Source organism: Calonectris borealis, chromosome 11, assembly GCF_964195595.1.
Source record: "Calonectris borealis chromosome 11, bCalBor7.hap1.2, whole genome shotgun sequence".
NCBI classification, from domain to species: Eukaryota; Metazoa; Chordata; class Aves; order Procellariiformes; family Procellariidae; genus Calonectris; species Calonectris borealis.
Genome location: NC_134322.1, coordinates 607,795 through 712,440, shown reverse-complemented (window position 1 = coordinate 712,440; position 104,646 = coordinate 607,795). Strand labels below are relative to the sequence as shown.

The 104,646-nt window shown below is 54.1% G+C and overlaps 4 protein-coding genes across 5 annotated transcripts; all 4 read right to left on the bottom strand.

Annotated features, from left to right (window-relative positions):
* Positions 1–2,154: 2,154 nt before the first annotated feature.
* WDR76 (WD repeat domain 76) lies at positions 2,155–14,959 on the bottom strand. Its single transcript, XM_075159646.1, has 13 exons — positions 14,889–14,959; positions 14,109–14,456; positions 13,149–13,241; positions 11,498–11,553; positions 10,509–10,629; positions 9,656–9,757; positions 9,517–9,560; positions 9,268–9,421; positions 7,303–7,452; positions 5,665–5,879; positions 5,012–5,164; positions 3,405–3,458; positions 2,155–2,549 (listed from the first exon to the last, which is right to left on the bottom strand). The coding sequence occupies exons 1-13, from the start codon at positions 14,955–14,957 to the stop codon at positions 2,294–2,296; spliced, it is 1,815 nt and encodes a 604-aa protein (XP_075015747.1). The 5' UTR covers positions 14,958–14,959; the 3' UTR covers positions 2,155–2,293.
* A 1,034-nt stretch (positions 14,960–15,993) lies between these two features.
* Positions 15,994–36,346, bottom strand: BLM (BLM RecQ like helicase). Its single transcript, XM_075159652.1, has 21 exons — positions 36,113–36,346; positions 35,273–36,000; positions 33,988–34,177; positions 33,408–33,529; positions 32,050–32,182; positions 30,250–30,995; positions 29,248–29,424; positions 28,707–28,825; positions 27,120–27,233; positions 26,270–26,368; positions 26,034–26,182; positions 25,081–25,187; positions 24,109–24,269; positions 23,423–23,618; positions 22,800–22,990; positions 21,609–21,756; positions 21,048–21,247; positions 20,095–20,287; positions 19,533–19,655; positions 18,038–18,245; positions 15,994–16,313 (listed from the first exon to the last, which is right to left on the bottom strand). The coding sequence occupies exons 1-21, from the start codon at positions 36,322–36,324 to the stop codon at positions 16,130–16,132; spliced, it is 4,500 nt and encodes a 1,499-aa protein (XP_075015753.1). The 5' UTR covers positions 36,325–36,346; the 3' UTR covers positions 15,994–16,129.
* A 375-nt stretch (positions 36,347–36,721) lies between these two features.
* On the bottom strand, positions 36,722–44,749 carry CTSH (cathepsin H). Its single transcript, XM_075159645.1, has 12 exons — positions 44,610–44,749; positions 44,414–44,445; positions 44,190–44,295; positions 44,023–44,093; positions 43,440–43,544; positions 43,008–43,094; positions 42,075–42,130; positions 40,845–40,926; positions 40,687–40,755; positions 40,140–40,246; positions 38,182–38,307; positions 36,722–37,530 (listed from the first exon to the last, which is right to left on the bottom strand). The coding sequence occupies exons 1-12, from the start codon at positions 44,680–44,682 to the stop codon at positions 37,455–37,457; spliced, it is 990 nt and encodes a 329-aa protein (XP_075015746.1). The 5' UTR covers positions 44,683–44,749; the 3' UTR covers positions 36,722–37,454.
* A 128-nt stretch (positions 44,750–44,877) lies between these two features.
* On the bottom strand, positions 44,878–88,800 carry RASGRF1 (Ras protein specific guanine nucleotide releasing factor 1). Of its 2 annotated transcripts, none has more exons than XM_075159643.1 (27): positions 88,439–88,800; positions 75,356–75,462; positions 74,297–74,444; positions 70,869–70,961; positions 69,435–69,688; positions 67,518–67,597; positions 66,838–67,031; positions 66,224–66,333; positions 64,776–64,894; positions 64,042–64,202; positions 63,145–63,208; positions 62,005–62,141; positions 60,640–60,722; positions 59,641–59,889; positions 58,935–59,305; positions 57,450–57,575; positions 56,617–56,787; positions 56,101–56,213; positions 55,275–55,387; positions 54,776–54,836; positions 52,028–52,131; positions 51,577–51,661; positions 51,080–51,277; positions 50,197–50,276; positions 48,980–49,097; positions 48,558–48,626; positions 44,878–45,920 (listed from the first exon to the last, which is right to left on the bottom strand). In XM_075159643.1, the coding sequence occupies exons 1-27, from the start codon at positions 88,712–88,714 to the stop codon at positions 45,828–45,830; spliced, it is 3,777 nt and encodes a 1,258-aa protein (XP_075015744.1). In that variant the 5' UTR covers positions 88,715–88,800; the 3' UTR covers positions 44,878–45,827. The 2 variants fall into 2 exon arrangements, with proteins under 2 accessions (XP_075015744.1, XP_075015745.1); XM_075159644.1 differs by having other exon boundaries at positions 56,101–56,207; positions 88,439–88,721.
* Between the last annotated feature and the right edge of the window lie 15,846 nt (positions 88,801–104,646).

Below are 104,646 nucleotides of genomic sequence, written 5' to 3'. Positions count from 1 at the left end.
GTTTTGTACAAAAAAAAAAAAAAAAAAAGACCAAAAAAAAAAAAAGACTGTTTCAAGGTCTATTTTAACAACGAAATGATATTTTGTTATCGAGTCTAATCAAGTCTTTTTTTTACTTTACGGATTGGGTGGCCGTGGTGTGCTGTACCAAGCGGTTCACGTTGAGCAAATGGTTTAAGAGTAAACGCTTTTGTAGCCTGAAGCCTAACACCAGATTAACCCGTTGCTAGTTTTGGAATAGAGAAAGGAGCTATAATTTTGTGACTTTTCTGAAGATAAAAAGGACAGAACTACAGGAGTGGAGGTGACACTGAACAAGCCAATGGACAACCATTAGATCCATCTGTTCTTAAGCAAAAATCAATAAAACCAACTCATCGTACTTGTGACATAACCACTGGGACCTTCAGTTACCTGGGAAGCAGCAGTCTATTAACACAGGGAGCAATAAAACCAGTTCTGTTAAGTTTTGGTTGAGAAGTTGGACATACTTAACAAAAAAGGTGAAAACAGGTGAGCAAGTTTTATTTCATCTCAGGGAGAGATTTTACGTAAGCTGGGGCCATAACTGCAGTTTTAAAAAGCCCGATTTCCGTGTTCTTGTCTCTGAGCATCCCACCATCCATCACCACACACACGCGAGTGCCGCTCCCCGCCAAGGCCGGCTCCTGCCCGGCCCGGCCCCGCTGGCGCCGGACAAAGGAGCGCGACGATGACGTTGGGCGATCCAACACCACGACAGGTTGGCCAGACTTGGATTGTTTGTCGCTGCAATAAAGAGAGAGGTCCCGTTTAACTACTGCCTGTCGGGGCGGGGTGGAATAAAGACCTAAGCCGCGGTGTCTCACTGCGGAGGACGCAGGCGTGGCCGCCTGCCTAAGCACAAGGGCCGAGGAGGGCTTCGCGTACAGCCCCTACCCCGCGAGCAGGCAGGAGCCCTTACAAGCGCTGCCAGGAGGCGGAGGGTCGATTTTTCACACACTATCCTGTTTTATGCAACATAGCAAAATTAACTCTTAGTGTAGTGTTCCTACCTCAGTCCGTGGTCAATGGTGTTTCTATGCAGTGCGTGATAGTCCTGAACCTGACGTTTTTCACCCCGGGTTAAAGATGCAGTGTTCCCTCCTCCTCACTGCTGATGTACCGCGTGATGTCGTAACAGCACAGCCCCGTCCGCCAGCGAGGCGCCCGCCCCGTACCTGAGACATCGTCCTTCCAAAGTGCAGCCTCTGAGTACTGACCTTGGAAACCTTCTACATTGGCTTACTCTAGGATAGCGATAAATGCCAGACCTAGTTTACCTCTGCAGTTTTCTCCCAGCGTTTTACTGCAAAACCACGAGAACTGGTGATTTTTCATTGTATGTTTTTCCTGTACGTTCCATATTACGTCTTGTGTTTCACTACCTGTTAGTTTTACCTGCCTTTATACTAAAATGTTGTTTCCATAGATTCTTATATCAGAAAAAAAAAAAAAACTCGTAATAAATAGCATACTGCATCTTAAAGCAGTAGACGGTAAAATACCTGAAAATGTGAATTTCTTAGTTTTCATAAAAAAAAAAAAAATCTAGAAATTAACCTTTCATGTGCCAAATACTGTAAGTTACATTTTTCCTTCAAAATGTACCTTTTTCTACATATTCAGTATCTGTTAGCATAAAATCATTGGTGCCATGAAAAGTATTTTTAAATTTAAATAAATATTTAAATATCATGAAAACCAGAGTTGGTATGAGATTTGTTCAGTATTTATGGCGTCGGTACCATTTTTTTTACTTGAGTATAAACTCAGCTCAAAACCCACGAGGAATTTGGCCTTTTAGCCGCCCAGGCTAATTGTCAGTGACAATTTTTAACGCGAGCTCCGCTGAGCGGTTCCAGTCAGGTACAACAGAGCCCTCCTCAGGGGGGCTCGCGGGTGCAGAAGGGGGAGCCGAGAGGCCAGCAGCCCTCGACGCGTGGCCCAGGACCACAACCCCTCTGCAGCACCGTGCCCCCACACCGCTCCGGCGCCCGCAAGTATCCTACTGATCCAATGTTTTTTCTTTTTCTGAAAAATTACTTCAGTATTGGGGAAAAATATCTATTTTGGTACAAACTGACTGTCATAGCAGGATTAGTATTTTCTTTAATTAAAGAAGAGAATGCCAAAGGTAGTTCAGAAGATTTATTTTAAAGCTTTTAAAATACACTTTTGTCCTGAGAAAATACAGTTAGCTTAGGAACAGCTTAATTCGGATTAAACAAATTTAATGCAAAAAGGAAAAAAAAATATAACTGCGCCGCTTTTTTTATTCTTTGAACACATGAAGGCGGCCACTGGAGTTGCCACCCACTAAAATGTTTTTACTGGGATGAACCACATTAATGGAACACACGGAACCAAGGTAGTCAAGGTTATAAAAAGAGTGCAACAGTTTTCCAGTGTCTTGGAAGACTTCTATTTGTCTTGGTCGTGCCATACTGCCCACCACGAAGCAGTCTTCCTGTTTAGGGTCCCATATTGCTCTGAACCTAGTTAACCAGCGTCCCGTGTTATTGTTATGTCTTCAGAGAAACAAACAGGGAGAAAAAGAAAGAGAGAAACATTCCTCTTATTGAATCCAGTATTTTTAAGTATTGTCATTTATGTCATATTTGCCTAAAACCATCTTCCTCGCCTTCTAAACCATCAGCACTTCCACACACTGGACAGATCATCGTGCTGCTCAGACCCATGCACTCTCCTCCGACGGGTGGGAAGGGACAGAGAAATGTAGTGGAGCAAGAAGATAAAGCAGAGGGTGCTTTGACATAAGTGATTATTAGTCAAAGCAGTTATGCTTCATGGTGGCATATTTTAGTAAAAATGGGACAAAAATGCATCAAGCCTTTCGATAAACTGCAAACTAAGAATTTTCAAGCCAGCCACTGATCTAGTTCCAGCTCCTTAGCAACCAACTCTGACAACGATTCGTCCTTCTGGAGCACAAAGGTGTTTTACAAGTCTGGAGACTCTACCCAAAAACATGCTCTTTACCACTAAGAAGCCTGTCATATTTAAAAAATGCACAAAGAAAAAGCATTCTGAAACAAAACACATTTCAAAAGTCACAAAACGGCCTGTTCCTGGCACACAGGAAGACATGAAAGCTTCCCTGCAGACTTCACCGACTCAAAGCAGGCCATGCCCCAGTCGTGCTTTACGAACAAAAGCCACTGTAGGCACCCGTGAGGACTAGGGCAAACGCCCAGGCTGGGAGGGTCCCAGGGCTGCTCTCGCCTCCCCGGCTGCCAAAGAGCCCGCGGCTGGTGGGAAGCACAGCGCCGCCCAGCCGCTGCGCGCCCACGGCTCGTGCCACAAGCGCACGTGAGCAGAGCGGCCACAGCCTGCTGTCTTCAGCCCCAGCGTGTTCAGCTTACCTGAAGGTACTGAGAACTGCGGCTGTCGATGACAAAGAGGTGGTGTCATAGACCCTGTAACACAAAATAGTAGGTTAATAAAATGTACACTTTAAAAAACGCAGCCCTTTCCTCATAAAGCACCTTGCAGAGATCAGCACAGACCAGACCACACAGGAGTCTGGAATACAGTAACGAACAGCACATAGACATCCAGCCCAAACGTAAGCACCAACGTTCCTACTGAAATTACTAAATTTGCTTTTTTAATTGGATTTGCTTTTAGCTAGAATTGAACGTCATCCTTTCTGAAAGCTGTTATAGGAAGAGAACACGAATGGCTTGCTAGCACAAATGAGAGGCTCCTCCAGCCCAGTACCCTGTCCGTTCAGTCACTGCGCAAACAGGCTGCCCAGGGAAGAACGAAGAGAAGGAAAAACAGACCCAGGAGTGAAATCCTGCCACTAACAGCTTCCAGTGCCAGGACTTCCTCGGCAAGAAACCATCGGCAGATCTCTTGTTCTGGGCTCTCCTTCGCTTCTAGGATCCCAAACCCCTAGGGCAAAAAGTTCAACGAGCTGAGTTAAAAGCTGCTTTCTTTTTTCTTTGGAGGAGGCAGTGAATAAATGATCCTCTATCTGTTGTCTCCATTCTGTCGAGCACAAATACTCTGATTTACTCATATCCATTTTGTACTCTGACACTTGCTGTTAGTGCCAAGGATTTACAATTTTCACAACCAAGCCTACTACAGAGAACAGATCTTCAATTATCTTTAGTAAATACATGACAGGAAAGAGATCATTACAGCAACACAGAACTCACACAAAAGAACTCTTTCCTGTGTATGTGGAAGGGGAAGAAAGAAAATCAAATTTCCAGACAAAACATGTAACGCTGTAACAACTGCACCATACTCAAATTCTTTCGAGAATATATGTAGTTACCCCACCTTTTAAAAACACAAGACTCTCTGGAGTAGAGGCCTGATTTTCAGCCTGGCCTTAACTGGGCCCCCCATTTTGTACCTGCTATTCTTTGATACAGTTTAGGACTTTTAAACACGTACACAGCAAATATGCAGATGCAGTCAGGTATTTACATGAATAATTACCTAAATTATGGTCACAAAACTACAAAGTAGAAAGAAAAACTAGATCTCTAACACAACACAACTCACAGCAGTTTAAATTATCAAATGGTAGACTAGCTACAAAAGAGCTGACATTATCATACTTTTAAGTACCAGCAGCTAAAAATAAATTCAGTTTCTAAGCATTTTGTATTCGTATTTGTGAGCCAGGTTTTTGGCTGGGTTTTATTTGGTTGGTTTGGGGTTTTTTGTTTGGGTTTTTTTTGTTTGCTTGTTTGTTTTAAAGACTAACAGTACCTTTATAATTTACTGCTCACTGTTAATATTCTTCAGGAAAATGAGAATTAGGAAAAAAAAAAACACCACAAAAATCATGCAACATTAAAAATGCCAATGCAAGTAAATCTTTATCGTTTTAAAAAAAAGTAATAAAGACAGAAAACTCTCAATGATGGGTAACGCAGATAGGAAATTATAATTAAAAAAATACCAGTTGACATTTCCATGAAGATTATTCCTTCCCACACCGTCTTACCTCAGCTTATCATCAGCACACACCGTCACTACTCTGTTCCCAGTTACAGGTGAGAAATACGCAGAAGCAACACTTTTTGTGTGTCCTTTAAGAGAGCTCACGGGCTTGTTCCCCTTAGACTTCAGGTATCGAACATCATAAATACAAACATCCCTGCAACACATGTCACACAGAACACTTTACAAGGTGACAGTTAATTATTCTCTATTTACCAAAAAATGCTCAAGAGACACCGCAGGTTTTATGTGAGCTGCGTTTAGAACTTTACTTCAGCAGTGCATATTCACTCAAACGGCCAGTGGCTCCAAAGGATTTTGAGAGCACCAAAACCAGCCCAAACCAGCAGCTCATTAAAATCCCTACACACTGCGATCTGTCAAAAAGCACAGTGACTCATAAGACCATTTTGTACCCATTACCAAAAGGTGAACGAAAGTCAAAGTGTATCACATTTTAAATCCTGCTAAGAACTAAAAACTTGTTTTCTAAAAAGATGAAGAAAGCTTTGACTATACAGGGAGGCTGACAAATTGTCTGCCTCATCAACAGCTGCTCCTGCCCTCCAGACATGCCATTTATAGCTGACTTCAGACACCAATGCAGACAGAACACTGAAAACACAGAATAACTGCAGTTCGTTTTGAGCTACGTACGTTGAGCCAGCAGCAATGAAATACTGTTTATTCACTGGGTGAACATGGACTGTCCTTGTTCTTTTGAAGCCAATGTCTGCAGAAAGCTCTGAAGATGTTCCTGGCGTCCGTCTGTCCACAACAGTGACGTCGCCATCCCAGTGTCCTACTATTGCAGTGGAGGCATTATCTTCCAAAAAGTCAAAGGAAGATAAGCTTTGTTCACTTCTGCATATCTGAGCATAGAAAAGGTCAAATGTAACCGAAAGTATTCGATGAAATACACAGAGTTATTCATAATACCCAAAACACTCTAGGGGTCTAGATTTCATGCTTTCTCTTTTCAATATACTAAAAATGCTAATGCAGACTACCTAATTTGATAGCTCCAGCCTTAGCTATCCATGTAGGTAACCTTTCTGTAAAACTGCTATGCTTTCCACAGAGGAGATAATTAACCATCCAAAACAAACTGGCAACAACATACTCTGAATTCTCTGTTAGAACTCTTACAAGACACTAACACCTCTACCTTCCAGTAATCAAACGGCTGTTATCCTCGAGCGCATACTGAGCGAGGATTAATGACTGCGTTCCTTTCTCCAACGCTACAGAAACCTTTAACCAGGTGCAGAAATGTGAATTTGGCTTCCTATAATTTGGGAGATCAGAGTCAGGATGTCAAGCCATCTTATCCCATGGCAGTTTCCTCTCAAAGCAGCCATTAGCCACAAGTATAATAATGCTGCAGGAAAACTTCCATGCTTCAGCTCTCTCTAGGTGTGCAGACTCTCCTCATTAGCAGCTGTGTTCTTTCCAATGGCAGTAATACTCCTAGAGGCGTCACAAGGCTGTGTAAGTTGGCATAAGGTAAATGGGGCGGAGAACAGCACTTCTCTTCCCCCGACCTCTACAGACACACTTTTGCAAGCATTTGTCTCAAAGAAAGAGCCCCCCTGGACCTTCCTGGCCTCTTGACCAACCGATGGCAGATACTTCCCAAGCAGGTAGCCTGCCTTCAACCCCACCAGAATTACAGTGCCTGTAAGGGTTGTGGAAAAAAGCTTTAAACTGTTGTAGCTTGTTGTATTTGCGAATGTTGGAGAGCTGATCAATGCAGATGTATCTGTCAAAAACAAGCAAACAAAGCAAGCATCATGAAGTTCCTCAGTTAAGCTGTCTGGCTCACCGTGGAGACAGTCACAGCATTTTGCTCACTTGAAGCCTGAGAAAAGCAAAGTCAACTCATGTTTTATGTTGTCTTACAATGTTTATTTGGGAGGCTTTTTTTTTCTAAGATTTAGCTCTTTAAATTGCTCTCGTTTGTCATCATTAAAAGGTAATGCTTTTGAAAAGAGGTACATATTGCTTAAGAACAGAGATATGAAATGAGATTCAAGAATTGCAACTGGCTCTGCAGGAAGTAAATTGGGAGTACCCAAGCTGTTACTGTGTTTTATTGAGTAGGACGCATCTCCATATTTTTATGATGTTACTTAAAGGTTATTTTATGTGTCCTTGTGGAAATGGAATCTTGCACTTGCTTGTTAACAAAACAACCAACAAATAACAACTTGGGTACAACAGGACTAAAACTTCACAGCAGTGCATACCAAGAGATTTCCAGGGAGTCTGCAGCACAACCAAGGCAGCACTCACCTCGTCAAAGACAGCTTTAGTAACGTCACCACATCGCAGAGTGTCATTGCTTAGAGACAGCAACTGAGCAGGATTAAATGGAGAAAAATGCATGCAGCTGACCGGGTAGTTGTGCGGAATAAAGACATGTGCTCCTTCAGACTTACTGTTCTGAAAAACAATTGAGATTCAATGGACACAGATGCTAATCACTGTAGTTATTTCTATTAATTAATTCTGCAACTTGCAAAGCAAAGTCTCTGTTTTTCAACTCTTCTCAGTCTGCTCTGGATAACTGTATGGAGGAGGCAAAAGGGTGCTTGATGCGTGGAGACATCAGCAGAGGTAATGCAGGCAGCAAGGCTGCTTCGGGGCACAGCGTGCCCAGGCTAACATCTGACTGGAACAAAGGGAGTTTCACCTCCGCACGGAAGAGAGAACTGCCCTCACGTGGACCACTCAGCACAGCACTGCTGGGCTACGGCCTCCCTCCCGCTAGCATTTTCATCACTATGCAAGTAATTTAGCTCAAAAGAGCACTAAGAATTTACTCTCAGTTTCAGAATTCTCTTTCCTAATTAGCAAAAGCGGCAATTTCCTGACATAATTTAAGCGCACTTCTGTCATTGCAGTCACCAATACTGTATCTGGACATTGATTTCTGGCTCTTTTTCACTGGCTGAACTGGTTTCTCAGTTACCACAGCTGAACACCTTGCTGAGGACCAAACGTATGTGTATGCCATTTACATCAAAATATGTACATGTTAGGTTACTTAGAACTCAAGCTAAATTATAGTGACCCAAACCGAATGTAAAGCATAATCCCCTATATCTTCTCTTCTAATTTTGGCACCATTCCAGCTCTGATATTTTGAAAGAAAATGGAATAGATCATTTTGGAACAAGTATCGGTTCATTCCACAAAGATTACTCTGCTCCCAAACTTCGTCAAGTCCAACTCACTGCAGGAAAATAAAAAAAGGGAGAGCAAAAGGGAAAAGAGTAGCTTTAACAATTCCAGGCTTCCACTGAAATGTCTTTGCGAGGCCACAAAGAGAGCTTGCAGCACTCGGAGACCTCAGCCTCCCTGTCACCAGATCACACTCTTCGACAGGTAGTAACCGCAGCTGCACAGTCGGAGCTTTCTAAATTGCATGGAGCAGTTTAAACGTCTTTATAATTGAATAAGAGTCTCAGAGCTGAATTTAGCTGATCAGTTTCCTGAAGCTGTCAAAGCAGAAATGACTCGAGAGACATTCGAGAGGTTAGTGGCATTGCAAAAAATGAAAAGAAAATCTGCATGTGTGTGAACTTCAAGCAGTTGGTTTGGATGACGTGGGATCAAAGCGGAGGGTACGGGGGGAGGTTACAAAGGTGTAAGTCAAGGGCGTGAATAAGGATTCTTGCTGCAGGAGTAATTAAGGCAATTCAAAAACAACGATGAGACTATCTGCAAAGCCCTCAAAAGTTGAGACAATGTATGTAAATATGTGCCAGCATATATATTGGCATAGCAGTTTTCTCTCTGCTGCCTGGAAAAACAGTGACTCTCTGCAGCTACCCAAAATTTGTACGAACTCAAAAAACAAATACTTGAGCATCCATTTCCCCTCACTCTCCAAAACCTAGTTGTGGTATTGCTACAAGGGTACTGTAATTAGATCCCGAATCTCTCAACGGTGAACTGCAATTTTAACCCTCACTGATAATATCATTTCAGCTAGTGATCCATTTTCTTCCGCTCTGCCCCCAAAAATTACCAGTGCAACCTTTCCTCCCATTAAACCTGGGCTTGCCAAGGACCAGACAGACCTTTCAAGCAATTCTGGTGAGCCTCAATTTAACAGACACCCTGATGTTATCTGTAAGAATGGGGAAAGTCTAAAGTACCATCGCGAGCCTGACAAAATGACGCTCCAGCTGTGCCCCATCTGCGTCCACCCTGCAACAGCTCTGCCAGGTGAAGAGCACACGAACAACTCACCACGTTCCAGAGACCGATCTGCCCGGACTTGTCTCCAGCTGCCACAAAGATGATGCTTTCAGAAGGATGGAGAGCCATAGAACACACTCGATACTTCACAACCTTTTTAATGTTATCTTCACGGAGGACCATGCTGTTCAGGCTGTCTTGATATCTAGACAACATCAATAAAACTTTAGCTATTCAAGAGAAGAAAGAAGGAGAACAAGACAACAAGAACCCAGTTTTTAGCTGCTGTCTTCAGATTACCTCTTCATGTCACATGTGCACTTTTCGGTATCATTAGCTTTCATCTACAAATAGAAAGGAAATATTTATCAGAATTAGATTACTTAGAACCCAAGCTAAATTACGTTATCCAAAAATAACTAATTGTAACTAATAATACCTCACTTATCCTCATCCATGTAGTCAATAAGTCCTCTGTCAATTTACTGTTCTCCATCTGATCTTCTGGAACCATTGGCAAAGGTCCAGCTGGAACCTGAGGCTGGAACGACATTAGCAATTTTCGTCAAATAGGGTGAATTGTTACTTTCCAGACACCAGATATTCTGAGAACACATCTACAACAATACAAGAAATAAACATTTAAAAAAAAAAAAGTTTGTACCAAAATCTTATTAAAAAGATACATAGAACTTTACTAAACACAACAGCAAAGACAAATAGCTACCCTCTTTTTTCCTCTCCTTTCTGATACTCCAGCAAGTTTGATCTTCAAGAACTGTATTTCAGAGATTTAGCTTTATTCTAAAGCACCATGGAAGATTTAAATTGCTCTCAGAGCAATAGAATTTTTACTTGTTGCTATATAACTACTTCAAAAAGGTAGTAAATATTTCAAAGGAAAATAAACTAGATCAAAAGTTACAGTGAAATAACATTAAAACAGAGTAATAAAACTTTGAATTTAAAGCTGCTCAAATCTATGGGCTATTGAAAAATGCATAACGTTTTACCTCAGGACCCTTCTGATCATCCAAAACTGCACTATTTCATCAACTTGAGACACAGAATATCAACTAACTTTCAGAGAGGACATGGAAAGCCTGCTATTCAAGATGCTTGAGGGTGAAAGAATTTACCTTTTATTATTGCCACTGTATAACGCACCTTCCCAAATGTTTTTACAATAAGCTCAGCAATGACAAGTATTATCAGTCAACTTCACCAGCACCGTTTTTATAAAGCTTCTGTGTATACACACACACATCTCCTCTAACCCTTCCCCATCTTACATATTCCTCTGCTTCTGGCTGGGCAGGCATCTCCGGCATTGGAATTCCTGACGGCTCTACTCTTTGTAAGCGCATAGATCTTCGACGTACTGTTTCATCTTCTGCCTTTTTAGGCTTAGCTCTAGAACAATTAAAACATTTCAAAATTACAGACACAGTTAAATAACATAAGCCCTCTGCATTTAAGTACAAGACTATAGGGTAGGTTCAGATGTATAGCTCTAACACCTTGGCCCAGACTTACAGCCTAACTAGTTCTAATTCACTTTAGGAGGGCTGTGATTACTTCTTCCTTCAGCAATAGCAACGAACAACAAAAAGAGCACTTCGCAATGCATATGTACATATTGCACTTTTGTTTCGCTTGCAATACATCCTGCCATCGTCGCTTGTCTTCCCAGCCCTCATTTGTAATTCATCTTTCCACTCATTGATCTAGTCATCTTTTTCCACTTTCTTTCATCATATCTCTTATTCTTTATTTGGACTTAAGCTCATTTTTCTGCTTTGCCTGGCACTGTTCTGGCCCTGCCAAATGTCTTTTCTTCTACACTAACTGGCTACCCTACCCCTTGCATCTAGTTCTCTCCCCCTCTTTCTTTCCCACGTCTTTGCCCATCATTTGTTCGCATCATTTAACAATTCTTTCTTTAGCCATCGTGCCAAAATATGATCAGAAAAAAGAAATGCACTTGAAATACCTTAATAAATATATCACAAAAGGAAAAAATTCTGTCATTCGACAAAAAAGATATTCATACTGTCATTTTCTTTCCAAAGGATGGCAGAGGAGAGGGACTACCTAGAGGAGCTACGTGTTCATGAATTCATACAGCTTAAGAAAATCAGTGATTCAGATTTAGCTTTATAGGGAGACTCCTCACTAGCTCTCCCTCTTTGCAGTATCAGGTATGTGCAGGTGGAAGTGCTAAAACAGCTAAAACATAATGAAGGAACAGTGATACAAATCTCATATACAGTTATTTTACCTTTTGGTGACATGAGATTGTCTTTTAGTTGCAATTTGGTGAAGTCTTGCAGCTGACTTAAAGAGAAAAAAAAATATTAAAAATACATGTAACAAGTATAAAAGATCAACCTGTATAAAATACGATTATCTAAAGGCCGCAATAAACTATACTGCAATTATTTATAACAATAATAAAAAGGGATTTTTAAGCATTGAGCTGCATTGTGTCCACTTTGCTTCCATGTACCAGCAAGAATTCCCTGATTTCTGTGAACGGCGCGCAGGAGCACAGTCTGTAGCCCTTTTCTTTACGGAACAAAGAAAATACTCTAAATGCTACGCACCAGACACAGAAAGACATTTAAAGTAGAACCTGTAATCACAGAGGCCTCCATTCACAGTGTTTTCTCCATTACATTTCGAAGACGGGCATTTAGCTCATTTGGACTCCAGAGAAGTTTAGACATGTCCAGCTCATCACTAAGACCACTGCTCCACCACCGCTCCGGCCAAAGCAGCAGCAACCCTGACATGAAAAGATTTACCCGCTTCTCGGGTTTGGCAGCCCATACTGGCCAGTGCCAACGGTAGCCGAGAAGGCTATAGCTCCTTTTGCTAGTCTTCGCTACTCTGCGCTCAGCGCTGTGATTACAAGTCAGACTGCCCAGTCTTTGCTGACCTCTTGGAGGACAACTGGAAGAAAGGGAGTTATTTTTACTCAAGTTTCAGTCTCAGCGGTAAGGAGTCTTACTGCCTACTAGACAGGCTGTCTACAGACTACTGCCCAATCATGTCTTGCAGCCTGGTATAATGAGCAAGCAAGCATGCAGCCATTCAAGGAGGTAGTTCACTCACTGCTGCCAGAAAAGGGATATATTATGAATTAACAAAAAAAAGGTAAAAGAATGAAGGACTGCAGAAAGAAAGGCAAAGATTTGGATCTACTCATGTGATAGCATTTGAAATTCCACTGCCTTAACCTTCTAGACAACTTCTCCAACACGAGAAGAATTGTAATGCACTTGTGTCCACCCAGACTAGATAGGACACGGGGAAGGACTCCAGCAGCACACGCCCTGCAGGCTCTTCCCAAACGCCTCTCAAGCACAGGGCGGTGAGCTGAACCGTCCCGACAGCCCGAGACCTTACAGGCCCTGCAGTGTTTTGGTTAGATAACCAGCTAACCTGCGCGCACTGCGTCTAAAATGCCAGAGCTCAATGCCCTCCACGGGGAACGCAGTGCACAGGAAGGGGTGGGAGCACGCGTTACACAAGCGGGCAGGACGCTGCACGTACGGCACTCACGCAAGCACCTTCACGAGAGCATTCTACCCGAGGGTCACCTCACCTGGTCCTGCTGCCTCCGCAGCTCTGCGACTGCACGCACTAATGCGGCTGGGTGCTGCTGATACGGAATACCGTACGAGCGGAGTTTTGCTTTCTTCACTTTTTCTAAGTTTAACCAATGACTTCCCCTCTTTGGAAAAAGCTAACTAGCAGCACAAAATCCCATTTTTTTATCCAGTCAGGGCAGTCCTGATGTCTCAGGAAGTTTTCGTGGCTTTCCTCACACACCTGCCACTGCTAGGGAAAGGTTTCACGAGAGGGATGACAGTACAATTATTCCACTTGGAGAGCGCATTTTGGTGCTACTTAGAATCTATACAAACCTCATGTAGCTTTAAAGCAGCAAAGAATTTAGCATTTTCTGTAATGTTCTTTAGTCTTTTCCTTTCATAAGCTGATAACTGTGAGTATCCATCCTACAAAAAGAAAAGCCAATTACTCTTCATCATACAGTTACATGGCCTGCAAGAGACGTCCCAGGCTTCTGGGAAGTGAATCTCTAAATTGATTGTCTAGATTATTTAAAAGTGGTTCGATATGTTTGTAAACAAACAAAAAACCATACAAACTGGGGTGATCCCATATCAATACCAAAACCTGTCCACATAGGTACTAGCTTGCAGTACAAAACTTACTCCTTAGCATTAATTCTACATGAAGGGCAGTTCACAAAAAATCGTGCTAGAATGAAAACAATACTGAAATGATGCAATAAACAACTTAAAACTTCAGCAATACAGCAAACATTGCACATAAATGGAATACAGCCTTAGATCGTTTTTATCTTTTATAGAGGAGAAGGTGGACTTGACAAGTTGAAATGATGATTTAAATATAAATGAACATTGACAAAACTATCGTATCTTATGACTGTATCCATCTATAAAAACATCTGGAAGATGGTTATTGACAGCACAAGAGCACACTGGTGCTTTTGCTACCGGGTTTCATATACTCTGACTGATAGCAAGAGCGTTTTTTTCATCCCTTAGACATTCTGAAAGGGTAAAATGAAGTTTTATACCGCCGGTCAGAGAGGTTAAAAAGAAAAAAAAAATTACGTAAAGAGGAAAAATACTTTCAAACTTTACTTTTGTAAAGATAATAAACGTGCGTCTTGAGAACTGCAAACCCATCACCTCTCCTCTGCTGCAGCCAAGGAGCAAATAAGCCTGGAGTGACACCGCTGCTCCCTCGGGAAAGCAGCTCCGGGCCGGGCAAGCCCCGCACCAGCGCGGACAGCAGCGGCGCGGCGCCGGCCGGGGTCCCCCGCGGGCACTCACCGGAGGAGCGTCTCCCGCATCGCTCCCGTCGCTGTCCGCCTCCCAAGCGCCGTCCAAGCCGTGGCCAGCCGGGGTGCCCGCGGGCGGGGTGGCGGGGGGCGAGGCGGGGGCGGGCTGCCGCGGGCTGGGGAGGGCCGGGGCGGGCTCCAGGCAGAGCCTCTTGCCGGCCGGCGCCCTGCCCTCCGCGCCGCCGCCGCCGTAGGCGCCCAGCAGCCGCTTCTGGGGCAGCCGCCGGCCCGCCACGGCGAGCGGCGTGAGCAGCACCCGCAGCTGCCGCGCCGCGCCGGCTCGCCGCTCGCCCTGCTCCGGGCTGAGCTGGAGCTCGGCGGTCCCCGTCGGGGTGGACTCCTGGGGAGGGAAACCGGGAGCTCGGCGGGGATCCGCAGCCGGGCCGTTCCCCCGCCCTCTGCGCCCCCGCCGGACACCCGCCTTCCCTCCCCGCTCCTCACCAACCCCGGCGCCCTCGTCCTCACAGCCCCGGCCCCCCCGGGCCTCTCTCCTCACGGCCCCGGTCCCCCCGGCTCCCCCGTCCTCCCATCTCCTCACAGCCCCGAGCCCCGCCCAGCGCCCCTCTCCTCACAGCCCCGGCTCCCCCAGACCCTCTCCTCGTCGACCCGCTCCCCCTCCTCGCAGCCCCGACTCTCCCCGTCCGCCCCTCTCCCCACAGCCTCGGCCCCTTCCGCCCGCCATCCCTCCCCTCTCCCCACCGCCCCGGTTCCCCCCCTGCCCCCCCGGGCAGACAGCTCTCACGGCGGCCCCCACTCCCCGCCAGTCCCGGACCTGCATCCGCTGCCGGGTGCGCGGCGACGCCTCCTCAGGCTCCAGCGTACCGGCCTGCGAGAGCGCCATGGCGGGCCGAGTGGCGGGCCGGGCCCGGGGGCGGAGCGGCCGCTTCCCGCGCCGGCGAGGGGCGGCCCGGGCGGGCTCCCGCCCACGGCGCCTGCCCGCCAGGGCCCCGGGGTGCAGGCCAGCCCTGGCGGCGGGGTGCTGCGCGCCTGGCTCGCCGCGGCCCCGGAGCTGCCATGTTGGCTTCAAAACCCCAGAGCCCGCTCGTAGGTGCCCCAGCAGTGCGGTGGCAGGGACCAAAGTCATGATAGACGGAGCACGGGCGGCGAAGAGGAGCCGTGTAACGATGACACACGTACATGCTACAGCTTGGCATGCTGAGGAGAGAAAAAGAGAACTTTTTTAACCCTGAGGTTAACTGAAACGGTCTGAAGGCTCGCAAGACCAGCCATCGCAGACTCCTTGCCCAGAAATAGCTGATGAAATCCTCTGCTCCAGTCAAGCAAGCGAACGGTTCATCCCGGCGGGCGCTGCCAGCCCTTCCAGTGGACGTGCATGTACAGAGGTGCATCTCTAACCCCCGCTGCTGAACTCACCAGGGTTACCTGCTGCAAGGCAGGACAGGACGGTGGAAGCCAAGGGCAGCTCAAATGCCCTTCACGTGCTGTGACAAGATCACAGTTTTTAAATAAAAAACAAAACAAAACAAAAACACACCACTAAAAAAAGCACACCTGGGGCAGGGCTCGGCCCTCTCAGGAGGCTCTCCAGCCCCAGTATCTGGGGAATAAAATTTGAAACTTACAAACGTTAATTACGTTTTCTATCTCAGGTGAACAGCCCCAGACTCTCAGAAGAGCAGCTCAGCTGTTGAGCTCTGAAGCACTTACGCAACTCGCAAGGGAGAACAGAGGCAACCACAGCTTTGGGATGCGCAGTGCCAGTAACCGCTTTTGATTTGTGGTCTCCAGTGTATCCCTGAGGTAGCTGTAAAGCAGGCTTACAGGGATTACTTCCACTGGAATGGTGGGGTTTCTAGAACCAGTCAGAGCTCTGTTTATAGTAGAAAGAAAGGTCCAAATAAGCTTATGAGTTTAAAAACATTTATTTAATGTGAGGTTTTTGTACTTCACAAATGTACAAGTCTCAGAAGGTTTAGCAAATGAAACAAAGATTTAATAAACAATGATTACATCTTCAGAGCTTGCTATTATACAGTATTTACATTTTCCTAGTTACAATATTGAATACGAAGGCTGAAGGAATTGTCTGGTTTTGGGTTTTGGTGGTGCCATAATCCCCAGCTTTCCAGCAACTCCTTGCGTGGCACTAACACTGTACGATGCTGAACTGTAGCCAGATGAAGCTGGAGCCTTTGAGCTAAAGGGCCTTTTGGTCCTTCTGTACTTGCTGTAACCACTGCAAAATTTAGAGAGAAGGTATGTGTCAAACATCTGCTTTACTTGCCACGTTCCCTACACCCATGGTGTACCTATACACCACCATTAGGTTTTCTAGAAGACTATGCTTTCATTTTTAAAAAGTTTTGAGTGTTTTTTTTTAATACACATGGCTGCAAAAATACCTTTGAAATGTAAATCAAGTGTAGCTGTTGTTCTGGCATTTGCCTAAGGGCAAGAAGCAGCCTGAAACAGGGACAGAGAATGCTGAACCAACCTGACTCTTATTAATCCAATTAGAATATCAACATTACGTGACACTTTAGGGTCAACAGCATTTAATGACTAATATTTTAGTAGATGGGAAGCTGAAAAGGGTGGGAGTAAAACCTACTGAGCTGGGAACTGCTATTTGCTACAAAAAGCAAAGACCAGAATGAGGAAAAACAGGGCAGAGAAGGAGACATCCTTGGAAAGAACAGACAATGGCAGAAAGCAATGAGTTTTAACAAGGTAGACCATATTTCCTCTTTCATGATGAATGTAACATTAAAGCAGTAAAATATAAGCAGTTAATAAACGAATAAAACCTAACAGTCTTTAAAATTCAGGCATGACTCTTCAGGTGGGGATTTTACAGAATGTTTTGGAGAGCACATTAGTACCGTTTAAAGCTACTCTTCTGAATGGCCTGAACTCCTCCCGGCTGAAAGATAATGCAATTTCTATGACACTTATAGACTGAACAAAACCCCATTCAAAGAATTATTTCAGAAATGCAAGATGTGGGTTGTTTGCATAACTGTTCTTTTGTACCTCATGTTCTCTACCTCATAGACCAAGCGAGGTAAAATTTCTAGGCTGAGGGATTAAGTAACCTGACTGGACCACAGTACCAGCAACTTTAATTTACTTCCTTTTTGTGCAAGGCAAGCTATGAGCACAGCAAACATTGAAAAGGCACGACTATAAAAACCCAAATAAGAACTCATTGCTCAAGTTTTCTAATGTCATGCCCCCCTGTTTTTAAAGAGGGCTTGGGGAGGGCAGAATTTCTTCAACCATTTCTCCTTTTTCGTTCATTCCCTTTCAGCTTCAATTAATCATCACGTTTTGAGGCACGGACCTTCAGCACAAAATGCTACTACTTGAGTTACCAGACTAATAACTACATGAACTGCTAAAATAAGGTCATTGACTCAAAGGATGAGGCCCAGCCTGGCTCTTTCATCACCCTGTGATAGTTTGGTGGTGGATCTGCCCTAGAAGCTCAAGACCAACCAGACTCCTGGATCCAAATGCTATGGTCTTGATGCAGGCGTTGCCTTGCATGGTACAATCGGAGGGAGAAGTTCTGAATTAACAAGGGACTGGGAACTGAAGTTCAAATATTCCATCAAATTTTCAAAGTTTCAAAATATCTTTATGTTTCAAGCACAGAATCCAGCCAGCCTGCTAATAATTGTTACGGCAGCACACTGAAATTTAGCGTCACTACTTAACTTGTGGCAGTCAAGAGTGAGAAACGAAGGACAATTGTTAAATATCCTTCCTCACCAGGAGCTTTATAAACAGAAAATGCTAGAAAACCAAAGTAGAGCAGTTGTTACCTGGATAATTTTAATGCCATTCTTAAAGCCCATACTTACCCAAGAAAATGCAGTAGGATAACAGTGCAGTTCTGGGATCATCATCATGCTATTCTGGACAAAGAAAAGTTACAAATGACCACAAGCAACGTACCTTTTGGGATGAAACTGCTGGCTGCCACCATTACTTGTCTTTTTCCTCTTTGATTCTCTGAAGTTTGGCGGCCTTTTCCTTTTCTTTCTTTGGTTTGCGTTATTGCAAAAATAGCTTGAGGTTGTAACTACATCTTCTGCTTCTCCATCACTCTGAGGTGTGCCAGTGCTTCCCGTAGCTGTGTCCACACTTTGGCAGGCAGCATCTTCTACAGATAGACAGTGAGTTAAAACTAACAAAATCAAGACATTGCCTGAGCCAGTCAGAATTGTCAGCCAGAACACACTGACTGTACCAAAAGTTCTGTCCTTGCTGTTCAAAACCTCCTTTGCACTGCCTTCATCCTGGTGACACTCCAGGCTCAGCTAAAGGGGTTTCATAGGTTGGTGTAAACCAAAACGGCCTTCTGTCCTTGCTTTATCTCATGACATAAACGAATACTGGCCAGTCCTATTTTCTCTAGCTTGGCTTCTTGTCTAAACTCTTTTGGTAACACTGGGCTTTCCGCCTTTACACACTCTTCCCCATGTCAGCTGGAAAAAATTATGGAATATACCATAAATACTACAGTCAAATATGGCACTTGTTTTTAAAAACAGCATCAGGAGACACTGAAAGGCTCAGAGAGCCGAGAGTGCCTTCTCAGTCAGTCATGATCAAGAAGGACGTGATTCTTTGCACAGGCAGTAGAATAAAATACTTAAAAATCAGATTTGTGGCTGTGCATTTATTCACATTGCAGCGTATGAAAGCAACCGCCTTAAAAGTAAGCATGAATCACTTTAAAATTGCAGGTCCCAATGTCAAATCTGATAGCCAAGCTGTATTCAATATTCTAATTACAACATAGGCTACATGCTACGCTCACGTGAAATTACCAGATTTACTAGACTCAGGGCTCAATTCTCCACTGAGCTGAACTTTGTATGTAAGGTTAGAGCTGTGCAAAGGCATTGTAAAATACTACCGTATACCAATACTACCGATAGCTTTTTTCACACCTAGCTTTGAAAGTTCTTCACATTTGAGCAAGGGCTAGCTCAGTGAAGACCTGAACTTGCTGACCTCAGTTATTACAAAAAATAAAAGGTAGTCATTACTGATTATCTGCCAGGCTACAATGTTACCCCATACATAGTAGATGCAGGTGTAAAAATATGCAGGAGGTGCAAGACCTTTAACCTTAAGGTCAGAATTTTCATTACAACTAAGCATATTACATAAATCCCAATAACTAACAGGTTAGGAGCAGAGCAGTCTGCTTAGTTCTCGTTTTCCTTTTGTAGTCTTTGAGAGATACACTGAATTTAACTAGTGAGAAGATAGCAAAGACCTTTGTATGTTTTGAAAGTGTGCAGTTGCTCCCTTTTTGTAATTATTAAACTGCAGGAATTAGTTATTTGTATTTAAAACAAGGTAACTTTTGAGTGAAACTTCTGATAGAGGAGGAGAGAAGGGTACTAAAGCACACATTTAGGTACAAAGCATACTAAACCTGATATGGTCCATTCAGAGTACTTATCCATCACTTTAATGATTTCTGCACCATATTTTTCCAGTTTGTCTTCTGTGACACCATCAATCTGCAGTAAAACCTCCACATCAGATGACAAGGTTTCTGTAATGTAACAGTACCAATTAGACATATCAACCAAACTAACTTTTTTTAAAGAGAGATCATGGTAGAGTATTCTGGAGGAAATTAATTCCTTTTAGTACCACCCTATGCATTAAGTCCTTAAGGAAGTAAGCCTTTATTTTAGCAGATTTGTTTCTAGTTGGTTAGCATAAAAACTAGTCCAAAAGTTTTCTCTCAAAATGCGGTATGATTACTTGGGTGGCTCTTGTGCTTATCCAGCAGGACTGTTACAGCATAAACTGCAGCTCCAAGGCATCTATGCTGTGTCAGCTACTTCCATAGGACTCGCTTAGTTATGTATACTTAAACCTGTTCTCGCTAGATGTTAGAAGCTGTAGACCTTCGGTCAGAAAAGGCTACAACTGCACATGCAATCTACTGCCGACAGTGGTTCCAAGTAACGAAAGACTGACATTACCTGCTATTTTCTTTAGAGTTGAAGTACTGAAAATATTGAAGTAATGCACATCAAAGACTTTCCCAAGCGTTTTGCATGTGTCTGTAAGCTCCCCAAGGCACTTTTTAACCATTTCTTCCCGCTGTGACATTTTTGCCACGGAAGCCCTTTGCTTTCTGATGGCACTGGCACTTTCTGTTTCATGAAACTCTACCTGTTAAAATAAGCCAGTCAATAACTTCTGTCAGGGGAGTTACTGCAGAGCCATCATTAGAAGATTGATTGGTAACACAGGAAAACAGTGAAGGAAACCGAAAGTACTCTTCGACGGACCAAAAAAAGCTGTTTATCCATTATACACTTTTAAAATTATTTTTACAGGCTACTCAACTGCCCTTAAGTTTCTTCTACAAAGAACTAGCAGAATATACACGACACGGGGAAAAAGTCCCGAGAACCCAATTTACAGCCAGCTTTAAACAGAGGCCCTAGGTCTAATGCTGAGGGCTCTTCTCCAAACACAGCACTAATGCAGGCAATTCTGGGACTGGTTCCATGACCTTCTTGAAGTGCATTTTCCATTAGAGCTCACCAATGACTAGAAAAAAATAGAGCAGAAAATGCAGGAGAAGGTAGTCCTATTCCTTCTTTCCTTCTTAGCTAGCTTTTTCTGTGTTGGTCATAACTTTCCTTTCTTGTCAAGCTGGAATCAGATGGATGGGGGGGGGAGAAGAGAAAGATTTAATCCTCTCCAATCCTCTCTTTCACCTTTTGCCTCACAACATTATTATTAGAATACTGGACTAGAAATCATGTTTGTTGGATTCCGTTCCCTGCATCTGCTAAAGATTAGTTCCTGTACTTCAGCTGGTAGGCAAACTATGTTTACACTATCCTAGGGTATATGCTACCTAAAAACTGTAGCACATCCCTTATAACAATACATGAGAGAAAAAAAAAAAATTGTTACACACCTGTAGTGATCCATCTAGCACAGCCTGAGCTTTCTCTCCTAGAATTACGTATGCTACCGCTTGGTCATTAGCTGTGATATACAAGTCTTCATCCAGAATCTTGTCCAAGACCAGTTTTCTAAACAGTCTTTCAACATTATGCCTTGAGTAGGCAGCTCCCTTCCCAAATATTCCAGACTGAATCTTCGCACTCTTTGTACCTGTGCAACAGAAATCAGGATTAGCCTGCAATTAGAAAGCCTACGTATATATGTATTTACAGACCTGTGGAAGATTCTCAAGAGTATTCCATAGTCTATGCACATAAATCTGGTGCATTTAAGCACCAGAAACTCCAAGCACCACCAGAAAACTAATATTATCACTATGGCAACCTGAAACGGATTAAAGCTTTAGTCTCATTTATTTTGGATCATTTACCATCGAGACATTCCTGGGAAGAATAATTCTGCAAAATATATCTTCTTTCAAACCACTACTGGTATTGCAAAGACCTCATGATACTTAGGAATTTATGCACCAAGTCTATTTAGGTGTTGTTTCTATAAGCATAGTACTTACCTAAGAAAATGTCTACCATCATATTCAACGTGTATCTTCCAGAACCTGTATTTCTCTTTGCATTTATTCGTCCCATTTGTCCACAATGTTCTCGTACAAATCTTATAATGCTCTTCACTTCATCTGTTACATTTCTTGATTTGTAATCCTATTAAAATAGACTTGATTAGGAAACAACGTTATGTGGTTCTGTCCTAATGCAAGTTGTTACTGACAACATTAGTTTTCATTATTGAGCTTTTTCCAGTCATGAATTCATTTTGTTCCAATCAGAGAAATAGTGATTTTCTAGTTAGTACACCTAAGGTGATACGATATAGTCAAAGGAATTCTGGATTTGATAATACTCTGGAAAATGCAATACTACCTACCAACCAATTGTATATATAATCTCTATTGTGTTAATTCTATAGAGTGAGCTGCAAGACTGCTGCGTGAATACTGGTAATCAACGTAAATCGTTTGGAAAGCATTCCCATAATTATTCTTCTGCCATGAACAAGAGCTTGCACTTCCAACATGCATTAAAATGAGAAGACTGGACTGAATATGCATTATTCTAGTCAAATATTGTTACAATCACAGCTATGTAAGGTACTGCTTCAAACACAGGACTGAGAAGCAATATCATCAGGTATAAACCAGATCTGGTTTATAGAGATGAGTAATCCTTCCCTGTCTGCTTCAACAGCTATCTTCTCTTCTACTCCTGTTTATGCCACTAACAAGTTTGCTTCAATCCTTGACGCACAAACCCTAATCTTTGGGCCACCCCAAGCAGCGTACGCCTCCTGATGTGGCACTCATGCTACACTGGCAGCACAAAACTGCCTTGAAAACATCAGAATAGGCAGTTGAAGGGATTTCCCCATAGCCATTCCAGTGGATCTATTAGCTCCTGCCTCCTATAAGCACTGTAGCCAAGAAAATCAACACAAAGGAACATCCTTACACCTCACTGACACACACCACACTGACAGAAATAGGAGCATCATAAGTCCATGGGTAGTCTGTGTAATTCTACTCTAGGTTAAACCCTGGAAATAATTCGAAGCATCTAGCATCACAAAAATGCAAGACATCTCATTCATTTTCTCTATTTGCCTTCCCAAATGTCATGTAACCATTTTTTAATGCAGCTAAATGCAAAATCAGTTTAACAATACTATAAATAAGAGCTATGATTTTTACCTTCTTTCTACTGCAGTTATCACAAATTACTTCTGGGTGATCTTTACAGAAGGTGGGATTGAAATTAGTTTCCCCGAAGTAGGCCAAAAGCTGAATTCTCCGGCAATCAACTACATTCTCACAGTAGTGAACCATACTGTACAGGTTGTTAAAGTGGGTCTGTCTTGTGTGACTGTTTCCATCTTTCTCCACTGAAATGCAATAAATTCAATTGTATTTGTTAAATCTGCACCTCTGCATTTTTGTATATTATCAGAGAGACAAAACACAATATTCTTTTTTTGCTTAAAAAAAAGATTAGTAGGTTAGTACAGAACTAATCTAGGACAGATTTTACCTCTAAAGTTTTAAAGAATGGGGAAGGGAAATAAGACTAGAATGACAAGAATCAAGAGATGGATATGTATGAAGAAAAACGTTTTTGACTAAAATTAAGTACAAGTGACAAAAATCTCTCATTACAGAAAACCATTCAGGTGAAGATGCCAGTTCTCCCATCTTTGCAATACCATACTATGTATGGCACTTCTAGATGAGAAAATAACAGAGTCTAAATGAAACAGAGACCAGTGACTAAGTGACTTTAATATCGTCTCCATTAAGTTACAAACATGAGAACTCACTCAGTATTAGCCTTCTAAGTCTGGTTACATCACTGTAGCTGTAGAAGAGCAGACAGTGAGAGATTTCACCATCTCGTCCAGCTCTGCCAGATTCTTGATAGTAACCTTCTACAGATTTAGGAAGAGAAGCATGGATAACATAGCGTACATCAGGTTTATCAATTCCCATTCCAAAGGCAATTGTTGCACATATAACCTAGGAAGGAAATAATTTGTTACATAGAGTTATGACAGTAATTCATGCAGCACTCCGCACCGAAAATAAGCAGTCAGGATTATGAAACGGTGTAGAACCTCAAATTTCAATTGTAACACTTCAAGATGAGTACAAAATAGCAAAACCGCCTCTCCTTTCAGAAGAGCTATTCCAGAGAAAGGGAAAACTCCAAATCTGAGTCACAATATACAATTTAGCAGCGTGCCTAGAGCTGTTTCAGAAGCCTTGTACTGCTCAGTTCCTTCCTCCTGGAGCATCATACCTTGGTGCAGTGCTGCAGTCTTTGATTTGTAAAACTCCCAATAAAAAGATGGCTAATGTGTTTTGGCAGACCTGTTCGGATCTGTTGTTTAATACTGCATCTGATTTGGCAATAATGTTACACAACTTCGCTTTCATTTACTAGGCCAAGAGGGATAAAAGTGCTCTAAATTCTATTCACTTTTTCCCCCAGTTGCTTTTCTTTTACCTGGCATCCTTCTTGATTAATCCACTTCTTTTGTACAAGATCTCGGTTGGAGTCAGTGAGGCCAGCATGATAGGCAAGTGCAGCAAGACCTTCCTTCTGCAGAATAGCCGCTGTTGTGTCACATTCATGACGTGAAAGGCAATAAATTATTCCAGAGTCATCTGCAAATATATAAAAAAAAGATTTGTGCTACAATACAGCTTTATTCCCTTTCACTTGCTTAACAGTCACACCTGTCAAGCAAATACATTTATTCCAGTAGGGAGAGGTTGGTAAGTGTAATGCGATAACTGCTTAATAATGAAGAAAAGTAATTTTATTAATGTCAGATGTTTTTGTTAGTTTCTCCTCACGCAGTTTCCTGGTCTTTCGGTAAGGTGGAATCAAGAAAAGTTTTGCTGCTCAGTACTGTGCGATCTTAGGATTTAAAATACATGAATAAAGAACTTATGTAAATCAAGAGCTAGAGCAGTTTAGTCAAGTTTAGATATACTAGGTTACAGCACTAGAGGAGCTATGAAGGAAGCCTGGTGTAGTCAGCTTCCAGCAGCAGGAGCTGCAGGACTCCAAAAGAGAGTCTAGAAAGATAGGGATCTCTGAAGATATCTTCAAGGGGAACCCCAGATAAGCAGACCAACAGAATTAAAGAATTAAAACAGTATGGATATTACATGACCTTTATACTCTGAAGACGATGCTAAAAGGTCTGGCAACCTCCAGAAAGATTACTCAAGAGCATTACATAATTTACTTTTCCATCTTAACTTGAACTCTTAACTTTAGGATGCCCATAAATCTGATTCCCATTATCAATAACATCATTTTGCCCCCAACTTGCTTTTCTTGTAAATACATTAGTCGCTTACAGAAAGGCACAAGTTTGAGGGTTTTACAGCATTAGAAGAGCTTTTCCTGCCTTAAAAAGTAGTTCATAAAAATGCATGCAAGCACACTATGCTGCTCAGTACTCACGTGGATGATATTTTTTAATCCATTCCAAGCAATCCATTGCCACCTTCTTTGGCTTCTTGGGCAATACATCGTATTTCAAGTTATGCCTGTTGAAGCTCATTGTAAACCTAAAACAAGACAGCTCATGGGTGCTTGTCAGCTTTATGGGTGCAGTAATCCTTTCAGCAAGCTAGATATTGACTGGAATGTCCCAAATTCAGCTAACTACTACTCATTCTGCATTATCTGCAAAGGAATTATTGTTCCACTATACCCGTGGACATTCACATCACCCATACTTTAGGTCTAAAATTCCTGCATTTTTCCTGTGTCTGTGAAAAAAACAAAGCTACACAGCACTATGTAGAAGGAAGAAATGCCCATAAACCAAACATGGGCACAGTGATTTGCCTCGCCTTCATTTTCCTTTTGAATACTTGCATCCACGTTCAACTGATCAAATTTGCAAAATATAGTGTCATCTCTCTCCCTCTAACCTAAAATACACTTCTAAAATAAGAAATTCAACTAAACAGAATGCTTTATTTTTCCACCATGTACAATGAAAACGCTACAATACAATCCAGGCCCAATGGTACCTCATTATCTATGTTACTGCCAATGCTAATTAAAAAACACCTCCAGCTTTTGCAGTTTTCCAGCATTCTCATGAAAAGCACTCTAAAATACAACTTGCACATTTTGTCAGTGACATAGAAAACTTTATGATGTTATTTTCTATTAAACAGCTTCCTTAATCAAGCAAGGAAGAATTTGGTAAGATTTTTTTCTTCTTACTTTAATATTTTGCATTTAACTCACATTAAATTCCAGGCATACATTCTCATTTAATCAGATACAATTACATCAGTATTTCAGATGGATCTGTAATGCTTTTCTTTCTTTACTAAGTTTTCCACTCAACATTTCTGCAGCACAAACAAATTGTTTCAGGAAACTGCTGAGAAACTTACACTTGTGGTTTTAGCATCTCAAGCTGATTCTGAATATCCTTCTGTACTCTGGGGTTAGCAGTGGCAGTAAGAGCCATCATAGGCACAGAGTGAAACTTTTTGCGGAGCATATTCAGTCGTTTGTAGTCTTGTCGAAAATCGTGACCCCACTAGTTTAAAAACAAAATTAAATGTAACTGAGTAAGATGCTCCAACTAAGCCTTTTGCCATGTTGAAAAACAACTCAAGGTTTTTACCTGGCTGACACAGTGGGCCTCGTCGATGACAAAACGCGCTAGGAGTTTCCTGTCATAGAGATTTTCCAGGGCTGACATCAGTCGGCTGCTTGCACAAACCTAGATACACAGTGGCATTAGAAAGCAAACTAACAGAGCAAAGCATCACCCTACCTGACTAAGAATACAGAAACAATTGTTCTGTACAGGAAAGTTAATCTTGACTGCACAGGTAAAGCTTGAAGGCATAAAGAAGATGGCAACCAGCTTCATTTTAGTTGGCAACGAAGTAGCTGGTGTGGGATTACCACAAGGTTCTAGGATCATCTACCCAGAGGTCCTACAATCTGAGTAAATTTAAATGACTTACGTCATGAAAGACAGGGAAAGACAATGCTGAAGAAAGAAACGTAATCAGCACACTAAACAGTCCCCTCTTACAAAGCTCTTGTGGAATAATATCATTTTTAAAGGCAGCATATAATTAAGTACAAGGCAATCTTTTGACAATCACCTATTACCTTGACAGTTACATATTTTTTCCCTGTATTATCCTATTCATAGTAATCTAGATTTTAATAGCTACTTGACAGCAATTAGCCACTAATATGTAGTAAGACATATTGGAATGGATGGGCACAGGGTTTTTATTTTAAGAATTTAAATTGTACAGACATACTCAGTTCTCATTCTTGGTTAATTATTGATTGAAATTAGTTACATCTGTACAGAGTCTTACCAAATTATCTAAAAAATATTTAACAATTTTTCCCCAGAAGCCTGTTCTAAATTCAGTGTTTCCCCTTTAATACTTCATAGTAATCCACCTCTTGTTGCCTTCATGATTTTACAATTCAAATGAAATACAAACCTTCTCAGGCGTAACATACAGAAGCTTTATTACAGGATCTTTTTTTGACAATTGCATATATATTTTTGAAGCATCAGCATCTGTTCTATCACCAGTCAGATGTGTTGCAGCAATCTATATTTAAAAAAACATATTATGTTTTAATACGCGCAAACCAGAAGCTTCTCCAAATATAGTCCTAACTCTAGTTGTAAGTCAGATAAAAAAATGTATGCGTTTACTATCCTCAGCGAATATATTTTCAATGCTTCTTTGTGTAATTATAGATAACATTTGAACTCCCACCGTACTATAGACATCACAGTAGACATCCTTTTTCTAATGATAAAACCAAAAGACTATAAGCCAAATTCTATTCTTCTGCTCCCAATTCTACCAATAGACCAACAGCTAACTTAGGGGATTTGTCTGCTTTCTTTGAACTCTCTTTCCAGTAAAGAAAACAGATGTGATGTTTATTGCTCAATACACTGTAAGTTTGAGATTGAATTCAGAAAACGCAGACCTTAAGATAAGAAACAACGTTTCCAAGAAGCACAAAAACGTGATACCACCCTCAATAACAGTGCCCACAAACACAGAACAGCATTGCATCTGAAAACATCGAATACAACTTGGAGCAGCAATTTAATACTAAATTTGAAAGTATAACTTACTATTTGTGCTGAATTAGACCCTAAGGACAAAAGCGCTGTAAGAATAGGTCACACCAACAGAGCCAATTCTTCCTGCTTGTCTCCTCTTCCTCTCGCCAGAGGCAGCTGCAGCTCTGCAGAGGAAACTCCTCCTGCAGCTCCAAATCCCCAGGAGTCACAGAGCCAGTTTCACTGGCTTTTACAGCCATGGCACCCCACAACGCAAGAAAGAGTGAAGAGCGTGGCCAAAGCCTGGCGTTGTGCAATAGTCACTAAACAGTGGACAACCATTCGAGGGCCCTGTCTAGTCAGACTATCAAAAACCATGCTTGACGAGAGAAGGATTTGTCTGAGCTTCAAAACCCTGCATCATAATCACTTTTGTCTCATATCCCAAAACATCTCTGTATTTTTGCCCTAAAACGTGTTATCCACCTTTTTTTCCCTGATCTTTCAATTTCAATAATACACTAAGGATGAAAAAGACACTTCACTGAGACAAAAGCAGTTCATAAGTGATCAGGCTTAGGAACACACATCTTCTGCACTTGCATTTCTTTTCTCCGGGTATTACTTTTCCGGAAATGCTTAGCATCACCAGAACCCTCCTAGCTCAGGAATCTTAGTGCTTATTTCTGCTACAAAGCCAGGCTGCTCCTATTTAGGTGTCTGAATACAACTCTCAGAATCTAAGAATCGGGCATCTGTACTTGAAAACTAAGCTTCAATAACAAATACACACAAACATCAATAAATTTAGCAGTTAGACTGCCAAGATATTCTAGTTCATCTAATTTAGTTCTTCCTAGACATCTTTGTGTGCCTTCTACAGTTTCCCTCTAATCAATTTTTGCAGTTTATATTTGAGAGACATAAGGTTTACTGTAAAATTTCAGATTTCTAATTCACTTATCTGCAGTTAAACTAAATAAAGTGAGCTGTTTGAACTTACATCTAAAGTCTTCAGTTTCTGAACTTGATCTATTATCAGCGACCTCAGTGGAGAGATAACAATAGTGACTCCAGCAGAGACACACGCTGGTAACTGGTAGCACAAGCTTTTACCACCACCTGTGAGGATTAAACAGAACACAGCAGATGTTAGATACCAGGAGGAAAAGGAGACAGTGTGGAGAAGGAGCGGAAGAGGGGAGACCTATTTCTTACTTCCCATTTTACAGCGCTTTCAGAAACAATTAACTTCTACCAATGACTGCCTTTAATAAGATACCTGTAGGATAAGGAAGAGTTATCATCTGAAATATTATGGAAGGCAGAAATTTAATCACCTCATTCAAAATACCACAATGCATACAAAGTTCAGAAATCCACAGAATTCAAGCAGCACAATTTATCGCCACCTCCACAAAGGCACAGAGAAGGAGAAAAGTTTGTCATGGGCCTTGCAAAAGGAGCTTTATTCAGGTCTTCATTGCCCAGGTGTGTGCCAGACCTCAAGAGCCTGCAGCTGCGTGGGGTTTGGAGATACATACCGGTGGGCATTAAGATGAAACAGTCTTCACCCAGAAGAGCAGCATTGATGGCCTCCAGCTGATTTGTCCGAAAATAGTGCAAACCAAACTTTTTGTGAAATACATTCATCATTTCTTCAGAATGGGAAAATTTCATACCCCTGAAACATTCTAGTGCAGGGTTATTCACGGGCAGATCTAGTAAACAAAGAAAATGTACTCGTAATAGGCTACAATATCAAGTTGCGCTATCCCTCTTGCAACATAAAACTGCTTCAGTATAACAGATGGCTTAGCTACCACCACTTCAACCCTTTAAGCCTTTTAAATTCAAATCATGACTTACTAAAAAAAACTTGCATTCATCTAGAATTTAAGACTGGCTAAAGCGTGAATTTTGATTATATGCAAATCTCTGGAAACAAGCTTCCTACCTATGACTGTATATGCCTAGTCTTACACTGACGAGCTTCACCTCTGTCACAATCAGCTATGAACAGGCTACCTGTTCGTGGGTACCTAACAGTAGGTGCTAGGTGAATCAGCGACAGAGAAGCTGATGAAACGGGTTAACATTTTCACCTCCCCTTTTACCAGGCCGTTCCCACAGTAACCACAAATAATACTGACCCACCCCTGTGCCCCAGAGGGATTAGGTTTCCTTCAACAAGTACCCATTTTTGACCATTTTGCATAAACAGCTAAAACTGTTGCACAGCTTTGAATTAACAACTGCAGAATCATTATTTAATTAAAACACAGAAACATTCTGGTTTCCAATTTTAGCAGCTTCATCTTCCCAGCAGCCTGCAACCTGCATGGCAAATAAATATTCAAGAAGTTTGGCACCACTTGGAGGAAAAAAAAACAGAAGATGACTTTGCAAAGAGAAACCAAAAGAAATTTCCACAGAAACAAAAGGCACTGATGTAATCTACAGTAAGTTACTTGGCCTTAGGCTTAAAAATAAGTAAATACAAATTTAAAAAGGGAAAGACAGTAATCCTAATGAGCATAATTTACCTGAACAGTTCTTTGTTGCCATCAAGAAGCTTGATTTCGTAGCAGCAGGATTTGATACAACAGCAGATCCTTTGGCTCTGGACATTATCTTTGACAACAGCGATTTGGCAGGTGGCCCTTCCCTGACGGGCTGATACAACGGCGTAGATGGCGCTTCAGGTGCCGAAACATTCACCGAATTCTCCCAGCCCTCATCAAAATCATCTATATCAAAGTGATCAAGGTCAAAGCCTGTATCGTTTATAGCTAAACTGTCTTCTGCAGCAATGCCAGTAGGAGCTTTGCTCTGACCTTTCAGAGCTGTGCTTGTAAGAGGCCGCTCCAGCAGATGACCGTTTCCACCGTTTCTCACCCCTGGTTTTTCACACCAGCTGCTGTCGAAGGACATCTCAGAACAGAGGCTGAGGGAAGCTCCATCTTTGCCATTTACCTTGGAAGACGACAGTGCTGAAGTTTCTGGCCAGGTGATCTCCTCGATACTTTGCTTTGAAGCATAAGAGGTATCCAAGGTTTGATTTTTTTTGGTAGAAAAATTGCTTGAATTAACAGTCCCAGAAAGCACAGATGGGAGGTTTGTGGATTTTGATGAGTTTCTGTCAGAACTGAAGCTCCAGTTCGGGCCAGAACACAGAGCAGTACCAGGACCTGCAAAACGGCCCCTTTCCACACATGCCTTCCAGTTTCTAGGAAAAGTGTCGTTTATGCTACTTTTGTTCAAAGTGACAGAATTAGTTAGCAATTTTCTCCTGGGAGACATGGCAAGAGAAGGAAGAACAAAAAAAAAATATTTAGTCACAAGCAATGATTTATCAAGTTCTACAACACACATTAAACAGTTTTGTCTCTTTCCTATTAAAAATATTAACATATGGTGGTTACATCATATTCTGTGTCACTATATTTTTAAAATATTTCAAACAAATCTAGGGAAGAGAGAATAATACCAGAACTCAGTTGAACAAAATAATTACAAAATTACTGTTACAAAGTTACGTTACAAAATATCTGTTCTCTGCAGAGATAAAATAAAAGAATTCCTAATAGCAAGGAACTGATCCAGGCAAGATAGAGCATTATTTAAAAAAAAAAAAAAAAAAAAAAATCCTTAGAGGCACAAACCTGAAGTTAAAAAAAGTAAAGATATGCTTGAACCAAATTGTGTTTTTATGTACTTTCTAAAGACTATGTCTGACTACAGTAATAAGAGGAAATAGAATAAATTAGTTTTACTGACAACGTTCAGAAAAAGCACATAGTCCCAGTCCAGTAAAAAACCAAAACAAAATCCTAAATCTCAATACTTTATCTACATATTGTGTCATCAGATTATGCAGAAGTTAAAGAAGCAGACTGCAGTAGCACTCATCAAATTGAAAGATGACAATGACATGGATATTAGGAGAAGTCATAATCACTTTAGTCAGTGATAGCAAGTCTCATAGAGGGAATATTAAATTAATGCCTCCGGTTACAAGAAATCAGGATGACTCCTAGCAGGTTACATCACATCACCCTGCTGCTTTGGAAGCATCTGGTGTTAGTCACCTTCCAGAGAAGGATACAGGACTACCTATGCCTCAGACTGAATGTGGAACTGGAGTCTTTCTTCTGGCAGAACGCAGGGATTGTTAATACTTTCAGCAGTTTTTTGGATTTTTTTTTTTCCTTCATTCGGTCAGTAATTTTAAGCTTTTAAAAAATCCTTCCGTATCATCTTTCCAGTGTGATGGAGACACCTGCAGGCATGACGCCGCTTCGCACAGAGCATGGAAACGCGGAAGGCTGCTTATTAAAGCGTACCTGAGATCTCTCTGCTGGAGAAGTTCTTTTGCGCATGACAGAGACTTAAGCTCATGAAGTGGAATGGCATCTACCAGCTTACAGATATCATCCATGACGCCGTAGAGTTGCTGCTCCAAATGCAAGCCCTTATCTGTTAGATGGAGTGTATTTTAGCATACAGTAACACTCTTTTTTATTAGAGTATATAACAAGATTATATCACTCTCCCAAAAGACAGTAAATGGCAACAAATAAGTCTAAATAATTTACTTTCAATATACATTTTAAAAGTCCATTCGCATAAAGAACCTGCTCCTGTGTGCACAAACTCAGCTAGTCTGCATATTTTTGCCCTTGCCTTTTAATTATCCATCTCTCTACACTTCCCAAACCTCATCACAGTTCTTTCAAACTTATTTCCAAAAAACACTCAAGTTTACATGTTTTACTTATCTCAAATTACCCCTTCCCAAACACACTAAAACAAATTTTATCAAAATATTACATTGCAATTCTAGTCTAGAAAGTACCGTAGAAAACGTCCCACATGTGAAAGTCCACGTTTGTCACCTCATGACCTTCCCTTCCACATTCAGTATCACTGCAAACCATCTGGACCTCAAACCGCGGCTACCGGGAGCGTGATCCCTCAGACTAAATTCTGGCCTCTGCTACCCTTGCCTGACTCTGAATTACCTGGTGGTCAGAAGGACACCTCTTGCAACAAGCTAACGGCCCAAACTGACCAGAAGTTTGCTACAGGTACACTAAAGTGTGACAAGATGTAGCTTGACTAAATTGATTTCCAGAACAGCATCATTAAAACATAAACATAAAAACACTGCTCTGGGCATTTATAAACACAAAATTTTAAATGACACTGTAGAACAGTACCATAAGCTACATTTTTATATATCTTGAGAGGAAAGATCTGCAGCCTTAAAACCAGGTTGTGCCACACCTATACTTGGTGACTTTTTATTCTGCAAGTAAACCTCAGAAACGTTTTAGCTCAGTAGTTCCCAAAGCCAGCACCTGTGGGAATCAAATGGAGGCACTGACACAGCCCCGGCTTACAGTGATGTGTCTTTGTGCTGTAGCTGACTTCGGGAACGATTTGGTCGATCTGCGCTTTTAAGTTCTGAAAAGGAGTGTGCGGTATCCCAGACTGGTACTGAGAAACCCGGAATCAGGATCAGACAACGCCCCCGAGCCCACACAACGTATATACAACATGTGCACATCCTGTAGGAGACTCAGTCCCCTGCCTCCTTGTCCCCATCGGTCACTGTTAGTTAATGCTCTCAGATTACATGGGATACGCAGGAGAACAAGAAGTTGCAAACCATCCCCAAATTTCAAAATGTTTCATGTACCCGCATCCTCCGCACTAGGATCGCTTTCAGCAACAGGCTGCGTTGTGGCAACCTTCCCGGGCTTGGACTCAATGCTGCTAGCTGTGGATCTTCCACCAGTTGGAGATTCTTTGAAAATATTACTAATATTAAAAGAAAAAGTCATTAAAATACAGACATCTGTAAATCAATGCATTTCCATAAGAGAAGTTTATCCTTTAAAATAACAGCATTTAAGATGTTTGTAAAAGACAAACAAATTTCTGAAAACCCAGTTAAAATGCAAGTAGCTGAGCAGTTTGTCACTCATCCTGTGTGCCAACGTGTAGAGACTTGCTTCAATTTTTTTTTTTCCTCCCACTACGAAACGAAAACTAACTCTGCTTTTTCTGAAGCAAAAGCTACCTTAAACATTGGCCATAAAACAAAAAGTATTTCATAAAACATTAATAGCAGCTGTCGACTGCTAACCTGGCAAGTAACAAACAGACACAATCAACTCAACCTGTAACTTTTTAACAAGCAATAGTTTCATGTCTTTTTTGGTACTTTTTAAAATCATCCTAAAGACAGACAGTTTTATCAATGAACTTTGTTTTACCTAATGCTTTTTACAGAAGGCGAGACGGAAGGCAGCTCTTCTTCAGGGGAGGGTGGAACGATATCTAAGTAATCATCCTCTTCAAGCTCAGTGCCTGTGAACGGCTCGATGTCGACCTCATCCAGTCCTGGGGGGCTGTTTTTCTCATTACTGCTTGGCTTCTGGCTCTCACTGCTTTTATCATTAGCAGCTGAAAGAGAAGCGTATTGATATTGTTGGGTAACACCATAAACTCAATCCAGTGTAAACAAAAATGCAGCTGAATAGAGGGGAAAAATTAATAGCCAGATTTCAAAACACTCGTTTAGTACAGTTTCTGATTTTTAAAGGACAAAAGAAAAAAATATTACTGCTCCCTTTTTCTCCCCCATTAAAAATAAACAGACAAAAACCCCACAAATCCTCTTTTAAGTGGAAAACTTATAGAGCTTGCCTATAGTTACCTTCCCCTGTCAGAAGAGTGTAGGTTCATCAACTAGCATAGTCCCTATACTGGAATTAGAAGGTAAAATTACATGTATAGTGCCTTACATAACAAATTCTACTAAGAAAGGCCAATATCATTAATCTATTAAAATTCATTTCACAGAAAGAGGGAAAAAAGTAACAAAACATTCTTAAGAAGAAAAATAGAGTTCACAAATCCTTTTGCCATTTAATGTAATGGCAGCATCATGGAACACTGTTCAATACTATTCAGTTGCACAAGCATATTCATTTCACAAATAAAGATGAAAAGTTTCAAAACACAACAGGTAAGGCATATAAAACAGGGAAGCTAAGAGGAATCCAGAGCTGTCAAGGAAGCACTCTGACGGATGGTCATGAACTTCTTGGTCATAATCGAGGGTTGGAGTTTTTCTGGTTTGTTTTTTGTTTTGCTTTAAATCGAGAGAGATCTCTTTTTCTGGGTTAATATTTCTCATCATTACATTTAGGCATAAGATGATTTTATGTCTCTTTTGTATGAATTTTAGAAGTGCTTTTCTTTCTAAAACACCCCTATAGATTATTGCTCTTCATTTCTGGAATGCCATATGGGAAGACTTGCAACTCCAATACTACCATGCGACCAGCTGCTACTTCTGCCACAGAGACAACACTTCACTAATTACAACCCTGCGCTTCCACAAGCTGCGGTTACCCAAACGAAATCCACGTCCCCACGACTGCTTGTCAGATACGAGCGTGCAGCTCCCTCTGGTTTCTGAAAAACCAAGCCCTCTGTGTGCAAACACGAACATATTTTCTTCTAGCTCACTGGTACTTTAAAACAAATTCTTACCTGGGTGAGCCTCTTCCCTGTCATCGTCCGAAATCACGTCAGCAGACAAATTCTCCCAAGGCCCCTCACCCACAGCCTTGTTGCCGCTGCAGGGAGCCGCATCCTCAAGGCAGATGACGGACTGCTGCGACGAGGGCGCTCGTCCAGCCTCCGGCGAGGTCTCCCCGCGCTCCGAAGCGGCGCGGCCGCGAGGCCCCGTGCCGCCGCCCACGGTCCCGGGGGGAGAGCCAGGCGGCTCACCCAGGCGGGGCTGTGGCCTCTGGGAGGCCTTGCAGGCGGCCCGCTGCCCTTTGGGGGGCAGGGCCGGCGCTCTGCAATACTTCTTTTCGATTCCCGACAAATCGAAGTCGTCAATGTCGTCCCACTCATCTTCTATGGCGACGACGGGGCCAGCCGCAGCACCGGGCCCGGCCTCCCGGGCGGGAGCGCCGCGCAGCCCCTCGCCCGCACTCCTCCTTCCGGAGGCCGCGGGGCCTTTCGACACCTCCCGAGGCCCGGCGAGCGCCGGGCTCGCCCAGGCCGGCTCCAGGCCCCGGCCGTGGGCGCTGGCTGCCGCCGGAAAGAAGTCCTGGGTGTGATTCGTCTTCTCCTTGGAGGCCGGGAGGGACGAGGCGAGCGCAGCCAGGGAGGTGTTAACGTCTTTGTCCCTTAACGCAGCGGCGGCGGGGAGGCCCCGAGGCTCCCTGGGCAGGGCGCCGGCCGGAGAGGTCTTCTTGAAGGTGAAGCCCCTGGAAAGAGACGAGCCCCTCCTCAGCGTCCCGGACGCCTCCCGCGCCCCAGAGGCTCGCTGCACGCCTAAAGCTGAGCTGCCCCCGCCCGCCCGGGCCCCGCGGTACTCACGCCGGCCGGTGCCGCGGCGGGGGCGGCTTGCTGAGGGCGCCGCGGGCCGAGTGGAGCTGCAGCTGCTCCCGCAGGTTGTTCTGCGGCACGGCCGCCATGACGGGGCGGGGCGGGGCAGGGGCCGCCCCGCCGGCGGGGGGCGCTCTCCCCGCTGGGGGGCTGCGCTCTCCGCCCGCTCTCCGCCCGCTCCCCGCGGCGCGCCCCCTTCGCATTCGGCGCCAAAAAGCCGCCTGCCCCCCCATTGGATGGACGTGCGCCGGGAGCGGAAGTAGCGTCATGGCGCTTCCGTTTCCACGGCAAGGGCGGGCTGTCGCCCCGCCCCGGGGAGGGGAAGGCAGGCGGCCCCGCCCCTCGCCACAAAATGGCGGCGGCGCCACTCACAGGCGAGGGCCGGCGGGGCGGAGAGCTCCGCGTCCCTGCCCCGGGCACTTTAAGGCCGGTTATAAAGGCAACGTTGGGTAACTCCGGGAAGGTTTTAACGCTCTGAGCCCCCGTCAGACGCCCCCGGGGCCGGATCCTGCGCCACGGTCGGCAAACCAAGACAACGCCGCATCTCCCACGGGTGACCGTGCCGGTAACGCGCAGGGCCGCGGAGAGCACACCACCGCACCGGTGACAAGTCATCTTTATTCAGTCAGTGGCAGGTTTTAGCGTGAAATAACACCCGACAGAAGTGCCCCCTGCTGACACACGGCCGCCTCTCACCATTGCGTAATTACACACCATGAGCAATAAGCTGCTTGCTTTCTTCATTGATTCATAAAAGAAAATCATCCATTTTTTCTCTATTCCCATTAAAATACCCTATTTTTTTAATACAAAAAATACTAAGAACGTTAATGAAAATAGATAAAACATACAAATCACAGCACTCATCTTTCTCTAGAGAAAGGAAAAATCACCTTCAAAGAAAATTTTAAAATCCCTAGAAGTTACATCTGTTGATTCAGAAATGGCCACCTTAAGGAAAGGGTGAGCTTTGTCGGGGCAGCACCTTAAAATCGGGTAACTGCATGGCCTTTCCCCCGTCCCAGCAGCCCCCCGTTGCCGACACCCCCCCAGCAGAGGCGCAGGGCCGCGCCGGGACCGGGCGAGCGAGGCACGAGCACCGCAGCCGGGAGGAGAAGGCCGGAGTCGCGCTCGGCGCAGGAGCACACTTGCTTTTGGCTGGGGAGAGAAGGCACGGGTCTTCCTACTGCAAAAAGCTGTGTGCAAGCCGAGGAATCTGCCTGCAGACTGGTATTTCATCTTGTTCTCACTTTCTTGACTTTAGCATTTGGAATTCGTAAACAATCAGTCGTTCCTCTTCCTATGCCCACTTTCCGCAGCCTGCGCTCTCCTCTTACACCTGAGGAACTGGGTAAGATGCACAAGCAGCAAGACCGCACATATTCTTGCCACGTTCAATAAGGAAGTACCTAAAAAGAGAAAAAAATGTGTATGAGTGAGTGTTCCCTACTCCGGCAGCGTCAGCACAACAGATACCGGTGTAAGGCAACTGCTCTCATTATGTGCAAGCTCCTTTCTCATGCCAGCGCACGGAGGAAATACCTGTGAGAGAGCTGTTACCACCAGTAGTTAGCCAGGCAATGCTATTCCCCGTCCCCCTTATATCACAAACTAGCAGAGTTAGCACCTGACTCTGAAAAATTTCACTTGCAGCTGGAAATACTTGCAGAGCTGGAGTGGAAACTCACTCCCGGCACAACCCGTTCTTCTCTGGCCGTGTAACCATGGAAGAGGCACGGTGCTCTCCTGGCACCAGGCGAACCAGCGCTACGGCGGCTCTGTGCGCGCTGGCCGAGCCCCTGGTGACAACGGCAGGTCTGTTGATCTAAGGGTCTGCTCTAACCAGTCACCCCAGGACTGGTTTTGTAGAGCCATGGCTCCTTCACTGCCGAGGCTGGGATGATTGCCCCTGCCTCTTCCCAGAGTATGAAAGAGCTGCGAAATTTCAGCTTGAGAGGGTAAGGGCGACCTGGGGGCTGATGAGGGTGGGTGGACATGACTGTCCTTTTACCAGGTACAGGGAGACCGTGGTGGGTCCGGCAGCATGGGGACCTCCTTACCCATCCATGCCCCACCGCGGGCCCCAGGAGTTCTTCACAATCCAGTGAGGAGTCCCATTTTCTTCTCCATACCCCACAGCGAGGACAGCGTGGTTCACCTTGTCAGGAGTGTGCTCACATCGTGGGCTGCAAAGAAAAGGAAAAATAATGCAGATTTGTTACATGAAAAACCAGCCTATAATTAATCATGGATTAGCCAGCATTCTTGATTGCAGTCCAACTGCAAAAAGAACTAATGGATATTCTGAACTTCCAGTGGTGGAGAGTAGGGAGGAAAGCCAAGAAAAGGAGATACTGCTCTGTTTTCTCATATCTGAAGTCAGGGTGATAGGCTATATGGACCTTTGATCTGAGCACCTGGTCTGGCCTCTTGTTCAAAATTAACACCAACATTGTCACACAAGAATGAGCTACAATGAAGAAACTGAGCAAATGAATTTTTCCAATGAAAACCAGAAGCTCTCAGTGCATCCCAGTAATGGTTTGTTCTTCCCCAAAGTTCAGGGGTACTGTTCCGCATTTTGCACAGGCAACAGCGAATCCTCAGTCTAAATACACATTTCTTTGTATTTCCTTTGAATTTCCAGCTTTTAAATCGCACTTGATGAAAATTGCTGCCTGTGATATAAAACAACACAACACAAGGTACAAGCTCCCATCTCTAGAGTACCTATTTTTAAACATGGTCAAATTGCAGATAACTAAAAGATCAATAATCCCCACAACAGATTTACTTTTCTTGAATCTGTTAATAGTTGGTCTGGGGAATATAGGCTGAAACCACTGGAGCATCAATTATTCCATACACTCTGACTTTAAATCTACTTTAGACTATAAATCTACAAGATAACTTTGCTTGGCGTGTTCCTCAGACTGGAATCCTATTACAAAGTGTCTTGACCTGCTTTCACAACTTACATCTGCCTGTTGCTGGCAGTTGACTTTGAAATCACTGTCTTTATTGCAACAGCAAAGCCACTTGAATTCGCGGTGCTGCCTGCTCTTTCCCTTGCTGCTCCCTGGGGCAGATCACTCATGCTTAGACTCTTAGTCTTCCCTGCAGTTCTACGTGACTGAGGATTCATTACTCTAAAGTATTTTTCTAGTTCTCTCCAAACATGCACTTTTCCCATTTCTTGCCTAATAGAAATCTATCCTGCCTCAGTTAGCTTCCATAGTCTTTCCAAAATACAATCATCATCCTTCTAAGCAGCTTTTTGCCTTGGCTGTAGAGCTGACACAACACCCGAGACCTTCTCCTGCTAGGTCACTTATGTCTCAGACTAATTTTTCATCTCTGCTACTTTTCTTACAGATCCATCTGCAGAGAGGGATTGGCACGAGGTGCTCAGGGGCCTGCCTGCCCTGCGGAGAACAGCGATGCAGGGACCCCTGCCCTAATAACGCAACCTGCAAATGTACCAGCTCAGGCGTAGGTACACCGCTCACCACCACCCCTCCAAGGTCTAGCACTGGAAGAGCCGCCCGCGTCCCACAGAACCTTACTTTGGTTAGGGCTTACCCTAAGTAAACCAGACACGTTCAGCTGGAACACCTGGGCTGACCCTGCCACCATCCACAGCTCAGACACACACATCAGCCCTGGGACAGGCTTCCCCCAGCTCTGCGGCAGGGCTGCAGGAGGATCTCCCGAGCTCACTGACCCGCTGAGTTTTGTCCAAATACAGTCTGGTCTTCAGCTTGGACTGGCTCCTAGCAGTGAACTGGCTGCAAGCACACTGTTCCCTCTTCCCTGTGCTGTGCTCTCATCCCCCTGGGAAACCAGTATATCAAGGCTCAGTTTACTTATGCTTGCTATTTTCTGTTTAAAAGACAATGCAAGGATGCAGTCCAGTGTCCCTGTGTCCAGTGCCGCAAAGCAGGAGGAATGGGGATGCGAGTGATTCCAGCCCTACACCTTCCCCTCACCCTCACCTCCCAGGTTCAGAAATACTCACTTTGAATAGACTCCTTTTCTGTAGTGCATGAAGTTACCCGTCACCTCAAAGGCAAAGCTCACCGGGTTGTGCTTCCCCACAGCTTCCACCATGCCATCCTCGTCATACTGCAAGAAGAGGATCCCAGGGTCATTTTTCTCCCGACTACACTGGGACCAGTCAGGATCCCCGGACCAGCAGTCAGAGCACAGTGGGGATGGCTAACCCTGGCTTTCTGCTTGCAGACAAGGAAACAAGTGCTGCTCGCATTGAAAGACAAGAACCAAGACTTTCTTACAGTCTGGAGGTGCACCCACTGCGGAAAGCAGGCAGAGACCTACTGCCTGCGTTTTGCCTATAGCACTTCATTGGTGCCATCTTCAGAAAAGGGCGTCAGCGGTGCGCAGGAGAGGAGGAGTGTGCACGCCAGCGGCTCGCTCCACTCCAAAGAGCAAGCAGGCTGCAGCTTGCACTGCAGAGCCTGGCACACCTCGGGGCATCCGAGCACCTTCCAGGTCAGGCTTGGCACAGCCCTGGAAGTTTGGAAACATGACCCTTGCAGCCTTACCTGTGTGATATTGATAACATCCTTGACAAACGCAATAGCCTTCTCTGGCTGGAACTTGCACGTGCCATTCTGTGCAGACAGAAAGGAACTGGTGTTAGACCCTGCTCTGGACCCTGCTCTGCCGCTGCAGAAATGCGTCTGAGCTGCGCTGGAAATACCTCGGCCCGGTACGGGTAGGTGTCCTCCCCCATGAGCCCTTTGTTATACAATATGTATTCGAAGGCTTGGCTTGGCAGGCCCCTGCAAGACAACACAGCCAGAATGCAGATTAATTAGGATGGTAACGCAGCTTCTGCAGAGCAAAGCCACCAACCTTTCCCCGCAGTCCTGCAGACCGTTCCCACAAAGCTTGGGGGAAAGGGAAGGACAGTGTGTATCCCAGACCCTCCAAAGGCATAAACTCCAAGTCTGTTCCTGCAATATCTCCCTGTCTGGGACTCCTGGCCTGGCCCATCACGCTGTTCCTCATCATCCTACACAGGCACGGGAAGACCTCATTTGCCGGGGTGCCTAACCCCCCGGGGGAAAACGCCAACACAGGAGCCCCGAAGGCGCGAAACCGCCTCATCCACACAGCACCAGCCAGCTCAGCTCTGCAGCCTCGCGCACTGAGAGGTGTTTTTCCATGACCTCTGCCCAGCCTGGCCGGGGTCCCCAGCTACACAGCACGGGGGAGGACAAGGGACCCACATCTTCAGCAAGCAGCTGCTCCCTTCCCCGGCCACCTCCGGGGAGCACATCTTGCAGAAGGAAGAAAAGGGGAGCGTGATCAGGGCGTGCTCACAAGGAGAGGACTAAGGAGGAGTCACGAGAAAAAATAAAAAGCACCAAGAGTGGTTTTGCTCAGCTCTCTGAACATTCCTCAGAGACCGCTTATCTTACAGAAAACATAAGTTTTCAGAAAGCTTTATTTTCTGCCTTCTCTAGCAATGCCAGTACGAATTTACCAAGGGGAAGCAGAGGTTTCTGTGGGTTCCTTAAAGCACCATGAGATGCGCATGACCCATGAGCAGAGCAACAGATAAAACTCCCCTTGTTTTCCCTGAGCATGTTAAAGCCTAGCTACGTAGCACCCGTGACTGCGATACCAGAAGACATTGCAACAAAACAAATATCAAAAGAAAAACTAAGAAACAAGAGGAACAACAGAGGTTAGGAAATGCTGGAGATTTAGTGAAACATTCTAACCTCCAGGGAGGGTGAAATTAAAATAAGCAAACCAAACCAAACCAAACCCAAAACTGTTTTCTCTGACACGTCTCAGCCAAGGGGAAACAAAAACCATTCCAAGATCTGGAGGGATCCCAACACTGTATCTTGAGGAAGGCTGTCAATTGTGGAACATAAGATGCTCTTATTTCTATTCTTTATTACTTTATATTACTTACCCACTGCAGCCATGGTTGTTAAAAGCTTGAGCGCAATCAACTAACTGTTGTTCCGCCTACGGAAAAGTTTTTTAAGTCAGTGTATATTCAACACCTTCATTTGGAATAAGTGAGACAAAATGCAACCCGCGCGGCAGGCAACCGAGGAGCGCTGGTTTTACCCGTGCAGCTGGCTGTTCACCCGCTGCGAGCAGGAATCACCCAGCTGAACGGCTCCACGTCCCGAGGAGCAGGACGAGGAGGACGGGGAGCCGACAGCCCAGGATGCTCCGGCTGCAAGAGGCATTCCTCCTCATGCCTGCCAGGGCACCGTCCCACCCGTGGGAGCGCTGGCTGAGATCTCTTTCAAAGGTCAAGTTTGTTTTTAACACTTACACCGTACCCTCAGCTATTCTGGTAAGTCATATAAACGGCTACTGTCTTTCTGGTTCTTCAAGAATATAAATCGTCTAAGAGTTTAAAAATAAACAGTCTCACAACGTGTTGCTTGCAGCAAGCTGTTTTACAGCAAGGAGCTCCTGCCGGCTGGCAGCACCAGACACGGCTCTAGCTGACCACGCCTGCTCCCAGCGGCAGGGACCCGTTAGCCTCCGGCCCCTCCGGTTTTGTCCTGCTCCGAAAAGGGCCCTGCCAAGCCCAGGGCAGCGGGACACTCGGACTCCGAGAGGGGACAGGCACAGCCTCGGGCAGAGAGAGCTCCCGGCCACGCTGCCCCGCGCCTCCCCCAGCAGTTCTGCTCGGCTTGCAAAGAGCTGCAAGGGGTCTGCAGGGCTGGGGGTGCCTGCCACAGCCGCACACAGCGACGTACAGCCGGACTTGGAAGAAGCAGCCAGTGGCTGTCCCGGACGGGAGCAGGCTGGCCCCGCCGGCAGCCCCGGTGGATAACCAGAGGCAGGACTTGCCATCAGTGCACAGGAAAGGAAAATCTCTTACCAGAGAGAGGAGCTTTCCCGTCGCAATAGCAATAGCAGACTCCAAACACCCCGTGGTGGAAAAGGTCCAGCAGCTCCCACAGGGACCCTGCATCAGGAGCCAGAGAGGAAACAGTCCATAATGTGCCGCGGGGTCACTGGCCTCCCCGAAACGCCAGGGCCGGGGCAGAAGGGCACGCCAGGAGCACAGCGCTTCCCCTCCCCGCCAGCAGCTGGGCTTCGCCTTCTGCTTGGCCCCTGCCTGAGGGCCCACGGCCTCCCCCTGCCCCAGGCGACCATCGCCCCAGCCATGGAGGGGCTCCTGGGGGAGCCTGCTTCCCTGTGGGCACGCACACCCCAGCACTCTTCCTCCTGGCACGGTGCCCTTGCCTGCAGCGGTTAGCCCCTCTCTCGGCCTGCTCTTGGTGCGTCACCGATGACACACACTCCTCACCTGGTTTTTCACGGGCGTCACGTAATTTCCCTTCTTCCTCCAGTCGATGGAGTCGGGATACAGCCCGGAGCTGCGCAGGAAATTCCCCTTCGTGGCTGAGCAGTTCTGCAAGCGAGGTGAGAGGGCTGTGGCAAGCCACCGTGCTGGGGGACGGTGGCCCATGGACGGCTGCCCTCCTCGGGGTGGAGGGAGAGCCCTGGCAGAGCACTGCCAGCCTGCACCCCGGGTGCCGGTGCCCGAGCTGCTCAGGGAGCTCCTAACTCCACCAACAGCCGGGATCAGGCCTTAACTCTACCCATAAAAATACAGATCAACCTGCAAAACTGAAAGCAGAAGTGACAATTTGGCTAGAGCCAGGGTCAAGACGGAGAGGTGGCTGGAAGCCGGGGGGTAGGGGATGGGGGGTTCACCTCGCTCTTACCCAGGCTCTGGCTCCGGCGGGAGAGGGCACTGCACTTAGCAAAGTGGATTTCGGGCAGCACAGCGGTGGGGTGCCGACCCACGCGTGGGTGCAGCATGGCACAGAGCCCCCCCGTCCTGCCGGACCCCCTCCTCCCCGCCCGGGCGCGTTCCCGTGACTTACCTGGGGCTCTCTCCACAGGTACAATTTTTTAAATTCAGCGAAGGTCAGATCTGAAAACTGGTTCAGACTCACTAGAAGGAGGAGGAAACGGGAACGTTTTGCTCACTCAGGATCGGCGACCAAAGCGGGAGCAAGAGCGGGCCGGGGGCCGGGGAAGCGGCTCCTACTCTGGAAGCTGTGGTTGCCGGCGTTGTGCTCGTCGATCTGCCTCTTGTTGCCGAGGAAGATGCGCAGCCTGCGGGGGTACTCGCCCGGGCCGTACTGCCGGTTGTTCTGCGAGGGCAGAGCCCGTCAGCCGCGCGCCGAGATCCCGCCGCTCCCGAGGGGTCCCCGAGCCCCGGCCCGGCCCTTCCCACCGCGGCCCGCAGCGGAGGCGCCCCCGGAGCCTTACCTGCAGCATCCAGGCCTTGAACTGCAGCTCCTCTGCGGGAGAGAGCGGGGGGGTGTCAGCGGCTCCCCCGGCTCGGCTCGGCTCCCCCGCCGCCTCCCCGGCCCAGCCGCGGGCCCCGGCCCGGAGAGCGCCCGGGGCGGCCAGCCGAGCCAAGCCGAGCCGAGCCCCCCCCCGCGCCCTCCCGGTGCCCCTTTACCTTCGGCGGAGGGCGCCCAGGCGGCGGCGGGCCCCAGGAGCGCGGCCGCAGCCAGCAGCACGGCCCAGCCCATGTCCGTGCCGTGCCGGGCCGAGCCGCGCCGAACCGAGCCGAACGGGGCCGAGCCTCCGCCGGAGGGGCGGGGCAGTAGGCGGGGCAGGGGCGGGGCAGTAGGCGGGGCAGTCCCGCCGCGGGGCGGCCCGTCCCCGCGGGGGAGGTGGCCGATGTCGACTTTGGCCCGCCGATAAAAACATCGCAAGTCCCGGTTCACCCTGAGATAGAATAGATTTATTAGCAAGAGGTAATCAGGAAACATATATTTTTACAAAAAATGGAAATATTTTTCCAAACAAGCTGTAAGTTGAAATAGTTTTAGGGCTTGAAAGAGAATTCTCATACCACGAGGTATTGCTTACAGCAAAAGTGTTCTGGTTGTTAGAGTGGAGCATGCCTGCCACTGTAAAGTTAAACTGTGTTTATATACTGTACAATGTAAAAAATACATGGTAATATTCACAGAATAAGCACTACATTACTATATTCCTGCTAGAAGGTGGTTAGACAGGATTACAGTATATGTAATAAAAACACTCGGTCATCTTTTTCTAATTCTACATCATGTTACTCATAGTAGTCACAAGGTATACGGATCTATAGCATATCAACAGAAGCTTGTCATGAGCCGTACGCAGCGAGGAGAGTCAAAGGGACGTTTCCATCTTCCCGACGTAGGAGGGACCGGGGGCAGCGGCCGAGAGGCCCCCCAGCGCCGGGCCAGCGCAGGGGGTGGCACACAGAGAGAGGGCAGCTTCGCACGGAGGGATGAACTTTAATGTGTTCCCTTCCCTTGCCTTACAGAGTTTGCCCAGGGATGTTACTGCCGGTACCGTCTGAGCAAGAGCCGCTCCATGCTGCCCAAGAGCCTCGTGGGAACACAGGGGTTCACCTGCCCGACCGCCAGCCCCCTCGAGAAGAACAAATGACAAAAATAACATCATTGAAAAGAAACCGGGACTCCAGCAAAGTGTTGATGCATGAAACCTTAAACGATGCGGGAAATCCTATGCGAGGTCTACTGCGGCCTAAGAACGAGGGGGGTGGTTTGCTTGGAGAAGCACATACGTGGAAGTCACTCCAGGGCGTCCACCAGAAACAAACAGATATATACAATATGGTATAGCGTGTGTACACGAGCAGCCGCCAGCCACTGCTCCGGGCTCAAGAAGGCAGTTTGGGCTCTATTCGCAGAGAAGCTTCGTAAAGGGTTTCTTCGTCCATCACAAACGACTGGTCCAGCAGGTACTGCGTCACCTGGAACAATGAGAGCCAAACCGTTAACAGGGAGGACTCACCTCTGCTGCAGCCGACGATAAATGCTGAAATTAGGAAATGATAAAAGCTGGAGCAGTAAACAACGAGTCGCAGAGAAGTGCCTGCAGTTCCTGCCAACTGACACAGGCATTGCACATGCTTATCTCATCCCAGGATTGCAAAGTCTTGCCTAGTCCTCAGCTGCTCTTCTGTTTTTCGTGCTTAGTTTTCCTCTCTGGTACTATTTTATCAGCCACAAAGTTCTCTCCTGTCGAAAACACAAAATCCTGGTAATTAAGGCATCGTGTAAGTGGGGAACAACCTTCTTGCTGCAGGAATGCTGCTGACAGGGCAGGACATCTGCTCCGGTGCTAGCAGAAAATCTGCTCACAATTCCTGGAAGATTTTTCCCAAATTACTTTTTGGCCTCATTAGCAGTGTGGCGTGTGCAGCTGATGCCGAAGACGGGCACAGCCCATGCCGGGGCAAGGTGCTGCGCATGGGGTTCAGAGCCGGCCGGCGCGAGGAGCAGCTGGCAGCAGAGCCTCTGCCCAGGAAGCGCCGGCAGCACGGATGGGGCTTCACCCCATCACCCACAGGAGCGTCCGGGAGCTCCTGTGCATCTGTATCCCACCTCTGCAGGGAGACCACGCATGGCACCACCTGCACTGCCCTTCCCTGCTGCACTTGGCGTTGGCTGTTTTCAGCCAGGCTTCTCAGGGCAGTGGGCGGCTTTTGCAGATGCTGATCTTCCTGAGCAGGAGAGGCCGGGAGGAGGCAGGGGCTACCGGGGGTGCCCAGCTGGGAAAAGGCTGCGGCATAAGCCCAGCCCCGGGCAGGTACGGATGGCGCGGGAGGCAGGGCTGGGGCTGCCCGGCGCTGCAGAGGATAAAATCAGAGCCCGCGTCTCCCCGACCTGTGCCAGCCCAGCCAGGGGTCATGGTCCAGAGGGACTGGGGCTGCTCCTGCTACCACACATGGAAACTGGTGTCATCAGAGGGCGGTTTGGTCCAGCCTGGTCACCAACAATGCGGCAGCCAGGGCACCGGGCAGATTCGGCAGCCGCCTTTGGGGCAGCAGCACTGATTTGGGAGGGTTTGCTGTTTCTGGAGAACAGCAGTGCCGGAGACAGCAGAAACCCCCACAGCAACCAGCCCAGTTCCGGGGCGGCTCTGCGGTGCTGCGGCAGAGGAAGTGCGAGGGCGGCTGAGACCTTTCATCTCATCACACATGTGGGGGCCACCACGAGGCGGAGGCCACCCAGCACCAGGCTGCAGGGAGGATGGGACATGCTCTGCTCCCAGCCTGCACCCCCAGCCTGGGGAGGGGGATGCTGCCCCAGAACAGCTATTTCTCAGCATCTCCAGGGTGGGCTCTGCAGGTGCTGGGATAACTCAGCTGCAGGCAGGTTGCTGGGAGCGACCCACGGGGGGCCCGGGGGAACGCAGAGTCTGGCCCTGCTCCGTGCAAAGCCTGCTGCAGGAAAAGGGGGGCACTGAGGGAGGGGCAGCCTCTGCGCCATGGCCCGGCTGTGCAGGCAAGGAGCAGTGCATGCATTTTAGAAACACACAGAACAACCCCAGGAGCACTATGGCCACCCGCCACACTGTCTGCCCTGCCCGACGGCTGTCGCATCCGGGCACAGCTGCTGTCTACAGCAACGCCTCTGCTGCAGCATCCTGGGGGAGGCATGGGGGAGCCTTTGTGGCCCCTGCAGCCTCCCTCTGTCCCCTGCACCGCTGCTGGCAGCCTCCAGCAAGGCACAGGCACTGCTCCCGGTGCAGAGGCACCAGCCGCGCTCCTGCTGCAGCGGTCAGGCAGCAAAGGGCAAGGGAGTGCCCGGTGCGAGGGCAGCGGTCCCAGGAGCCACCGACACTTGTCACTCATTCCCATGGAAGGGCCCCACGGATGGGGAAAGATACAGCTTCTCGTTCAACCTCCAGGTAAAACACGAGCTCTGGCTGAGTTCAAGTCGTGGAGCTGCTCTCCCGCAGGACGGGGACCTCCGCAGCAAGATCTGCGCTCTCGCAGCACACAGGTCTCTGCCTCGGCCGACGTTTGCCCGAAAGCAGCTCACAGCAGAGGACAGCTCTGTCCCCAGTGCCCACCCGCTCCCCGGGAGCCCTTCCAGGCTGCTCCCTTGCCGCACTGCCCGACCATGGCCACGCTCCAGCCCCAACTCAGCAAGACCATGCCGGGCTGCTGCCCCCGGTGCCCGCGGCTTGCAAAAGAACCAGAGTGAAACGGCAGTGCTGTTTGCTGGGAAGAAATGGCAGCAAAGCTAGAGACAGGCAGGGACAGCACTGACTTGTTCTGGCCGAGGCCTGGATGGCGGGAAGCTGCATCCTTTTGCTCTGCCAGCAATGCTGCGTGGGCATTTTATGGTTTGCGTGGCACGAGAGGCACCAGAGCAGGGAGGTCGCTAGCTGTCTCCCGTGCCTGTCCCCCTCTGTTATGCCTCGCCTGAGACAAGCCCCCCCACCTGCACTGGTTCTGCTAGCATTTTGGTGTTAAACTTCTTACAGAAGCATCATATCTTCCCCGAAGGAGCTGCCAGAAATTGAAGGCTGCTCAGATGCTGCAATTGGAGTGGGAGACGAGGAGAGGGAGTGCATGGCTCTCGGCACAAGACCGTACCTTAGGCTGGTGCTCAATCTTGTAGGAGGTTTGCTGGAACTGGCGGATCTCTCTTATGATGTGCGAAATCTGTCCACGAGATAAAACACAAAGGCTGTTTACAGCACAATCACCACTGGCACCGCGTCCCAGCACCTGGGGGGGTGACAGGCAGCCGGTGGAGCGCACTCCATCCGCACCTTTCAACCACAGCACGATGCAAAGGGCTTTTTTGTTTCTACCAGACACATCTCTCACCAGGGACAACCCCGGCTGCGCGTGTGTGTGCAGGGGGACATACGTGGCCGCCTGGTGCTGTGCGGATGACGGCCGGCTGCGGGGGTGCATGGGGTGGGCACAGACCTGGCCAGCACCACGGCACTGAGCCGCATCGCTCCAACCTGGCCCCCGCACGCCCACCGCAGCGGGGCTGGGAGACTCACCATCCTCATTTTGGAGAAGTTCACCAAGCCGTCCTCCGTGTAATTTGGGGTGCCCTCCTCGATGAATGCCAGGTCGGTCAGGTACATTCCCAGGTAGGGGACGCACGGAGGGTCACAACTTTGGGAGCAAACCAGAAACAAATAAGAAAGAAAACTGCCTTACTTGGGGGCTTTGGAGCAGGGAGGAGGGTGGGAGTCCACAGTTAGGAGAATTTGAAGGATTCTCTCTAATATATGGAAACCCTAGAAGGAAGGCTGCTGGTCTCCTGGGCCTCATCCTGCAGCCGCCACCCCTGCAGGCAGGGCAGGACAGACATGAGCTGTGGCTGTGCCCCACACGAAGCCGCTGGCTGCAGGAGGTGAGTCGGGGGCAGCTTCAGCAGAGGGTCGGAAAGACCTTTCAAAGCTTCCTCTGCCAGCCTTGGCCCCCGCAGCCAGCGAGACCCTCGCCGAGAGCCGAGGGCAGTGCAGGTGCTGGGCTTGCCCCCCACCCTTCACCCCGCACCCCAGCCCAGTCCCCCGAGGAGGATCGCCGTGTGCTGCTGATGGGACACAGCCCACGGGTGTCTGCCGTGCATGGTGACACGCAAGCCCGTGGGGATGCACCAGCTCCAGGGCAGCTCAGCACCCTGCTCCCCACGCACCCACGGCACCAGGCTCCTCAGCTGTGGAATCAAGCGAACACCAAGTAACGACGATTTGGGGAACCCGAGCGCTGGCAGAGAAGCCCGATGCCACCTCTGGCAGGGTGCGGGCTGGCTGCTATTGCAGCACCGCCAGCTCTCTGCTGCGCAGTGCTCTCGCTTGGGAGCCACCCCGGTGTGCTGAAGTAACATGCACTGGCTGGTGGGAAACTGTAGTTCAATATGGTACATTTTGGGGTTTAAACTATGAGTCTGTAAGGGGAGGGTGGGCGGAAAAGTTTCCGGGTGCCTGGCAGTGATTTCCCCCTTTGCAATCCCTTTTCTTCACATCTTTCCACACCGCTGCTCAAAGGAGCAGCTCATTACTCGGGACAGCTCTGCAAGTCACTGCCCTGTGCCTGCTGAACAAGATGTGCATTAGCGCAGGCTCTGGAATGATCTTGCGAGCAAAGCCCCAGCCCACAGCGCGGGAGCCAGGGTGGGATCCAGGTCCCCCGGCACCGCGGGGGCCCCGGGCCGGCTGTCAGCAGCCCCCTCGCAGCAGCAGCTGCAGGAGAATCGTCGTTCACTCACTTTTTCAGTGCCTCCCTCAGGTTCTTGAACCTGCCCTCCGACGACACCAGCTTTTGTAGCTTATCGATCAGAGCCTTCGTCTGCAAGAAACGCAAAGTGTCGCCTGGAGAAGGCCCTGGAAGAAACCCCCATCCCCGCCGCGGGGGGGGTGAAGCCTGCGGAGCTGCAGGGTCGCTCCCATCCCGCCCTGCCCGCAGCAGCCACCGAGGCACGTGACCCCCTGCGGCTGCCTGACGCCTTTGCAGGTACAAATTCTGCGCTGGCCATTACACCCGGCTCCTGGTGACGCCAGAGGAGCTGAGCAAGCACTTGAAAGCAAAGTTCCTCCAACATATGATAAAGACAGGCTATGCACTTGCTTCCTTCCCCTGCCTCCCACCTTTGCCTTCGCCAGTGCCTGTTTTAATTAACAGGTTTATCACTTTGTGGGAAAGACGACAGTGTTTCAGATTCAGAGGAGCCCACACAGCGGTTCTGGCTCGGCAGCCCCTGAACTCCGTCAGGCTCTGCGCCGTGCAGGTACAAGCTATTTCTGTACCAAGTACCTCAACACAAGAATTCATTTTGCTCATGCATAATTGGTCAGAGAAGCCCAGAAAACCAGTTTAAAGAAGCATCTGTGTGTGTGCATACAGCTATGACGACTCTTCAGAAAAGGTTTCTTTAGCTGCACATCTGACCTGCAGGATGAATAAACCCAACAGCAGCGCAGGGTCTGAGCTGCTTGCACACCAGCTCCCTCTTGGGAAAGACCTATAAAAACCTTACTCTGTTTTCTAACGTTTTTTTCAATGCATGTGTCTTATGTCATCCCAACACCACCCCATTCAGCCCACCAAACCCTGCCCTGCCCCCCAGAAGAGGGTCAGCCCCGCGCCCCTACCTGCTTGGAGACCTTGAGCCAGGTTTTCTTCAGGCGGAAGATGGCACTGCGGTTGAGGGAGGAGGTGATCTCCAGCACCGCGTTGTAGTTGTGCAGGCACCTGCAGATGTCCGCCACCGCCACCCACTTCTCGATGGCGCTCACCCGCGCGTTGATCTCCTCGTTCCGGAGGATCTCCGACGCTATCAAGTTACTGACCTTTGGGGAGACACCGGTCCCAGCCCGCGCGTCAGGAGGACTTTGGACAACAGCTACGCGCCCTCCAGCCTCGCGGCATTTTTTAAAAAGATTTCCCTTCACTGCAGTAGCCCCAGCAGGAGCAACTGCACCAGGAGATGCTCCACCTGCAACAGGTCCCCGCGGCACGTAACGTCCGTGGAGCACGGGTGGGGGAGACAAAGCTCATACATCCCAGTCCCTGGCTGACGCTGGGGGCAGGTTGGCTGCGCTGCCTCGCCTCTGCCCGTCTCCCCGTCCCCTGCCGTGGCTGCACTTACGTCATTAAAGTGTTTTGTGTTCTTCATGATGTAAGGAGTCCTTTCGTTCTTCTCAAGCTTCATCCAACCTTGCCCGAAGAACTCTCTGCAAACAACAATGTTGAGGTCAACTTTTGTTTCCCGTTTTTCCGGGACACCCAAGCCCTACAAGCTCCACCGCACCCGCACAGGACAGAGGTGCCGGGGCCTTCGCCCCCCAAACTGCCGGAAAGGGACCGCACGGATGGGTTTGAAAGTGCGATGGATGTGGGAGGTGCTCCCTGAGCTGGTCACCCCAGGGATGCCACCAGATAAGCCACAGGGTCAGGCCTCAAATCTGGGCTCGAGCCCAGCCTGGGCTACCTGCAAAGCAGGCGGCAGCTGGGAAGGGTTTAGCCTGGGAGGGGGAGCAGGTGGCCACAGAGTCCAGGGCGACCATAATAGCCCTTCCTCACTCGTGGGGATGACTCACTCGTAGGGGATCTTCTTGAAGACCAGGTGATCCAGCAGCGTCAGCTGTTCTGCGATTTCCAGGGCCGAGTGGTTTTCAAAAGGTTCTGCTTTGACTCCCTCAGCCTGAGCGACAGACAACAGAGGGCTCGTACGTTAAGAGCACAGTAAGAATTTCTACATTTCATGCACATAAAATCAAAGCCAAAGCTGGACTCCCAAGCCAAAGGCTTTTCCCCATCAGAGCTGGCGTGCGCTGTGCCACGCCGCTCCGATGGTCCAGAGGCACCGCATCGCATCCTGCGGCCCGCCAGCGCCGAGAAGTGCCGGCTTCACACAGCCCTGCGAACCCGATGGTTTTAATTATGTTACCATCTGAGCACATGTACAGACACAAAATTAACTAATCTTCTCTATTTAAGTAATTAGGTGTCAGCTACAGAATGGATCCCCGCACGTCGACTTCTGCAACCGCTGCCTTTTTGCTCTACATCTGTTTAATTCATAAAGCACCAGGGGATCCCAGCTGGAGCAGTGCTGCCGAGCCGCTGCCTCGTGCCCGGCTACCCCTGCCCGGCAGCTCGGCCAGCCTCGCCGGCACCGCTCCACCAGCACCTGTGGGGTCGGCAGCTCCCGGACCCTGCTGCCGCTCGAGATGGCTCTTCCAAAGGATGTCCAGAAAAGCAGGAGAATGGGGACGCTCCCCATCCCTGCTGCCTGGCTCTGGCCAAGTGGCGCTTGCAGGCGCAGGGACTCGGGGTGCCCCGTGCTTGGAGCCACCTGGGCTGACAGCGAGAGCCTCCGGCCCCAGACTGCACGGAGCGTGCACGGACTCTGCTGTGCTTCGGCACAAACACAGCCCGAACTCAGGGTTCTCCCAGCATGGAATGGTTTAAAAACCTGCCACAGCATCCCTACTCCTGGGAACGGGCAGCAGCATCTCTCCTCTCCGGGTCCCAGGAAAGGGGATGCAGCAGCTCCCAGCACAGGGGGGTTCATAGGAAAGGGGGGCCAGGCTGACATCGTGCCAGGACGGAGCGGCGCGATCGGGAACCGCGGGTGGCTCTGGGGACGGAGCTGTGAGGGCCGAGGTGCAAAGCACAGAGTGCGTGGGGTGGCAGGCACAGGGTGGGTGCGGGTGCTCTGCGTTGCCTCCAGTCGAGCTCCCACAGGCAGCCTGGACCCTCCCCGCCGCCCTCGCTGCCCTCCCCAGCACCGCCTGGAAGCAAACAGCAAATGGCACGGCCCTGGCCCTGCTTTGCTCAGGGATGTCACACCGAAACACGAGCTGCCACGTTGCAGTGTCCCCTGGCCAAAGCCAGTGGTGCACGGGGACAGTGGTGCAAGGGGACCATGCTGTGGGGTGGCTGGGGGTGCAGGACGTGCCGTGGGTCAGCTGAGCCCCCTGCTCTGGGGTGCTGCTTCGCCCTGAGAAGAAGCACCACCTCCCTCCAGCAGCCTCTGCAAAGCAGGGGTGAAAAGCAGAGTGGCTCCAGGCACCCACGGGCGAGCCGGCCCCAGGAACCGTCCCACCCGTTGCAAAACCCCTCCTGGCCAGCGGGAAGGGATTTTTGAGAGTGGCTCCCAGGGAGCAAACACCAGCTGGGCTTCCTCTGCGGCGGCTCAAGGGCCCAGGAGAGGCTGCGGGGGGTGGGTGCACACGGGGGGGTGCAGGCTGCGGGGGGTGGGTGCACACGGGGGGGTGCAGGCTGCAGGGGTTGGGTGCACACTGGGGGGGTGCAGGCTGCGGGGGTACACCCTGCCAGAGCACGGGGTGATGCTGACAGCAAACACTGGCGGGGCAAGCGGCACTGGTGGCACTCAGCAGCAGCGGTGCCATGCAGGAGGGCTCTGAACCCCCTGGAGGGCACCCGGCCGAGGCTTCGGCACACGGCACAACGCACACCCCCAGCGCACAAGGAAGGGGCCAGGGAAGCCACAACCCCCATCAGCCTGATGTGCACCCCGAAACCTAGGGCTCCCTCGTGTCCCCACCGCGCCTCTGACCACAGGTCGCTGCTGCTCAGCTGCTCAGATTGAGGGGCAGACCGAAACACTCTGGTTTCGTTTCTCTTCTCTTCTTCAAAGGAAGTTTCCAGCACCCATGGTTGCAGACAAAAGCTTAAAAAAAACCTCAAGAGGGCTCAACCACTCCAGCAGCCGGCCAGCAGACCCAGGGGACAGAGCTGCTGTTGTTTCAGGTGCACCAGGCCAATTTAAAGTGGCTCTTGAGTTTTTCTGGGAGCAGACTTTGTTTTTTTTTAACGCAGGAAGGCAACAAATGCACTGCAGCCGCCCTGACGGTTTTAAATCCATTGCACATTCCCAGGGCTCTGCTCCTGGGGGAGCAGCACGGATGCCAGCTGCGCCATCAATTGGAACCAGCGCACAGCAGCACTGGCGCAGCTTTGGGGACACAGAGGAGACGGTGGAAACCCACGGGGTTTCCCTGCGTCCCTCGGGCAGGCACTGGCAACAGCGGGCAGGCACATCTCCATGCCCGCTCCAGCCATCCTGCCGATGGTGCAGGAGGACTAAATAGCTGGTGGGCTGGGTTAGTGTTGCCTCTGCCCGTAACAGATCCAGCTGTGCTCACAGCTGGCCCCGTCCCCAGAAAACCTTTCCCTGCCTTGTAGCTGTACGCCCAGATGGCGGGCTTGGAGAACCGCTCTCCACCGAGCCGGGTGTGCTGGAGTGTGGGGATCTTGAGCTGTTCCCCTGCCCCCACGCCGAGCTACCAGGCGGAGTGACGAAGGGAAAGGGTATTTACCATCTGTACGACCTCCTCCAGGGTTATCTGATTGTCGCCTGGATCCTCCTGCGTCAAGGTCCTACGGCATGAAAAGACAGCGTTACTTTAGCGGGGAAAGCATCAGACCTGCACGCCTCCGACGGGGCTGCAGCACGGCGTCGTGGTTTTTCACAGATTAAACACTCAGCGTGCATAAGAACACTTCTAAGTCCCATCTCCTGTTTTAAAGAGAAAAAGCCCCTTAACCGAGGTCAAAGCTGGCCCCCCTGCGGGGACAAGGGTGGGGGTCACACCTCGCCCATGGCCCCTGATCAGGTCCCGACGTGCCAGGGAGACGGATGCACCCCGCAGTGCCCACCCTCCTCCTCGGCTCCTCCCGAGCCCCAGGCCCCGGCGGCGGGCACAGCCGCTCCTGGAGACCTCGGGCCTGCTCTTATCCCAGGTGAGAGCGGGAAGCGGCCGCCGAGAGCCTGGCACAGCGTCCAGGAAAAGCCACATCCCGCCCACGGCCCTTCACCTTATGATGTTGGCGGCCGCTTTCCTCTCCTGGGTCAGGAGCTCGGGATCGTGAATAACCTCCTCCAGAAAGCCGATCACTCTGAACTTCAGCTCCTCATTGGTTTCAAAGTCCTGCCAAAGCCGGCACAGTCACAGAGCTAACGCGCTATAGCGTGAGTAACGTCGACTCCCAGCAGCTCCGCTCCCTGCCCGTTTAAACCCGGCCGGGACGATGGCCCTGCGGTGCCAGCGCGGGCGGCTGCTCGGGGGAGCGCAGAGCCTGCCTCTCCCGGGCGAAATCCCAGCCCGCAGCGCCCGGCAAACGGGAACCGGCCAGGAAGGCACCGGGCTCATTCTGTACCGTGGCATTGGCATCGCCGAGCCTGGGGGAGGCGTGGGGGCTTCCCAGTGCGGACCAGTACGGCACCGCTCCCAGTGCCCCCAGCAACCGGGGCAGAGGGGAAGGGACAGCAAGGAAAGCCACATGGTTTCCTAACCCAGACCCCAGCCTGAAACCCCCTAACAGGAACGAAACCCAGGTACTCCACTTCCACCGAGCCCAGCTGGGGGATGACCACGGATCCCGGCTCCCTCCTTTGCACACCGAATATGCAAACACCACGATCCACGCCTGGCCCCCGGCTCTGTGCCAGGGGCTCCCAGTTCCCCTGCTTCGCAGTTTTCATGTCCTCCCCACGTCCACTCATTTGCTTAATTAAAAAAGAAGTGCCAAATTGTCTTTCCAGCTGGAGCCTGGCTGAGCCACGCGGCACGCGGCTGAATTCACGACGGCAGGGAGGGAGGGCCCCCGCAGCACCACCCCCCACCCAGCCCCCGCCACCCACCTGCGAGTGTTTGGAGACCCAGTGCCGCAGCACGTTGAGGACCCGGTTGGTGGCCGCTCTCCGGATCACAAACTCCTTGTCTCCGTTCCGCTGGTCCGTTGGAAAGCCTGAAACTGCCAGCGATCCCTTAGCACAGCTACAGCTCCGTCGGGAATCACTTACGGATATTTTCAGGACTGCTAGAAGGAGCAGCCCCATCTTCCCAAACATCCCTAAGCTGCCTCTTAAACACAAGCGCCGGGCAGGCTCCGCGTTACGAGGCAGCGGGGTGTTCAGCCGCGGGTGCAAAGGGTTCAGCTGCCTGCACCCTGCTCGTTCCTCGGGCAGCCGCCATGCCCAGGCACCCAGGGACCACGGCCCGGAGCGGGTGGGCGCTGGGCTGCGGGTGCTCTGGGCACCCCCGGCGGGGGCTGCCTCCCAGCCAGGGTGCTCCTGGAGGGCGACCCAGCCCAGTACGGTGGAAATGGGCACCCTGAAAACGCGTCCCTGCTCTCTCGGCAGCCCGGGGCAGGGTACCTGCGCTGGCGAGGGACATCCTGCGGTACTTCTCCTTGGTGGGGGTCCCCTCATTGGCTCCCGCCGTGGCAATGGCGAACGCAGAGGCAGCGGACAGGGCGCTGCGGGTGCTGTCGAGCTCCCGGCAGGACGTCATGACCACACCGTTGTTGTAGGAAAACAACGAGAAATCTGGGGGGAGAAGAAGGCCAACACCACCCTGGCTGCCGCTGCAGCGCCAGCCAGGTCCCTCCTGCAGCCCTGGCCCCCCTCGCCAGCCCCCCAGCACACAGGCAGCCCCCCCGGGTCGGGGCACGCTGGGAACGGGGCTCATGGAGGTGGTGGGTGCAGACAGCGAACGCGGGGCTGCTCCCCACCGAGAGCTGGCGTCCACCCTGCCGGGGCAGGGACAAAGCAGATGGGCAGCTTTGGATGCCACCACACCGTAAGAATTTATCCAGCACAGCCTTAGCAGGAATTAAGCCAACAGGGCGCTACAGACGGTGTTAAGATAGCTACAGGGGAGACTCGAGCAGATAAATCGATGCTTGATGCCAGTCCAGGCTCACGTCTCAAGCAGCGTAACTCGCTCCTAATGCACCAGATCAGCCCCAGGAGGGGAGGAAAGGGGTGAGAAGACCCGGTAAGACACGCAGACCAGGTCAGCGATACGGGCCGGATAGTTCAGCATTTCCCTGTGCCCTTGCAGGAAAATAAGGGGTAAAGTCCTGCTCCTTCTCACATCTGCGTCAGCTTTACGCCTGCACCTTTAGCAGCTCTGCAGGGCCAGGTTCAAGGGCAGCGCGCAGCCCTGAGCGACCCCCGAGCAGGACAGGTCTGGGCTCGCTTGTTACCTGATGAATTTTTGCACTTGACGGACTTAGGAGTCGTCGGAGATTTTGTTGGGGAAGTTTCAGCTTCTGCTTCATCGCTCTGATTGGGATCCGTATCCGACTCTTCCCTGACACATACCTCTGAGCCTGGGAGGAACAGGGAACCCAGTTACCATCACCGCTGGACACGTGCATGTTGCAGCTGCGTTTTAGCTCTTCCAGATTTTCCTAAAGTCTGAATCATTCCAGCTAGGCATGCAGCAACCAAGTACAGCAAAGGTACAGAGTCCCACAATTACTTTGGTTTTTTTTGGGGTGGGGTGTTTTTTGGTTGTTTGTTTTGTTTTGTTACTACAACCTACTCAGCTTTCAGGTAGCACACAACCCGCGGGAGGCAGGAGCTCTCCGTGCTGTGCACGGTGCATGTATTGCCAGCTCGGAGGCTCTGCCCGGGGCTGGCAACGGCGAGCTCCAGCCCATGCACCCCATGCACAGCGATGGGGTGGGATGCAGTACCTCCCTCCCAGGGCGCAGGCACTGGGAGATCACCCAGCGAAGGGCTGCGGGAGGAGCTGGGGCAGCCTGGCCCCCCGCCTCCGCCTGGGCTCTCCTCTGCCCTTGCATACAGCTGCCCACAGACCGGCTTCGCCCCTCTCGGAGCCCCTGCTTGGGCACCTCGGCGCAGAAGGTGATCAGCAACCCGCAGCGAGGGAGAGGATAATGTCGAGGTGCAAGCAGGGAGGCTGCAGTCTGTTCCCATTTTCTTAAAGACAGGGAAACTGCGAGCAGTGCCGGAGTCCTGCACGCAGCCTTGCTTGCACAGGGGTCCGGCCCCGAGACAGCGCCCTGCAGCCGGCGGGTCCCAGCTCGGAGTGCCGAGTGTGATCCCGGGGCAGTCGGGGCAGCGCGGGCGCCGGGCTGGTCCTGCACTGCGGGCAGGGAGCGCAGCTCAGCCTGCAGCCACAAACGCCGCAGCGAGTGCTAAAGTCAGAGGGTCTCTGGGGTCTCCACTGCCGAACGGCTCCCACAGGGCTACGGCAGGGGGGAGCCTCGTCCTCCGCCGCTGTGCTGTGCTCAGAGCCGTGCTCGGGCACGTCGGCGCAGGGGGCAGAGGGATGCTCTGCGGTGTTTTACTCACGCGGCTCCGGCTCTCTTCCCCCAATACCCTGTTGCTGAGCCTCCTGGAGCCCACACCACACGAGTCACTGCATCACCAGGAGCATCACCACCACCGCCACCACCGCCACCACCGCCACCACCGCCACCAGTCTCCCCAGCGCATGGGGGGCTGCTGCGTGCCTGCTCGTGGGGCAGGGCCTCCCTGCGCCCCCCCCCAGCACACAGCCAGGCCGCCGGCCGCCGGCCCCAGCCCGGCCCCAGCCCCTGTGTGCCCGATCCCCCGCACATGTCCCTGTATCCCCCGCAGAGCACCCACCAAAACCAGCCCCCTCCCTGCCGACTGCCCGGGCTGGACGCCCACCCGCCTGCAAACCCACAGCAACTTACTTTGCTTGCTCGGCAGCGACTCCTCTTGCTTTTCTGAGGCTGCTTCTCCTTCATCAGGGATTTTATTGGGATAGTTACCGGACACGTACAGTTTGTTTATGTCCAGGGTGGTCTTACTGAAGGGAGCCATGGAGGAGTACATGCTTGCATAGCCGTTGGAGGAGCAGCTCAGAGCAGCCAGGTCCAGCGCCTTCCCTCCTGTGATGATGGGGATGTTGAGGGAGAGCTTCCTCCGCCGGCTGGGGGACGAGGACTTGGTGATGGAGAGGGGGGGAGGCGAGGAGAACTTGCGGTTGGCTCTGGGGGACTTGGGGGGCTCGCCGTAGAGCAGCTTGTTGTTCTGGCTGTTTGCGAACAGGAGCTCCAGGGACCTTGGCGGAGAGACGGGGAAAAGCTGAACTCGCACCTACTCTGCCTGAGAGGTCGTGGAGATCCCCACCGGCAGCTCCAGCAGCGCTGGGTCTCCGGGGCATCCCCCTGGGCACAGCAGAGCCAGCGCGAACCCCTGCCGCCCCGCTCCCACCACTCAGCCCTCCCGGGAGCGGGGATGCCTGCAGAGCTCGGGTTTATCTGCCTCCCCGATTTGCGGGTATCCCAACTCATGGGGACCGGGTGAAACAGCCCTGGCGTGGCACCGGGGCCAGGCAGGTCTGGGGAGCAGAGGACTGACTCGGGACATAGAGGGGACGGAGGAGCGATGCCTCACCGAGCGGGGATGGCGCTGATCGGCTTCTTGTAGATCGTGATGAGCTTGTCGAGGACAACCAGCGCGGTGGTGAAGACACGGTACGAATGCAGGAACGTGTTCAGAAAGTCAATGCTCAGGAACCGCAGGTCTGTCAGCCTCTCCAGGAGCCGTTCCACGCTTGCATAGCGGATCTGCAGGACCTTGCAGGAATTCATCGTTTTACTGAACCTAATGTCAACATCATCACAATACAAGCTGGCATCAGACCTGCAGAGAAACAAGATATCTGTGGTTCCAGCCTGGAACAAAACCAAGAGCTGCTTCGCACAAGCAGCTTCCCCCCGAGATGTGCAGGGACCATGGAAAGCAGTACAGGTCCTCGGCAGAGAAGGAGCCTCGTTCGTATGGAGGTGCCCCTATGTAAAACACAGGGGTAATACTCCCGGGGGAAAGCTAGGAAATCCGCACCCCAGAACGGGTGGAAACACTGCACAGTGCTCAACAGGCAGAGGTTTGTGCAAAAAACGTGGAACTTCTGTCCCTGAGGGACACCCACGAACCAAGACCCTTCCCCGTGTGTGACAGCAGGGCGGGCGGTCGATGTGGCGGGGACATGCTGCCCCGTCCCACCGGCTGTGCCCGGCCCCCCTCGCGCCGCACGTGTCCCTCCTCGGGCCGGGGCAGCCCTTGCACCCAGCACCCACAGGGACGACAGCCCCCTGCGCCCCTCTCCTCCAGGGGTTTCACCCCCCCACCCCTTTACTATTATTATTTTTTCTCTGAGCTCTCCCCTTCGACCTTCCCATCTCCCCGAGCCCAGTCCCACACAAATCTCCTCTCCCAGCTAATTAGTGCTCCTAATCACCATGCTGGGAACAGCACACCCAAGTGCCTGAGCACCTGGGAAAGCCGCTGGGCTCCCGGGGCTTTCGGCAGCATTTGGTGCCGCGGGAGCTGTGCCGTGGGGCCGGGCAGAGCCCCGCGCTCTCTGCAGCGCCCGGCCGCGGCAGCACTCACTTGATCATCTGGGGGACGGTGACCTTGGAGTTCTCCTCGAAGGCGTTCATCATGAGGCCGTTGCAGCGGATGTTGTCCACGCACTGGAAGAGACACGGGTGGGAGGTGGGAGAAGGCGGCGGCGGCGAGGGCGGCCCCGCTGCCCACCGGGCTTGGATGTGCCATAGGAGAGCCCGAGCTTGGTCTTATCCAGACAAGACACATCCTTGCTAGCTGCATCTACCACGCATGACGGGAGACCACGGCTGGGAAGGGCAAGAGCTTCTGCCTGAAAATAGGAGCTTCGTGATCACGCTCCTGCATCCCTGTTCTGGGGGAAGCGTCGCCCAGAGCTGCTCCCCAGCTCTCCCGCCTGGACCTGGCCCAGGCTCAGGGTGTGCTGGCAGACACAAAGGCATTGCGAGAGTTGCCAGAAACCCCCTCTCATCCTGCACCACCGTAATTAACTCCCTTCCCAGCCTGCGCTGCTGGATGCTCTCGGAGGGAGACCCAGCGAGCAGCAGAGCGACACCGGTCCCTTCATTGCTGGCTCACCAGCGAGGGCTTTGCTGGGCAGGAGCGTGGGCTGGAGACCCCCGCGCGGGCAGGAGTGGCCCCGGCCCCTGCGGGGAGTGAGACCAGGAGCCGCCACCTCCCTGCGTGGGGCTGGGCCCAGCTCCTGCCCGCGGCCCTCCTGGGGGACCGACGCTTGGCAAGGACATAGTGCAACAGAGGTGGCCAGGAGGCAATCCCCATTTAACCAATAACTTTTTCTCTTCCACTTGGGAAAAAGTATCTTCAAAATCACTTGCATAAAGCAGACGAAGAGCAGGTGTAAATTGTTACCGGGTGTCCGAGTCAGGGGAGAGACCCCAACCACGTATCTACCTGCGCAGGCAGAGCACGGACAGGACAGACCCTGCTCCCACCTGCTGTGGCTGGTGTCACCTTCCTCCTCCACCTCCTCCTCTTCGAGCTACCAGACACCAGGAAGCTTACGGCAATGGCCGGGCTCTTGGTGCACCCCAGCTCCAAGTCACCCTCTGTGTGGAACCGCTCTCCCTGGCGCCCACGGCTTGGTGGTCCACCCGTGCTGTTCATACCAGCCCGATGCAGCGAGACCTCGCCCCGCGGCAGGTCCCGAGCACCCCGATGGCGCCAGGGCAGCACCCAGGGTGCAAACCCAGCCGGGCGCTACCGCCGCGGCCACAGCCCGAGGGCAGGCAGCAGAACTGCAGCCGCGCAGCAAACGCCAAGTGTTAATTCCGGGTGCCCAAAGCCGCTGCCGCAGCCTGCGTGGGCACAGCCGAGCAGGAATCCCACGGGAGCTGCTTGACCCCGGGGACTCTGCGCCCCGACACCTCCTCCCTGCCGGGTCCGTTCTACCTGGCTGATGTCGCTGGTCCACGCAGCCTTCTCCTGCCTGGATGAGGCCACGAGGATAACCGTAAAAGACGAGGAATCTTTTGGCTCCACCACGATTTTGAAGTCAAGATGGTCGATGTCTTGCCCCGATGCTTTTGCTTTGGAATAGAAAAACCACACACAGTGATTGTGAAAAGATTCCCCCACCCCCTCTCCCCCAGCATAGGTTTTATTAAGGAGTTTGTTGCATTTTGCGGGTTGTCCGCAGTGAGGGTGCGACAGGCTTGCTGGGCAAAGGCTCCGTGTTTGCAAAGTAAAGTCTGCACGCCACGAGCGCAGCACGGCCTCGCTGGTGGGGCCCTGGCACCACGTGTTAGAAAACTCGTAATGAGGACAAGAGAAAGGAGCCCAAGCTTTTTCACAAGTCTGCAGTTAAGCGGGCACGGCTGAGGACGTCCAGCATCTTTGCCTTTTTCCACTTGCTAGCACTGAGCCGTGACGCTCGCTGCCTGCCTCAGGAAGGTCAGATTTGCATAAATGTGCATCTGTTTGCTTCACAGTAAATAATTTACTTAATTAAATCCAGCCAGCAGATCATGACTTCCTGGAATCTGTTCAGCATCTGAACTTGCTCCAAGTCCGCTGCAGTTGGTTTCACACCACACGGACGGATGGCAGCACCGTGTCCGTGACCGGGGACGCCGGCAGTGCTGACCACGCTGCCATCGGTCCCCAGCCACAGAACACGGCAGCTGCCAGCCGGGGAAGGCATTGCCTTCACTGCCTGCAACCTCGTGCCAAGGCTCTGGCGTTAAGTGCAGCCTCCAGCAGGACCCACACCCCCGACACCTCCCCGGCTCCGCTGGGTGCCGGCTTCGCCCCCCGCAATGGGGCGACCACACTGCAAAACCCGAAACCGCCTGCAGTGCGCAGCGGGAGATGCTCTGCCGTGCTGGTGGTGCTGGCAGCCTCAGCAGAGAGGGTCCGGGAGGAGCTGCGACTTTGCTTTTTGAGATGCTCCTGCCTGCTCAGCGCCCGCTGGGACACACATAAGCCAACCCCTCCACCCCGCACCCATGGGTGGCGGCTGAGCGGGGCCCTGGGCATGCCCCGAGGGGGGTCTGCCCGGCACGGGGCCGCGGGTGGGGCAGGGGCACCTACCGTCCTCGTCGGTGCTCTCCTGCTCCTCTACCAGCGTGCAGTCGATGAGGGAGATGACGCCGTTCTGCAGGGGTGGGAGTCGGGGCTCAGCGGCAGGACCCCCCCAGGGGGCTGGGGGCTGCCCCGGCCCCGGCCCCCCCCCGTGTCACAGCCCACCGCCCCGGGGCAAGGACGGGGCGATGCTGCCGTGGGTGCACACACAGCCCACAGCCAGCGCGGCGTCTGCTTTCACTGGGAAAAAAGCAGTTACTGACTGCTGGGACATCGCGGTTTTCCTTGTATAACCGATCAACTAATTTGTTTATAAATTATTTAATATGAGCTTTAAATTAAATTTTTCCAAAAGTCTGTTGTTGTAATTATCAACTCTTTGCCATGGACTGTAATTTTTCAAACTGATAATTTAATGCCAGTAAAGAGCAATTCCTGTAAGATTCTTGCTCAATTAACTGCAAAACTTCCACCAACAAAAGCGTGAATCTTGGGAGCGGACTGGAGAAGCCTGTGAGCGTTATGTACAAACCTAGGCTATAATTTAACTTTCTCACTGAATAGATTGTCAAGGTTTCTGCTGCAAATCAGGATAACTTATTTTATGGAGAACTTGCAATTTCCCGTCTTTGCCCGTGACTCAGCTCCGCACGTCACTGACAAGGCGTCTGGACCACGCGAAATAAATTCGCCCGCCCGCTTGCTCCCAGCCGGCAGCCCGGGAGGCTGCAGCTGGGGGGCAAGGTGGCCCCTGGACCCCCGGTGTCACCAGCACGGGCTGCAGCAGTGCCGGCCCCTGCCCCCTCCCTCTGCACGAGCCCCCGCCCCAGCACCCCAGGGAGCAGCACCAGCTCCGCGCCCAGCAGCGCCGGACCCTTGGCTGGGGGCCGCCGAGCCCCCCCGCACCTTGGTGAGATGCAGCTTGCCTCCCGAGCCCCTGGTGCAGATGATCAAGTGCTTGGAGAAGAGGAAGCACTGCCGCTCGCCCTCCTTCTTCAGCGAGAGGGAGCCCAGCCGCCCCCGCGTGATCTTCCCTTTCTCCGACATCGGCACTTGGATGAGGGACCCTGCGGAGGGGAGAGACCCGTCCCTGGCATCGCAGTGGGGGCAGCTTTGAGGGCACCGTCCCTGGGAGCGGGGCACCGCTGCGTGCCCGGAGCGGGGCAGTGGCAAGCGCGTCCCCAAGCGCCAGGGCTGGGACCGGCAGCGGCCCCGTGAGCCACCAGCTGTGCGGGTTATTGGGGCCCAGAGGCCGGGCGGGCACTGGCCATGGCCCCCAGCCCACCCTTGCACCCACAGCGTGTGGGTGCTCCTCCGGGACCGAGCGCGCCCTCCGGGACCCACTGAGCCCTCCGGGACCGACCCAGCATCCGAGGTCAGGATGCGTCCCACCACTTCTCTGGTGACAGGAAATCAGTAACAGCTGAAACGCACGTTCTGCTCCGTGATGCAATAAAACGCAGTGCCGAGACTGTCTGAAAGCATGGCGCTTTGGAGCAGAGGAAATTCAGAAATGGGTTGTATTTTTAAAGGTCACAGCTCACCAGACCACGCTGCGGAGGGACGCGGTGCGGGGGGACGGGGGCTGCAGGGCTTTGTGTTAACCGCGGAGGGGAGGGACGGCGACACAAACACGGTACCTTGTCTTACGAAAGTCTGGCTGGTGTCCAGCAGAATTTCACACCCTTCAATAATCATCCTCTCTATCGCCAGATTTTTTCGAATATTTTCAGTCTCACTCACTTCATCATGCATTATCCTGAAGGAGGGAGAAGGGAAAATTGGAGCTCGGATGAGATTTGCACTTTTCCCAGCAGATGCCTTTTAACGGACTGGAGGGGCTGCACTAGGTAAGACCAAACCAAAGGAGCATGGAGGGAATTACAGCAGTCATCTGTGTCTATACGGACCCGGGAGCTCAGGGGGTAACCTACACATCAGCCTGGACTGTACCTCCAGATTTGTACATATTGAAACACGAGTGCTTCCTACTTGGAAATCACAGAATTCGGATTTAGTGACGGAGAGATCCCCCCTGTCACCAGCCCTCTCCAACATCCCTGCTCCTCGAGGAGTGGGAAGAGGGATGGAAACTCTTTACGGATCGCCTCGGGACCGAGCAGCGCCGGCGGGTTTGGCGCCATCGCAATGTGGGACACACAGAACGCTTCGGTCCGTGGCGTGCGGAGGGAAAGGATCGGAAACGGGGGATCGCGGCTGATCCCCGGGTGCTGGTTGCGGAGGCCTCGGAGGCCCTCGGCCCCTTCCCGCGGGGCAGCCCCAGCAGCACCCAGCAGCACCCAGCAGCACCCAGCAGCACCCAGCAGCACAGCCGCGCGGGCAGAGGAGGCAGAGCCAGGCCCTGGGAGCCGCCCAGCCCCCCAAAACTCGTGTTTCATCATTAAGGAGGCCTGGAAAACGCAGCCCCCGGCAGAAGCAGCCGGGCTCCCGTCCCGCCGGCCCAGGGGCGGATTTGCACGGGAGGGCAGGAGATGGCACTGGAACGTCTCAGCCTTCGAAACACAGAGGACGAGGGCAACGGGAGGGCAGGTCCCGGCTAAAACAGCGCGGGGCACCGTTGGCGCGGGGCTTTGCTTGCTGCCTGCGCCCGAGCAGAGGCAGGGTGCGTGGGAGGACCCGGGCGAGCTCCCCACGCCGCCTCCCACAGCACCCGCTGCACGAGCAGGCCGATCTCCCCGGGCCAACGGCTCACGAGGGGCTTCATCCTTGTCAGGGATGGCCAACGGGCTCCGAGCGAACCGAGGACTGAGCTTCTCCTGCGTCCCAGCCCAGCGGGACAGCACAGCCCCTCCGTCACCACCTCCACCGGGTTCACCCTGCGGGTGCTGTACGAACACCCAGGCCAGCCCGGTCCCACCGGCACTGCACCCTCTCCAAACCCTGTGGCTCCGGGTCTGCCCCAGCCCCTCTCCCTGCCCCGCAGAAGGACAGCACACCGCGCCGGCAGCCCGGCCAAGAGCCCCTCCACCAGCCCGAACTGCCCGGGTGCGAGAGCTGCGCCCGGTCCCGCAGCTCCGGCCACCAGGACAGGCAGGGACAGGCAGGGACGGGCAGTGCTGGGTCTGACCTGGACAGCTCTTCCAGCTTGGACTTGGCGTAATCCAGGCTGTTCCTCTCCACGTGCTCGTGGGGGGTGTGAGCCAGCAGCTCGTGCAGCGTCAGGATGTACCTGGGGATCTGCGGCACAACGGACCAGAGCGGGGAATCAGCGACGGCGCAGTGCGGGCGGGCTGGAGGGGGCACCGAGGACTGTGGGTGCCCACCCTGCGCTGCTCCTGGAGCTGCCATGGCCTCAGACCCCCTGATCTGGGAGGTTATGAAAGCTTCACAGCTCTTCGTGCTAAAACTTAATGAAGTTAAGTGAGTTAAGGGGGACCGGTGTGGGGTTTTGCCCAGACTCCGCTGTGCCCCATCCATGTCCCAGCAGCACAGGGTAACCGGGAAGCCGGCAGCTTCACCCAGAGAGCCCTCCCCAGCACCGACGAGCCCAGCAATGGCCTGAGCAGGTCCCAGGAGCAGCGTGGGACCACGCGGGGTCCAGCCCCAGGCCATCTTCACCCAGGCTTTGCCTCCCCACCACCCAGTGCCTGCTGTGGGGCTGGAGTTCGCAGCGCTCAGCCTGTCCCTCGCCACCAGCGCTGTGGTGGCATCCCCTGGGCCGATCCCGGCACCAGCGGTCACCTGGAACATGGGGTAGGTCAGGAAGGTCTCCAGGGTCCTCTCCTCGCAGTCAGGCTTGGCCTCGTAGTGCTTCAGCAGCTTGTCAAAGTCCCGGTTCTGCTTGCAGTGCGCCAGGATCTGCAGGCTGTACTGGTGGTTCCTCACGAACTCCTGGTAGATGTTCAGCATGGGCAGCAGGATGTCGAACAAGTCGGCTGCGAGCAGAGAGGCGGTGGGGAGGTGGGTGCGCCGGTCCGGCCCGCGCCCTGGGGTCCCGGCACAGCCCCCCTGGCTCACCACTCTCCTCGCCCCCAGGTCCCACCCAGGGCACCCCTGGGGCCTCGTGCTGCTTGTGCAAGCCCCAGGTCTGCCCAGTTTGGGTTTTAAAGACACCCTGGCGAGCCAGCCGAGGGGCTAATCGGACACAGCAACGCTCTTCAGCATCACCTCTCCTCTGCATGGTCCAGCCCACCCCTTCCACCGCCCGGCAGACCCGGGAACGCAGGAATTGGGTTTCTCCACTTTTTTGCTCAGGTCCTCGCCTCCGTGACCGACATGAACAAGTGACATGCCGTGCAATGCATTTCACTGCTGCTGTCGGTTAGCAAAACGCCTGTAAAGTTGCACTGGGAGGAGGAGCGCGGGCTCGGCTCCACCAGCGAGCAGGAAGGAAACGCGGCGAGGAGGCAGCACGCACTCACCCAGCACGAGCGTCGGCCAGCTGGATATCCTTGCCTTCAGGCCTTGGTAAAAGATTTGGTGCAAAAACATGATCGTTTCACTGAAAGATAAACCAAGGGGTGAAAAGAGAGATGAACAAGTGACAAATAATGAGTAATTATATGAAATACCAGCCGAGAGGGGGAGCGGGGGAGCCCTCGGACTGGCTGGAGAGGTGGCTGCACAAGGTGGGGTGCAGAGAGGGTCCCCAGAGCTGCGCAGCGAATGGTGGACGAGGGCAGAACAGGAGAGGGAGGAACCAAGCAGCCCAAAGCTCCCCTCAGAAGTCAACCCCAAAATGCAGGGGAGCCCAGACGCCCCTTCCTGCAGGGAATGAGCCGCCCCCGCTCCAGCCCGGCCCCGCAGAGCGGCACTGGCAGGGGGGGCGAAAGTGCCATCGGCTCCCCCGCGCCCAGCACCCGCTGTCCGACGCTGTGCACACCCCGTCCCCGTTGGCTGCAGGCTGGGAGCTAATTAGGATTCCCCTTTGCCATCGGTTCTGCTCCCCTCAGGAAACCGTTGTCTTCAGCAGGTACCTGTCCCCTCGCTGAGGCACGGGATTTGTTCGATCTCCAGCAGTGGATAAATCACCTTCACCTTCTCCTGGCCAGGCAGCTCTGCCTCCGCCCTGCCCGGCCATGCCCCACGCTCTCCAGCCCTGCCTGACCGCTCCCGCTGCCCGCCGGGCCAGGCAGAGCAGGCAAGGGCCAAAGCCTTTGCCGAGGAGGGCGCGATGCCGGGCAGAGCTGTGCCGAGCCGGGGCAGCCCCGCTCCCGCGGGCGGGCGATGCTCGGCGGGGGTGCAGCCCTTCGAGACACCCGTCTGCCTCCCTGCCCCGACGCTGCTGCCCACCCAGGGCACCCCTGCTCTCCCCAGCCTCGGCAGGACAGGGTGCTCCTGGCTGGAGCTCTGAGCTGGCCCCGGGTCCTCCGCTGTTCATTCTCCAAGAGGCCCCACGGCGAGGGACCTCCTTCAGGCCACGGAGACGAGAGAAGGCAGAGGAGGGGTGCTTGCGAGCGCTCACTCTGCCTGTGCTGGCCCCAGCCAAGGCGCTGGCTTCACACAAGCCCAGATGTGGGGGAAAACTGGAATTTGGGTTCCACAGTTCGGGTCCATCTCTGCTGGCACCCCACGCAGCCCGGGGAGCTCACGGCAGCAGCAGCAGCAAGGGCCACGGAGAGGGGCAGGAGCGAACGCCAGGAGCTGTGAGCGCTGCTCCCAGAGCTGCTCCCCTCGGCGAGGGACGGGTGGCTGGCAGGGCCGGCTGCTAGGACTTGCCGCTGGTGACAGCACCGTCCGTGGGACGGAGTCGTTGCCATTAAACCTGGCGTATGCTGCTGACACACTCGGCATCACCGTGGCCTGGCTGGGGTCAGTGAGCACCACCTCCCACCCCCGCCAGCGCCTGGGCACGGCCACTCTCGGCACACTTTGCAGCGGCTGTGACCCTATGTCGCAGCTGCAGGAGGGGCTACGCCTGCCCCCTCCATACCATGTCCTGTGAGAGCTGCATCATCCCCGCTTCGCTCATCCATCGCTACCTATGGGCTGCTATTGATGCCAAAGGACAGCGTCCTCCCCACTGCCAGAGCCAGGACCTCGTACGGACGGGCTCCTGGCAGCCCCGACCCGCTACCGAGGCCCTGGAGCACCAGCCCCTGTGGCACCTCCTCGTGTCGGTGCTGAGCACTCAGCAGGCTGCTTGTGCAGGTGTCCCATGGGGACGGTGAGCTTCCATCCATGGCTTTGGGGGCCAGGCTGCAAGCTCCCGGGGAGCCCCCTGGCACCGAGCGCCCCAACACCCATTCCCGGGGGAGGGCAGTGGGCTGTGGACACCACGCCTGCCCAGAGGCTGTCGGATCCGTCGGGATGCTGCAGAGCTCTTGGAGCCCGCTCACCTGTTGAGGAATATGCTGCTGACGTCGTCGTGCGTGATGGGAGGCTTCTTGGAGCTGGCCGCCATCCGCAGCGGCCGCAGGAAGTTGTTGACGAGGATGTGGAGCTGCTGGACATACTCGGCCTCCGCCTCCAGCATGCTGAAGACGACCTGGTTCCTCTTGCGCATGCTGTCGGCGTGGGGGGACCTGATGTAGTCCTGGATGATCGTCTTCCACTTCCTCCGGCACAGCCAGCCCCGCAGGAAGCTCTGCACCTGCCGAGGGAGCAGCGGCCGCGTTAGGGTCCGGGCTGACGAGCCCCGCGCTCGGCACAGTCAGGGGCCACAGCTCTGCAGCGAGGCTTCCCTGGCTCCGTGCTGAGGTGTGCACGATGGTGCCTGTTACTGGTGCTGCTCTGAATCCTCCCGGCTGGGAAATGAACAATAACTCATTTAAATGCGCTTTCCTATTGCAGGCAATGTCCTCTTTTCCCTTTTACAGAGATGTATGGAAGAATCCTACGAGAACAAGGATCCCGTGTTAACTCCTGACCTCCCCCGGCACAGCCACGACGTGGGTGTGCGGGTACAGAGACCCCCAGCCTGCCTGCTGCTTAGCGCTACCCAGCACCCCAGCATCGCCCGGCGGACTGGGGCACCAAAGCCCCCCTGGAGCCAGCACCTGTCTGGGCACCCAAACGCGCAGAGATGTACTGAGACACCTGGAAAAGCTTCCAACCCTTCCTCATGTGAATGAGCATCCGCAGCACATCCTGCTCCGTGCCCAGAGCTCCGTCCGTGCGTGCGGCCGCTGCCTGCCGCCCCAAGCCCGCGGCGTTCAATCCCACGTTGCCTGCACGGGGCAGCGGGCGCCCGGGGCTGGCGGAGGCTTTCCCGGGGGTCAGGTGAGGTCGGGCAGCGCCGGTCCCCTCCGCGGCACCGTGGGGAGGCCGGGGCACCTCCGCGCTTGCCGGGCTCAGGGAATCGCCTGCGGGAGCAGGGCGCACGGCAAGCAGTGTCTGCTGGCGAGTGCGGCTTGTTCTCCCCAAGAGCACTTTATTCGGAGCAGATTTCCTCATGGGGTCTATTGCTCCCTGCAGGAACGCTGCTGGGCGGTGGCTTTTTCCTCGCAAGAATAAAAGACGTAACCGCAGCCGCGGGAGGAGCAAGATGTAAGAGGTGCTGTTTGTGCGTGAGCCGGCAGGGACGCCTTGCTCACCCAGGGAAAGCGGCGAGTGCCCCGCAGAGCAAACACAACCAACAGAAGGGTTTCCAGTTTTGCAAAACACATTTTCCTCCTAAAAAAACCCCGTTAGCAGAGGCACCTCCTCAGACAGCTCCCCCAGGCCACCCGCTCCGCCAGCCCCCACGGAGCACGCCTGCCGCGCCGCCACGAGCACCGGGCCCCCACGAGCGCCGGCTCCGGCCCCCGCGCCGCTCACCCGCCACCACCCACCTTCTTGATTTTCTTGATGTCGCTGTCGTCGTCGCTGGGCGCGCTGGTCTGGCCGGCCTGGATGCGCTCGTGGTCCTTGAGCAGGGAGGCGATCTGCGGGCACAGGGGGGGCGTGAGCGGCCGCCCCGGCACATCCCGGCACGTCCCGGGAGCTGAGGACAAACCCTGCTGCCCCGCAGTGCTGGGGAATGGCACACGCCTCCAGCTTAACTACGGACACAGGGACATATCGTGCCGATTCTCTTAACGGGAGATCAGTAGATGGAGCTGATGAAGAAACGCCGCGGAGCCGTCAAGGCATCCCCAGCACCCACCGCACATGCCGCGGAGACGGGGACCTGGAAATCCTGCTGGGTACCCAACGCAAACCGCATCCCTCTTTCCTAAGAAAGCCTTCACGGGCGAGTCGTTAAAAAACGAGTTGGAAAGAAAATGGCAGAAAAATCTCAAGTCATTTGCATCCTAAAACTTGCAGTCAGGGACAAACTCTCGCGCAGTCACAGCTTTCCAACACAAATTGGAATCTCATTAGCTTCAAGCATTTGAATTTTTACTGTTTCTCGCCGTACTTTTTCTCACTCCTCTGTCCCTGCCCCCACCGCTGCGACCGTTTACAACGCTACAGGAAAGGGTAGGAAAACAGAAAATGCACTATTCAGAAAATGAAAATTAGGAAAAATGTGATTTGAATATAGGAAATAATAAAAATCAGAGGACAACTTTGAAAGGGTACTTTCCAAGAAGTTTTGGAGAGAAAGAAGTTGAGATCTTTTCTGTTGGAGCCTCTGCTTCCCAGCGATGCTGGGAACTGACAGCGGCAGTAACTGCAATACCCGCCAGCGCGTGTCGGTTTTTTGGTGTCTGGACTGTTAGGAGGGAAAGCAAAGTAAAGGATGAGAGGAGACGGCTGCTGGGGCAGAAGCTGCTTCTGTTGCCCAGCCACAGCCTGGGAAGAGGAGATGACTTCCACAAAATCTGAACCATAACAACGAGCTGTGTGTTTTCACACCAAAAGAAGCTAAAAAATGCTGTGGTCAATGCGGTCACCATCTCCGAACGAAGCTCAAGAGCCGCCTCTCGGGGTCGAGCTCTCCCAAAGAGACCCGACCCCCCCCGCGCTCAGCGTGGCGGCATTTCCCCAAAGCCTCTCACTGCCAGGCGCCGGGAGGGAGGGCGCAGGGCTGGGGACGAGCCCCAGCCCGCCGGCCCCGCTCGTGCCGCTGGTGCGACCCGGCCGCGGCTCAGAGGGGCCCAGCTCAGCCCTGCTCCCAGCACCGCCGTGCCCAGCGCCGCCGGCCTCAGCAGGAGCAGGAACGTGCCGGAGAAAGTGCCCGCGGGCTCACAGGCACCGACTCAGCTCCTACGCACTCCATAGGTTTCACCCCGTTTTACTACATGGGATTAGATTTTAGAAGAGATTTTAGAGATTTTTTCCTCTCCCTGTGCTTTCCTACGGCGCCTCAAGTCACCAAACATCCCCTGCATCCCCTCTGCATTTAAGTGTTTGAGAGCACCGAAGCCGTTCTCCGAGCCGGCTCCGGGCGCATCTCGGCCAGGACCCTGGAGCAGGTTTGCCGGTGCCATTTTGTTTTGTTTTTTTTTTTAAATTGAGTAAGCAAAATTTGCACATTAGAGTAGAAGCTGATTATTTGATCTCTGCTTCAAAGCATGTCGAAGAGTCAAAAAAACCCAAACCAATGCAAGGTAAAATCAAATGTACCCAGGCACAGGGGACGGGACGGGCTGCAGCTCTGCCAGGCGTCTCTGATCCCGACCCCTCAGCTAATTTCAGGGTTCACAACGCATCTCCCACCTCCCCCGACCAAAAGCTCATTGGGATGCTCGCCGTCCCGCTGCCGCCACTCGCCTCCCCTGCCCCTTGCGCCGGCCACGCTCCCAGGGGAGCGGAGCTCGCCCCGACTCGGAGGCTGGACCGGACCCGGGGAGCTCCCGGCCGGTGCCGGACCGGGGCTCCAGGAGAAACCCCCCCGCACCGAGCGGGTGCCACGGGCTGCGGCCGGGGCGGTTTTGGGGCTGATCCTGTTCTGTTGGAGAGCACAAATTCAGCAGTGCCGAAACCACTCCTGGGAAAGGCTCGCGGCTCCGCAGTCCCCAAGACTAAAAGCAGCCTTCAGCGTACTGCCTGCCCCGGCTCGTGGTTGGGGATTGCTATTGACCTGCACTTTTTAACTCGAATATTAAAAATATAAGCAAAACACCACGATAAGGACATGTCAACCCGCTCCTGCCCTCGCCGCCTCTCCAATTGCCTCCTTCATGGCAGTTTTGAGATTTGGACTGACTCGGGGTCGATGTCTCAGCCCAGCCGGCAGCAGGACCTGCTCCCGGCTGCCTCCACCATGAAGCCGCTGCCCGACCCTCCCTGCCAGACACGCAGAGGGGGCCGGTGGCAGCACGGCTTTGGGGTGCCCCACGCCCACCAGCCCCGCTGCCCGCCGCACCACCGGCACCAACACCCACCAGCAGCTGAAACCCAGGCGGCGAGAGGGTACCCAGGGCCGGCTGCAGCCCTGCAACGCGGGCGGCCAGGCAGCACAGGGCATACCCACACCTCCGAGCATCCTCTTCACCTTACAGACGCCAGCTTCCCTCGGCATCATCTGCTGAGTCATTTTTGCATTTTGTTCCTTTGTCTGCCATAACCCGCATCGTGTCACCCTTCCTACTACCCAACGCCGCAAATGCTGAACAGCAAACTGCTGTGAGAGCTTCTGGGACAAGCTAGGGGCAACAGGTTTTATGGGCTGCTCTCATTGCAGAGACGCTCCCTTCTCAGCGAGGTGTCTGTTTTGTTTATAGCACCAGGCAGGTTAATTCCCTGAGGTACTCGGTTATGCAGCTTGCAGCTGGCACAGGTTCCCTCCCGAGGCCACAGACGCCTCTTCCCCTTTTCGGTTATTCCTCCAGCTTTGCATCGCCTGGCAGATGTCACCACCAGGCACGCAGCACGCAGAGGGGTCTAATCAAGGTAACTGGGATGAAAATAAGGAAGGCGAAATGGCAAGATAGGGAGTCTCCATCCCTCCGCTAATACCTACTCCTGAACCCAAGGGACCGGCTCGCCAGCCCGTTCCCCAGCGCTCGTTGCTGGAGCAAACCCTTCCCTGCCGTGGCAGCATCCCAGGGCCGAGGACCACGCCGAGCCCCACAGACGCACCATGCCGGGGCGGCACAGCCGCAGCCACTCGCTGCACGACTCCTGCAAGAAAAACCTCCAACGAAGGCGATGCCCTCGCCCCTCTCTGCAAGAGAAGGGGCCAGCCCGATGTCGTTAAAACAAGCATAAGTACGCCGGCTGCAACGTCCTCCAGTCCCTGCCAGCGCGGCGATGCCGCCCGCCCGCCCGCAGCCCGCGGGTCACCCTGGGGAGCGGCAGCGCATCCGCGGGACGACGCTGGGCTCTTCACCTCGGCCTTCAGGCGCTCGATCTCGATCTCCCCGTCCTCGATCTGCTGGCGGAGTTGCTTGGCAACAGTCTTCTCCGTTTCCACAATCTGCAGGAGATGGAGGTACTTCTGCATCAGCGCCTCGTGCTCCGTCGCCAGGTTCCTGTAGCTGCAGGCAGACACGGCCGTGAGCACCCCTCTTCCCGCGGCCCCGCCGCCACGGCCCCCCCGGGACGTGCACGCACAATTAGGTGTCTGCACGCTGCGGTTTGCTGGGGAGGCTTCTCCTTCCCAGCTGCCTACGTGCTGCCCTTGGCCCTCGGCTTGGGGTACCCGCAGGGTAAACGAACTGGGAGACGGCTCTCGCTGTTTGGGATGCTGCTACTCAGAACTTGGAGAGGACTCGGGTTCCTCACGAGGGCGCAAACAGAAAAGGTAACGCAAATTTTAAGGAAATGGTAGGAAACAAAAAAAACCCCATGGCCAAACGTCTCTTACCTGCCATGTCCCGAAAGTTTAATAAGAAGGAGGGCACTTGTGGCACAAGCTCTTACGAACATCTGCTCTCATTAAGGTGCTGGAGCAGATGATATTTCTCTAATCTGCTGCATACAACACTCATCTGCCCCCCTTCTCGCTGCCAGCCCCGCACCCTCCTTTGCTGGACACGCAGCTGTGCCGTGCCGGCTCCCGACCTCTCTCCCCTGGGCAAGAAGTGGGCTGCGCTAGCATTCCACGAGCCTGGAAAAACCTCCTTCTGACCATTTTTGCTATTCCAGATAAAACCCCTGCCGACGGCCTTTGAACCCGATGGCGAATCAGGCATCCCTCCGGCACCAGGCTGGGACAGGCAGCGCCAGCCTGCCAGGTTGGCCGCCCTGCACGGGACGGGGACAGGCAGGCACGGGGCTGGGTGGGACGTGTCTGAGCGCAGCCTCCTGCGCAGCATGAGGGTCCCCAGCACGGGGCTGGGGGTCAAAAGTGCTCTGCTCCGCCTGCCAGCAGCGCCTGCAGCCGCCCTCGGGCACGGCTTCGCCTCCGACACCCCCGTCCCGGGTCTGGGCTGGCGGAGGGCGATACCTGGCGTGAGCTATGGCTGCCACCCACTCGTCGCAGTCCTTGGCATCCTCAGTCCTCAGCTCCAGGGTCTTCTGGTTCTCGTGGTTGAAATTAACGGTGAAGTAATGCTGCGGGAGCAAACAGAGGGCGAGGTTACCGCTCGCTCGCACAGGGCCATTAGAAAAGTGCTTTGTGATCAACCACAGGTCGCTTAATATAAACGAAAATTTTTGCAATACCAGGAGCCCAGCCGAGACGTGCTGCCCTCAGCGCTCTGGGAAAAGCTGCTCCTTGCCGGCGAGGCAGCGCAGCCGTGCCGCGGGTGAGGACGGGGCTGAGAAACGCTCCGAGGGGAAATCCCGCTGGGCAAACTCCGGGCTTCAGATAAACCTAAAACCACCGAGCTAGGGAGGCTGCAGGCCTGAGCCTGCGGCGATCGCCCTGGGGACAGCCCTCACCTGGGACAGGGGCGGATGAGCAAGGGTGTTTAGCCGGACCCCGCACCAGGCTGCCTGCATCCCTGCCTGCGCAGGCAGCGAGCACCCTCAGACACCAAAACGAAGCCCTGCTGCTGCCTGGGGCTTGACGTTGAGCCGAGCCCCGGTCCCACGTGCTCGCACCACTCGAGCCGGGAGGCTCTGATGGGCAACGGTGCGATAGGACTCGGCGCAGGACTATATTTAGCCTCCCTTGACATTTACAGTATTTGTGCTAATTGTGCGCGGTGGCAGCCCGCCTCGGCTGGGGTTTGTGCTGCTCCTGTGCTTCCCTGCAGTCTCCTAGGAAACAGGTACCACGCTGCAGTGCCGGATACCGCCCGGAATAACCGGGCTAAAACAAAACCCGCTAGAAAAAGCTCATCCTGACATTATCTGCTCCTCTGTTAGGTTTAACGAGGGATCTGAATTAACAGGTATCTCAGCCAAAAAAACCCCAAACCCAACCTGCAGCAGCCACTTGCTCCCTGGCCTGAACCCCGCTGCTCCCCAGGACGGCAGGCAGCAGCCGGCTGCGCCCGCAGACCCTGGCGCACCACGAAAACACAGACGGGCACCGCAACGCAGGCAGGAGCTCGCGTGGGAACCTGCCCCGACGCGGGGCTGCAGGCAGGGACGGGCAGCGGGGTGCTGCACCGGGGCGAGGCTGGCACTCACCCAGTACAGCCGGCTGGCCCAGCACCGTCACCGCGCCTGTGCTGAGCACTGGGGGTACTGCTCACCACGCCTCCCCAAAACAGGGCTACATCTCCCGCCCCTACCCCTACCTGCACTGCTCCCAGCTCTCCCCTGTCCTCCTCTTCCCTGGGCATCCTTACTCTCGTCCCCCTCCCATCCCTAATCAGGCCCAGGGGTGTTAAGGAGACCTCCAGATGGATGCAGGAGGCTCTCAGTGAAACCGGGACGCAGGGCAGCCGAGGCGCAGCCGGTCGCGGTTCCCGGGTGATGCCAGTGCAGGCAGCACGGACAGACGGACACCCAGCTCCCCCACCCAGCACCATGCCCACCCAGGGCTTGTGTCTCACTGGGCGACAGCCTGAGAAACACCCTCTGAGCCTCCTCAGCCCGTCCGGGTCCTGCAGAGGAGGAGAAGGGGGAGCCCGGGGACCCCGCGCTGCCCTGGGGCCACGCCAGAGCCCTCCTTCAGAAACAGCTCTTTTGCCTTCGGGGGGCAACTGGTTGTTCCTGTGCGTAACTCCTGTACTTCTGTCCAGGATCCTTTAGGTGCAATATCTTTTTATTGCTGATCCTGCAGACAAGTTTTCTCCTTATGGAGCCTTCTCCATGGTAAAACACGCCATTGTCCATCTCCCACCCCTTCCCCAACCGCCGCGGCCAGGCTTGCGAGAGCTGTGGCAGCCGGGCTGGCACCTCGCCTCTGGCTGCGGGACACGTCTGGAACTGCATCAGCTCCACAGCCCTTTGCTTCTCATCCCTTTTCTTCTCCCTCCCACCCCCAAAGGCTTTTATTGGCAACAAGACGTCTCTGATAGAAAATTCACCAGAAATTTTTGGTCTCTGAAACTGGGCGGGTAGTTATGCCTCTCTGCTGTATGCCCACCTCTCTTACCTCCCTTCCCTTGCAAAGAGCATTAAAAAGAGCTCGTCAGATTGACGAGTCTGGAAATCCTCCCCCTTAAACACCGACTCAGGAACATCACCAGCCGTGCCAGGGCACTGCCAAGCACTCGCCCCCAGCCCCGTGTCCTGGCCGCAGGGACGCGAGGGCTGGGAAAGCCCTTTCTCGGCCCCGGTGCCCCCGTGAGCTCCCGGTGCCGCGGGAACAAACCGCCCCAACGCCGCGGCGTGTGCATTCACCGCCCAACCTCCACCGACGCCAACGGCCGGAGCGTGGCTGAGTCCCCGCAGGACCCGAAACAGGGGGAGATGCCTCTGTGGCTCCCCGAAACCGGTCCCTGGCCAGGAGGGGATGGGATGGCAAGCCCTGGGCTGCCCCTCCCGGGCGCTGTGGGTCCTGTGGGGGAAGCGGGGGACGATGCAGCACCCGCGTGTGCTCCCATGGGCGAGCGCAGCCGCTCAGAGCCCTGCGCCCACAGGCGGGACCAGGCATCGTGCCCGGTTAGAGCACCCTGACCTCACCCAGGGCCCTCTGGAAAAGCAGCACCTCGCACAGCTTTGGGACTTGTCGGATTTTAAAATAAGAGGTGGCAGAGCCCGCGGCAGGGACCGGGGACCGGGGCAGGGGCCCGGGACAGGCGCCCACCCTGCCTCTCCCCTGCTTCGCCCACCAGCTCCATTGAGGCACCTCCCCGACACACCAGCGCCAAAAGCGTTTTGTCAGACGGCTTCTGGCCCATCTAATTTAAACCCAGAAACTTCTGAAGGTTTTGCAAATGGCAGTTTCAACGCTGTCAGCAGCGGAGCCAGACAATGTGGGGCCAAAAGCTCGGTCCCCGTTCGCTCCCGACCGCTGCTCCATGTACAATTAAAAGCTGGTTCCTGCGAGCACACGCGCCGCAGCTCCCCGTGTCATTCTGATTTATCCCCACACAATACCCAGGAAGTGCAGCGTGCTTGAAAGGAGGAAGTTATTTTATATTTGAATAATAAAACTCCCACCACCTTTTATCTCCACCTAAATTATGATCCTTCTCTGTTATCGCAGTGACACATCAAACTCGACAGCCCGGGAGCGTTTCCCGCGGCCCTCGCTGTGCTGGGGGACAAGGCTCGGTGGCAGCGCGGCCCCGGCCGGGCAGCGGGACAGACGCACAGACAGGACCAGCACCGGGAGAGCAGGGGGCAGCAGGATCAGCCCCCGCCTCCAGCGCCGCCCCACGGTGAGCTGCTGGGCACCCCTGCCCCGTGCAGAGCACGAACTACCGCAGCTTGAGTTTGCTGCTTCTCACACCCGTTTTTTGCTCATTTGAAGACCTCATTAACTCACAGCCACAGAGGCACTGACACCCTTCCTGAAACCACCTCTCACTCTGCTTCCTGACAAACTAAGCAGATGCAATTTCTTAAGTCCCTCATTATGGGGCATTTTCCAGCCTCCCCCATGTCCCTGGTGCCTTCTGAGCACCCGCTGCGGGATGCGCAGCCCCCCGCACAGTGGGACGCGCGGCCCCCAGCCCCTGGCACTGCGGGGGGTTTATTTCAGGAAACCCCAGGGGGACACAGCAGTTCTGCCTGAAAGAACAACACGGGAGCATTTCAGGTCACAAAGTGAAACGGGGAAAAAACCACCCGGGGCCAGCTGCAGCCCCACGACTATTGCCCGGCTTTTCCCAGGCCCTGCCTGCTGCAGGGCAGGGCGGGTGCTGGACACCACGGGGGCAGTTACTGAAGCCCCTGACGGGCAGAGACCCCCTGGCTCGAGGGGACCCAGCCTGTGATGCCAGAGACCCCGGGGCCTCTCCTCTCTCCCACCCTAACTCAGGCTCATGGCAAACCAAGCGCTCAGAGGCTGCTCTGGCCCCGGAGCTTTTCATGCGGGGAAGACACGGCACATCCCCGGCAGCCGGCAGGAGCCGAATCCACCCTGCAGACCCCGAACCGCCAAGGCTCACCGGGAGACGGTTGCAAGCGTTTCTCAGTGGAGGCAAGCAACGTCTTCTGCTTCAGCCTCGGCCTCAGAAACTCCAGCGTTTCACAGTAATTCCGTTGGAGGCAGCCACCAACACGGAGCGCTGCCGTGAGAGGTGTTGGGCACCCGCAGCTTGAGAGGTTGCTCCTGGGCTGCCCCGGCCGGCTCCGCTCACGGGTGGCCCAGCTGGGAGGGACCTGGCCCGGCACCCACCGCGGTGGAGGACCCCTGAGCCCACTCCTGAAACTGTGCTCCCTCTGTCACTTTTTCTGCAAAAAATGCCTGGCGCCGGCTTGGCTATTTTTACTGAGGGGAGAGTACAATAACAAAATGCTGCTCAGAGCTATTTCTGCTTCCAGAACCTCAACAAACAACTTTGAATTAATGAAGGAGACTACCTGAGTGATTAATGTGCAGGGACTATCTCCCCAGAAATGTCCTCCCACCCGGCACCGTTAGTGCAGCGATGGCTCTGCCCTGCTGCTGCGTCCAGTGCCGGAGAAGCAAAACCTCCTGCATGGGGTGTGCACCCCCAGACATGGGTCCCTGCGGCCCCGGGACACGGGTCCCTGTGCACGGCAAGACATGAGTCCCCAGTGACCCCACGATGCGCGTCCCTGCACACCCCAAGATGCGTTTTGCCCGCTCCCGTGCCTGTGTCCATCTGACGCCCGTTCCCACCTGCGGTGGCTGCGACAGTCGGGCTCCTCCATCCTCCACAGCCTCGATAAAAGCCAACGAGATGATTACAGAGAGCGCGTTTTCCATTGTGCTTTGGGGGTTCCCACTCTGGGGTCTTGCTGGGACACAGATCCCCGTGTCCCACGGCCACGACAAGATGCCACGCGGTGTTTCTGCAGGGGCGAGCTCCTGCAGGGCTCCACATTGCAGGGAGCCGGGCTGCTCACCGGGCTCACGGCACACCGTGCCAGCGGCTGCACCAGCATCCCCCCCGCGCCCCCGCTGTGCCTGGCTGAGAGCTGCCCCGCCCTCCCGCGCCTGCTCCCCGCGGCGGAGCCGCACGTGCCGGGGCTTCGGTTCCCCAACGCCCGGCTGGCCAGCGCCGTCCCGCTCTGCCCACGCAGACCCCACTGGTGCCCGGCCGTCGGCTCAGGGTCCAGAGGGAACGCACGGAGCTACGAGACCGCCCTGGTCTGCCACACCGGGAGGCTGCTCCCACCTCCCCTACCACAGCCACCAGCACACCAAGAGCTCCCACGCCCCAGGACACCGGGAGCAAAGGGCTGGTGTCGCGGGACCCTCGGGCAGGCACCGACACCGCGGCACCGGGGACAAAACAGCAAATTTTCCGGTTTGTCGGAGTAAAGCCAGCGAAGGGCAAAGCAGAGCCAGGCCTGCCATAAGCAAACCCGCTGCGGCTGGTCCAGCTAAGCTCCTGAAGGGCTTTACTTTGCTTCTTGCCTTCTATTAAGTAAACACATAAATAAATTCAAGTAAGCTTTAAAATGACGCATTATTTCCAAAATAGAAAATCAACGTATTCCAGAATTTTTTTAAATTTGGAGCAGGGCGTTTTCCGGCCCGAACAACTTGCCAGACCGCTCTGGATGTCGTGACCGACACGGCCGGGCTTTTCCTGCAGAGCCACGCGGGTCACAGACGGTGCCCGCCTCTGATGAAGGGGCCGGCGTGAGAGCGGGGGGACCGAGACAGAAACAGCAACACTGCCTGCGCAGAAGCGGTGACCGTCACCCTTTCCCGCACAAAGCGGTTTTGTTGTGCCATCACAGGGGCCTTTCCGCCCTGCGGCAGATGCCCCCCGCCCTCCCTCCGCAGTGGGGACGCTCCCTGCCGCGCCGGGGACGCGCGTGCCCTCCATCCGCCCGTGCAGATAGGTGTGCGGCCGCTGTTCATGAAGCTGATGGTTATTGCAGCTGACAGAAAGGGCAAGGGAGGAGAATTTTCCTGCTCTGGATGGATGAGTCTGAAAATCCACAGCCAGCAATGGCAGCTTTTAACTTCCCTGACCTACATAGCATGTGCTCTGGGAAGACAGGACCTGGGACTGGGACGGAGGAGATGGGTGGCCGGGCAGCTCATTTGCTTGCTGACAATAAGAAAAAATCCCAGAAGCAGAAATTCGTGTCCTCTGCTTCAGGACAGACCATAAGGATGCTCACACCCGGGCACTAGAGCTGAGCACCAGCCGAGATGGGTGGGCGTCACCCACGAGCGGGGCAAACAGCAAGCAGGGGACCCTCTGCAGCGGGAGGCTTCACCCCATGTGAACCCCACCCTAAGTCTTGGGCAGAAACATTTGTAAAAAAAAAAAAAAAAAAGATAATTTTTCCGCTCTCTGGCACATTATCCAGCAATAATCCAGCCTGCGTGGTACGGGCACCGTGAGCAGCCCCCCGCTCACGGCTTGGAAATACAGGCTTGGCATCACTCTATACAGTAATTAATAAAGGAACCAGCGGCATACCAAAGTCCTAACCCTGGGTATGTCGGACATTCACACCTCTGCCAGACTGTACATATGAATCGCCATTGCTATAATGACTCTACACCTTCGTATTTGCAATAAATCTGCAAAATGTGTATGTGCAGCTGAGAAAGTGTGCCTGAGGCTGCTGAGCTGGTGGCACTGGGCTGGGGGAAGGCTTCTTTCCTCTCTCCTGCTTCTTTAACAGATCTCACAAATCCTTTGGATGTGAATGTGTGAAAAAAGGGGACGGACTGTCATCACGTTTAAATAATCTCCAAATTTACGAGTAGTTCAGGTTTAGGTTCACAAATTGTGATTTATGTTCACAAAATCAGATTGCATGTAAATACGTTTAGGTTTCTGAGCTGCTGGTATGAGCTACTGCTGCGTTCAGCCCATTGCAGAAAGCCTGGCTAAAAGTACATAAGTTTAGGAAAAAAGTTTTAATTTAAAGTTTATAAAAATCCAACGGGACAACAGGCCGGCAAAGACCCTCGTGAGCAAATCGAGGTGAATTAAGGTGATGAGAAGAGCCAAACAGCTTAAGCCAAGAGATCTCTTAATCAGAAGTGGTCCATATATTTAAAAAAAAAAAATCGTATTGAAAAATGACCTTTTAAACTTTTTAATACCATCTCCTTTTCCAGATTTCTTTGTTTTACAGGTGAAAATGCTCTCGGCCTTTTTGCTTTATCAGAAACCAACCTCTACCAACTCCCAGTCTTTGGCAGCCAAAATATTCCAATGCCTATTTTACTACTTCATCTCTGAGTTTGGATGCACAAAGCCACTTTTTCTCAAGCATCCAACAACCAGCAGCTTCTCCGACAGGACTCCCGCTGCCCCAGAGCCGCTCGAGCACCCAGCTGCGGACTTTGGAAGCTGGAGCTCAAGTACCCGAGACATTGATGCCAAACTTTACTCCAGACCTGGAAAACCTGGGGAAGGTGTTTAACGCCTGCGCTGGGGCTTGGGACAGGCGATCGTTTACTGCTGAGCACGCGACAGCCCAACGTACCTGGACGCCGTCCACAACCTCGGGGGCGGCACCGGGACACGCACTTTGCACTCGTGATGATGTGCAGAAGGCAGCTACCAATTACGGTGGATCTCAGCCTTTTGGAAAACCATTGGGAAACGTTAAAAAAGCCCATAGCCCTGACCACCAGTGGTGCATGAGCACGTTTAACGTACACACCTTGCTTGGTTCCCGTGTACTGCAAACACCGGTTTGCCCAGTCGGTGCCGCCAGCGGAGCGGCCGGGGCCGCAGCCGGCCCTTGGCGACAGCAACGAGCACAACCTCAGCCGCGGCTCCCGGCTCCAACCTGCCCGCACCCCCTTCAGCTCTCGTCGTGTGTACTGCTGGGGGAACAGTTCATTCCACGACTTTAGCTCCTTTGTTCACAGAACACCTGTAAGGAGGCAATGTTGTTCCAAAATTGCCTTATTTGGATTTATATGACAAATTTGGGGAACAGTTTTTCATGCTATGACAACGCCAGTTCCCGCAGAGGCAAGGTGTCCTGCGCTCAGACTCGGCTGTAATCACTTCATCGCGATCAGTCACACAGATCACACCACGTTACCCTGTCCTTTGAATAAGCATCATGTGAATAATCAGAAAGATGGCAATCAGGCAGCAGCACGCGCAGACTGATACCCCGAAGAAAAACCAGACTTTTCTAGAAGACGAGGAGCGCGTTACCCTCCTGTGCAAAGCATGTTTTGCACAGACTCGGCTGCGGCTGGATGCACGGCTAACGCAGGATTTCCGTGCAGCACGGGATCGCTCGCTGCCTCCAGGCAGCCCTGTCGCACCAACCGGCGCCTGCTGATGTTGCTTCGCTGCGTGGGTCCTCTGCTGCTGCTCCCACTCATCCAGACCGCGGCCCGTGGCCCGGATAACCCCGGCCGGCTGGGCACTTAGCAGAGGTGCCGAGGAGGGGAACCCACTATCTGTGACTCCCCTGGCTGTTGGTGGAAAGAGCCAGGGGGTCCCGGGGGGCACAGGCCACTCGTCATTGCCACGGGGGCTGGGACGGCAGCACCCAGCAAAGGCACCTGCATCCAGCGCCGGAGGAGAAGGTCCAGGCAAACGCCCGGCAGCTCTGGAAGGGCCATTGCCACCCTCGTCTGCAGAGGGACCAGCAGCGGGCGCCTGCCCAGTCCACCTGCAGAGCGAGACTGCGTTGTCCCTGGCTCACCCACCGCAGCCCTTCCCGAGGGTACCGGCAGCTCTGCCCAGAGAACCCCCCGTGCAGGGGCAGGCGCAGCTGGATCCCGAGGCCCGGGCTGCTGCACTCCCGGAGAGCTGCCCCAGCTCTCCTGCCGCCAGGGACGGCTCCGTCAGCGGGGCCTGGGGCTCGGCTCCGAGAGAGCCGGAGCTGCCGGGCTGGCTGGGGCTGCTGCAGGCACCCGACACCCCGTGAGGACAGGCATCCCCGAGGCACCCAAGCATCCCCCAGCTCCGCTTCCCTCCAGCTCTTCCAGTGTCTCAGGGACGGGTGCCACCGGACAGGGTGCCCTCAGGGACTGCGCTTTGTCTCTGCTCGGCACCCGCTACTCTTTGTGCTGCCGGTGCTGAGAAGAGACGTGGCTTTCTCATGCCCTCCTTAGCTGTGCAGGGAAACGAGCAGGACGGGGGCTGGACACACTCCAGGGAGATGGAAGACAAACCCCTTCCCCGTCGTGCTGGTGGGAACCATTTCCACAAGCCTTCTCCCATCCCACTGGGAGACCACAGCCACACGTGCCCACCCACCAACCACTCGTCCTCAGCTTTGCACTGTGGTACAAAATGCTTCCTTGAGTCTCCCCTGCCCCCTGACAGCACGGACAATAAATGTTACACCCACCCCTGGCAAGCGCTTCAGAGATGGGGAAGAAAATCTCCTGCCATCGGCTGTGTGTTCACAGGAGCAGCCCAGGCTTTGTGGGGACAAAAAGACTCATGGCTCCAGAGAGCTTCCGACTTTCAAGTCAAGGGTTTCGCACAGTGCTACCACTTGACTCGGCATCGTGTTGGCTCCCGCCTGAGGCACAGAGGGCTGCTGGTTAAGAATAGCTCATGGCACCAGGGTACGGGTCTGCAAATCCGCCTCAAGATCCACGGAGCAAACCCAGCCAGGATTCCCGCTGCCCGACTCGCGCGATGGAGAGCCCTCACCCCACACCGCGGCCTTCCCGGTCCTGAGCACATGGCCGCGAGGTCGCGGACAGATCAGCTCCGGACCTCCGCGCCTGCCCAGCTCCTTCACCGGGATCTCACTTTGGCTGCGCCCCACCAGCAGTCCTGCCCGGGGCACCTCGCGTCCTGCCTGCCCTCCCCTGCGACGCAGCACGGACCCGGGGGGTCTCTCATGGCCCCTTCCACCAAGAGGCAGGAGATGTGACCATGTGAAAGCACATCCCAGCACCTCACCCTGGGGGTCCCAGGGGTGGCGTGGCCCAGACACCACAGCAGAATGAAAGGGAGGGTTCGCCCCCCGCCCCAGCCCCGCCGGGCGCGCGCCCATCGCGCCGCCGACACCACTGCCCCGAGCAGCCCAAACGCCAACCTCCCTGCCCGAGCCGGGCAGCGCAGGTGCACCCAGCAGACCCTGCCTGCGGGCCACAGCCTGAAGCCCACCCAACAATAAAGTATCTTCCAAATCAAACTGGTTTGAAGAAAATTTCATTTGCGGAAAAATGCAAGAAAAACAGAAAAGAAAGTTTCTAGAAGTATCCAAATCCCCTCTCCAGTGTTTCAGTTTTTCAAACAACTTTGCTCCTTTATTCTTATGTGTACACACTAAAAATACACTGCATTCCCAGCAAAAAAATGTTCCACCGAAGCGAAATACGTGAACTTTAAAAAAGAGGGGATTTTGAAAGACCCACCTTTTAAAAGTCCTCCTTTGTGGAGAATTTGAAACCTTTCAGGCTTTACTCCAGTGAAGAAGTAATCTAAACCTGAAACTCCTCTGCTGCAGGGAATAATGTCCTCACAGCTCCAGTTGAAGCTGCCCGGATAGATAAATACCTTCAGAAAACAATTAATGGTGATCACGGGCAATGCTAGAAATTTCCTCGGCACCTTCCTTTCAAAGGAAGACCTGGCGATGCTGAGCCCAGCTCGGTACCAGGTGAGCTGGAAGAAAACGTTGTATCTGGTTTGCAGAACTCGGACACCTTCCCCTCAGAGACCTGCCAGCTTTGCATGCCATTTGCTTGCTTGCACCCTCCTGCACAGACCGTGCTGCAGATCTGCACCATAAATACTCTACTGCTTATCTCATCTGGTACGCCATTAATTAGTTTGCAAAGCAGTGGGCATTCAAGTGCTTGAGCACCTTCATTTAAATATGTCCTGATGAATTATACAAAATTATGAGCCAGACACTGAACCTTGGTAAATCGGTGCAGATCAGCGGCCTGGTAAATATTTGGTGTGGCAGGATCTCACTGCACCGTGACAGCAGCCCCTCATTTACACTGAGGATGAATCCTCCAGGTGCATTTTGAAACAGAAAGGGGCTGTGACATCCTCCCCTTAATGTTTACCTGGTGGAAAATCCCTCCTGCACAAACACGAGGAATCAGAACCTGGCGAGCAAGCTTCATTTAAACCTGGCTAGCAAGCTCCATTGAAGCCGAACCAGGAAGACGCAACAACATCTATTACACTGCTACCTAAAGGGACACAGCTGACAAAACAGGACAGCGGCGTGACCCCCTTGCAGACACAGACCCTTCCTTGCTGCTATAGCCAACCGTGCGGTACACTGGAGGCTGCTCCAGTGCAAGAGCCAGGACTGCGAGGAGGCACGGTTGCTGCAAAAAAACAGTATTTTGATCTGAACAGGGAAATATTCCTGTGATCCCTGCTGGGAGTGAGGAGACGTGCCACAGAGCGGTGGTGCTGCACTGCCTCGCTCTTGTGGCAGGGCTTTTTGGAGTGCTAAGCGTGCCATGATTAGCCAGAGGCAATTAAGGGGCTTACTTCCTTCCAGCCGGCCCCTTGCCTCAGGCGGGTGCCCACGGGGCCTGTCCTGCGGTCTGCCAGCAGTGCTCAGCACCACCTTCCTGGGAGCCTGCTTAAGCAGAAATTATGCAAGACCTGCAGAGCTGGACCCAAAATGCATGGTGCCTCCTGCAAGCAGCCAGCCTGGGCTGCCAGCGCCAGGAAAATCACCCCCGCTCCTCCCCGCGAGGGGCTTCCCGCTGCCCTCTGCAACACGGGCACCCAACTGGGTGTGTGCGGCTGCACTCCACGCACAGCGGTCGAGGGGTGAACTCAACCGCAACGGGCTCCTCTCCACGTTCATGAGACTGGAGGTGATTTTGGAAGCTATGGCAGCGATGGACAGGGATTTGCACCCCCAGGCTGGAAGCCAGTCCTTCGTCCCCCCCAACCCGGCACCAACCCCTTCCCTGCCTGGCTGCTCAGCCGCACCCCGAGCTCCAGCAAACCACACCAGACAAACAAGCCAGAGGTTACCAGCATCATACGCCGCGCTGCTCGGTGCCACCCTGCCCACCTGGGTAACACACAGCCAGGGGAGAGAAACCCACCGCCGGGCCCGCCGGGGGCTATAGTCCCTGCGGCTGGGTCCCCAGGCACTGCCGGGGGGCACCCGGATTCTCCCAGGGCCTCGCGAGGGCTTGGCTGTTTCAGCACTGTTCCAGCCGCAGACGTTAGCATCTGGCGAGGAGCGCTGCAGCCAAGCACCAGCCCTGCATGCGGCGTGGGGGGCCCCCGGCCCCGCTTCTCCCCACCGCCCCGGGAGGGGATGCACGGCGTGTCCAGCCGGGTCTGTGACAGGAGCACAAACCGCACGTGCGGGGAGCAGGAACGGGGTGAAATCCTGGTGAAAACAAGGCCCTGCGCCCCCCCGGCGCTCAGCACCCTACACCCATCGCCCAGGCTGTCCGCGCCATGGGGCAGGTGCGGGTTTGCCCCCCAGCACCGTGGCAAACCCCGGGGGGTGCACACGGGGGGACACACGGGGGCTGCACCAGGCCGGGAAATACCGAAGCTGAATGGCCGAGCCACAGCGTGGACGGAGCAACCCCACGGGAGCCCCGGGGGCCGCGGGGCCCTCCACGCCCCGCCGCGGTCACTGCCCCAAAACCTCGGCCGGGGCGAGGCGGGGCGGCGGGCGCGGGGGCCGGGCCGGCAGGGCCGCCCCGCGAACACGCGTGGGGCTCCGCTGCGCAAAGCGCGGCCCGCGGCCGCCGGGGGGCGCCCCGCGCTGCAGCCCCGCCGCCAATTACCGGCGCCTAATTAGCCGCGATGGGGGGGGGGTCCGGGCAGAGCCCGACACCCCCACGATGAACTCACCCGCTGCCCCGGGGTGCGCTGGCAGCGCGGCCGGGGGGCCGGCACTGCGACCCCGGGGAGCATCCCCCCCTCCCCCGGCACAGGCCAGCCTCATCGCCCGCCCCGGCCACGCGTGGGGCAGGTCCCGGGCGCCGGCGGGAGCCCCGGGGAACGGGGCTGCGTGCGCGGGGCGGGGAGCGCGGGGCCGGGGCCGGGACCCCCGCGGGGGCGGCCCCGGGGCATCATCCCCCTCCGACAGCGGCCGGGGCAGGGGGGCGCCGGCCCCGGGCCCCCGTCGCGCCCACCTGCTTCTCCAGGGAGTCCTTGGCCGAGAGGGAGGGCTTGGGGGAGGGCGCCCGGTCGCAGACGCAGCCCTCGAGCAGGTAGAGCCCCGAGGGCCGGGAGCTGGAGTCGGTCTCGAAGTAGAAGAGCATGTTCTGCAGCAGCGCGAACCACTTGGTGTGCCATTTTGTGTTGTCGGAGCTCCGCTTGCTCAGGTAGCCCTTCCTGGCGCCGTCCTTCTTCGCCAGCAGCCCCAGGTAGGTGACGTGCCCGTCATTGAGCCGCATCCCCTTCTGCATCTTGGTGGGCACCGCCAGCTCCTCACATGGTCCCCGCCGGGCGGCCGGCGGGCGGGTCCCTGGCGAGCAGCCGCAGCCCCCGCGCCCGCATCAGCGGCGCCCGCTGCCCCCGGAGAGCCGGCGGCCGCCGCGGCGGCTCATGCCGCGGCCGAGCCCCGCCGCCCTGCCCGCGCAGCGCTCGCCTCCCGCGGCGCCGGCGGCGGCGGCTCTGCCGGGGGAGCGCCGCGTCCCGGAGCCGCGTCTCCCGCAGACGGGCGAGTCATGTGATGCCGGAGCCGGCGGCGGCACCGGGAGCCCGTCAGCGCCGGCCCGCGCCGCGCCGAGCCGCGCCGCGCCGGGCTGGCCCTGCCCTGCCGCCGGCTGCGGGGGCGGCCGCGCCGCGCTCCCCGGGGCCGCGCCCCGGGCCGCGGGATGCCGGGGGCGCCCCGCCCGCCGCCGCCAGCACGGCCAGCGCTCCGCACCGCGCGGGACCCCCCGGTGCGCGGGACCCCCGGCCAGCACGGACCCCTGCGCACAGCAGGAGCCCCGGGCCAAGAGGGACCCCTGGGCAGATGGGACCCCCGGCCAGCACGGACCCCTTGGCACAGTGGGAGCCCCAGGCCAAGAGGGACCCCAGGGCAGATGGGACCCCCAGGCACAGCCAGAGCTCCAGGCCCAGAGGGACCACTGGGTTGGATGGGACCCCCGGCCAGCTCGGACCCCTTGGCACAGTGGGAGCACCAGGCCAAGAGGGACCCCCAGGCACAGCCAGAGCCCCAGGCCAAGAGGGACCACTGGGACGGATGGGACCCCCAGGCCAGCATGGACCTCTAGGCACAGCGGGCGCCCCTGGCCAAAAAGGATGCGCAGACCAGATGGGAGCCCTGGGTGAAGCGGGGTCCCAGGCCAAAAGGGACCCTCAGGCCAGGAAGGACCTTGCGACAAATGGGACCCCCGGCAGAGGAGGACCCTGTGCAGACAGGGACCCCCAGCTGAAGCAGGGCTCCTGGCCCAAGTGTGGACCCCCAGCCTGAGATCGACTCTGGGCTGGCACAAGCCCTGGCTTGCCGTGAGCCCCAGACTGTGCAGGACCCCCAGGCCAGGTGGGACCCCCAGCCTGCGCTAGCTCAGCGTGAGGGTGTGCTCAGCTGGGCACCCACTCCACCCACGCTGGGCATCCACTCCAACCTCGGGTGCCAACTCCCCCACTGTCCTGGGGAAGCCCCCCCTGTGTACAGCCCTGCTGACCGTGGGGTGTCTCCACTTGTGGCCTTCCCCTTGGCGGGTCCCACGCACCGCCTGCATCTTCCCACCCAGCAGCGTGGAGCTGAGCCAGTCCCTGCACGCTGCAATCCCCAGTGCTGCAGGCCCTCAAGCCACGTGGATCCCTCAAGCTGCGTGGATCCTCTGTCCCCTCAACATCGTCCGCTCCCTTCCCACCCTCCGCCTCTCATTAGGGCACCCTGGTAACTGCGCAGGAGCTCCCAGATGTCACACGTGGGAGAGAAGAGGACCCAGTTTCTCCATTTATTTCTGTTCGTCTCACTCTTCGATTCCTCTCCTCTGTCCTGGCCTTGTGTGCTATGCTGAGCAGGGCAAAACTGGGAAAACTGGGCACTGGCAGCAGCTGGAGCCTGTGCAAGGGCAGGGAGGGCCCTGGTGCCCCCCACATCCCGGGAGGTTCCCCACAGCCAGGAGCACTGGGTTGGTCAGACGCCATGGTGATGGGAATGTGTGAGACCTGGGTTGGCTGCGAGGCGGCGCGGGAACCCTGCTGCCCATGGGCAGCTGCCTGCCCGCTTCCGCAGAGGAACCGGCCCCAACCCCAGCCCCAAGCATGACCAAGCCCCTGCAGACAGGGAGGGCATTAGGAAAACCGTGTTAATTAGCTTTGTTTCCGCTGAAAATGCTGGCAGATCTCCAAGGAATTCAGTGAGGTCACAGGTTGCCACGGCAACAGGAGGGAACGGGCTGGAATTGGGAAGGGTGCTGGCATTTCCAGGATGGAGCTGCTTGGCCTGGGTGCTCACTGGCACTGGGATGTGCGCCCGTCGCTGCCCGAGGGATGCGGCCTGAACGCCTGCCGGGTGCCGGATCGGTGCCAGGGAGGGGCAGAGCAGCCCCGGCCGGGAGCGGGAAGCGGGACCACACGCTGCCCTTGGCACCCTGTGCCCGCCCGCCCCTCCAGCTGGCAGACAGGCTGCTGTCCTCCCGCTGAATGTGCCCACTGTTACCCAAACTACAAGCGGGTATTTAGCTCTAGGACTTTCCCCACCAACACGGCTAACTCTCCTCCTCGGCCAGGGCTCTCCCCTTTTCTACTTTTCCAGCCTGATCAGTGAGGTCCCACATTCCGTTTCACCACCACAGCCTCTGCTTGGGGTGAAAGATGGGTCAAAGCATGCGGCAGAAGGTGCTCCCCATGACCAGCCCATCCTGCCAGCTGAGCGCTGATCCAGAATAACCCCCGGAGAAGAAGCTGAGACACTTGCCATCCCCTCCGTCTCTCTGCAATTAGCCAGAGCCGAGCAGGCAGCAGCCGGGCAGAGCGGGGCAGTGATGGCCGTGGCTGCGGGGCCGAGCCTTCTCGCAGCTCCTCGTCACGGGGAGCGAGCTCTGGGCAGCGCTGCCTGCTTTTGTGGCAGGGAGAGTCAGGCGGGACCTGCTGCCTCTGAGATGGTCCAGTTGCACACGGAAAGATCCTTCGTGGAAGCCTGCAAAATCTTGGATCAAATAATAACTTGGAAGCTAGCACTACCAATAATTCCTATACTGGGTGAAAGTGGAAAAGTTGTTTCATGCCCTGGGAGCTGCTGACCCCACCGGTCGGCTGTGGGGCCGTGCCTGGGGATGCGGTGTGCCCGTGGGGCGAGGGTCCCTGCTGCCCTCCGCTGCCTCGCCGGCACAAGCAGGCTGCCGTGAGGACAGCAGCGCTTACGGCACCGGGAACGAGCAGCATTTGGGTGAGGTGGAGTTGGTTCCAGACGAGGCAGCTGGACTCTGGTCCCCAGATAGTGTTGGTTTAGCTCAGACTCCCTTAGATGATATGGAGGGTGATGGAAAAAATAGCTGAGAGTTTGCAAGGCTCCAGCAAATGTGGAAACTTTGATTTCTAAAACAAAGGGAGGTTTATTTTTTGCATGTGATGTTTGCTTCAATCGATTCTAAGGGGTTTGCAGTGTGACCCTTCTGCTCTGGGAAAGCAGAAGTGAAGCCTTCATCACTTCTCCCGAGCACTGCCGCGCAGAAGAGCCAGACCCGCCGCTGCTGGCTGCCATGAGACAGGGAGTTTGTCCAGAGTAAAGATTTCCCAGGGTTTCCAAGTATTTTAATTGCAGTGGTTTCTTCTCTCTTCATTTAAGCATTTAATAAACATTGAAGCAGTTCCTGTGGGCATCCCGCGCAAAGCCGAGGTTTGAGCCTGAGCAGAATTGTGCGCAGCAGGAGCAGTTACTGCAGCAACACCCAAGGGCGCAGGGCCCGCTCGCAAGGGAGAGCGGGGGGCCGGGAACGCTGCTCGGGAGCAGCAGGCAGGGCAGGATGGGGGGGACCGCGGGGGCACACCGGCAGCAGGGGAGCTCCAGGAGTGGGACAGTCGCCAGCAGAGATGTGTTGCTCCTAGCAGCTCTGAACACGCTGTGACGGGGTCTGGGGGACCAGGGTAGAGCATCTGCTGAGCAAGCGATAAGGTAGGCAAAGGACAGAGGGTGATAGCACCCATATGTAGGGTGGCTTGTTAGCGGCTTGGTGGGTGCCTGCACATGCAGCCGTGGGCTCAGCGTGGGTCTCTCGGTGCAGGATGGGTCTCTGGCAGACTGCCTGCTTGTTCAGCACCACAGCACCGGGATTTGCCTGTCCCCGTGTCCCACCATTGCTATCCGGGCAGGTGCAAAGCCTGTGGCCGTGCACTGACTCCTCGTGAAACGCATCCTGTGATTTCCATGCCAAAATAATCAGCTGTGGAAAACACGGCCCTTGCTGCTCTCAGCCCGTGCTTCAGCCTCTTGCATTAGCAGGGCTCACATTGACTCAGCCGGCGGCAGGCACTCTTTTATACGCCAGCAGCCTCCTCACCAGTTCTCTTCCCATACAGTCTCCTCCCTCTTTCAAGCTTGGATGGAAGAAACAGTTTCCCACTCTGTACATCCAGCTCCGGCGGGGCACAAGAGGCCGGGTGCCGACGGCTCGCTATCCACGGCTGACACCCATGCTCGCAGCACGGACATTTCCCCATCTCTGTGCAAATGCTCCCGGCAGGGCTGGCTCTCAGCACCCCCTTACCTGGCCGGCGGGGGTGAAATGCCCTTGGGAGGAGCCCCGCAGGGCACCACTCGCCAGGGACCTCTGAGTTGCCAGCGCAAGACACCCGTGAACAAAGGGCAGCTTCCCAGCCAACCCCCCAGGGCTGAGACCCACTGTGCTGCTGCTCCTCACCCCGCCGGCACGAGCCGCCGTGGAGCAGCACAGGGGGGTCCCTGCAGGCAGCACTGGCAGCTCAGCCTGGCTCCCTGGGCCATTACATGGCTCATGTGATGGTCAGTCTTGCTGCCTGTTGCACGCCTGTCTCCTTTCCCCTGGCATTTCAGATGCTCGATGGCCCCTCGGGCTGCCAAGCACATCTCGCTGGCTGAGCTGCAGGCTGAGGATGCTGACGCTAAACATGTGCACAGCAAAAAAAAATGCAGCCTTCCCGGCTCCCCACATGCTGCCGGGTAGTGTGGGCGCTGGTATTTATCGGTGGCTCCCCCAGCTCTCGCTCAGCCTCTCCAATAAAGGCCGAGCTTGGCTGCCGCCCACGGGAAGCTGCCGGCAGCGGGGAGAGCCGGCAGGCAGCTGGGAAGGCAGAGCCGAGACACTGCTTGAGGAGCTCCCAGCCCGACAGCGCAGAGACCAAAAATGGGAGGCTGTACTTCTGGTGACAAACTCCTTTCCTTCACTTGGAGCAGGGAATAAAATGGGCATTTTTATCCAATCAGGCTCAGAGGCATCAACAGGGCAGGTGCTGATGTCTGTGTCATGAAAAAGTGTTTTCCCAGGACACTGGCTGCTGACAGCCGGGCACACGCTTACTTTCAATTCTGAGCATGGATACTCATTTCATGCCTCCCGAGAGCTCCTCTTCTTTGTGTAGTATGTGCACAGTGTGCTTCCAACTGCTGTGAGGGATGCAAAAAGCCTTGGACTCTGCCCAAACTGGGCTTTCTGAAAGGAATCAGCACAAGCTGTAGTCAAAGTCAAGTCCATGGGCTCGGGCTCCTAAATCACACCAGCAAGCTTGAAAATCCCATCCTTGGTTGAGCAAGTTAAATCTGTGCTTAAGATTGAGCTGCAGCAGGTGCCGGCGGGTGTGCTCCACGTGCCGCCCAGGGGGGTTCCAGCTGATCCTGCGTGCCATGCCTGCACCCCGGGGCAGGGCTGAGCAGGGATGAGGGGTTCGGAGCAGCTCTGCGGGCGCGAGGGCTCGGCTCTCTGGTGGCAGGGAGACAAAATCCACCAGGCTGTAGTGCAAAAGCAAAGTTTTTCCGTTCTTAGCAGCAAACTTTGAAGGAGCAGGAATAGTAACTCCACATTTATGTCCAAGGCACCCTGGCGCCTTGGTAGAGTTGATGGCGTGCCAGATCATCTGTGGACAGGACAAAGCAACCTGATTCGAAAGGCACCCTCATTTAGAGCTGCTCTCAGGTGTGCCCTTGACTTTTATCCAATTCCCCAGCAGTGCCCCAGTGCTCTCTCCTTTGTGTTCTCAGAAATACTGCTAGGGCAGTGGCAGGACAGAGAAGAGATTTTCGAAGCACGAGTAAATCTCTCTTATGTTCACACAAACTGTCGGTGCTACAGCCTGGTAAGCAATGCCCTCTCCGATACATCAGCATCAGGAGAGCCGGACTCGGCACTTCACTGCGCAGACAGTTCTCTGCTAATTGGCCCCATCCAGTGTTTCATTTTGGCAGACCAGGTTCCCATCACTACCATCACACATTTAACCTTCCCTGTCAGAGGAGTCCCCAGGGGAGAAAGAAAACCTGGCTCCTGGGGACAATCTGCGAGCGCAAATCTGCAGCCAGCAGCCCCCGCCGCTGCGAGCCGGAGCAGCGCTGCTCTCATCACCCACACCCTGGCCTCTCCAGCCTTTGCTTTCTGCCCAGGGCAGCTCCATTGCCCGTCCTGGGGCTGCTCCCCCCAGGCGAGAAGGGCCGTGCTGCTGTGGGGGGGTGCAGTTCCCTCCGGGCAGCCCCTGCTCCGGCTGCTCAGAGCAAAGCTCGGGTGCTGAGGGGCTGCCCCGCCTGGGCCCAGGGCCGGTGCGGGTCCTCTGCTCTCGGAGCCCCCGCAAACCTGCACAAGAACCTGTTCTGAGGCTGGGAAGCAGAAGAGCGGGAGCCGAGACCCCACAACCCAAGTGCACCAGCGCTGCAGTGTTGCCGGCGAGGCGCTGGCTGCCGGGTGGGCTCCCGCCACCGCCTGCCATCGCAGAGGGACGAGCGGAGCCAGGTCCCTGCGGCGCAGGATGCCTCTGGGCTCTGGGTGCCGCTGGGCTGGTGGCACGCTGCCGTGGGGGTCTCCCCAGACAGGCCACCATGGCTTCCCAGCAGCGTTGATCTGCAGAGATCAGCAGCTTCCTCGCAAAGGGGTGGTAGGGAGTACTCGTGGAAACACCAAACTGAAGCTTCGGTGGCCGCAGCTCTGTGCAGCCGCCCCTCCTTGCACACGCGTTTCCCTCCTGCTTTGGCACCGCGGTTGCTGTGTGAGCCACGGCATCGCCACATTTGGTTTTGTCAGGGGGTGGCCGCTGACCAGGGTCCAGGACAGGGCACTCCTGGCACTGCCCGGTGCTGATCATCCATCCGTAACACGCCCCTCGCCTGGGAATAAACAGTAAGATGAACGTGGATTTGCCGAGCGGTTTATGTGGGAAAAGCATCTTCTCCGACCGTGTTATAAATCCCTCAGTAGTAACTGGTTTCACAAGCAAATGGTTCTGGAAACCTACCAGGCACTTCATCTATTTTGGATTTCACTAATTCAATGGCTGGTGAAACCCAAAAACGAGCCCTGCAGAGAGAGGTTCTCCACGAACACGATGGAGTTTAAGCAACTTCCTCCCTCTTCTGCAAGGCAACTCATAATATTATGTAAAAATGCAAATCATGTCCACGCGAAGCTGCAGAGCCGTAAGTGCCCAGAACAGCGCTCCGGCGAGGAACAACCCGTTGCTCCTGGATGTGTGAATCACTGGCACAAGCAGTTTGGTTTACAAGCGTTTGCAGCGCAATGTGTGCTCAGCGGCCGTAAAGGGCCCTTTACGCCAGGGCTGTGCTGCACCGCGCTAACGAACAGTGTGCCAGGAGGGCAATCCAGACGAACTGTGATGATTTCCCTCGCTACTTGAGAGCGCTTAGAGGGTTTGCAAAACTTAAACGCTGGTAAGAGCTGCCCGGTGACTCCTCGGCTGAAGGAGCCCATAAGGTATTTGGAAATCGTTGCCCTCCTGGAGCATGAGCTCAGGGACGGCGGTGGAGCACGTCTTAGTGCTTTGTGCGTGCCAGGCGGGACAGGGACAGGGACAAGAGAGGTGCCAGGGAGGTGGCACAAACCTGCAGCCTGGGGACAGCCCTGGCCAGGGCACGGTGCTGGTGCCGGTGGTGCATGGGGCTCACTGGGGAGCAGAGACCCCTCTCCCAGGCTGAGCCCCACTGGTCCCGGTTGCCCGGGGGAGTGGGGAGATGAGGGAAATGAACACAGGAGCTCTGTGATCCCAGAGCCTTCAGCCTCTTGTAACCTCTTCCTCCTGTTCCCAGGTTCTGCCTCTGTGTTTCCTTCCCTGAGCTGAGCCAGTGAAGCTGCAGCTCTCCCTGGCCAAATCCTGCCAGCCCGGAGCCCTCTTGCATCAGAGTAAAGCATGACATACAGTGTCCTGGCACCGGGGTGGCTCCTGTGCCCTGGGGACACCACGCTGTCACCCTGGGAAGGTGCTGGGCTCCAGGAGGGACGAGGTGCCCCACGCACCCCGTGGGTGACTGCTGGCGGGAACTGGAGCTTGGCCAGAAGCCGGAACGCCCGCTGAGCTGCGGGGCTGGAGCCCGCAGCACCGGTGGGGGACAGAGCTCTGCCCCAGCCCCACCGCCCGCCCGCGCCCTTCTCCAGCCACCTCCCGGGGAGGGGACAGGCCGCAAGCGCAGGCTGCAGAGCAGGCACTGCCCTTCGCTGGCTACGCACCTGCTTCTCCCACCACGCCGCGAACCAGAGGCTTCCCTCCTGCCCACCAAGCGATGGCTCCCGGTGCCAAGGACCCGCCCGCAGCCGGCGCCTGGGGTGGCATCGTCGTCTTGGAACCCACTCGGCGACACGCACAGCAAACAGGCTTTGTGCGCACATGGCTCCGAGGGCGAAGGGCTTTCATCAGCCGGGAGTCTGAAATGGCTTGTCAGAGGAGGGACTTCAAGACGCTCCAAGAGGTGCTGCGGCGTGCGGGGCTGGAGGAGCTGCGCTCCCACCACAAAGAGTTCTCCCATCTAGTGGCTAAAATAAAAATCGTTGGTGCAGCCTGGGCAGGGTGAGGAGCACTCGCCGGGGTTAGCGGGCTGCACCCCCGCCAGGCAGCGGCCGTGCCGGGCAGGGTGAGTGCCACCGGCCCCGCCGCCAGCATGGACGTCCCTTCTCATCTCACCCCGCTTCCCCCCCAGCACTCGGCCACCAGCGCTGGAGCTGAGCAGACGGAGGAGTGACATTTGCGTGAAGTGCTGTGGGGGGAGAGGGCTGTATAAATCAGGGCTCCTCACCAGCGCGAAGACGCTGTGAGTTCACGAGGCTAATTTGTCACTTAGAACTAAACTCTCCGTGCTGGGTGTCAGGAAGGGGCTGGCTGTGCCTGACCCCCGGGTGCCAGCAAGTCAGCCACGCTGCGGAAATAATGTATTTGTTGACATTTTTTAAATGGAAAGCTTAAGGACTGTTATTATGCTGTGCAAAATTATTTCAGCAGCCCTTTGAACCGCTAAGCTATTCTCTGGGAATCTCAGCGCCGGGGATGACAACGTGGTAATTTATGCCAGCAGCTCTCGCTCACTCTCGAGCCCGCAGAGAGGGCTGCTGCACAGCTCCTCGCTCCTCATCGTGCAGTGCTTGGGTGCCAGCTTCTTCACCTGAGATACGGGGGGAAAAAGGGTTGTCTTCCCATGTTTCATCAAGTCATGGCTTGCTTCGGTCCTTCCCCTCCTGGAAGGAGTGCGGAGCAGCGTGAGGCACGGCAGCATTTTAGGTATCGGAGACCTGCATTTGCAGGGAGTGGCTCCAAGGCCACCAAACCCCAGCGGCCCCTCCAGCCCCACAGCGGATGAAGCAGCCAGCGAGGATACCTGCACAGCCTGGAAAAGACACGCCAGCTTTCTGCTGGGGGAGGCTGCACAGCCCAGGCAGGAGCTCCGGGAATGACGGCTCGGCAGCAGGGATTGCAACGCTGCAGGCGTGCTGCTGGTGGGACAGACCGGGAGAGCAGAGGCTGGGGACATCTCTCCTCCTGGGGCTCAGGCCTGGCTTTGGGTGCCACAGGCTTCCTCGATGCCACCCTGCCGCCGGGCTGTGCCGGGAGGTGCGCAGCCCCTCAGCGCTGATGCGGGCTGGCAAGGGCACCGATAACCAGGTTGCTGGGCTGACTGCCTCGTCTCCCAGCCTGTGGATTTGCTTTCTCCACAAATCATTTTGCTGCTCCGGGAAGCTACAGACTCTTTCAGATAACCGTGAGCAGCCCAGCGTGGTCTCAGCCGAAGCGTGGCCAGGTGACGCGGTGCCCACCATGCTCGCTGTTGGGATGATCCCTGCCTGGTGCTTCAGGGCCGGCAGCGCATCTCCCGGCAGCCCTGGGTCTGTGTGTCCCGGCTGGCCTCAGCTGTCCCTGGTGCCACCTTGCTCTGCTGGGACAATGACACGGCGTCTGCCCAGCCCAGCAAGAGCACCAGGTACCCGGGCACAGACAAAAATTGTCCCGGTCCCGTAGCAGGGTCAGGCAGAGGGGAGAGGCCCCGAGCACCCCGCTGCGGCACCCCGAGCCACTGCCCCTTGGGATGCAGGAGGATGCGCTTTGCTTGTGGCCGGGCCCCGCGTTCACTGGTGTGCAGTCGCATAATGTGAATCATTAATATCTCCATGGAGAGCTCCCAGGGGAGCACACAGCCGCCGCCGCGGGGGCCGCATCCTGCGCGGGGGCCGGAGCTGCCACACACACAGCCGCTGCCAGCATCGTGTGCCAGCGCCGGGCGCCCGAGCGCACCGGGGAGCTGTTACAGGGACGGGAGCGCAGCCGCTGCTGGCAATTTGTGTCAAGAGCAGCACCACGCTGGGCTTCCCGAGCTGCCGCGGGAAGGCTCACTCAGTGCACATACAGCAGTGATTTGGTAACCAAACGTTATTTTTAGGCATTTCTGAGACAAACTGTGTTTTACAAGCCTCTCTGAATGTATTACAGCTAAAATGTGTTTTATGTATTTGTGTGATCCTGTACTTCACAGGCCAGGGGTCCCTGCTGTTACATACAATATTTGCTGCATGATAGACACAACAACACTGAAACCTCCCCTGAAAATCACAGCTGCAGACTTTTAAATACGTTTCCTGTCCCTACAGGTACAAAGTATTTTCAGGTACAAACATCCCCACTCACCCTGTGCCTGACTTTATTACTCTGCTTTTGACTGGCAGTTTCCACGCCACAGCTCACAGCACTGCCAGCCGCTGCCAAACGGCCAGAGCAGGAGCTGGGCTGTGCCGCACCCCCAGACTCGCACCAGTGCCCTGGGCATCCCCAGGAAACCACCCCACATCCCCAGGGGAGCAGCCCCCATCCCTAGGAAAGCAGGGCTAAAGCTGCCCATTTACCCCCTGAGCACGTGGCACAGTGACATTTGCAGACAAAATATCTCTGCACATTTTCCCTTATTAGGCTTCAGAGTCAACACCACACTGGGGTGAAGGGGAAGGGCTCAGGCTAATCTGAGCTGCTGCCACAGGGGCACAAAATTACTTTCCCTAAGATGAAATTTAAAGCGGAGCCGTGCTCCCCGGTCCCCTAACTCGCACAGCTCCGCTGCCCGTGCCTGGCGCTGGGCAGCCCGCACCACCCGGGTGTCCCAGTCCCGAGCATCTTCCGCAGGCTGAGGGCTGGCTGAGGCGGGAGCACAGGGAATAAACCCAGCTTTAAACCCTTCCCTGAGCCTGGCTCTCTGAAGGAGTAGTGTGCTACTTTCTGTTCTCTAATTAAACTAATATTGCATCTTACTAGTGAAGAACGAGTAAACAAACAATTAAAGACTTGATGAGGTGTTAAATATGACACCGGCAGGAACGGGGAGGAGCTGAACCAAAGAGCCAGGCTGGGTCTGCAGCGGGGAGCCCCGGAGAGCTGCGCGTGCACGGGTGTGTGCAGGTGTGGGTGTGCACACGTGCGGGTGTGCGTGTAGAAAGCCCACGGCCTGATCTGACCAGCACTCAGAAAAGGTGGAGCTGCCCCAGGTGGGGAGGGGAGCTGGCAAATCCCTGACAAACAGCATCCTGCTGATCCCAGCAGGCTCACACGCATCCCAAAATAAGATATTTACATATATGTATATAAAAGGGCTTTTTTTCCCAATTCACTGCATTCATGAAAGGTTGAAGAGGGCTCCGATCCTTCCACCCATCTCTCAAGAGCATGCCAGACCTTTATTCAGCAACACTAAAAGTGGATCTGGTCAAGTCTATTTTTGACATCCCCCTGGACACTTTCAAAAACCGAGCTCTGCTCTCCGAGCTGGGAGGAAAAAAAACGGCAAAGCTCTGCCTGCGATCTGCCTGCACACCAGGCAGTCCTGACCTGGAGGGCTTGGGCTGCTCCGAGGCGCTGCCCGCTCACCCCGGGGCACTGCCGACAGGGAGAAGGTGCAAAAGCAGAGCCTGAGCATCCTTCCCTGGGACACGTCCAAAGGGGAGAGCCAGGGCTCCGAGCCCGCGCTCGGCCGGCTGAACCGAAGCCACGGGTGCACGTGGAGGGGCAGCAGCCAGGACCCCAGGTTTGGGCTTGTACCTAAACCCCTTTCTGCAGCCTGACCGGGGACAGGCAGTGTTTCAAGGCTGCTGTAAAACGTCTGGTGCCTCCAATTTGGAGGGCAGCCCTGCACACCCAGTGTAATGGAGCTGCTCTCGTTCAGAGAAAAATGAAAATTAAGACCAGTGTTCTTCAGCCCCCTCCAAGCCTGGGACAGACAAGCTGCGTTAATGCCACAGGAGATTTTGGCAGCCAGGCGCCAGGGCGAAGCTTTGAGGACAGCAGCCGCTGAGCCTGGTCACGCCGAGCTCGGCGTGCGTGCCGGTGCAGAAGGTGCTGGGCGGCATGGCTGGATCACCTTGGACAATCCGTCCCGGGGCTGGACACACCGTGCCCAGGTTTGTAATCCCCAGGGCCACCGGGATTAGCCCAGGGAAGCAAGGCCAGCACGCTGCTGCTGCAGGCGCTCCCGGGAACAGCCCTGCCAGGGGGAGCGTCTGGCTGATGTTATCGCACACTTTAGCCCATCTCTAATTAAGAATTTAATAACCGAATCTCTGGAAGCAACTAATTACTTATTGTCATGGAGAAATTGTTTCTCCCTGTCTCTCTACCAGCAGATTTGGAAGACGACAAAGCACTCCTGTATCTGCTAAGAGGCAATGGTTTAAGGAGATGCAGAAGCCACAGGACTTGGTTTGAGTGGGTGAAACAAGCCCTGATAGCAGACAATGCTATAAATACGCCAGAGGACGTAGGCGGCTGTGGGCAGGACACGGGTGTCATTTGCTAAACCAGTTAGTTCCCCACTTGCCGCGTGGCAAACGCTCCACAATTACCCACCGATCAGCTCTGCATTAGCCGCTTACGCGGGCGGGTGGGATTATCCGCACCAAGGGCAGGGTGGGGATACCCACGATGACTACGTGGTCCTCCCGCACCCCTCGCAACGCCGCGCTGCAGCCAGGGCTCCGCAAACAGGAGCAACAGCCCGAGGAAGCTGGCTGCCTGCACGCATCTGCTCTTTGTCAAGCAGAGTGCCCCACTTCCACCAGCACCGCGCACAAGCAGCGGGCCAGGATAATTACGGCGCTGCGTGCTTGGTGCTGCAAGAGGGCAGGGCTTTTCTGCAGCATTCCGGCCACGCTCGGGGAAGGGAGCTGGGCGAGCCCTGGGCTACCCAGGTGGGCTGGAAGGACAGACCATCCCCGACGGCAGGATGCTGGTGCCGGGGCACGAACGGCCCTGGGATGGAGAGATCCAGCAGCCGGGGCCGGATTCCTGCCAGATGCTTTGTGCAGTCCTGGGGGGAGCAGCAGCTCCCCCTCCACACAGCAGCCAGTGGCAGGGGGAGATCCCGGGGGACAGGGATTGCTCCCATCCCTGCGGCAGTTGCAGCTCCAGAGATGGAGGTTCAGGGCAGGCAGGGAAGCATCCCAGGGTCAGGCAGCATCGCTCCCATCATCCAAAGCAAGCAGGGAGCCCAGCAGGCTGCAGGAGGTCCCGCTCCCTCCTGCTGCAGAGACGGGGCAATTCGGCTTCCCCATGTGGAGCCACCCCCCTGTCCAGCCAGGATCCCCCTCGGCCGGTGGGGCCAAGCCCGGTACAACTCCTCCCCAGGGGCTGGGGGAAGCGGACCCCAGGGTGCTGCCTGTTCACGCCAGGCCCGCAGCACCAGCTCTCCTCCCCGCAGCGCTTCCCCGAGCACGCAGTGCGGCAGCCGCAGGTGGCACGGTGAAAGGTGCCCACGCCCCCGTGCGCCCCAGCCTGCTGGCTGGCTCCCCTCGCCCGGCCGGGACAGCCAGCCCTGGGAGCCAGGGAGCAGGGTGAGATGAGCCCCGCTGACCCGCGCTGGCGCTCGCCCCAGGCAGCGCGCTGCCGCCGGCCATACCTGTCTCTGCAATGCATCAGCGACACGCTGCGTCTGCTCCTCCTCTCCCAGGAGCGAGTGCGGGGACAGGTTCATGAGCCCAGTGACACCGCAGCAGCCAGTGGCCCCTGCACCCGCCGCAGCGTGGGTCTCGCTGCCCCTGCACCGGCTCACGGGGCTGCTGCACCAGCTGGGGCAAGGACCGCTCCTGCTAGCAGGGGTGCAGGGGCTCGCCACCATGCTGGGAAGAGGAATTTTGGTGTTTTCAGGAACCCACTGGATTCCCAATGCAGGAATACACCAGCCCAACCCACATCAGCCCAGCCCAGCTTGGAGGGAGGGAGGGAGGGAGGGGACCCCATCTCCCAGCAGGCAGGACCCCCAAGGTCGCACCTCCAAAGGCCCTGTGGCGGGGATGGAGGCTTTCCTGCACTCTCCCCCTGAACCGGGTCCTTTCACTGCTTCCGTTTCCTGGAACGGAAACAACCCCAAGCGCGTCTTCATCATTCAGGGGTTTAATTAGCTTGTTACCTGCTAGATGGAGGGCAGAGACCCCCTCTGCACCCCAGTTCCCCTTCCTGGGAAGAGGGTGCTGTGTCAGGCCTCCAGCCTCATTAGCTGCCTGTCGTTAGCAGAAGGACTTTGGCCTTACAGCACCTGGCAAAGCCCCACCGTTTCCCAGCTCCTGTCCCCTGCACCAGCAGTCCCACCCACCCGCACCAAGGGCCATGCGAAGCCCTGGGTGCGGGCAGGGCTCTAAGCCTGCCTGCAGCAGCGTCCCTGCCTTGGGGCTGTCCCACGGAGACACGACCCACGTCTGCGGTGCCTTTGCATGCGTGCCCACATCCCCACCGCCCTGCTCCGGGCTGCACCTCCTTCCTCACGCCCAAGCCACAACTCCTGGGCACTGACCCTTGTTTCAGCAGGGCTAAAGTTTTACATGTTGCTACGGTCCCTCAGCAACTTTGTTAGGGTTTCTTCGCTGCTGGACAGAGCTGGTTCACTTCCCATTTGTCCTGCTTTTCCCGTGGTGTGTTTTAGGCACACATACATCATCATCCTCACCTTGCAGAGAAGGTGCACAGGAGGCAGAGTGATTTGCCCAAGGTCCTACAGGGAGTCACGGCCAGAGTGGGGAAGGCCCCAGGTCTCCTTGTCCTCGCTGGATGGTATTTGCCCAGCAAACGGGCATTAACACGTGCAGAGAACAGTGACCCCCGGAGCTGCCCCGAGACCCGCAGCAAGGGGACCCAAAAGCTTCCCTGGAGCTCAACGGGGAGAAAGTGCTGAAGTTTGGCACACGCTGCTCAGTTCCACATTGCAATGGGATTTGCTGTAACAGATTCCAATCAGTCACAGAAGAGTGACAGATTTATTTTTAATCAGATTAAGTATCTGCTGCTGACAGAGCATGTCTCTGTGCAGTCCAGGCAGACTTTCCAGCGGGCAAGTGCCCACGAGGGAAATGTAGGAGGAAAACACCAGGGAAGGCAGCGACCAAGCTCGGCTGGCTCATGAATATGTTTTAAGTTCATTTCAAGCCGTATGTGAGAGCATCCCATCAGGGCTCGGCCAACGCTGGGTTCACCCCGACCCCGCTCGCTGCAGCACACTCCAGGCAGGCTGCCGCGGGCTGGCACCACCACAGATGCAGATGCCGGGCTCTGCAGCTTGTTTTCATGTTGGTTATAGAAACAAATAAAACAAAACATTTGCTAATGCAGGGAGATTCTTCTGGATAAGGCAAATTAATCAGATGTGACTCATTCTTGTGCTTTCTCTGCAGGACAGAGGCAGATTGGGGGATTAGCGAGCCGGACAGGAACACTGCGATCATGTGAATCTGAGCCGCCCAAAGGCTCTCGGGTCTGGCAGGAGCGGCTGGGCTGCAGCACTGGGGCTGGTTCAAGCATCGCTGGCAGCAGAGAATCAATTATGGGCTTGTTCTGTTGTCCTAATGAATCCAGAATTAACCAGGAAACACTTACGAGTCGGTTTGTTTAATTCCATTTCCAGGTACCGGCCCTCTCCTGTCCTTGCCAGCTCCGGCAAAGAGGTGTCCACTGCCAA

Coding starts and splice junctions, on each gene's coding strand:
- WDR76 (XM_075159646.1), bottom strand. CDS start 14,957: ATGGCGCTCTCGCAGGCCGGTACGCTGGAGCCTGAGGAGGCGTCGCCG. Junction 9,561..9,655: donor CATGGATGAGGATAAGTGAG/GTATTATTAGTT, acceptor TTCTATTTGTAG/ATGAAAGCTAATGATACCGA. Junction 5,880..7,302: donor CTAAAGCTGTCTTTGACGAG/GTGAGTGCTGCC, acceptor TTCTATGCTCAG/ATATGCAGAAGTGAACAAAG.
- BLM (XM_075159652.1), bottom strand. CDS start 36,324: ATGCGAAGGGGGCGCGCCGCGGGGAGCGGGCGGAGAGCGGGCGGAGAG. Junction 27,234..28,706: donor AGAAACTGAAGACTTTAGAT/GTAAGTTCAAAC, acceptor TTTTAAATATAG/ATTGCTGCAACACATCTGAC. Junction 24,270..25,080: donor GATTAAAAAATATCATCCAC/GTGAGTACTGAG, acceptor ATATATTTGCAG/ATGACTCTGGAATAATTTAT.
- CTSH (XM_075159645.1), bottom strand. CDS start 44,682: ATGGGCTGGGCCGTGCTGCTGGCTGCGGCCGCGCTCCTGGGGCCCGCC. Junction 44,446..44,609: donor CTGGGCGCCCTCCGCCGAAG/GTAAAGGGGCAC, acceptor TCTCTCCCGCAG/AGGAGCTGCAGTTCAAGGCC. Junction 43,545..44,022: donor ACCTGTGGAGAGAGCCCCAG/GTAAGTCACGGG, acceptor CCTCGCTTGCAG/AACTGCTCAGCCACGAAGGG.
- RASGRF1 (XM_075159643.1), bottom strand. CDS start 88,714: ATGCAGAAGGGGATGCGGCTCAATGACGGGCACGTCACCTACCTGGGG. Junction 64,895..66,223: donor AAGCTGGAAGAGCTGTCCAG/GTCAGACCCAGC, acceptor TCCCTCCTTCAG/GATAATGCATGATGAAGTGA. Junction 52,132..54,775: donor TGGAGGAGGTCGTACAGATG/GTAAATACCCTT, acceptor TCTGTCGCTCAG/GCTGAGGGAGTCAAAGCAGA.